The following is a 136,747-nucleotide window of genomic DNA, read 5'->3' as shown; positions in this document are numbered from 1 at the left end:
TTTGCAGTTATCATCATCAGCTTTGTACCAGAAGAGAACATTGTGTTTCTGGACAGATATAGGGTCACCCCCTTTTCTACTTCAATGTCTTTTTTTTTTGTAGACTGGAGAAATGATCTGTGCATCAAAAATTTCAAGTGGAAATGGTCACATAATTGTTATAGAAAGTATTTTATTTATAAAGGTGACTAAGACTGAGCCAGTCACCGATGGAGTTTTGGTTTCTTGGCCCCACCCATTCATCTACCCTCATCTTCAGTTCTCTCTTCACAGCAGTTCAGTCAGTGTACTGTTTGAGTAAATGAATTAATCCGGGATATTGGTTTGTTTTTACTCAGAGGGAGTGTCAGCCACATTAAAAAAGTTAACAGCTTATGTCATTTGTGGATTAATGCTTACTGGAGACGCAAACTGTTTCAAACGATTCAGTTCGATTCGATGAACTGGTTCAAGAAGATCCGGTTACATCGAGTGATTCGTTCGCGAACCGGATATTACTATACTGCAGTGAACGCGTTCACAACAGAACCAGAAGAGAAGACAATGCTGAATAGAGTCGTACTTTTTGCTATTTTGTACCAAATGTATTTTAGATGCTTCAAATAATTCTATCTGACCCTCTGATGTCACATGGACTACTTTGATGATGTTTTTCTTACCTTTCTGGACATGGACAGTATACCATACACACAGCTTCAATGGAGGGACTGAGAGCTCTTGGACTAAATCTAAAATATCTTAAACTGTGTTCCGAAGATGAATGGAGGTCTTACGGGTTTGGAACGACATAAGGGAGAGTCATAAATGACATAATTTTCCTTTTTGGCTGAACTAACCCTTTAAAGAGTGTGTTTCCAACTTTCCAACATGAGGTAATAAAATTTTAGACTTTGTTTACATCACACAGAGAGGAGCCTACAAAGCTTCCGCCTCCCCGACCTTGGAGCCTCAGACCACATTACTGTCATACTAATGCCTCCAAACAGAAGGCTCATTAAAGTCGCCAAACCAGTTCACAAACAGATACAAGTGTGGCCGGAAGGGTCGTCAGAGGCTTTTCAGGACTGTTTTGACACAACTGCCTGGAATATGTTTAAGCAGGCTGCCACATACAATAACACCACTGACCTCCAAGAGTACTCTGAGACTGTCACTGCCTACATCAACAAGTGTATTGATGATGTATCAGTCACACAGACCATCACTGTCCGGGCCAACCAGAAGATGTGGAAGACAGGGGAGGTCTACAGACTCCTTAAGACACGATACGCTGCCTTCAGAGCTGGAGATGAGGGGGGCCTGACAACAGCCAGACTAAGAAGGCTAAGAGACAGCACTCCAGGAGGATAGCCCATCAGTTCAGTGACAGCAGAGACATTCGGAGCCTGTGGCAGGGGAGCTTTGTGATCACCTCCTCCCGGTGACCAGGTGATGACGCTGACCCCAAACAGCGTGAGGAGATCCTTCAGCAGGATCAATGCACGCAAATCTCTGGGTCCTGACAACATTCCTGGGCGTGTACTGAGAGACTGTGCAGTGGAACTCACTGATGTCTTCACAGACATTTTCAACATCACACTAAGTCAGGCTGTTGTTCCCACATGTTTCAAATCTACCACCATCATTCCAGTCTCGAAGAAGCCACCTCCATCCTGCTTCAATGACTACCATCCTGTTGCACTTACTCCCATCCTCATGAAGTGCTTTGAAGGGCTAGTCATGCACCTCATCAAGTTTTTTGCACTACAATCTTTATCTGCACTGTTTGCTTACTTCACTGGTTTGCACTCTCTCTGCCTATTTCTTTACATGCCCTTATTTGTATAGTTGTATTTTATATTATTTCTGTATCTATCTGTATTTTTAGGCTCTACTGTTTGTGTTATCTGTATGCACCATGGGTCTGAGAGTAATGCAATTTTAATTCTCTGTATTTATGTACTGTACTTGTGGAAGAATTGACAATAAAGCAGACTTAACTTGATTTGATGCAGCAATGGCTTTTAAATAATATAATAAATAAAAAGAAAACAGATAGAATAGAAAAAGAATAGAGTAAACTAGTGTTAGAGGTCTTTTTTATAATTGTATAATAAATGAAAAGAAAATAGATAGAATACAAACAGATTAGAAAGGTAGTTAGATTTTATTATATTTTTTTCAAGAATAGAATTAGAATAGTGAATGCTAAAGTTAGAGGGTCAAATAAAGATGGAATAGATGTGTTTTAAGGCGATTCTTGGAGATGGCTACTGCTCAGATTGAGTTGGGCAGGTCATTCCACCAGGAGGGAACATTTAATTAAATTTAGTGTTCCAGATTTAAAGTCCCTAAAAGTTAATTTGTGCTTCTTTGGGATGGCACAATCAAGCAACATTCACTTGCAGAATGCAAGCTTCTAGAGGGCACATAAGTCTGAAGTAATGAATTTAGGTAAATGGGTGCAGAGCCAGTGGTAGTTTTGTAGGCAAACATCAATGCCTTGAATTTTATGTGAGCAGCTATTGGTAGCCAGTGCAAATTGAATAACAGAGGTGTGATGTGTATTCTTTTCGGCTCAATAAAAATTAATAATGCTGCCGCGTTCTGGATTAATTGTAAAGGTTTGATAGAACTGGCTGGAAGACCTGCCAAGAGAGCATTGCAATAGTCCAGCTTGGACAGAACAAGAGCTTGAACAAGGAGTTGTGAAGCATGTTCTGAAAGAAAGGGCCTGATCTTCTTGATGTTGAATAAAACAAATCTGCAGGACTAGACAGTTTTAGCAATGTGGTCTGAGAAAGTTTGCTGATCATCAATCACAACTCCAAGGTTTGGCTGTTTTTGGAGGAGTTATGGTTGATGTGCCTAATTGTGATGAGATGATGGGTTTGCTGAAACCACAAGCAGTTCTGTCTTGGCAAGGTTGATAACCAAGTCAAGGGTGCAATTAAAGTCTCCACCAATAATTAAAAACTCTTCTTGTGAAAGAGAAACAAGAGAATTTTTAAGCATATCAAAAAAGCTTAATTCTGCCCCTACCAATATTTGGTTCAACATCAAACTAAGTCAGGCTGTTGTTCCAACATGCTTCAAATCTACCACCATTATTCCAGTCTCGAAGAAGCCACCTCCATCCTGCTTCAATGACTACCATCCTGTTGCACTTACTCCCATCCTCATGAAGTGCTTTGAACGGCTAGTCATGCACCTCATCAAGTTTTTTGCACTACAATCTTTATCTGCACTGTTTGCTTACTTCACTGGTTTGCACTCTCTCTGCCTATTTCTTTACATGCCCTTATTTGTATAGTTGTATTTTATATTTTATCTGTATCTATCTGTATTTTTAGGCTCTACTGATAGTGTTATCTGTATGCACCATGGGTCTGAGAGTAATCCAATTTTTATTCTCTGTATTTATGTACTGTACTTGTGGAAGAATTGACAATAAAGCAGACTTGACTTGACTTGATGTAGCAATGGATTTTAAATAATATAATAAATAAAAAGAAAACAGATAGAATAGAAAAAGAATAGAGTAAACTAGTGTTAGAGGTCTTTTTTATAATTGTATAATAAATGAAAAGAAAATAGATAGAATACAAACAGATTAGAAAGGTAGTTAGATTTTTTTTTTTTTTTTTTAAGAATAGAATTAGAATAGTGAATGCTAAAGTTAGAGGTTCAAACAAAGATGGAAGAGATGTGTTTTAAGCCGATTCTTGAAGATGGCTACTGCTCAGATTGAGTTGGGCAGGTCATTCCACCAGGAGGGAACATTTAATTAAATTTAGTGTTCCAGATTTAAAGTCCCTAAAAGTTAATTTGTGCTTCTTTGGGATGGCACAATCAAGCAACATTCACTTGCAGAATGCAAGCTTCTAGAGGGCACATAAGTCTGAAGTAATGAATTTAGGTAAATGGGTGCAGAGCCAGTGGTAGTTTTGTAGGCAAACATCAATGCCTTGAATTTTATGTGAGCAGCTATTGGTAGCCAGTGCAAATTGAATAACAGAGGTGTGATGTGTATTCTTTTCGGCTCAAAAAAAATTAATAATGCTGCCGCGTTCTGGATTAATTGTAAAGGTTTGATAGAACTGGCTGGAAGACCTGCCAAGAGAGCATTGCAATAGTCCAGCTTGGACAGAACAAGAGCTTGAACAAGGAGTTGTGAAGCATGTTCTGAAAGAAAGGGCCTGATCTTCTTGATGTTGAATAAAACAAATCTGCAGGACTAGACAGTTTTAGCAATGTGGTCTGAGAAAGTTTGCTGATCATCAATCACAACTCCAAGGTTTGGCTGTTTTTGGAGGAGTTATGGTTGATGTGCCTAATTGTGATGAGATGATGGGTTTGCTGAAACCACAAGCAGTTCTGTCTTGGCAAGGTTGATAACCAAGTCAAGGGTGCAATTAAAGTCTCCACCAATAATTAAAAACTCTTCTTGTGAAAGAGAAACAAGAGAATTTTTAAGCATATCAAAAAAGCTTAATTCTGCCCCTACCAATATTTGGTTTAACATCAAACTAAGTCAGGCTGTTGTTCCAACATGCTTCAAATCTACCACCATTATTCCAGTCTCGAAGAAGCCACCTCCATCCTGCTTCAATGACTACCATCCTGTTGCACTTACTCCCATCCTCATGAAGTGCTTTGAACGGCTAGTCATGCACCTCATCAAGTTTTTTGCACTACAATCTTTATCTGCACTGTTTGCTTACTTCACTGGTTTGCACTCTCTCTGCCTATTTCTTTACATGCCCTTATTTGTATAGTTGTATTTTATATTTTATCTGTATCTATCTGTATTTTTAGGCTCTACTGATAGTGTTATCTGTATGCACCCTGGGTCTGAGAGTAATCCAATTTTTATTCTCTGTATTTATGTACTGTACTTGTGGAAGAATTGACAATAAAGCAGACTTGACTTGACTTGATGTAGCAATGGATTTTAAATAATATAATAAATAAAAAGAAAACAGATAGAATAGAAAAAGAATAGAGTAAACTAGTGTTAGAGGTCTTTTTTTATAATTGTATAATAAATGAAAAGAAAATAGATAGAATACAAACAGATTAGAAAGGTAGTTAGATTTTATTTTATTTTTTTCAAGAATAGAATTAGAATAGTGAATGCTAAAGTTAGAGGGTCAAATAAAGATGGAAGAGATGTGTTTTAAGGCGATTCTTGAAGATGGCTACTGCTCAGATTGAGTTGGGCAGGTCATTCCACCAGGAGGGAACATTTAATTAAATTTAGTGTTCCAGATTTAAAGTCCCTAAAAGTTAATTTGTGCTTCTTTGGGATGGCACAATCAAGCAACGTTCACTTGCAGAATGCAAGCTTCTAGAGGGCACATAAGTCTGAAGTAATGAATTTAGGTAAATGGGTGCAGAGCCAGTGGTAGTTTTGTAGGCAAACATCAATGCCTTGAATTTTATGTGAGCATCTATTGGTAGCCAGTGCAAATTGATAAACACAGAGGTGTGATGTGTATTCTTTTCGGTTCTTTTTGGTTAATAAATGTTAACAAAGACAAAACAAACCCCTATTCACCTCATTATTTTTGTCACTGTGTATTTCTTGCAGAAACATCACATTAATCTCTTTAGTTCTATACTTTCTTTTAGTCATAACCATTTATTTCTGTCCCAAATCTCATTTATGTTAAGAGAACCCACTATCAGGACATCTATAATAAGATAGGATAGGAAAGTAGAAAAAACAGTAGTCTGAGAAGAAAGCAAAAGGAAAGAATGATACCCATTGTGTACTTATTTTAGTTTACATTTCCCTGTTTGGTGTTTCACCCTGACCAGTTTCACTTGTGGCCCAATTGCTGTTAAGTTGTTTTTTTAACTGAATAATTTTCTGTTGAGATAATACTTCTAGGCTGCATTCTTGGCTTGCTTTCATAACACATAGCACTAATTTATCTAAATCTGGAAACAATTTTTTTTACCCTATGTCCAAGAAAGCTTAAATCTGCTCAGCTGAATACAAATCACTTCCACAATAAGTCAGATCAAAGTCAGGACATGAATCATCATCTCTACCATTTTCTACAGTTGTTTCTGACAAATCATCCAATTGTTCACTTTGCCCATCATGCGTTTAATTTTCCTGTAGTGTATAACCACAAACATCTCCCTTGCTAACAACATCACTACAACTTGGAAGCTCAGCATCATTCACAATATTTTCAGAAACATTTTGCCTTACCTCAGTGATAGTATCTGCCTTTTCAGGTCGTTGCGGTGTACTTTTACTATTGAATGGGCCTTCGGATGGACGGGCATGTGAAACATTTATGTCCAATATCTCCACATTCAAAGCACCGAAAGTCACTGTACTTGCGTATGCTGATGATACTGTGGTTCTGGGCCTCATTCACAACAATAATGACCCTACTTTAGACCCTCTTCAGTTTGCCCCAATAGATCCACTGATGATGCCATCTCTCACATCCTGCACTCTTCTCTCACACACATTGACAGCAATAAAAGGAACTATGTAAGGCTGCTATTTATCGACTATAGCTCAGCTTTTAATACTATAGTACCCATAAAGCTAGCTTCTAAACTCATAGACCTCGGCCTGAATTATTCACTCTGCAACTGGATTCTTGATTTCCTCACTGGAACACCTCAAGTGGTGAAAGTAGGCCAGTACACCTCCAGCTCCATCACCCTGAACGTAGGAGCCCCACAGGGCTGTTTCCTGAGTCCCCTGATCTACTCTCTCTACACACATGACTGCATGTATTCGCACAGCTCCACATCTATAATCAAATTTGCTGATGATACTGTGGTTCTGGGCCTCATTCACAACAATAATGAGACCACATACTTGGATGTGATTAACATCATGCTGCCAGGACAACTGTCTCTATCTGAATGTGAGCAAAACTAAAGAGCTGACTGTGGACTTCAGGAAGAGACAGCAGCAGCCCTATACTCAGTGTGGTATGGGAACAGCTACAGTCAAGACTGCAAAGCCCTGCAGAGAGTTGTGCGCTTAGCTGAGCGCATCTCCGGGTCTGCTCTCCCCTCTCTGCAGGACATCTACCTCAAATGCTGCAAAAGCAGAGCTGTTAAAATCATCAAAGACTCCACCCACCCCAGTAACCATATTTTCACTTTGCTGCCATCTGGTAAGCGCTTCCGTAGCCTGATGGCAAAAACCGAGAGACTCAGGAGGAGTTTCTTCCCCAGGCCATCAGGCTCCTAAACTCAAAACCAGCCTCTTAACATCTTCATATCTCCACTTATTATTAACTTATCAGTAAGATATTCATCATTCACTGCCCCACATTGAAATACTGACAGTGTCAACCTGTTTGCACATTTGCCTCTTGTACATTCCTGTGTATCTTAATATTTAAGACTACAGTTTACTTTCATGCACATTATTTTGCGTTCTATATGTAATTCTACAATATACATGTTTTTTATATTTTATTCTTATATTTTTATTGTTTACTTTTATTTCATTCGTACATAGCTATATTTATGTATATTTTCCTCTGTGTTGTATTCTTTAATAATTGCACTGTCCATGGAGCGGACATGACTCACATAATATCATGGCAATAAAGCAACTTGAACTTAAAAAGAGAGAGAGAGCATGCACAAGAGACACTCCCATGTATATATGTCCTGGGACATAACCCATATTCACTCACTCTAGGGATGGAAAGGAGTAATAAAGAAACTGGTGGAGGAAAGGAGGGAGCTTTTCCCTGTCACATGCCAAGTAATATATGTCACTGAATGAGTTCATTTATTTATTTTTGTTCTCAGGAAACTCCAATTCAAACATATTCAAGAAATCTGTGCATAAAGCAGGAATCCACAAGAAGCGCTGAATAATTTCAAGTATCTGTGAACGATGCATGGATTTAATTGTAATCAAACAATTAGTGTTTACTTTGATTTTATTCATAGATATATAAAGACAAATAACATTAAAATACAACAGACTGTTGTTGTTACCCTCATCATCTTAAATGTTCAGTCAATGGGCAAATAATTGAGTTATGTTTGGCTTCTGTAGTACCTTCTTATAAATGATGCATGACAACTCGGAAAATGCATGACATGACAACTAGGAAAAATCACACCCAACAATAAATCTATTTCAAATTAACTTGACCGAATTAATGAGAGCTGAAAAGGATAAGGAAGTCATTTGTGCACCACAAAAATGTCAGAATTGCAAGTTTATCTCACAATTCTGACTTTAGATCTAGCAATTATGAGTTGGTACCTCACAATTCAGAGAAAATTGAAAGATAAAAAGTTGCAATTACCTTTATGGGCTTCCATAGGTCTTAATGGTTTTTTATCAGTCGAAATGAAAGTGGTCCATGCAGCACTTGCGATTATATTCTGGTTTCTCTATATCTTGAGTCCATCTTTAAAATGTAAGGGCTAACAGATTTTTTATTTTCTTAATCCTCTGCCAGGCAAACTCTTTTACAGTGCCCAATTATGGGTGATGAAAGGTTCATATTTTGGTTTTGGGAGTCCCCAACAACAGGTTGACATGTATGCAAGTTCAAAAAACACTTTCACTATCTTATAATTAGGGGTGTGCACGGATAGTCGAACATTCGTTCTGCTCAAATTATTCGATAAATAAAAATTATATTCGAATTTCACAAAAAAAAAAAAAAAAGTTCACAATAAAACCTAATTTGGTCACTTTCTGTGATTCTCCACGGCATATGTGAAGATGTATGCAAGCAAAAAATAATTAATGAATGAATAAGGGGCCGTTCACATATCGCGCCCGAGCGCCAACCTCCCGCTCTCTCTCGTGAGGCCAATAAGGAAGTGACTAAAACTGGAATTCATCGACTGGCCGCTTGAGGCTGGTTGCAAAAGGGAGTCAGTCCCATAGACTCCCCATGTTAAAATGCCCAACTTTACAGCAGAAAAAAACGTTTACAGCCTGGTGCAAAAAATTATTTTGGTCTAAATAGCTAATTTTGCCCTTCATGACAACTGTGAGGCGGGTGAATTTTTTTTTATAACTCATCCGTTTAAATTATATTAAGACTTAAAGTTCATCATAATTAAGGGCGTGGCCCCTTGAGTGACAGGTGGATTGCTGCTGCTGACACTGCCGTCACGCTAGGTGGGCGTGGCTTCAGCAAGTAGCTCCCGCCTGTTTGCCCATTTTTGATTATCCGGGAGAGTCGCGCGGTGACGCGCTGCCAAGATGGCGACGGCCCGCTTCGCACACTTTAAGCTTCAAAAACACACTTCAAGAGTCTACGGGTGACGTCACGGACACTACGTCCATGTTTTTATACAGTCTATGATCGCGCCTAAAAACGCGTGGAAAACGCTAGGCGCGCCGCTTTCTCCTTCTCCAAAGCGCTCGGGCAGAATAGCTCCTGAGGCCGGTGACACACTGGATGCGTAGCGTCTCTGCTGCATGCCAGAAGCGTGGCGGCTGCTTCGCGCTTTCTGTGTCTTTACACACCAGAAGCGTGCCTGCACGCGGCGCTGGCGCGCTGCTGCTGCTGTAGGTGACAACCAGGCTCTTGTCTTCATGACAACAATATAAACTTTTTTTTTACACACCTACTGATAAAGGACACCGTCAACAGTATTGGCGGCAAAATAGACTATGTTTGACAGGTGCAATATTTGAAAATCTATAATAATTTATTTTATTTTTTAAATTACATTTATATCTGAATTTATGCCAACCTTAGCCTTTCAAATATCAAAATGTCATGAATTAATATGTATTTGTGTACAAACGCTTCCGACACGCGCGCGTGTCGCGTGAAAAATAGGCGTCGGTTCTATTTCTAGCATGCACGCGTTTTCCGCGCGGCTCGAGCCGCGCCTGAGATGCGCGTCTCACGCAGGCAGTCTGCAAGCTCTAACCTGTTAACATGGGAGCCGAATTAAAAACAGACAGGCCACGCAGCTGAGACGCTTGCGCCACGCATCCAGTGTGTCGCCGGCCTGAGGCGTATGCCGTTGCGAAGCTACAATGACGCGCTCTCTCCATGAAGACGCGGAAATTTCAGCAAAGGATAAATGGATTTGCAGCACAAATAAATCGCTTTCAGTAGCTCTGCTACTAAATTTATTTCAAAATGGCAATCCATATACAGCTATGATCAGCTGTTCCTTCATCTTGGCTGAGCTTTCAACGTTGTTACGGGAAAGGATGAAGCTGAATGGTTAATTCTTGTCACATGACATGCGGTGCGCTTGCGGCATTCTGAAAAGTTGAGATGTTTTTAAAGCTCGATGCGGTGCGGACGCGACTGGAAAAAAACGGGCGCGTCGCACCGCGTGCGCATCGCGACCGCGTCGCTTCCATTATGAGCGTGCATACCGCGCGCCTACATTGGAAATAACGAACTTGAGAGGGCAAAAGACGCGATATGTGAATGGCCCCTAAGGACTGCTGTCTTCTACAGTACTTCAAATACGCGTCTGCCTTATAGACCCTCGGCACAAACATCTCAGGTTTCCCGATGAAAATATGAGAGAAGTAAGAAGAAAAAAAAATTTTTTGAACATTATCAGAACATTTTCCTTGATGCGAGTGGCTCGGATGCAGCTGCCGCCACCAAAGATGAAGAGGATTCAATGGCCACTCGTCGGAAAAGGCTGAGCCAGTTCTTCAGCGATGATTGCAGAGAGTCCAGCCGAGACGAGTGGGAACAGTTCTTGCTGGAGCTATGTATTCCACCAGATGAAGATCCCATTCAGTGGTGAAACGAAAACACGAAGTGCTTCACAAAACTTATTCGCTTAGCATACCGTTATTTGTGAGTCCCGCCAACGTCTGTGCCGTCAGAGCGCGTTTTCTCCGTGTCCGGCCTTATTGTTAACATACTAAGGAGCTGACTTTCCCCCTATCATGTTTACATGCCCGTGTTTCTTAACAAGAACATGTAAAACAATAGAAAAAAAGAGCAAAAAGGTTTGCTGACAGTTTAAAAGTTTCAAAGTTAAGTGTAGGCTACGTTCTACAATAGCTTAATTGCTGCAGGCTGCTTTACGTTTTTTCTGTTCACTTTTTTTTTTTTTTGCTTTTAATCTTTACTTTTGTTTGTTTGCACGCATTGTTAAAGGTTTTCAGCTACAAAACACGACGTGTAATGTTCAAGCTTATTGTGTGTAAGCTTGTTCAAAAATGACCGAAACAATAAATGTTGCTGAAAAATAACGTCTGTCTAATTAAAGGAGCTATGTGGAGGTTTTTACTTAAAAAAAATCTTTAAGATAGAGTTTTCATTTGTACATTGTTTTCATTGTAGATACACTCCTTTCACATTGCCACTAGATGGTCTTGTTTCTGTTTTTTTTTTGCTATATAGCCTATATATATTTTATAAAGATTGTGAGAGAAAAGAAATTAGGCTTGTTCGACTTGAACCGGCGCTGCATACTGCAAGACCGATCGGTTTATGACATTAAAGTACTGCGAGAGTAATTCAAAAGCATAAGGAGCGTCTACTCTCTTTGATGTCACATGTCGTGTGTATGTATATATACACTCACCTAAAGGATTATTAGGAACACCTGTTCAATTTCTCATTAATGCAATTATCTAATCAACCAATCACATGGCAGTTGCTTCAATGCATTTAGGGGTGTGGTCCTGGTCAAGACAATCTCCTGAACTCCAAACTGAATGTCAGAATGGGAAAGAAAGGTGATTTAAGCAATTTTGAGCGTGGCATGGAGTTGGTGCCAGACGGGCCGGTCTGAGTATTTCACAATCTGCTCAGTTACTGGGATTTTCACGCACAACCATTTCTAGCGTTTACAAAGAATGGTGTGAAAAGGGAAAAACATCCAGTATGCGGCAGTCCTGGGGGCGAAAATGCCTTGTTGATGCTAGATGTCAGAGGAGAATGGGCCAACTGATTCAAGCTGATAGAAGAGCAACTTTGACTGAAATAACCACTCATTACAACCGAAGCATTACAGCAAAGCATTTGTGAAGCCACAACACGCCCATTGTCCTCTGACCTCTAGCATCAACAAGGCATTTTCGCCCACAGGATGTTTTTCCCTTTTCACACCATTCTTTGTTAACCACAAAGAAGGGGTTAACCACAGTTTAAAAAAACAAAACAGCATGTCCCAATATAATAATACCCTACTAAAGCATGTTAGCAATATCATCTTATATAACTAGTAGCTAATGTTAGTGTGACGGTCCTCTATGTTTCAGTCTCGTTGTGTATGTGGAACATCTGCACAAGGGGGAAACTACACGAATCAGGAATGGAATGACATCGCAGACAGAGAATAAAACAGCCCACAGCAGTTATCAAATGTTCTGCTCTTTTTATTAAACTGGTTCAAATGTGATCGTATAGTGGAATGATTCTTCCTTTTTTTTTTTAACAAAAGTACAAATGTACATGTTTCACAATTCTTTGTCTTTTCCACAGTAAAATGTAAAATAAAATAAATAAAATCTCCAGCTTCTAAAGCATTTCTGCTATATGAAAACACAGTATATAAAACAGCAAATTGTTTTCAGCAGGAATATTGCTGCTATATAACATACATTTTTCACACAACAAAAATAAACATCAAATTCAATATATTACCTGCACAAGGGGGAAACTACACGAATCAGGAATGGAATGACATCGCAGACAGAGAATAAAACAGCCCTACACGACACACAGTAAATCAGGAGGAGGAATAGCATTAGCAGCAGCCATGCAACATATACCACATTTAACATTATCCTCTAAAACTAATGACTCACTCGACGTCAAACAAACAGCATTCATCTCTTAGTTGCATCAAAATAAAAATACAGTGAAATAAAACATTGTGTAGTGATATTTAAAGCACTTAGGCTATTATTGTCTCTGCAGCGTTTTACATGCGACTTACCACAGCAGTTATCAAATGTTCTGCTGTGGATTACCCAGAATTCGCTGCTTTTAGCGCCGTGGCGCAATACCAAATGACGCCAGCAGATGGCTCTGTCCCCATTTATGCAGGAATTTAACAACTATATACAACCCGTTACATACACCCCCCTAAATTTCTGCTAAATCAGGGAAGCGCAACCAAAACAGAGAAAACAGAAGAAAGAAGGGAATGAGAGAAAAAAAAAAAAAAAAGAATTACATTGAGCGTGACTGTCTTATAGTCAGTTACAAAACTCCTCCTACAGAGATATGCAAGGATAGGGTGGTACCAAAACCTAAACCTCAACATAGACACAAGAGATGCCGTGTACACCTCTCCTAATTGACACAGCTCAAAAACTCCAGAGAAAAATGGAGTATCTGTCCACACTCAGGAACAGAATTACTCAAAAGGCACATTATAAAGTCTAAGGCTACACTGCAAAAACATGTCTCATAAGAGTAACAAAAGAACTCACTGAAGATCTTGAATCTTCCACAACCTGGTCATTCATCTCACAAATTAATCTCTTTGGAGGTTTAATGGTCCTACCAGTCCTAGTCATAGTCATGCCCGGGAATGCTCGCCTTGGCTGGGTGCAAATTACAGGCTCAACTGATTCTGAGTCTACACTACTGGGAACACGTGTGTGTGCATCAGCTGGCGAGTCTGTGGGGAGCTGTATGGGGTGACTGTGGGCAGACTGATCGTCCAAGAATGATGACTGGCTCACATCACTGTCACGGCCAGTACATACGTGACTGTTGTCAACAACATCATCCACGAGAGCAGGATTCTCTACAGCATCGGATGAACCGGGTAAGTCGACAACAACCTCATTAAGTCCAGCGTTCTTTCCAGATTGCAAAATCCACTGCAATGTTTTTTCATCGCTGTCAAGTTGGTCTTGAGGCAAAGCATCACCATGATCACTTCCAGCTCCAACTGACAGGGAATCAGACAACAGGTCAACTACATCATCTCTCAACAAGAAACTGACAGGAAGGATCAAGTTCCGATGAACTGTTTTTTCTTTGCCAGTGACTGTGTCCTTCACACGGTAGACATTGATTACCGATCTCACTGACAACACTTCGTAAGGAATTGACTCCCATTTGTCTGCAACTTTCCGTTTTCCTCTCTCACCTCTGTTTGCCAACAAAACCCTGTCACCAACAGTCAATGGAGAGCCTTTTACCTTGCGGTCATAGAGCTTAGCATGACGAGCCTGTTCGGCTGAACTGTGCCTCTGAGCAACCTCTGCTGCCTCACTCAGGTCTCTTTTGAGATGGGACACAAACTCTGAATGGGTAATGACAAGATCGTTCTTTAGAACATGTTGAAACATTACATCAATCGGAAGTCTGGGAATCCTCCCAAACATGAGGTAAAATGGAGCAAAGCCGGTTGTTTCGTGGACAGTGCAGTTATAACAGAAAGTCAGCGCTCTTAATGACTGGGGCCACTTCGCTTTGGACTTGGGGGGTAAGGCTCTGATCATGCTCCCCAAGGTCCTGTTGAAACGCTCTGTGATCCCGTTACCCATCGGGTGGTAAGGGGTAGTGCGCGATTTCTTTATCTCAGCCATATCCAACAGTTCCTTGATGAGCTTACTCTCGAAATTAGCCCCCTGATCAGAATGCACACGCTTCGGGAAGCCATATATGCAGAAAATATCATCCCATAAACGGCGGGCCACTTGTTTTGCTGACTGGTTCTTACAAGGAAAAGCAAAGGCCATCTTGGTGAAATGATCCGTCGCTACGAGAACGTCAACAGACTTATCTCCCTGCTCTGCTGACCAGAAATCAATGCAAATCAATTCCATGGGCTCTGTGGTGTGAATGTTCTCCAAAGGGGCACGAGCATTAGGCTCCGGCGTCTTACCAACAATGCAACGTTTGCAGTTTCTGACATAATGCACAATATCATGCGCCATACCTGTCCAAAAAAAACGGTGTCTGGCCAATGAGAGTGTACGTGAGCGTCCTTGGTGACCTGCGGCATCATGTATGCCATGAAGAACTTGTTGTTTTAAGCAATCTGGTACAATGAATTGATAGAGCTGCTTATTCATGTTGTGATCTCTTTTCACTTTAAATAGCATTCCATCTTTCAGTGTGAGTTTGTTCCAGTGCTTGAGCAGCTTGATCACACTACGAGGCTCCTTTGTACGCTCACGTTTGTCAGGTCTCTTGTGTCTCTGGACATAGTAAACCACTCTACTCACGGTGCTGTCCTGCTCCTGCATAGTCAGAAGAGTGCTTTTAGGCAGAGCAGTGGTGCAATCCTCTTTCTCCAAATGAGGGATGACCCCCGTCCCAATTATACGACTTGTCCCACCAGAGCAATGTGCATCTAAGAGGGCGGAGATTTCCTGAGATGTTAACTTGCCCTGAGAAAGAGGGTGGGAGAGATCAGAGCCTGGTTCAACATCCATACTCACAAGTTGGCAGTTGTTTGTGCATCTGAAAGCATCTTGAACTGTTTCATCCATCACACCATTCATTTGATTCAACAAAGCATGATATGGCTCTGTCACAAGGCGATGGCTGACACTGGACTTGACAAAAGGCTCCCTGCTGAGTGCATCTGCCACTATGTTCTTAGCTCCTGGCACATACTTCAAATCGAAACTATAGGATGCCAGCTTCGCTACCCATCGCTGCTCACATGCATCGAGTCTTGGTTTGGTGAGTATGTATGTGAGCGGGTTGTTGTCAGTCCAAGCTGTAAAATGACGACCTTTCAACCAGTAATGGAATTTGTCACATACTGCCCATTTTAGGGCCAAAAACTCAAGCCTGTGTGCAGGGTAGTTCATCTGGGAGCGTGAAAGTGTCTTGCTCGCAAAAGCCACTGGCCTCGCCATGTCACTGCCTCTGGGGATCTGTGAGAGTACTGCTCCCAACCCATCGAAAGATGCGTCTACGGCCAATATGAAATGGTCATCAAAATCAGGGTGAGCTAACGTTACACTTGTAAGCAAGTCATGCTTTAAAGTCTTAAATGCACATTTGCATTCCTCAGTCCAGTCTGATTGTGTGAGTTTAACATTTACAACTTTCTTTTTAGGATGTCGCCCTCTCTTTTTGAGGCACTGCGTGTCTGGCTGGGAGATGAGCTTGAAGAGGGGCTTCGCCTTGGCCGAACATCTCTCAATAAAATGTTGATAATACAACACCATACTCAAAAATGATCGGATTTTCTTAGGACAAGGAGTGACGCCATCGGAGTCCATTAAATCAGACACCTGCACATCAGTGATGGCCTGAACCTTCGCAGGGTCAGTACAGACTCCATCTTCACCTACGATATGGCCCAGGAATTTCACAGATCTTCTCAGAAAATGACATTTCTTTGGTGAGAGCTTCAAATTGTGAGTCTTCAACCTGGAAAACACCATCTCCAGTCGGTCGAGTGCAAGCTGCTCTGTTGGAGCAAAGACCAAAAGATCGTCAAGGTAACACAACAGACTGGTGAAGTTCTTGTCACCAAAAATCGACATCATCATCCGCATAAATGTAGCGGGACTGTTTGTGAGGCCTTGTGGCATGCGATTGTATTCATGGAGTCCGAATGGTGATGAGAATGCTGTATACTTTCTGTCCTCCTCATGTAGTGGCACATTGTAGAAACCGGATGTCAGATCCATAGTGGAGAAGAAGGCATTTCCACCTAGAGCAGCGAGTGCGTCTGACTGGTGTGGGAGAGGATGAGCATCTTTTACTGTCCTGGCATTGAGCCATCTGAAATCATTACAGATCCTGGGGTCACCATTTTTCTTCCACACAATTACCAAAGGTGATGCGTACTCACTGTTAGACTTTCTTATTATGCCACTCTCCTCCATGTCATTCAGAGCTGTCCGGAGCTTCTCGTAGTGACTTGGTGGTATCCTACGATAAGGTAGACGAAACGGCTTGTCATCAACCAGACGGATCCTATGCACGAAATCTTTGGCCAAGCCACAATCCATCTTATTCCTTGAGAATATAGACTCATGAGCTGTGATTATGCGGAGGAGTTTGTTCTTCCACTCGAGAGAGACTTCACATGCACTTAGGTCTAAATCGTTCAATCCCAAGTCCCTCAAAATGTTGGTCAACTCCTCTTCCGACAGTAGTGGTTGGTCAGAGATGTGACAGGACTGGGCACTTGACTGGATGTTACACTGGACACTTTCAACCTCTGTGAAATCCTCTACTGCAATACATGGGGATACATCAGCGATTTTTGCATTCCTTCTCAGTGTAACAGGGCGATTAGTGGGGTTAACTAGTTTAACTGGTACTAAGCCATCACCAAATAGTGGTGTGATAACTCTGCCGACCAAGATCTGTTTAGACCTGGAATTAGATTGAGTGGGCTCTATGACTACAGTACTACCCACAGATACCATGGCCTTGCTAGGGAGTTTACCCCAAACTAGGTATTCACTCTGTGGCTGTAATGTTACACTGCCTTTAAGTTTGGCTGTACCCACTTTGTCTGGCACAATAGTTCCTTTCCACCTCTCTGTGTTGGAAAGTAAAGACAAAAACTGAAAGGATTCATCCATTCCATCTCCACTTGGCATGTTCATCAACTTCCAGTAGCCGACGGTGGTCCTCAGTAAAGTCAACAGCGGTTTGATAGCATTGCTGCCAAGAATCAGTTCCTCCGTCTGACCTGTCACAACCAGAACAGAGATCATCATTTTACATCCATAAACGGAGACTGTGACATCATATATCCCTTTGGGGTTAACTCTATGACCTCCACATCCAACAACGACGACATTATCAGCTGGGGTCTTTATCAGGGTAGGATTGGCTTTCAACAAATTAGCTTCTGCTGCTTCGCTTATGGTGCACGCCATAGAGCCGCTGTCAATCAGTGCTTTCAGTGTTGGACCATTTTCGACAGACACAGGGGTATAGAACAGACTATCAGTCATGGGAACGTGCTGTAAGCATTGAAAAATAACAGTCTTGTCAGAAGGGGCAATACTTTTTTGTACCTCATAGACAGACTCACAATCCTCAGTATTACAAATGGGAGGCTGACTAATTAGATCTACACTGCCCTCCCCCTCGCGCAGATCTGTTAGTTTCCCTGATTGGACGGAGGCAGAGTAACCCGTGGCACAGGACAGTTGCGTCGGGCATGGCCGGGTGACAGGCATTGAAAACACAAGCGATGCTCACGGCAGTGGACTAGGGCAGAGTGAGCTCCATCGTTACAGATAGCACAAGGTAAGGCGTCTAAACCATCAATCCTTGGGAGTCTGACATAGCGTCGACCTGAGCTAGGCTGTCGTATGCAGGAATTGCGCATTAAAACTTTCTCCAGCATGTCGATCACTCTCTCTAGATTAGCCTGCTCTGTAGATCCACACTGCTGTGATCCAGAGTCCTTGCAAGCGACAGAAGCTGCATTAACATCAACTTTGCAAACATTAGTTTTATCAGGCCTTCCATAACATGTCATGCTAGCAGGTTTGAAGCTGGACTCTGATTTATGGGCATTTAACACAGCTTGCACTTCATGGGCGGACCACTTGTCAATAGACTTGGATCGAAAGGTCAGAGCCAAATCTTTACTGGGACAATGGCGGATAAACATGTGAGCAATCTCTGTTCCTGGATTATCAAACGATTTGCCCTGCTCCATCAGGCATTCAGAGGCTACATCTGCTGCTTTGTTTAGCCTCAACCAGTAATCGTAAGGCTCTTCATTCTCATTAGGCAAAGTGGTATAAAAGTCAGAGAGGGGAACTGGTGAGTACTGACTGCAACTGAAATGCTTACGGAGGAGACTGTAAATGGCATTGGGGCTGGTTTGGGTGTCAGATTCGCTGTTCCTAATCCAAAATTTTACTACGTCCTTTGCTCTGCCCCGCAGATGAACAAGTATCTCCTCAACATGCTCGGCAGTATTCATATTTCCCTTCTTAACAAAAGCTCTCATTAGATCTTCCCACTCCTCTATGTCAACTGAGTCAGATCCATCCCCTCTGAAGGAAGGCGGCTCTTTGACGTTCCTGTGTGTGACTAAGTGAGCCTGGGATAGATCTACATTGTTGGAAGGTCGAGTCAGAGTGGTACTGCCAGTATGTGGGTTGCTCTGTGTGTCTGACCCCAAGCTCGGTGGGTTAAGACGAGATATAATACTGTCGGCTATCTGTTCTCCAATCATTAGAGCAATTGAGCCTACTTGATCTAACAAATCAGGGGCAACATGTTCAGTGTGCGGTGTTGAACTAGTGACTGGTTGCCTATGTGGGTTACGCATATCTGTGATGTCAGGGGGGCCAATGGAAAAGTCAACCCTATTCACTCCTAATGCAACATCACTGCCAACAACAGGACTACCAAGAAAGGAAGCAGGTATCTGCAGTACACCTCTCCCCCTACCAACAGAAGCTGGAGTACGAGCTGGCGAATTAAGTCCTGTTTCGCTCATTATGACTACGCTTCAAAACAATAAGACCAGGGAAAGAGAAAAAAAATAAATAAATAGATCAACAAGAGAAAACTGACCCAAAATAATCAAAATTATTAAAAAAAATATCAGAGCATTTAGAGTCCTTTTCTAATGTGCAAAGGATAACATAGAAATGTCCTCTTCAGGAAACGGCAGTCCACGATGTCCGAACGAAGCCACAGCTACAGCGGTCCGTCAATGGCAGGCAGACGTCCACTCACTCACAGTCACGGCACCAATGTGACGGTCCTCTATGTTTCAGTCTCGTTGTGTATGTGGAACATCTGCACAAGGGGGAAACTACACGAATCAGGAATGGAATGACATCGCAGACAGAGAATAAAACAGCCCACAGCAGTTATCAAATGTTCTGCTCTTTTTATTAAACTGGTTCAAATGTGATCGTATAGTGGAATGATTCTTCCTTTTTTTTTAACAAAAGTACAAATGTACATGTTTCACAATTCTTTGTCTTTTCCACAGTAAAATGTAAAATAAAATAAATAAAATCTCCAGCTTCTAAAGCATTTCTGCTATATGAAAACACAGTATATAAAACAGCAAATTGTTTTCAGCAGGAATATTGCTGCTATATAACATACATTTTTCACACAACAAAAATAAACATCAAATTCAATATATTACCTGCACAAGGGGGAAACTACACGAATCAGGAATGGAATGACATCGCAGACAGAGAATAAAACAGCCCTACACGACACACAGTAAATCAGGAGGAGGAATAGCATTAGCAGCAGCCATGCAACATATACCACATTTAACATTATCCTCTAAAACTAATGACTCACTCGACGTCAAACAAACAGCATTCATCTCTTAGTTGCATCAAAATAAAAATACAGTGAAATAAAACATTGTGTAGTGATATTTAAAGCACTTAGGCTATTATTGTCTCTGCAGCGTTTTACATGCGACTTACCACAGCAGTTATCAAATGTTCTGCTGTGGATTACCCAGAATTCGCTGCTTTTAGCGCCGTGGCGCAATACCAAATGACGCCAGCAGATGGCTCTGTCCCCATTTATGCAGGAATTTAACAACTATATACAACCCGTTACATTAGCATCTTACCTGCTGCACTGTCTGTTGCTTTCTAGTCGTCAGACCGATAGCACTCCTTTCACTGGTGACTTTGTGTTTGAGGCCACAAATGTTACAAAGCTGTCATTAAGTTGAAGTTATCACACAGTCCTCGCTCAAGCCACTCACTCGCTTACTCGCTTCATTACAGAAACAGAATTACATTACAATTACATTACTTTCATTACAGTGTGCTCCTTAGAACTGGGAGCTCTCTCTGCTGTCCATAAGGTGCCTCTGCACACCAGCAATTTCAAACCCAGCCTCCAGTATTTGGGCCACGCCTCCTAATTTGCATACACTCCTCAATCCTCAAATGCCCAATCCTCAATCTTCAAATGCCCAATCCTAAATGGCTAAATGATTAAATGCCCAATCCTAAATACCAAATTCCCAATCCTAAATCCCCAAATGTCCAATCCTAATTGGCTAAATGACCAAATGCCCAACCCTAAATAGAAAATGCCCAATCCTAAATACAAAATGCCCTATCCTAAATACCAAATGCCCAATCCTAAATACCAAATTAATTTTCTACTTGGACTTTAAGTTTCAAATTTAGATTTTTAGTTTTAGTTTAAGACTTTTAGTTTTAGACTTTGTTTATATTCTGACCAAATAATCCCTCCATATACAACCGTACGGCACGCCAGCCATTATAGTAAGCAGCAGCAATAGTGTTTTCAAATGGACTCTGCGGATCAGCACAATTCAGACACCCACGGACACTCCTCGTAAGTAAAAAAAAAAGAAAAAGAAAAAAAGAGCGTGCGCACTGAGAACGAGCATGAGACTGGCTGCAGTTCCTCTAACGGCCACTGGTGTCAGTAACTGTTAGAAATTTCAGAACCTACGCAATGCTCCTTTAAACTTAATTTAAATAAATGAATATTCGAATATTTGTTTTTTGTGAGCTCAAATATTCGAATGTGATATTTGCGGAAAACGCCAATCCCTACTTATAATAGGCCTATGCATTTCCTTTTTACCTTATTTGCTCAACAACTCCCAAACATTCACTCAACCGTTCATTTTTCCAAACCCCTCTTTTGTGTGACTGGTCCGATTGGTATCCTTTTCATGAAATCATGCCTGTAATGCCCGATAAATCAGTGTTTGTGAGTGCAGTGCTGCTTTGTGTACAGTGTTATCTGGGAAACTGCTATTTTACTGCTCCAAAAGCAGCACCTATTGGCAAAGAATTAATTTGCATTTTCATTAAAAACCAATGCGAATTAGAGCTGAAGATCTTTGCCCGAACCCGACGGGTAAACGAGCGGTCATGTGAGGTGTTTCGTTTAGCGCGAGAAAGATGCGAAAATGGATGCTGAGTAGGTGTAATGGAGGCTTGCCTCTGGTGATTACGTTTTGGTTGCACCAGCAACTAAAGCAAAGTCTGAGGTTTGGAAAAGTTTTGACCATGTTTATAATGACTGAATAATGACGCACCATCAGTGAGCGCAGGAACGCGCTGAAGACATCTACAGTGGATTCAACCATTTTCCTCCACAGAAACATGTAGGCTTAGCCTAATCTCTGCGAGTAAAGGTTTTTCAAATGGTAACTAAATATTTATTGAGTCTTAAATGCATAATGTGGACAGAGTATTTAGAGTAGTTGGCATTATTATTTTATTAAATGTCAGCTGCTAGTGGCGAAGCAAATCCGGTGGAACCTTTATCTTAATTTCGTTATTGTCAAATGCCCATCTTAATTTAAAAATTATCTTAATTTAATTTGATTAAAAAACTCATTTTTATTGTTGCGTTGGTCTATTTATAGGCTAAATGAGCCTATGCCTATTTAGAGTGCTGAGATGTTACGATGTTACAGAGGACTTATTTTATTTCTTTATTCCAACTTCCAAGTGGCCTATAATCTACGTTAGTTATGAATAAACTATGTTAAAACACGTATAAATGACTCATTCTTGACAAAAGAGCTGTGTGTGCGCGCACATTTGAATAATGTCGGGCTGTAAACGGGTTCGGGCTTTTAAAAAGCTGTCAATCAAAATGTACTTGTCGGACTCGACTGGTCTCGGGTCCTGTCGGGCCTAACTTTTAAGGCCCGATTACAGCTCTAATGCGAATATACCAACAAGTGGGTTGGCAATAAGCTAATGTTCCATGTTGATGGCTTGGGATTCATTAATAAAAAAATCATTTCAGTGATTCAGAGTCCACTCTTTTTTTTGAAAGACAATGGCTGCATCCAAAAACTGAAAAATGCTGCCTTCGGAGAATGCATTCCAAGATCGGAAGGCATCAGGCACATACAAATTCAATGTTAGCATCAGTTCCTGTCTCCCGAGATGCCTTCATCTGGCCAAATTTTGAAGGCAGCATAGATGTATCATTTACTGCCTTTGATATCTCACAATCCTGTGTGTTCCATTCTGTGACAGTTAAGCTAAAAAATAAAGATGACATCTGAAAGTTGCAGTCAGTGGTCAGTTTGTGTGTAAATGTATGTTTTTGATCAATGTTTTCCACTTTCGATGTAATTTCTAGTGCAAAATTAATGTTGCAGTAATTAAAAATTAATATAGTTAGCACAAAGCTCTCTATATTTTGCTGTAGATGATCAAGCCGTTAGGCTGCCTCAGAAGTCTGTCTGAAATCAGTTTTCATTCATTTTTAAAACTTTGAAATATGTTTTCATTCACACTACACACTGTTACACACTACATGAAAGGAAATAAAAAAAAATCCATAAAAAGGGCACTTTTAAGATGACCAGTGAATTTCATTCCAAAAACTTTGGTGTGCATCACATCTAGTACGGTTTAATACTCTGTTATCATTTCTGAGAATGTTGCATTAGCAAATTTTGGATGCTTAAACAGATCTTAGTTTTGTTTGATACCGCAGTGACACCGAAAATTCCAAGCTTCACCCTTAAAAAGTCTTGGCTATCCATATGTTATTTAAAAATGAAATGGGAGTGTAGAATAACTCAAATACTCAAATGAAGCGCTTCTCTTCTCTTTATTAGGCATTTAAAGAAAACTTAAATTCAGAGAAAAATACATTTTTCTGAGTTAAGAGGCATTCAGCTATTTCACTCCCTCTAATGTGTTGACTTAAGATCATTATAAATTACGAGAATGAAGACAGCCTTATCAACCCTTATAATGAGGTATTGTGGAACAAAATATTATTTCTAGGGGTGAGAAGGAAAGTTTCTCTGAAGATTTGGCCTTTAAGTTGGTGACGAATTGTGCATCCGTCAGTATCAATGTCAGTGACAGCTTCGACATTTGGAAAGTTTTAATAAGCTGCTTTCACAGCCTGAATAAATAGAATTTCACAAGATAAAAGCCTCTGTGACTTTTGAGAATAGTGAAGGCACTGGATCCAGCCTTCTAGTGCAAAAGCAACTCAAGAGTGATAGATGATTGAAACAAACGTAACATGATGACAACATGATCATGTTTAAAAAGGATGAATCAATCCACAGAGAGAAGAATCAGGTGGCGTGTCTTATTTCTACTGACACTGATGGTCTCCAATTAGAGTTCTGAACACATTTGGTTTTCAGTGAAGGAAGCGGATGCTCATCTTCTGTTCGACATCCACTTTTTCCAATACCTGAAGAAAGAAAATAAATAAATCACCCCAAAAACTTTGGAATAATTCAAACACTTTCATATTTTTAGGGGTACAATTTAGCATTCCATCACTTGCTCACCAATGGATGCTCTGCAGTGAATGGGTGCCGTGAGAATGAGAGTCCACACAGCTCATAAAAACATCACAATAATCCACACTCAAGTCCATCAATTAATGTAAAAAAAAAAGATCAAATCCATCAAGACATTTTTAACTTGTTGCTTCCAGTTGAAAAGGAATCTTCAAGCCATAATATTGCTTTCTAAACTCGTCTGGATCAGGAGAGAAATATGTCCAGCTCAAACACCAAATATTATGGTGGATTTTGATATGAGAGGAAAACAGACGATTAACTTTTTCACTGGAGGAATAAATTATGCTTATTTTGGCATGCAACGACGGTTTTAAGTTAGAGCACCTTTACAATGGATTTGTTTCTCACAAACATGTGGCTTCTCAATTCACAAGATGTTAATTGATAGAATAGAGTTGTGTGGATTACTTGTGGATAATTGTGATGTTTTGATTAGCTATATGGACTCTCATTCTGACGGCACCCATTCACTGCAGAGGATTTACTGGTGAGGAAGTGATCTAATGCTAAAAAGTTCTTTTTCATCTTGAATGGCCTGAGGGTGAGTAAACTTTCAGCTATTTATGTTTTTTCCTGAAGTAGAATAGTCCTATACCTACTGCTTTTTCTGGCATTACCTTGGTGAACTCGCTGAATGAGATACTCATGTCTCCATTAGTGTCAGCTTCCTGGATGGTCCTGTCTGCAATGCTTCCAAGTTGCTCATCAGAAATATTCACGCCAACCATCATTCTCAAAACCTGGAAAACACAAGTTTGAGTCTCTGTTTTATTTCTATTCTTTACATTCTTTACAAGACTTGTGAGGTTCAAAAACACCATCTACTGAAATAAACCTGCAAAAAAAGGTTAATTCTGGATTTTATAATGAGTGTTGACCCACCTAGTAATATTAAAGTAATACAAGTATACTAGATACAAGTCTTTAAATTTTATGAGACACACTGCATATGCTTCCTAGAAGTTCATTTTTCATTAAGTTGTTTATTTTTTTATATGTGAAGGAAAAAATGTCATGTGAAATTCTAATGGTCTCAGAGTGGAATAAACCCAGCAAAAACAAAGCAACCAAAAGAAATCCAACTCTGAATGAATAAAATAAATATATAGTGTTAATTTAAGGCGGTAAATACAAAGGGATTTGTTAAAATAAATAAATATTCCCTAACGGAAATGAATAGAAGGATAAGCATTGCCATGGGCTTGTGGACAGATTACACATTGCAATGATAATTCAGAAATATTTTGTAGCTACATCACACAACAGTATAAAAGAATTTTATACATTTTGCATTTGTAAAATGTTAAAAAATATATTTACAAGCCTGTCATAGGTTTGTATTATTAAAAAATCTAGTAATATGTACAAGCAAAGAAAATCTGGTTAAATATAACAGTAGAATACCATGGGTTAATTCTATTTCCATGTTTGACAGGAAAGTAAAAATTACATGTCCCTGAAGTTCCCTAAGCCTGATCCTCTGAATTTCATCGGTAATAGGGTTTTCCTTGTCTAACAGAGTGTCTTCTGTGGAGATGAATAGCTGGTTTCAGATGGCAAGGGCAGGTGAGTCAGTGGCTCTTTGTTCAGACCTTACAGAACGTTCTTTTGTCTCCTGCGTCAGAGACGGGACATTAAGCACAATTCTCTTACCTGTAGCAGTTCGTCTCTAGAGATCTTGTCGTCTCGGTCAAGGTCGTATAACCGAAAAGCAACTGCAAAAAACGAAATATTATTAAAAGCTTAAAGTCGCAAAACTTTGTGCAAGATGAACACACTGCAGGGCCTGGTAACACAGAACTGGTTTCCTGAGCAGAGATTAAGAGCAGCTAAAGCATGTTTTACAGGATCCTTAAAAAGAGCAAGTTTAAGACCAGGATCTGTTCAAGCTCTTTGTTTCCCTGTGGGAAATGACATTTTGCCTGCTTTTAAATGCTTAGAGACTGCTCCATTCTTGAAAGCTTTCAATGCATCTGTTATTTGGCCATTAAGTTTGGCCAATGGCATTAAACGAGTTTCGTACTCATTCGTTGTCTTGAGACTTTTCAAACTTAATAGTTTAAAATGGTATTTAAAAACATAACATTTAAAAATGTTCATGGAGGTCCTTGTTTAAAATGGTTTTCGATTAGAATACGTTTTAAAATGGTATTTTATTTCTGTGAAGCAACGCTGAATTTCCAGCATCATTACTGCAGTCTTCAGTGTCACATGATCCTTCAGAAATCATTCTGATATGCTACTTCGCTGCTCAAGAAACAGTTCTTATTATTATTAATGTTGACAATGGTTGTGCTGCTCAATATTATTGTGGAAACAAACAAACACTTGACATTAGTATGCAAGGTGTTTGAGCTGGACTCACAGAGGAGTTTGTTGTCCCTGCTGTTGAGCGGCTCGCCAGAAGTCGGGTCTTTGTTTTTCTCGTTATCCTCCACAGGACGGAAGTGAGCCAGAGTCCTCATGAAGCCCCTGAAGTTCACCTGATCCTCACTGAAATACATGAGAGAGACACACAGAGACTTTAAATCTGTTTTGCACACTAGTGGTCGATTGATGTGGTTTTAATGTGATCAGAGCCAGATGCTGTCCCAGAAACACGAAACTGCTGTCCCACTTTAGACTTGTGCTTCACAATGTTTTTTAACTGACATGCACACAGGGTGGTTTCCTGAGCCCACAGGAACATTCAAACAAACCATGAGATACCAGCCACACAACAGAGACAGTAATGATAGGGTTTACAGAAGTTACTGAATGTGATTTCATACAGTATCACTATTACAGCCAAAAATTCACACAAACACTGATATGGAAACTACATTTTCTGAGAAACTGAGACAAAAGTTATGAAACCGCTCAAGAATTTGCCCTCAAACTCCAACACCCCAACCACCGAAATAATTCAGCAGAGGGAAATTGAAACCTATTATTTAAACCATAATGCATTGTGACATTGTTTTCATAAATTTTAACCGCATTTCCCCCATTTTTTTATGACTGTTTAAAAAAAAAAATCAGTTCAAAAAGGTCAGTACATTTTGTTATTGAAATAAATTCATACTTTTATTCTGCTAGGAAATATTAAACTAATCAAAAGTGACTGTAAAGACATTTTTTATTAAATAAAAAAATATATATTTCACATAAATGCTGTTCTTTTGAACTTTCTATTCATCAGAAACCTATAATTTTTTTTTAACTTTCTAAATAAATAGGCAGCACAACAATATTGATATTAATAAGATTTGTTTTCCTTAAGCAGCAAATCAGCATTTCAAAATGATTTCTGAATTTCCAAGTGACACTGAAAATTCAGCTATCATCACACAAAGCTGTAATATTTCACAATATTACAGTTTTTACTGTATTTATATTAATGGTTCTTTCTTAAAACTTATTTTCATAAAAATCGTTCCAACCCTAAAACCTTTCAACAGTAGCATGTCAATATATATTCATAATTAAAACGTTTTTGTCATGAAAACAATGTCACAATGCCAAAAAAAAAAAAAGATACAAAAATATTAATATGATTAACCCAGGATCAAATTTATTATTTCTTTGCTTTTGGCGTGAAATACACACACATATTTCTCCTTTCCTTATTACCCATTTGTCTTTTCTTTTCCATTTACTTCTATTTAATTGTTTTCGTTCATTTGTGCACTTCATTGTTCTTGGTAAAAGTAGAAAAAAGCATTAAATCAGATCTGTGTGTATACAGTGTGTTATACTGGTGCAATAAAAGATCGAGCTGATGTTTCAAATGTCGTATGTCAGGTTCCTCACCCCTCTGGGAAGAAGGCATTAATGATCCGATCGCCAAGAGGATTTATGGCCAACTCGGGAATCCTCTGGAAGTCTTCTCGGCTGAGAAGAAGAAAAAGAGAGGTAGAGAGGGGTTATTATGCATCAAGTCAAGCTGAGCTTTAGTGTCATTCTGCTACAAGTGTGGACATACAGTGAAACGAAATGTCATGCCTCACAGGACCACAGCGCTACAGACAATAATGAAGTTAAACAGTACAAACCCACTGACAGATTTTGACTATAAATATACTATATATAAACGTTTACCTCTACATAAACTAAAAAATACAAACTATACGAATGCTTCACATAATACTATACCTATAAACCACTAACCTACTGACAGATAAGTTTCAGGTTTTGCACACGGATACACCGACAGAAACAAGCCGGTGCATACAGTAACATGAGAGACCATCCTTATTTAATAACACATTGATTATTCTTATAAAACTGTCCTTCTCGAATGAAAAGCCGTTTTCCTTAGTGAAAAGCAAAGCTTCAGTTTGCACACGTCTCTCTGTGCTCACTGGATCATGTAACAAGCCCTTCCCTAATTCGGAGAAAATGGGACTTGTTAAAAGGATACTTTGACATCTACCAGCCTTTATATGGCTGATATGAGTAATGGTGAATACTGTGTAATAATTACTGTGCTCAGTTAGAACTGTAATCCCATCACAATAAGGAAAAAGCAGTTTCACAATGGATTATTTCTGGGAGTAACCTTCTCGTGCATAAGGAAAGTCACGGAGTGACCTCCATATTAAGAAACATCACACACCTCACTCTGATTTCTGAGACTATTTAATGTTCAAACATGAGCCAGCATCTCTAATCTCAGCCTGACGGATGTTTGGGGTGATAACAAGTACAGAAAGTCATCAGCACTGGAGGATTTTTTATATTAACCATATCGCTGATGACGTTTGTTGAACTAGCCAACTCAGCTGGTTTCAGACCACAGAGGATGTTGCAATTAAAAACAAACGATTATAACAAGAACACAACTTGTGACTTCTGCATATTTGGTAAACAGAACGAGTTAAGTTTCATAAGACACGTCACAGAAATGATTTAAAAGAGTCCGTTTTTCCAAGTAAAAAGCTAGCATATTATACACTTCCATACACAAGTTTGGGGGTTTTGAAAGAAGTCACTTGTGCTCACCAAAGCGACATTTGAGCAAAAATGTAGTATTAATGTGAAATATTATTACAATTTTAAAAAGCTGTAATCTATTTGAATTTATTTAAAAACTTAATTTATTTCTGTAATGAAAAGCTGAATTTTCAGCAGTCTTCAGCATGATCCTACAGAAATCATTCTAATAGGTTAATGTTCTTCCAACAAACATTTATTTTCCTATTATTCATCTTGAACGCAGTCGTGCAGCTATTTTTGTGAAAATAAAATTTTTTCAAGGTTCTTTGATGCATAGAAAGTATAAAAACAACAGCAACAACAACAGAAAACCTTTGCAAGATTATAAATGTGAATAAAAGAGATCAATTTAATAGACCCTTGCTGGATAAAATTAATAATTTCTTTAAAAAAAAGTGTGGGGAAATAGTTTTGGTAGTTTCACCAGTTTTGCAGTGCATACAGATCTTTTCACTAAAAAATAAAATAAAATAAAATAAATAAAATTGTTTTGATCCTTCAAAACGCACCATAGTTTATTCAATCTGGCTATGATAACACACATTAAACTTCCATTAGAAATGCTACCAAATCCATTTCAAGTATCAAATGCACACCAATAAAACATATTGCAACACTTGTGGACAATGTGCGTGATAAATGTGCTATAAATGCTCTATTAATGCTGCATTTATCACCTGGATTTAACCATCACCACTGTGCTATGGCTTTCTCATCTTCTTTATAACAACCTTTCACTGATCATAAACTCAGTGTGTACAGGTCACTTATGAGGACACACAGAGGACATTACTTAAACAACTTTGGCACAAGGAAATACACGCTTCATAAGCTTCATAGCTTACAAGGAATATTTACAATAAAAGCCGTATTTTTAGCAGTGTAATAGAAAAACGTGTTTCCTCGCAGTCAAAACTCTATCCATTCCTTAACAGATTAACTTTCAGAGCCTGAGGCTGGTGAGAATGTTAACCAGAGAGCCAGAATACGTTCAAATTGAGACGATCAAAGGATGCTCATTAAAAGCTAGCATGCAGACATAACAGAGCCACTTTTATAATACCTGCTTCCTCACGGGCCAAAGGTGTTACAATAACACACTGTTAAAGTTCATTGTTACTCAACACATGTAATTCAGTGCCCTATGTCATACCTGAGTGCTCCATTTTCTCCTTTATCGAGACTGTGGAAGCGGCTGTAGAGGCGTGTGATCTGACTGTGGGAGACTGGAAAACACAAACACAACAAGGTCTGGTTAAGGACAGTGAACATTCAAGTCACAGATGTGATCATCACATGATCACAGTACTGGGTAAAGCTTATCTGTATGACCTTACACCAGAGATTTCTCAAACTATTCAAGAGATAGTGAACGTCTCGTCACAGAAGAGTTATCACCTTGAGATCAGTGTAGACAGGATTTACGAAAACCATTTAGACACGGTCACGCTTAAATGTTGAAACTTGTAATTTCTAATAAAAAAGAAAAAATATGAGAGTGACAGTGCTTTAAGTAAATACAGATTTTTATTTTTTTTATTAAATACATTTGTACTTTGCATAGGCTGTATATTCTATAAAACAAAATAAACAAATGTGTACTTTTATATCTTTTAATTATACAAATAAATGTGTACTTTAGATTTAAGCAAGCAAGTAAAAAATAAAATACAGAACTAACCAAATAAAATGAACTAATTAAAGCACAAAATATGCCTAATGTCCTGGAAGTAAATGTATATATATATATATATATATAAATATATATATATATAAATATATATATAAATATATATATATATACATATATATATGTATATATATATAAATATACATATATATATACATATACATATATATACATATATATATATACATATATATATATACATATATATATATACATATATATATATACATACATATATATATATACATATATATATATATATACATATATATATATACATATATATATATATATATACATATATATATATACATATATATATATATATACATATATATATATACATATATATATATATATACATATATATATATATATACATATATATATATATATATACATATATATATATATATACATATATATATATATATATACATATATATATATATATACATATATATATATATATACACATATATATATATATATATACATATATATATATATATATATATATATATATATATATATATATATATATATATATATATATATATTAATAAAAGGACAAAATGTAACAAATATCCTGGAAGTAAATAAATATTTTTTTCTATTTTGTTATTTATTTATTTATTTTTTTAAATAAATAAGCATGTGTTTATTTAGGCTAATATATTACAAATATATTCTGGACTTCATTTGTTCACTTTTTTTTTTTTTACAATTTGTTTTCATAAAAGAAATCATAATAATCAAACCAAATGAATAAAGACAAAAAGGAACATTTCATAAGACTGGTTTTGATTCCAGCCTTGCTGTTTTTGTATCTCAAACTATTCCATAAGGTGCATCCTGGGATACTTCATGTATAATGGACACTAACTGGATAATTTGAATAATTTGAAAAATAAATTTGTAAAGAAATCAGTGTAAACTGAAACATCCATTCACCAAAAGCTGCTTTGGCAGAGTCTGTATTCATGGAAAGTGGTTAGAGCCAATTACTGACCACATCACTGGAACATCTTCCAAAACAATTCAGACTTTGATCAACACAAGTAAATGAGGTGAATGAACACAGAACCATCCCACATGATGAAGGACGTCACAAAGTGAAGTTCAGCCAGGAGTTAAAACACAACCACATAAAGAGAAGCAGTGTGAAATCCTGGCTTCTGCCCAGTAGGTTTTCACACCAGAGGACAAGAGCGGAAAATAACAGACAACTACAAGAAGGAGAGCACTTTATGTGGCTTTAAAGGAATGTAGTAAAATCTGGGTTTACAAGCATATAAAAAACACATGCATACAAATCTTGGCATTAGAAACTATGAATATTAACAGCTATTGAAAAAAACATCTAAAAAGAACCTTTTGAGCTTGGTATGTGTGGTCTGCAAAATAAAGACTAACATATAACCCATACAGCTCCAATAATGTATAAAGCGAATCCCCAGTCTATTTCTAGATGTTGTGGGGGTGAATGTTTCTCTCCTTGTGGTTCATCCGTATACAGAAGGCCGAAGCACAGAGACGGCGGAGACTGGAAATTATATTCCCTCATAGCATTTTGTAGAGCTCGAACTGCAGTTGCACAGGTGCACATGGTATCATTAAAATCAAATTATTTACATCAGTGCAATGCAAACACGATCCAGACATAACTGCACCCAGTTAAATCCATTAAACATGAATGCATACTGTAATTCTTGTTTATATGCACAAACACATCAGCAGCTTGTAAGAGATATGCATCAGTTGCCCCTCAATGCACGCCCCACTCATATCACACTCATAACACACACAGACCAGATGTTATATCGCTATTTAGGCAGTTGAAGCATAACATTCTCTGAGCTTCTTATTAACCAATAATATATATATATATATATATATATATATATATATATATATATATATATATATATATATTATATATCTATAAGAGAGTGTATCTTGGATCCTGTAACTGGTTCCACCAAGTCTTTCTTCAAGATGCAAGCACAATAACACATACTTCTAGAATAGTTTTAGAAGGCGTTCAGTCATATGTCATTACATCACAGGACACGAAATACTTCCTAAAAAGCTCTGTATTACATGTGTCATAATTGTCCAAACTCTCTAGCGATGTCTGTATAACAGAATCCGCCCGAAACCGCTACTTACATCCAGTTTCTTTCTTGATTTCTTCAATGTCCTCTTCTCTGAGTAGAGATGAAGCTCTGGAGCCCATGACTGCTGTTACTGCTGGAGTTCAGCTCGAGCTAACGCATGAAATTCCCTTCTGAACACTAAACACAGAGCTGTATAAAGCTGTCGGATGAACGGTCGGCCTTCACAGCTGTGTGTCCCGCGTTATCAACCTCCAGCTTCTTAAATTCGACCGGTTCAGGAGCGACCCAAATCTAATCTAGCGGAATACAGGAATAGTTTGAAGGGCTAAGCTAAAGGTTGGTCTGAGTGGATCTACATGACGCCTGCAAATGCCATTGCCGGAGTTTCGGACACGCCCATCGAATAGCGCGCTGTGATTGGTCAGTGCGGTTGTCCGTCAAGTGGGCGGGATTTAACGGACCAGGTGTGTGCTTCCTGCTGAGGGTGGAACACAAAATTCCTAGAAATGGCATAAAGCAGGTAGAGTGACAATGAAATGGGGATGCCATATTAGAAAAATGCAGCATTCACAAAATGAGAACAGCACAGTAGAACTGAAGGGTTACACAGAAATCCATTCAAAAGACAATACCATATAAATATTTAAACGAATCGAAACCCATTTCTCTACAATTTAAACCTTTTCGGTCTTAAAAAGTGAAAATTACCTTTCATGCAATGTGTAATAGCTCTAAGTAAATGAAAACGAATCGTTTGGGAGTCGTTGAGCAAATAAGGTAAAAATAAATGGATATTATAAGAAGATGAAAGTGTTTTTTGACCTTGCATGCATGTCAGTCTGTTGTTGGGGACTCCCAAATCCAAAATGTAGCAACTCATAATGTAATAACTGCACATAATGTTACAAGTATTACATTATTATTTAATTAAAATGTTCATAATGTGATAATTTTCTCAAAACATAAGAAAATCTTGAGCTCATAGTATAATAATAATAATTCTTAAATGTAATATTTTTTTTTACATAATGTAATAGGTTATTGTATGAGAAATGTATTACATTATGAACACACTGTGGCAACTTATAATGTAATAACAGTTCATAAGGTAATACCAGAACATAATTTGAAACAATTATTATTATGTTTACAATATCATAATTATCTTTCAATATAATACATCTGAGCACAAAATGATCATAGTTTGATTAAAAGAAAATTAGGCTTATTAGGCTACACTGTGAACTTACTAATTTTGTGACTATGATATGCTTCATTTTTGAGATATAGGCGTGGTTTCACAGACAGGGCTTAGACTAAGCCAGGATTAGGCCATAGTTCAATTAGGACATTTAAGTAATTTTTATAAATGTGCATACAGAAAAATTACATTAAGTAAAAACATTACTGCTGTGCATTTTGAGACAAAATAAATGCATTGATTTATCTTAAGATCAGCCAGAGCAAGTTTCTTTCAGTTGAAACAGCTCAGACATAGATTTAAATGGTTGTTATAAAAACTTCTTTATATTGTACACAAATGAATAGGCCTAATGTGTTTATAGTTTTGGTGATATGATCAGTTTATCATGCCACGCATAGTTTAGGGAGCTAATCACTCTCAAAAAAAAAACAACAAACAAAAAAAAACAGGAGCACCCTTATTTGAAACTGTAATGATAACATATTTGGAAAACTCTTCTGTGCATATTTACATTGGCGCTCTGGAGAGCATCAGATGTTTCTATTTACAAGGTTTGCAGCATTGAACAGGGTTCTCTCTCTCTCTCTCTCTCTCTCTCTCTCTCTCTCTCTCATAGGCTAAATAACAGCACAAATATTTTAACTGCCCCTTATACTGTGCTGCTTATACTTTATAATAAGTATAAATATATAATTATGAAAAAGTAATTTTTTTTGGTCAGTTTATAATGTAATATTTCTCATAATGTAATAATTGTTACATTATAAGCTCAATATTTTATTACACTTTGAGAAAATTATTACATTATGAAAATGTTATTACAATAATAATGTACTACTTATTACATTATGTGGAGTTTTTACATTATGTGCAGTTATTACATTAAGGGTTACTACATAATGAGGCACTTTAAAGGTAATGTATGCAGGATTGACACCGAGTGGTTGAACTAGGACTTGGAGTCCAAAATCAAAATATCCTCAGACTTGATGCACACACAGGTAGATTGACGATTGGCAACCCAGGCTGACAGAATACAATTGAGTAAACTGGAAGTGGGTGGATTTCATGTTTCTTAAATATCTGCAAACATATTGTGGTATTTTTATGCTTTATAGAGTCAAAATCTTACATACAGCACCTTTAAAGAAATACACTTTAAATCCTGATCTTTACACTATATGTCTGAAAATAAACTTGCTTTTGTTGTTAAAAACTCAAGTATTATTATTATTATTATTAGTCTAATATTATTATAGTATTATTTTATAATAAAGTATAAAATAAAAAACATTTTCTAGCAAAATAAATGGCACATTTAGAAAATTATTTATTTTAGTTTGTATTAATATTTTGAAAGAGCTATTTTTATACTTTGTTTTTAATTGTTTATTTTTTGTTAAAGTTTTAGTTATTTTATGTGGTTTTTTTTATAAAAAAAAAAAAGATTTTATTTTTTATTTTATTATTCCTTTTATTTATTGCCATAGCAATTGTAGTGCTTCAACCTAGCAACTGACTGAAATAAGTTTAGTCCCCCCCCCCCCATCTAATATATTTTAGATTAATTTCAATTAAGAAAAACATGTTTTTAATAGTTTGAGCTTAACCCTGAATCAGACACTTAAATTACACTGAATTAATTATAACGATTATGTCACGATTATTAGATGGAGTGCCCATGAACTTCATTAGAGGGCACTCCACTCAGGACCATTCCACCCATCAACCACCAGATGTCACTTGGACACTAGCACCTCTCATACTGTTGCACCACACCCGAACTACATTACCCATGAGTCACTGCATCACAATCACCCTGCCACACCTGCACCTCATTCATCAGCCAATTTCCTTGCCACACCTGCACCTCATTTACACACACACATAAAAGCAGCACATTCACTCTCACTCACTGCGAAGTCTTGTTTAGCCAGTCTGACATTGCCGAGCGTTTTCCCTGTGTTTATTATTCCTGTGTTTATTATTCCTGTGTTTATTATTCCTGTGTTTATTATTCCTGTGTTTATTATTCCTGTGTTTATTATTCCTGTGTTTATTATTCCTGTGTTTATTATTCCTGTGTTTATTATTCCTGTGTTTATTATTCCTGTGTTTATTATTCCTGTGTTTTGACCTTTGGACTGTTTATTCCGACTCTGATTCTCCGCTGCCTGTCTCGATCCCTGCTTGTTTCTGATTACGATTCTGGTTATCCCTGACACACCTGACGCCATTCCTGATCTCTGCCTGTATGACCATTCTGTTTAATAAATGCTGCATATGGATCCGAACGCCTCCGACTCCTTGTTACAGAAGACTTCGCCAAACCAGGATCCAGCAGCTTTAAGGAGTAAATCCAGGTCAGCCATGAATCCAGTAAGCCAACTTATGCGTTTACGTCAGGGAATTAGGCCCATCGAGGACTATGTGAAGAACTTTGAGTTTGCCCATTTATCTATCATGGACGAGATGTGCCTGATGATATTTTTTCGTGGTGGCCTATCTGAGCCGCTTGGCTCACTCATGCCTTTGCATGATCCTCACTGGACTCTGCAGTATTATATTGATCTGGCACTCCAACTGAGCAGCTCTGCATATACTGTGGGTGTTGTGGAGGAGGAACACAGCACTTTTGCAGTATCCACCACTCCTGAGCCTTGTCCTGTTATGGCCGCCAGCCCAGCGCCTCTGCACAAGATGGCCACCAGCCCAGAGCCTCTGCACAAGATGGCCGCCAGCCCAGAGCCTCTGCACAAGATGGCCGCCAGCCCAGCGCCACTGCACAAGATGGCCGTCAGCCCAGCGCCACTGCACAAGATGGCCGCCAGCCCAGCGCCACTGCACAAGATGGCCGCCAGCCCAGCGCCGCTGCACAAGATGGCCGCCAGCCCAGCGCCGCTGCACAAGATGGCCGCCAGCCCAACACCGCTGCACAAGATGGCTGCCTCAGTTGAATTTCCAGAGTCAAGTCAGGTCCCCGTCGACTTTCCAGAGTCAGGTCAAGTCTCCACTGACCGTCCAGAACAAGAGTCCAATCAGGTCACTGTTGACCATCCAGAGTCAGGTCAAGTCTTCGCTGACCTTCCAGAGTCAGGGTTAGTTCCTGTTGGCCTTCCAGAGTCGAGTCAGTTGACCGTTGAATTTTCAGAGTCGAGTCAGGTTCCAGTGAACTCTCGAGAGTCGAGTCAGGTTCCAGTGAACTCTCGAGAGTCGAGTCAGGTTCCAGTGAACTCTCGAGAGTCGAGTCAGGTTCCAGTGAACTCTCGAGAGTCGAGTCAGGTTCCAGTGAACTCTCGAGAGTCGAGTCAGGTTCCAGTGAACTCTCGAGAGCCGAGTCAGGTTCCAGTTGAACTCTCGAGAGCCAGGGCAAGTCACCGTTGATCTTCATGAGCAAGGGCAAGTCACCGTTGATCCTCAGGAACCAAGTCACAGTTGATCCTCAGGAACCAAGTCAATTCACCAACGATCTTCATGGGCACAGTCAAGTCACCAACGATCTTCATGAGCAAAGTCAAGTCACCAACGATCTTCATGAGCAAAGTCAAGTCACCAACGATCTTCATGAGCAAAGTCAAGTCACAGTTGATCCTCAGGAACCAAGTCAAGTCACCAACGATCTTCATGGGCACAGTCAAGTCACAGCTGATCTTCATGAACCCAATCAAATCACCACAGATCTACCAGAGCCTCGTCACATCTCAGCCGAACTCCCAGAGCCTCGTCACATCTCAGAGCTCTCGTCCTATCCTGTCACGGCCAGGGAGGCCGTCAGTGAGCTCTCATTCATTCTGGTCTGGGCTATGGAGACCATCCACCAACTCTCTGTCTGTCCTGTCATGGTCACGGAGGTCCTCCATGAACTAACCGCCTGCCCTGTAATGGCCAAGGAGGCCAGCTACCATCTCATCACGGCCACGGAGGCCGCTATTAACCTGTCAATGTTCTCTGTTTCAGTCCCACCTGAGCAGACTTGCGGTCCGGTGCCATCGACTCCACTGTGTGGGTCCTCTGCTCCGCCCTGGTGGGCTTCTGTCCCGTCTGCTCGGCTGTGGTGGTCCTCTGCTCCGCCCTGGTGGGCTTCTGTCCCGTCTGCTCGGCTGTGGTGGTCCTCTGCTCCGCCCTGGTGGGCTTCTGTCCCGTCTGCTCGGCTGTGGTGGTCCTCTGCACCGCCCTGGTGGGCTTCTGTCCCGTCTGCTCTGCTGTGGTGGTCCTCTGCACCGCCCTGGTGGGCTTCTGTCCCGTCTTCTCAGCTCTGGTGGTCCTCTACTCCTCCCTGGTGGGCTCCAGCTCCACCTGCTCCACTCTGGTGGGCTGCCACGCCACCTGCTCTGCCTTGGTGGACCCTTGTTCCAGATTTAGGCCCAAGGCGGGCTCCCGTTCCCGAGTTAAGCCCACGGCGGGCCCCTGTTTCCTATGCCAGGCCCAGGAGGGGCTCCTGTTTTCCTGAGTTAGGCCCAGGAAGGGCTCCAGTTCCACCTGCTCTGCCCCAGTCCACTGCACTTCCTCATGGACCTGGCCCTCCATCCCTCCCCCTGTTCCGCCTCCGCTCCACCGCCCTCCTAGATTGTTTTGAGCGTCTGGAAGCCGCTCCTTTGGGGGTGGGCTATGTCACTATTATTAGATGGAGTGCCCATGAACTTCATTAGAGGGCACTCCACTCAGGACCATTCCACCCATCAACCACCAGATGTCACTTGGACACTAGCACCTCTCATACTGTTGCACCACACCCGAACTACATTACCCATGAGTCACTGCATCACAATCACCCTGCCACACCTGCACCTCATTCATCAGCCAATTTCCTTGCCACACCTGCACCTCATTTACACACACACATAAAAGCAGCACATTCACTCTCACTCACTGCGAAGTCTTGTTTAGCCAGTCTGACATTGCCGAGCGTTTTCCCTGTGTTTATTATTCCTGTGTTTTGACCTTTGGACTGTTTATTCCGACTCTGATTCTCCGCTGCCTGTCTTGATCCCTGCTTGTTTCTGATTACGATTCTGGTTATCCCTGACACACCTGACGCCATTCCTGATCTCTGCCTGTATGACCATTCTGTTTAATAAATGCTGCATATGGATCCGAACGCCTCCGACTCCTTGTTACAGTTTGAAGCTATAGTTTTTAAAAAAAAAAAAAAAAAAAACAGACTGTTTAACCCAACCTTCTGGGCAGTAACCCAACTGCTGGGTCAAAACTACCAAGTCCATGGGTTTGTCCATGTTTTACCCAGCGCTGGGTTGTTGACATATACACTGAATATTTTTTTCACTTTGGTTCACCTGTTTTCTAAATACTTTCTTGGTATCAACAATGGATAAATCAGACAGTGACTAACGCAGTGTTGTTGGTGGAAGGATGCTATTGAGGACACGGGAAATAAAAACTAGAGACACCAATCGAAAAACCATTTGCTTGAAACATTTCAAGAGTAAACTGAAGAAACACTATATTTCCTAATAAGGTGTTAGCATGACACACAACATCTGCATCAAACCAAAGCAGTGAAGTACATTCAACCTCATGTTCACTTTATAATGAAATTGAAATTAAACTAAAAATATAAATTCAAACTAAATCAAACCTAACAACCAACATAATGGCACATATAGGGACATGATTTCAGCTCAATGACTCCTGACGCGTGTTGCAGGGACTAAAGACCATCAGTGCCTTTGGAAATAAATCCTCTGCAGAGATGAGAGCATGTCAGGAAGCAGCAGTCAGAGCAGATAATCATGTGATCACCGGGTCGGAGGACAAGGTTCGGAGGACCCTAAAGCGAGTGAACGTCAGGAAAGCAGCCGGACCGGATGGGTTTTTTGGCCGTGTTCTGAGGTCCTGCGCTGATCAGCTCGCAGGTTTGTATACATCCATCTTTAATGAGTCTCTTGCTTCCTCATCCCTGTGCCTAAGAACAATAAACCCTCTTGTCTGAATGACTATCGTCCAGTTGTCCTCACATCAATAGTCATGAAGGTCTTTGAGGGACTGGTTAAAAACTACATTTGTTCCTCCATCCCAGATACTTTGGACCCTCTTCAGTTTGCCCCAATAGATCCACTGATGATGCCATCTCTCACATCCTGCACTCTTCTCTCACACACATTGACAGCAATAACAGGAACTATATAAGGCTGCTATTTATCGACTATAGCTCAGCTTTCAATACTATAGTCCCCATCTAGCTTGCTTCTAAACACTTCACTCTCCAACTGGATTCTTGATTTCCTCACTGGAAGACCTCAAGTGGTGAAACTAGGCCAGTACACCTCCAGCTCCATCACCCTGAACGTAGGAGCCCCACAGGGCTGTGTCCCGTATCCCCTGCTCTACTCTCTTTACACACATGACTGCGTGTCTTCGCACAGCTGCACATCTATAATCAAATGGTGGTTCTGGGCCTAACTCACAAAAAAAATGAGACCACATTCTTGGATGAGGTAGAGAAACTCACATCATGCTGCCAGGACAATTGTCTCTCTCTGAATGTGAGTAAAACTAAAGAGCTGATTGTGGACTTCAGGAAGAGACAGCAGCAGCCCTATACTCCTCTTATGATCAGCGGGACCCCTGTGGAGAGGATGAACAGCTTCAAGTACCTTGGTGTAAACATCTCAGAGGACCTGACTTGGACTACTCACATTCATACACAGGTTAATAAAGCCAGGACTGTACCATCTGCGACAGCTGAGAAAATTCAGGGTGTCACCAGCAATCCTGAAAACTTTCTATTCAGAGGCCATGGAAAGTGTATTGACTTAGTGTATCTCAGTGTGGTATGGGAACAGCTACAGTCAAGACTGCAAAGCCCTGCAGAGAGTTGTGCGCTTAGCTGAGCGCATCTCCGGGTCTGCTCTCCCCTCTCTGCAGGACATCTACCTCAAATGCTGCAAAAGCAGAGCTGTTAAAATCATCAAGGACTCCATCCACCCCAGCAAACATCTTTTCATTTGCTGCCATCTGGTAAGCCTGATGGCAAAAAACTGAGAGACTCAGGAGTTTCTTCCCCAGGCACTCAGGCTCCAAAACTCAAAACCAGCCTCTTAACATCTACATGTCTCCACTTAATATTCATTTAATGAGTAATATATTCATCATTCTCTACCTCACATTGACATACTGACAGTGTCAACCTGTTTGCACATTCACCTCTTGCACATTCCTGTGTATCTTAATATTTAAGACTACAGTATACTTTCATGCACATTCTGCTCTATGCTATATTTAATTCTATATATAATTTAATATATATTTTGTTCTTATATTTTTATTGTTTACTTTTATTTAATTCTTTCATACATATATGCGTGTATTTTTCATCCGTATTCTTTAATAATTGCACCGTCGATGGAGCGGACCTGACTCACATTTCACTGCTGGTTATATAGGCTCCACATATATACGTGCGTAACGAATAAAAATCTTGAATCTTGAATCATGATATTGAATCTGCATAGTATGAACTTCCTTAGTGTATATTCGTTCTGTTTTACTTTCCTAAATTGTTGTACTAGAAATAAAAAAAGAACTGCAATGCATTGTGATTCTGAGAAAAATTATCTTGAACTCATTATCATTAACATGTTAGTACTTTACACAGCGCTGGTCAGAATGAGCCAATCAATTATTAATAGGTAATAAAGTCATTTAATAGATGTATTGCTGTGGCGGGTTTCAATTTAAATAACATTTGACATATTATAGCCTTTTAGCATACAATTCTCCTCTAGATGGCAAAAAAAGTTTGAAGGTGACACAAATGTGGTTGAACAACAGAGGATTCAAGCGCCCACAAGAGGAGATACAGCGTTGGGCGTTTGCTCGGCAATGCTGCCATCTACTGCATGGAGAGGGAAGTGTTAGAACACGGATTACCGTCTCCAGCAATAAAACAATGGGAAAACATCTATTCGTTTAGATAGGATACAAATATGTTCATTATCTAACAATCTCAACAACTATGAAAATAACAATCCACAAAATGTATGTGGACAAATAACAGATAGCCTATAACTGTCTAAGTTGCATAAACCAGAACCAGAAATATTAAGATGGAAGGAGATGTGGAAAATTACACCAAACCTCGGAATTAAAACAAAAGAAAGCAAATAGTTTAAATGAATGAATAAATAAATAGGCTAAACTTTTAAAATAGCAGTGGTGGTAGATTTATTATTATTATTATTATTATTATTATTATACAAAACAAAGGTTAAACAAAACATTCATCACAAAACAGTTATTATTATTAATACTAAATATTTGAGAATAAATGGCAGAGAGCATGGGTGTAGGGGTTTGCAGCAGCATGTGTGTATGTAGTGGTAGTCCAAACGCTTATTACATGCTTTTCTTGCAGCTGGGTAAATATTGACGCTGGTTACCTGCCTACATAGAGGCTCTCAGCTCATCTGAGAGAGAGAAAGACCCCCTGGATGCCGCAGACTGAAAAAAATTAAAAAGCGATTATATATTAGCTATATTTAACAAAAAATGTTTTTTCTAAAATGTAAAAAAAAAAAAAAAAAAAAAATAACACACTTGTAGAAAATATATTTACTTTTGAAACATATTTTAGCATTTATATATATATATATATATATATATATATATATAAATTGTTGTTTTGTTTTAAAAAATAGGCTATATTTGATTTTTTTATTTATTTAAATATATATTGTAATTTATTTTATTTTTATTTATTTTTGTTGCATGGCAATATATTGCTTATAGTTTATGTTAACCAATGCATTAACTCAGTGGTTCCCAACCCTATGGTCCCTGCTCCTGGAGGGCCCCGAACACTGCACATTTTGCATGTCTCCTTTCTCTGACACACCAATTCCAAGTCTTGACTTGGAGTCTCTACTAATGAGCTGATGACCTGAATTAGGTGTGTTTGATTAAGGAGATGCACTGGTGTGCCTCCAGGACAAGGGTTGGGAGCCATTGCATTAACTTATATTAACAAATAAGACATAAAGTGTTACCGGAAATACAAATAGCACAGGGCTTCACTAGTTTAGATGATTCCAGGTAAAGAGCTCACAACACTTTTATTGAAATAGGTGGCTTTCCATTCCTGAAAATAAACTGATTTTAGTGCATAGGGCACCTTAAGCTCAATAAAAGAGCAAATGTCTCCTCCTGCCAAGAAATATCACGAGTTGAGTGGTTGCATGACTTGTAATACAAAGCTTACCGTTTTAAACCCTGGGCCGAGGCCTGCGTTTACTCACGCGGGACAGGGAAACGGCCAGTGCCCGGTTGTTGCTCTTGGACGTCTTGACGTCTCCAGCTCTGTAAACCCATATGCTCTAATGACTTCCAGCAACTTTATCTGTGCGGGATCTTCTGTGAAAGCGCAGGGGGTCGGATATCTTCGCTCCATCCCAGTTTATGGCACTTTTACAGAACAGGAGTTATATGTGAACGCGAAGACCTTTGCAAACTGATACTTTTCCCTCACAAACAGTCAGTCAATATGGATGGAAACACACTTGTAGAGTTCTGAAAGCACTCTTGTCTAAAGAGCGCAGGTGCAGCAATAAAGAAGAGAGAGAGGAAGATGGAGTCAGGAACGATGCTGTCGTTTCCAATTAAACATTCTTCTCTGTTTCGTGTCATGAATAACCACACATTTTATCCAGTGAAATACAAGAGAAACATTTTCATGCGGACAGTGGATGGTTAGATTTATACAAGTCCTTAAAAAAACACCAAAAGCGGTCCATACAACTCGTGCGCTATATTCCAAATGTTATAGTATTTCCCCCCTCTGTTAAAGCTTTCGAATCTCATTTATAGTCATATCAATCCCATCTACATTGTCTAATTAAAACCTAAAGGCTTACTTTGTAATTGAACTTAAGCATGATTGATATTTTAAACTTCTGTTATGCTTCTTTGCTCTTTTCCTGTTTAACAGTATAACTCCACTTTCTAGAAAAGAACAGCATTAAATGTTCATGTACAAATGCTGAAGTATCACACATTGCTCTGCAATCTTTTCGTATGAAACTTTCTGGAGTGTGATTTAGTCTACATAGTCATAGACTAATTGACTTCAAATTGTGTTGGGTGAAATATAAGGAATCATTTTCAATGTTACAATGTTAGGCCTTAATAAATTTGCATTGAATTATTTATGACTTGCTTTGATCCATAGCGAAATCATAATTTTGAATAATGTTACGCATTTATTAATTTCCAGAGCGTCTCTCCATCTTCGTTTTCTGTTTTCATTGCATTGACTTGTGCAAAAACGGTGCTAATTTAAACACAGACATATCCAAATGCCGATATCGCTGTTCAATTAGAGGAACAGTTTTCAGATAATAAATGCTCGGTAATAAATCTTTCAAATTATATGCCAAGACTAATGAAAAATTAAACAGTAAAAACACTAAAGGTAATTCACTCAAAATTAAAACACAATGCATTGTTTTATTCTCTGAAATTACAAACGCTAGGAGTCGCCAATGTCACAGAGATCAATTTCATTAACACTTTAAACTGTGTGTGGCCTTATGAAAGCTGATACATGCTGCCAAATATTACAAAAACACCAGACTGGGTTTTAAAAAGGAATTATAATGTATTTTGTGCAGTTGTTGTGTAATATACCTCATCTTAAAATAATATGACTATTATAATGTTTTCATAGAATTGAGAACAGTCATAGGCTAAAGCTGATGGCTGATGCTTTAATGTAGCAAGTATCATTTTGGGATCTATTAATGCAAAAAGGCAAAAAATCGTAATGCAAAATATTATTATTATTATTATTATTGTCTTTTATTTTTAAAGATTTTATGATAAAATATTTTTTTTCCATGTTATCATAGTTTGGTGCTCTGAACACATATCCAACTGAATTTAAGGAACATCAGCCGTAGGTAAAGCACACTATACCCTTGATCTTCCCTCAGCATCTCTGTCTGTGTCTCTCTTTAGGGTTTAAGGGCTTTAGTCTAATAGCTCCATTAGCTATAGCCAGTGGCATTAAGTAGCATAAGAGCACTGACTGCTTTAACCATCAAAAACACACATGCTTTACTAACGGTGCTTTCTTTCTTTCTTTCTTTCTTTCTTTCTTTCTTTCTTTCTTTCTTTCTTTCTTTCTTTCTTTCTTTCTTTCTTTCTTTCTTTCTTTCTTTCAATATCAGAAAAAAGCAATACTGAGCAAAATTATCATTGTTTTTAGTGCAAAAATAGCCTCTACTAATATTACAATTGCACCCCAAAGATAAAATTATAAGATGTGCTCACCCTCCAAAAATCAAGCTACTCAATGATACACACATGCTTTCGGTTCAGTAAAGATCCATCTGTGGTGAGCAACAGTAACACACCATTTAACAACTCGTGCTTTGTTTTATCCATTGTTTGCTTCTTCTGTCCACTCTTCCCTTTTGAAAATGAAAGCCTCTGGCTGTTAACCATTTTCTCTGTCTGGAGCACAAAACAGTGGAGATTCGTTCAAATGTGACAAATCAGCCTGTGTCTCATTTTGTAAGCCATCTTGAATGCATTTTGAGCCACAATGCATTATGGGATCACATTTACCATAAAGAATAGGCCTATATGTGATGCTGCCTTAAAATTTGACAGCAAAGTCATCTATTGTGCTTATAAAGCTTTAAAATCCTGCATTAAGTCAGCAGCTGACTAGATTCTAGTGAGCTGGTATCTTCATGAAAAGGATCTGTTTTATAACACAGAAAACACATAAAGCATATGTAAGCAGTACAAAGAGACTTAGCTTTAATTCAAAAACAAATTTTTTTTTATTCGTGACCAATGCCTGTTTTTAGAGCGTTTCATTCAAGTCCAAAATTTCACTTAGTTTTCAGTGCAGCTCAAAAGCAGTTTGGCTAATGAGGCCTGATATGAAACAACAGACTGCGTTGTGGGCCATTAGAGCACGCTCACGCGCACTGCAAATGAGACGGGATGCCAGGAAGACTTTCCTAGGAGAGTCTCGGATGAAAGCAAAGTTCTGTGGAGGATCTTCAGCAGAGACGATCAAAGAATAGACATAGACACACACACACACACACACACACACACAAGCGGTGGGTTTGGTGAGGTAATCTGGAGCATTAACACGTTTGAAACGTTCCCTGTGATCCACCTCCGCTCTGTCATCTCTGAGGAAAACCCCCTCATCAACATGACTCTTTCTTTCCAGGCTTAAAAAAAGAGTGCGAGCTTTGTTTCTCTTCTCCTTCCCTGTGTTTTATCTTGGTAATTATGTCTAAATGTGAATGCTGTTGAGAAGAGATGGCTCTGTTTCAGCCTCGGGGGAGCAGATGTGAAGGTGTTCGATTTCTGAGATTGTTAAACATATATATACACGGACACACACTGCTGACTAATCCTGTAGGAAATAAAATGACAAATGATGTCTTTTAAACATTACACTCATTTTTCTTAATTAATGGGGATCAGTGGGAACAAAGACCCCATTAACTTCAGAAGATATCAGAGCAATGTCTCAAACTGTGCTTAGTCAGTTAGAGATTACAAATTGAACACAAAACTCTTTGCAAAAACAAATGTCAAGTTATGCAACACACATTAATTTCATAGCTCACTTATTTCAGTTGCATCAATTAGTTTTCTCTCCAAATGAATAGTGTTGCAGTGATGATGTATTTTTGTAGGCCACACCAGAAGTTAGCATGACCCTGGTTTCCTTGACAAAAACCAAATGGTATTTTCCACTGGCTTTTGTATCATTGCAGAAAATACTGATGTGTATTATGTAGCTAATGGAATAAAATATGAAAATGTCTTGTGTTAACCACTGAGCTTATTTCAGACATTTAACCAAAAAACCCATAAAACAACAAGAACAAAATGTTAAATTGAGAGGATGATGAGATGGACGTTACCTCGTTTTCAGGTTTTGGCCTACAAAAGTACCTCCCTTTGCAGCACATTATTTTTTTAGATTTTTTTTTCATTGCATTCTGAACCATTTATTCAATCAATTCATTCAAAATGTCTAGCGAGTGACTGTCTTTACGAGTGAATCACGATGATCATTCACTTACCGATTAGCTTATTCATGGAAGAGCGGGTCATTGAATCATTTACTCATATGATTCATTCAAAAACGTGAATCCAATCAGAAATTAAACACTGTTTGGTTATACTTTGCCATTTGTTAAATATTTTTTGTTGGAGTCAGAAAAATAGACAAAACAACTGGGAATATTATGTTTAATATTATCTTTTGAACTATTGTAGGCTACCTATAAAAGCAATATTACACTCGCAATCATGTTTTTGTGTGTGTGTTTTTTTTAAATTATGAGTAACTACCACTGAATAACACAACTCTTGCTGGTATGATATTGCTTGATTATTAACTAGACCTACTTCAAATATATTTTCAGGGTATTTTTCCATGAATGTCAAAACAAATGTGCTCCGAATTACCTTCCAGTCCCTGAGTCACGACTCCCAGAACAGAGGAGTGAAGAGTGAAGATCAGACCCCCAGCAGACTGTATGTCATTGCTGACTTATTTTAATGTTATAATTACCATAATCGCTCTCTCTCTGACAAATACACACATTCACACACACGCATTCACACACAGTCTGCTGTGCTCACTGTTACTCTACACCATTTCAAAGACAGCCTGAGGAACATGATTAAAGATGCTGCTTTATTCCACACAGATTGAGGTGAAATTACAGAGCAACCTTCTAAATACAATGTATCTATCCATCCATCCATCCATCCATCATCTAGCATACTATTGTTCTAGCTATTATTCTTTCATTTTTTTAATGAATCTTTTTAGCTATATTTCTATCTATGGCTTTATCGTTAGATCTATAAATCTAAACTGGCTGCTTTTAGAAGGAAACAAATTAAATGTCATCACAAGCATTTCCCAGATCTTCATGAGGAGGGTTGTTCCCGTGGACTGTGTCTACAGGGAGATGGGCTGATGGGGGAATGAGGGGGTGTGAGAGGGTTTAACCCCCCCCCCCCCCCCCCCAGCCTCTGTTTCTCCCAAAATCAGTTAATGAGCCAAGATGCCTTATAAAATACAATCTCAAGCCCTGCGTGCACCTCCTCCTGATTTCCCGGGTTTTGCAGGAAACAATATCTATTCTTGTTGGAGTTTGATTGCATGTCATTTTTATGTGAGAAAACCAGCCTGCTGCATCAGTTCTCATGATGCATTGTGGGAATGGGGCCTCTTTTTTTGCTTTTAGCCTTGAAGGTGGACATTAATATTTGTTTGATTGTTACACAAGCAGATGAGTGTAAAATCTGATAGAAATTATAATATATATAATATTTTCTTCTTCTTCTTATTTTTTTTTGTGAGGTACAATAGTGAGGTATATTGTTTTATCTTTATATTTTGAATGTAAAACAAAATAAACATGTTATTTATTTATAATAAATAATTTAGCCTATGTAATAAATAAATCATTCTTTATAAAAAATAAACACAAATAAGTTAATAGTTGACAAACAGTATTACAGTTTTTCTCAGTCGCTTTGGTACGTTTCTCGAATCAAACTCACAATTTGCAAAACAGTACGTGCATTTCTCAAAACAACTCGTACAAATAGCAAATCACCATGGATTACCTGCAAAAGCCAGTCTCCTGCTCAAAATCCTTAGTTAATCGCTCAAAAATAAATATCTGTGTCAATGAACATGTCAGTGCCATCGAATGACAAGTCCTTGTGTCATAGTTTACGGATAAGACAGTCAAATCGCTTAGTCATGTTGTCAATATAACAGTGTACTCTGGAGAGATGTTCTGATGTAAACTATGGCAACATTTTGGATGACAGTTACTGTATTGAACAGTATGCCATATGCTTATGTATGCCATATATCCATTTCAAAAGTAGAAATTTACACATTACTGTATGTGGGATATTGATTGAAAGAGACTGGATAGAATTCCCAGTTACACTTTTACTAGTGGTCTGTCCCAAAAAATTATAATACTGTAAAAAAAAACAATGTCACTGTGATATAGAAATGGAAAAACAAATATGGGCACAAAGATGAAAATAAGTCCATTTTCAGAATGTGTAACTCTTGTGTTGTCCTCTGTCTATACAGTACAAGCTTTCTAACTGAAGATTCATGAGATGAACCTTTGAGCAATTTCAGAGAAATGGTTTATCATTGGTTTATCATCTACATTCTCCTCATTAGTAAATATTCACTTGCACAATTCATGCCAAATTGACAAAAAGTCTAATAATAATGTGTAAAAAAAAGTGTGCTTGGCAGTTTATGACAACTAGATTAACCATTTTGCATTTAATGACTTATACGATGAACTAAAGACCCGATGTTTTGGGGGGTAAGACTATTGCACAGAAAACGATATAATAAATTTTGATAAACATGACATTAGCAACTGATAATGTAGGAAACAACAGAGAATTGTACATAATCATTTGCATGGATGTACCAAAGCATTTTCAACTTGTTCAAAGAAATGAGAAACTGCTTTTTTGATGTGCACAAGTGACACAATGATGTGAGAATTGAACAGGTAGTTTTGAGAATTTCAATTCTGATCTGAGAAATGTACCAAAGTGACTGAGAAAAACTGTAATTAGACAAACAGATACAAAGTTAGATAGTTTAGTCTTGGAAGAATTGATGTTTGAATGATTGGAGATTGATTGAATTATTGTAACTTCTGATCAAAGACTTCTCTGGTGTCTGGCTAAATCTGAGCACAGCACAGACATTATGTAATATTATATAACATGTATATTTTTACAAAGAGAAAAATCTGACGAGCTGGAGACTACAGCAAAGTCTCTGTTTGGTTTGAGTTTTGATGAGATGTTAATGATTGTACTTTTCCCCATTACTTAAAATCAGACGAAGTCATCTTTGGTCTTTGTCCCCTCCTGAGTGGGAATGTGAGAATAATCATCAGTTTTTGGTCCCTGTGGTCTCTGTTTCACGATCTCTGTGTGGGAATCGTGATTTTGGACACAGTTTCTCTTTCCCATCCCAGTCTGTTTTTCTCCGGTTCAGTTAAAAAATAGTCCCGCGCTCACTGGCTCCCGAGGCAAACCGGTTCCAGCCCGCTTCTTCCCTCTTCTCACGGAGGCTGGGAAGAGAGAGGTCAGTACAGCTGTAATGGCTTTCGTATGGATGCAGGTACCAAAGGGCTCGCTCATGACCCAGGAAGTGGTTTCCATGAGAAACCAAAACTGCTTTTCACAGTCCCTTATTTTTCCAAAATATATCAGCTCTTGTTTGTCTTTGTACGACTTTTTTTCTTTCATGTGTTTTAAACCATGTGGAGCTGTCTTCCCACAGCCACAGTTAATAAAGATGAAGTTGTTGTTCAAAATACATAAATTCAACCCTGATTAAGTTTTTTCTTTTATTGTTTTTGAGGGAAGTCTCTAATGCTCAATAAAGCTGAATTTATTTGATCTAAAACACTGTTAAAATAGTCATATTGTGACATATTATTACAATTTAAGATAATGGTTTTCTTATTGTATATATGTTTTAATATGTAATTTATTAATGTGATGCAAAGCTGTCTTCAGTGTTACATGATCCTTCAGAAATTATTTTACAATTTTTCTCAGTCACTTTGGTGCATTTCTCAAATCAGAAATCAAATTCTCAAAATTACTTGTACAACCTCCACATCATCTAGTCATTTATACACATCACAAAACCAGATTCTCATTCTTTTGAACAAGTTGCGATAGCTTTTGTACATTCATGCAATTGATCATGCACATTTATCTGCGGTTCCTACATTATCAGCTGCTAATGTCATGTTGCTCAAAACGTATTCTATAGTTTTCTGTGCAATAGTCTTAGTCTGAGAAATGCACTTACTGTTTTGCAAATGTCAATGATGATTCGAGAAATGTACCAAAGCAACTGAGAAAAACTGTAATACCTGATGTAAACGATGGGAACATTTTGGATGAAAGTAACTGTATTGAACAGTATGCCATATGCTTATGTATGTCATATATTCCTCAAAAGTACAAATTTACACATTACTGTATGTGGAATATTGAATGAAAGAGACTGGACAGAATTCCCAGTTACACTTTTACTATTGGTCTGACCCAAAAATAGAAATAAATAAATAAACCTTTACAATGGCATTCTGATATAGAAGATGAAAAAGAAATATGGGCACAAAGATGAAACTAAAAAATAAGTCCATCAGAATTTGTAACTCTTGTGTTGTCCTCTGTCTACTGTATACAGTATATGCTTTTCCAACTGAAGATGAACCTTTGAGCTATTTCAGAGAAATAGTTTATCATTGGTTGATCTACATTCTCTTCATTAGTGAAACACTTGCACAATTCATGCCAAATTTACAACAAGTTTAATCATAATGTGTAAAAAAAAAAGAAAAAAAAAAGAAATAGCTTGATACTTTATGACAACTAGATGAACCACTTTGCATTTAATGATTTATACGATGAACTAGAGACTAGATGTTTTGAGGGGTAAGACTATTGCACAGAAAACTATAGAATACGTTTTGAGCAACATGACATTAGCAGCTGATAATGTAGGAACCGCAGATAAATGTGCATAATCAATTGCATGAATGTACAAAAGCTATCGCAACTTGTTCAAAAGAATGAGAAACTGGTTTTGTGATGTGTATAAATGACTAGATGATGTGGAGGTTCTACAAGTAATTTTGAGAATTTCAGTTCTGATTTGAGAAATGCACCAAAGTGACTGAGAAAAACTGTAATAGAAAGCTCAAAAGAACCGCAATAACATCTTAACATTTATTAAGATTAATCATGTTAAATTTCCTTATACTTCAGCTGTTTCTCTGAGAAATCCAGTGGATTTCTCTTGTGTGTAGCTGTGACGTCTGACTAGGCCTCATTTCACTTCTTAAAAAGTCCTTTGGGAGATTAGATAGAGTACTCTGAGGTAAAAGACTTGCTAGAGATGGGAGATTTTGCGATAACCTTGCGTTTTTAAAGTTTGTTAAGAGCATTTCCCTTGAGCTTTACTGAATTAAAAGCTTGACGTTTATCTGCGCTGTGTGGGAGAGTGACTGTTCAACAGGAAAATAGAAGATGTAATAATATTTGTAAAGCTTGTTTGAATCCAAAATATAAGACTCCAAAGACACCAACAACTCACTGATACTACATTCATTACTGACAAGACCTGTCACATGACAATGACAAAGATAGATAGATAGATAGATAGATAGATAGATAGATAGATAGATAGATAGATAGATAGATAGATAGATAGATAGATAGATAGAACGATAGAACGATAGATAGAACGATAGTGTAGCAAAGTTCGGACTGTTATAGAGGAAGGAGACCAGGGTCGGCGTACGGGGCTCGTGAGATACTTTATTAACAACTCAACAAAAACAAAAACAAACGCGGCAGGTGCGCGCACTTCACACTCTCACTCTCTTTGTCACTACTGCAGCCTTGGCTCGGCCGCTCTCCAGCTTCGTGCTCTCACGAGTCCCCGTCTCTCTCGTCTTTCGCCAGTTGTCGTGCCGCTTAAATACCGGTTCCCCACGCCAATCACTGCAATGAGATCCCGGTGTTAATTGTTTCTCACCTGAACCACTTACCACCACTCGTCTCTTCATTCTCTCTCCAGTTGCAGACTTCGCTAAACCACGCCTCCCCCGCCACAGATAGATAGATAGATAGATAGATAGATAGATAGATAGATAGATAGATAGATAGATAGATAGATAGATAGATAGATAGATAGATAGATAGAATGATAGATAGATAGATAGATAGATAGATAGATAGATAGATAGATAGATAGATAGATAGATAGAACGATAGATAGATAGATAGATAGATAGATAGATAGATAGATAGATAGATAGATAATGATAGATAGATAGAACGATAGATAGATAGATAGATAGATAGATAGATAGATAGATAGATAGATAGATAGATAGATAGATAGATAGAACGATAGAACGATAGATAGATAGATAGATAGATAGATAGATAGAACGATAGAACGATAGATAGGTAGATAGAACGATAGATAGAACGATAGATAGATAGATAGATAGATAGATAGATAGATAGATAGATAGATAGATAGATAAAGATAGAATGATCGATAGCATGATAGATAGATAGAACGATAGATAGAACGATAGATAGATAGATAGATAGAACTTTAGAACTATAGATAGATAGATAGATAGATAGATAGATAAAGATAGAACGATAGATAGATAGAATGATAGATAGATAGATAGATAGATAGATAGATAGATAGATAGATAGATAGATAGATAGATAGATAGATAGATAGATAATGATAGAACGATAGAACGACAGAACGATACAACGATAGATAGATAGATAGATAGATAGATAGATAGATAGATAGATAGATAGATAGATAGATAATGATAGAACGACAGAACGATACAACGATAGATAGATAGATAGATAGATAGATAGATAGATAGATAGATAGATAGATAGATAGATAGATAGATAGATAGATAGATAGATAGATAGATAGATAGATAGATAGATAGAAACAAGTCAAGTTTGTGCTAACAGAATTTTCTCTACAATGCCAAAAACAAGACAGTAGCGTTCTTATTTTATGTTGAAATGCAGCACACGCTCATCAGCCCCGTCATATTCACTTAACACAACTCATTAGGTGAATTTACTGTTTATATTTACGTCCTGCAGAGGGTGATGCAAGTGACCGCATGCAATTGAGTCTTTTCCACTTATTACCTGTTCTGACAGTAATAACTGCTGACTGCATGACAGGTTTGGAAGAGCGGCCATGTTTACGTTTGAGCAGCAGAGCTCTGTGTTTGTGTCCTGAGCGGTTTCAGACATTACTGTTAAATCTGATGAACCATGTGAATCTTCACACGTCTTTCATGCAATGTGAAACTATCGAGTAGCTGCTGTTTGTCCGGTGGAAGGCGTGAAAACTGAGCTCAGCTATGATTGTGTGAAGTGACAAGCTGTTAGTGTGAACCTGCTCTAAAGTGACAGAAAGCACGTCCACACATAAACATACTGACGTTCACTTAGAGAAGGAAGGTTTGTCAAGACAAACTCTGAATGTTGGCCTGAGCATTTGAAAAAACAAACCTTAACATTTGGGGGATATAAGCAAGGGACGTGAAGTTTGACAGGTTAATTTGACACAATTTTATTTATTTCTTCTACTACTACATTTACATTACATTTAGTCATGTAGCAGCTTTAGCAGAGTAAAATTGCTATGATTTGTGTAAATTAAAAGTTTTTCTAGGCCACTTTCACTACTGTTCAAATGTTTGGGGCCTGTAATTTATATATATACTTGTATGTGTATATATATATATATATATATATATATATATATATATATATATATTTAAAGGAATTTGTACTTTTAATCAGCAAGGATGCATAAAATTGCAAAAACATTAAACAGCTGTTTTCAACACTGATAATAAAAATAATTAATCAGCATCTAGAATGATTTCTGAAGGATCATGTGACCCTGAAACTGGAGTAATGATGATGAAAATTCAGCTTTGCATCACAGGAACATTTCCAATATATTAAAACAGAAAGTATAGTAATATTTATACATATGAATATAGTAATATTATATTAACAAGTTACTAATATTAGTAATACAGTAATAATACACAATATTACTGAGTTTACTGTACTTTTGCTTAAATAAATGCATCCTTGGTGAGCAGAAGAGACTTGTTTAAAAACATTAAAAAATTTTACCAACCTCAAACCTTTTTTACTTTTTATTGTTGTTGTTATTTTTTATTTTGTTGTTATATTTTATTGCAAATATTTTGTGCTAGACTATGGTAGACTGCATCATTTTAAAAGTTAGAAATAGTTTCTTTTCTGTCAGTAGAACTATTTAAGTGGCAAAAATATGTTAAACCTTTCAACCTGCTTCATATGACACCACTTAAATGTGGAAATATTGAGGAAATTTAATTTATATAATTTTTTGTGGCATTGTAAAATTAATGGCTGAATTACAAAAACATTAACATTAAGTAAATGAAATTCAAAATGACAAACAAATCCTGATCTTTTTTTAATTAAAATGCATAAAAAAACTACATCATTAGCACACAATGAAGGAACAAAAGAGCATATTTTGGAACCAAAATTACAAACGTACAATGAGTGAAAAAAACCATTTGTTCAACAGGAGTGTGTTTTAACTCTTTCAGCATTATAAGGATCTGTGCACTTAACAAACGCCACGACTCGTGATATTCACTTCACTGGCAACATTTGGGTTTGTATTCCAAAACCTACTGCTGCCCACATAGACTTATGCCTTGAAATAAGTGATTGATTTCGGGAGAAACCCACAGGCATATTTGCACCGCTCATACTTTTTTTGGAACAGATTCTGTGTTGCATACATAGGGAGCTCACTACACTCTTAAAAATAAAGGTTCTACAAGGGTGTCTTCCTAGCAATGCATAGAAAAAAATGTTTTGGTTCCATTAAGTGAACAGTTCTTAAAAGAACCATTTATTTTCCTGCTTGTAAAGAACATTTTAAAAATCTAAAGAATGCTTTCCTCTTCGGAATGTTTCCATGAATTTGAAAGATTCTTCATGGAACCTTCAATGCCTTTAAATAACCTTTATTTTCAAAAGTTAGGTTTTGGAACAGAACCTTGATGTCAATAGATTGTTCAGTGCAGAAGCACACAAACAGTATTGATACAGTGGAAATAAATAGGTATGATTTGGGGTCAGCAAATCTTAATTTAGCTTGATTTGGATTCTTGATCCATCTCAAACTCTCTGGAGAAAATACAGCTGTTACACTGACAGGATTTGATATCCACACACATTAATAGATTCAGACCGAGGCACTGAGAGAGAATCATACGACACAGAAGCAAATAGTTTACCCAGGGTTTCTATTACCCAGAAGTCCTTGCAGGAGAGAATCGACTCCCGCTTGTAACTAGACCAGCTCACATTTTGAATCCTCTTTCCTGTAGCCTGCAGCTTGGGGCTATAATCAAGCAGAGGCACAATGAGAAGGAAAATAACCGCCCACATAAAGGCATCAAAGCGGCCGTGAATCAAGCTGAACGCGGGCACTTCTGCTTGGATAACAAGGCCTGAAGGATGACCAATGATTACGAAAGGAGATACGTCTCTCTTCATCCATCTTTCTACCTGTTTCCCTTGCTCTTTTGGGGCTCTTGGCCCTCAGGTGATGGCAGCAGGTGTGAGCATGGGAAAAACCTCTGGGTTATGCTCTGAAATATTCACTTACACCTGTTACGTGGATGTATGTGTGTGTGTGTGTGTGTCATGGCCACTTTACCCTCCTTGTAGGAGCTTGTGCATGGTTTTGTTATTCAAATAATCACGGGCGATCTCCTTTCAAACGTGCCCAATTATTGTCTCCGATTTCAGTCATTCCAAGAACAAGGTAGGAAAAATAGACACATAATGTAGGTGCTTAGAGCAACATATTTTTCACACTTTAGAGATGTGGAATGACAACAGGTGATTGTTGGACTCTTTGGCTTGTGATGGTTGAGGCCTTTCAGGCACATGACTAAATATCATGTGGAATTCAATCTGGTAAGAATGTCTCATTATGTGGTTTAACAAGGACATTGAACCTCTTAAATAAATCTTTTAGTGCATTAAAGCTGCATTGGAAAACATAGGCATTACATTAAAACTTTTGTATAATTTAGAAAGAATATATTACAGTAGAACAACTTCCAATGTTATATAAAAAAAAAAAAAAAAAACCTAACATGAAATGATTGTGACCTGGAAACGATCCAAAATAGGAACTCTTTGGCTCAAAAAAAAAATTTAAAAAATTAAAACTGAGCTCAAATCAATAGTCTGAAGAAAGTCATAAAAAGCAATCAACATTGAGAAAAAAAAATACTCTTAAAACTATTAAAAAAAAAGTCTCCACAAGTAAATTGTTTGTGATTTTGGTATGAAGCAAGAAAAAATAAAAATAAATCAAACACCTGTCTGTCTTTGGATTATAGACACTGTTTTACGTTTCTACAAATCGAGAACCTGCAACTGAAGGGTGAATCTCACGAAAGCACATCTAGATCACATTTCACCCTAAAATCAAAGCTAAAAATATTTTTGCATAATGAAAACGATGCCTAAGTTGATGTAAATTCAGATGCTTTGCAAATGAAATTATATATCTTTTTTTTTTTGCATTACAATAATAAGAACGTAAGGGACAAATGCGCTTCAAACAATGTCACAATGCAAATGCAATAATGAATGGTTCTAAAAAAAATAAAAATGAGCATCATTGTAGTCATGCAAAATATAATTTCTCATTAAACATGACCTGAATATGTTCCTGACAGGTTTTGTGATATTCACCCTAAAATCCGTTTCTATGAAAAACCCACTGACATAACATCTCACAAACTCCACACTTGTATTTATATGATCACATCTCACCATTTCAAGACTATTTTAGCAAGTTTGGAAAGTACCTGAAACTCATGGCTAGCATCTTTGTTTATCATCATATTTACACATTAAAAGTCCCACAGTCCTGCAGCTCTGTGAAGCTCTTTCATACTGTCTGCACGACACGTTTCGTGGTCGCAAAGCACTCTTGGAATTACAGCGTTCAGGCAGATTGGTTTGTAAGGCTGGATAAACTGGCTTTTTTCAGATACAGGCTCATCAGAATGTCTTTTCAGCTTTTTTAGTAAGAAATGTTGCTGATATATTACTATGGGATGCCTTTTCTTAATTATAATCTTTCTATATACACCTCATTTTCATAATTCTGAGACTTCTGTCCTCCTTTAGTTTTGATCAGCGGAGGTCCATTTCTGTGCTGTATGGAGTGTCCAGACTCATTTCTGGTCATCGGTTCACTTTGGTGGTCTTAGAAGCAATTGACATGTCATAGAAGGATGAAGAAACAAAATGATCAAACATGCAAGACTTTTCACCTTTACTCTAAAATTCGACTTCTTCTCTCAGTCTTTCTCAGTAAGGCCTCCAGACGGACTCGTCTATGCGTGTGGACGCACTCATCGCTGTGGGTGAGTTGCTGTGGCTGCCGTCGGCATCCACACCATCGCTCTGGTTGCCGAGGCTGGCGCTGAGCAGGCTGTTGCTTCCACCCCCAGTGCCTCCGGCTCCGCCCGCCGCAGTGCAGGAAGTCAGCATGCGGCCGGGCGACCGGTCGCCTCCTGATCCGGTGCCGCCAGTCGGAACCATGGAGAACTGGTAGGAGCCGGATCCGGTGCCGTAGTACAGGTGGTACGGCGAGGAGTTGGTCTGGAAGTGGGAGTTCTGGTTCTGGTTGCCGGGGTATGGAGGTGGCAGGTAGGTGTGGTAGCGGCTGGAGGTGGGCATCCCGGCCACGCTGAGACCGCCGATTCCAGTGCTGGACGGGTTGGCAGAGTAAGTGAAGGGACCCGGATAATGCATGTGTGAATCTGAGAATCGAGGAGCCGTTAATGGAGACAGAGATGGGAAGGACGTCCTCTGAGGGAACAGATCCGTACCTGGACGAGAAAAATAAAGAATGTGTCACTTTAACATTTAAACAACAAAAAGATTACAGAATGCAAGATTCAATGCTTTTTCCATGATTACTAAATGTTTACATTTTTAATAATTAAAAAAAATTCAGACTAAGACTGAATTAAGAAATAAAATATAGATTATTTACAAAATAAAATTAATTATATTTTTGACTTAATGAATTTATTAAAATAATAATAAAAAATACTAAATGTTTCTGATTGTCTGTCTATTGATTGAAGTTTTTACAAATCACATTTCAGCCTATAATCAAAACAAAAAAGTATTTTTTTTTAAATAAAAAGTAGTTCTAAATATATATGATTGCTTGTCTTTGGATTATAGGTATAGTTTTACATTTTAACAAATCACAATTGACCCTAAAGTCTTTAAAAAATATTTATGATTTTGTACATTTAAATGATTTGCAAATCAATCTGTTTCTTGTTGGAGTGTGGTGTTCGGATCCCAGCACTCATGTTTTGCTGAGTTTCGGTTTCGTGTCGGGGACCGAACACTCGCGCTCCATGTTCTGTTTTATTGTGGTAACGTGCAGTCTCAAAGTGTTGTCTTGTATTGTTGCACACAGCTCGAGTTATCGGCTGTGTGCTTTCTTGTTCTATTTTGTCTTAGTTCCTATGTGCCATGTGCTCTCGTCAATTGTCTTGACCCCACCCATCTTGTTACCTGGTTATTGATGTAATTTTCCCCACATGTGTTCCCTCGTTGCCCTCCTCATTAGCTCCCTATTTATTGTCCTTGTGTTTGCAGTCTGGTTGCTAGTTCGTTGTCAAATATTTGTCTGTGCACACCGTGTCTTGCCTTGCCTTGCCTTGCCAGTCATGTTTTGTTTGTTTCCCCTACGGGGTAGTTTTTGTTTGTTTATTTCATTATTATAACTATTAAAGAGCCCTTCTCTCTGCATCATTGAGTCCTCGCCTAATCCCTCTACCCAAACCCTGACATATACAATATATATAATCCTATTAATATAATACATACATGTTGCTATATATAATATTAATACGAATTAAAGTAAAATGTATCAGATGAACTATTCAGAACCCTGTTAACACTGATCTTGTGCCACCTAGTGTCATTTGTGAAGGCCACATGATGGGTAAAAGTGAAAGCAGTCACTGGTAGGCTATTGTTATAAGGCTGGGAGGAAGACGATGATGAAGATTGGGATGCTCTGACGTCTGGAGTTTCATTTAGTGTTCACGTCTCGCGCGTCACGACTTTATGAACAGGTGTAAGAGAAACGTCTGTGCACCTGCACACAAGCACAAACTGCTGCCTGTTTCTGCCAGTTAGTGCTGTTTTCTGGCTTGATTTTTCTGCTTATTGCCCACATACGAGCAGGGGCTGCTGGGATACTGGAGCAGGCTTTGGCATGCCAGCGCCTGAGGGAGGAGAATGCCGTCTGTGCGTGCCACTGACTCGTTTAAAACGCTCTCCCCCCGTTTGTCTGGGGCACTGGGTCCATTTGCAAACAGAAACAGAGAAAGGGAGAAAAACATACAGTTCCATTTCAATTTCCTCAGACCATGCTCGCTCGCTCGTTCTCTCAGAGGGGTGTTGACTTTCTCTTTCTCCCTTTTGGGAGACCAGAATCTGATTTAAATGAAATGGCCACAAATTCCTGCCAGTCTCTACAGTTTTACTTTTGCACTGCTCACATGCACACACACCCACACACACCATTCGAGATTAATTACTAAAAGCGGAAATCTGACAAATGAGTTGAGAAACAGCTGCAAACCAGATATAACACCCAAACTGTACTGTAGACGTTGTTCACCCTCATTACCCTCGCAGACACACATTCACTCAGACTCGGCGTCTCCCTCTAGTGCCTGACAGGATACTAACAAGACAGTTTCCAGAACAGGGGTCTTCAACCCTTTCAGAGCCCTTGGTGGATAGAAACATGTTGTTGTTATGATTAAAAAAGAGAGTATAATTTTAAATCTGGCTGACGATAACTAAATCTTGTTTACATGATAAAAAACATAAAAAACACATTATTGAGACCTTGTTTTGAAGACCAGTCCTCTAGAGAGTTACTAGTTTGCTGTATTTCTCAGCATAACCACTTCACACATGATCTACATTAGTTTCAGTGGAAAAACTCTTTAAAAACTACGAAAAAAAGAGAGAGCAGGAAACCATGTGGTATAGCCATAATCGTGTGACATTTTCCCCTTTTAAAAATTATGGTTTGATGTATCTGACAACATATTTAAGGGACCAATTTCCCTTTTTTTTTAACCAAAGGATTTAAATAGAGATAGATTTTTTCTTCCACTCAGTATTTTGTTTATTATGTTTACATTTCTGGCCTTTTTATGGGTTGTATTAACATCAATATTACCATTAATAGCAATGACAATATTATTAAACTCTATTATTGAGAAAATTACTAATTTCTACAGAAAAAATCATATTAATTAACATTATTAATTAATAAGTATTCATAAAAATAGACATTTCTGAAAATTCTATTTATATAATACAAATGGTTTGATGTTTCTTGACAACATATTTTTATCCACCAAGTTTTTGTATTATGTCTCACATATCCATATACATATGGATATTTATACAAATTGTTATGGGGAAAATAACATTTCTCAGGAACAATATTAAATATTAATTAATAAATATTATAAATAAATTATTATTAATTGATACAAAATTCTCAATTGGAAAAAAATCAGCAGAAACAGAATTTATATGAACTGTATTTCTAACATTTTAATACTGTTATTAATATTAATAACATTAGTATTAGGAAAATAACATAAAAAAATACATATTAATGCATATTATAAATAAGTTAATATGAATTAAAAATACTTAATAGAACAAGTTCTGCAGAAACAATATTATTAATTTTAATGCAAAAAAAAAAAAAAAACTAATGTAAGGGGACATTTGGTTTTGGCACAGCCAAGCCATGATGACTACTGAGGGGAAAAACCTCCTTCCATGGCACTTATTGCCCTGAGGTGGGAAAAAGCGCTACTTTAAAGTTCAGCAGTAATGTTTCCAAATGAAAATAAATGGAAAAATTAATATTCTCCTGCAAATGGCCCCTTTCAAACACTGTTATTCTCCCCCATTTGGGTTTTGGCCCATCACAGTGATCAGTTCAGTTCGCCATGTTCCACTAGCACACAGTCAAGCGTGTAACCCGGCTCACTACAGAGGTTTGCCTCATTTGACTGCTGTAGAAACTGATTTTGTTTGTTAACAGAAGAGCAAGCAGTAGCTAGTCGGCAGGAATTGTGCGTGTTTGTGTGTGGGATCAGGATTCTGGTGAGGATGCAAATCTCGGCCCTCACCTGTAAAATGGCAATGCAAAAACTAATGGATTACACCTGGACCAGGCAAATCATGTGGCCAGGAGAAAGAAAGACACGGAGACATAAAGACTGAAATATATACTTGATACTCTATATCAGGGGTCTCCAACACATCGCTTGTGAGCTAGCAGTAGCTTGTGGCCTTATTCGAGGTATAGCTCGCCAAGACATGCTTAACATTCAGTCAGAGTTATTCAATATAGACAGACTCCCCACCCCCTCCAATGCAAATGAATTTTTTTTTTTTGTACGTGTCGGACGTGAGGTTATTTTTAACAATTTTAATTATCATTAGACACATATTTGATTATCCCAGTTTGAAAAACCTGCGGTAAGAGTCACTCGCAGGTGCAACACAAGTTTCGTTTTGTGTCAAAACATAACTGAAGGCAGACTGCTGAGAGAAATTCTATGAAAGAATATATGATTTTAACTTGTATGAATGCATAAGGGGAACCGGCTGTCTTCAGAAAATTTTCGTCTGCCATTTTCTCTTCATCTTTTCATGCATGCGTAATGCAAATTATTTCAGTGTGCATCAGTACACTACTTTCAGAATATTTCCAGTAAATCTGAACAATACCATGTATAATGGTTTGGATTGATAGATCATTTAAGAGATTTAAGTATTGTATAACACTAGTAGCTCTCAACCACTTTCATTTTTAGAAAGTAGCTCTTGAAGGAAAAAAGGTTGGAAACCCCCCAATCAAATCAAGTATATTTGCTTTAAAATGTAGAATATCGAAAATACCACATATCCAACAATCGTACAATGACCTGGATCCCAGACTTGCTTACTTGTTCATGGTTTGAGTTTCTACTATGTGGTTTTATGCTCAACTGGTGACACAAACCCACAGGAACCAACCAAACAATCACTACATGTAACTCAAATATGCCATACCCAGAGGCCTCAAACTATTCACAATAAGAATAAACATGTTCCACTAACATTTGACAACCATAATTTGTCCAAACCATCTACAGTTTAAAAAGTGTATCTATTGTTTCGTTTTGTTTTTTAACCCAGCAATATACATTTTGTGAAATACCTTGCTAGTAAATAATAAAAAAAATTATATTTATTATATAGTCATATATAAACTAAGCTTCAAGACACTGATTATTTACAGATTTTTATAAAACTGCTTTAAACCAATTTGCAGTGTACTTACTTGACTTATATATATATATTTTTACAAGCAGGCAGAAAACTGGAGCAAGGCTGAAATGGCTAAATGTTTGCACGGGATGTTGATGAATGATAACTGAAGAAAATGGCATATCGCTCCAACAGGCAGAGAACATGAGACGCAGGCAAACATGTAGATCTTGTGTGTTTATGTTAGAGCTGTAGTCCATAAGACAACACGGCACGTCGCATGCAAACTAGCCCATCTCGGACATGTGCTGCGCCACCATCTCATACATCAGGACGGCTCAGGTTACCATTCACAAACATCTGATACTGTGCTGGAGATTTACAAATCAGGTCGTTGATTCAGGACCTGGATTATAATGAGACTCATTTGTGAATAAATCAGGAATGCCTTTTTTGTCTCCAGTGAGGAATTTTGACCTTACTGACTCTCAAATCCATTTGTTGAAACGGCTGCATTATTATTGATCCAAAAATCACAATTATTAAGCTGCTTTTGCTCTTCTAGGATGTTGAAAGGAATCAATATTCAGTTCTTTCGGAAGCAATTATTATGAAACAGAAGAACTGTTGGATCTCATTATTTCTGTAGGCGTTTCTGATCATTGCAATTCAGAGCGGTGAGTCAACATTAAACTCACGCAAGTCTGCAGCACAGACCACACGCTATTTGAACCCACAGCAAAAATGAGATCTATTTAATATCTCAGTTGTTTCTTATGCAGAGCAATGGAGAGCAGAATGAAACTCTCAGACTACTCAGATGTTTCTCCCGAGAAAAATACCTCAATAATCTCAATAATAAAAGTTTCAGATGAGTTATGCACATAAATGCAAAGATTTCTCATCAAGTTCTTTGAAGCCAACTGAGACAAAATTGATTCTTAAAGGGACAGTCGACCCAATAATTTAAATTCTGTCATCATTTACTCACCCTCACGTTATTCTAAACCAGCATGCGTTTCCTTCGTATGTGGAACACAAAAGAAGAGGCAAACTCTCTTTGGCCACGTGTACACGGCAGTGTTTCAAGAGTGACAAACACAGTTAAATGTTGGCGTAAATACTCTTAATTACTTTGTGACGGTTGACAGTGATAAAGAGACATGCATGTTGAAGAATGTTGGTAACCAGTTTTGGATCCCATAGACTTCCAATGTATTTTTGTATCATCTTATGTGTTCCACAGAAGAAAGTAAGTCATACAGGCTTGGAATGACGTGGAATTTATAACAGAATTTTTAAAAAATCTTTAGGTGGACCACGCCTTTTAATGCGTAGTCATATTTGAAAACTTGTGATTCTGAAATGATTTCCTTTGCAATAACATGAATTCATCTAATCTGATACTGACTGACCTGAAATTCATTTAGAAGTTTGAGTGCACATTTGGAAGCACTAGAACAAATCTGTGAATTCTAGAACTGAACTTTGTCTTTGTGCGAGTTTTAGGACAACCGCAGTTAAATGTGGGAGTGAATACCCTTAATTACCTTGTGATGGTTGACAGTGATATGGCTGTGAAAAAGAAACATGCATGCCAGATCAACCCATTTTAAATTGCTATTTTTGATGGGAAAAAATGCAGACTGAAATATGTATATATAGGCTATCATAAATAACTACAGAGTGTACTAAATGAAATGAAACCCCCAGTAGAGGAGTGACAATATTTTTAGCTGCAGTGTGGCATTTAATAAATGTCATATATTTCCTCACATCACAGAGCATGAATTATGCTGAAACTGCCCTCTGGTGTTTTGAAACATGTCACCTGACACGCAGCGAGTCTATTAGGAATTGTAAATCAATCAAAGTGCAATTAAAGAAAGCTATAACTTAAATGTGACAGGGGCTGGTGTGACAAAGGCAATCTTGTGTGTGTTGGAGGTAAAAAAAAATGACTCAGCTGGTCTGGATGTTTGGGGTTTGCGGGAACAGGAAGGGAAGGAATTCTGCTTTGCTGTGGGGAAGGAAAACCGTGCCAGAACCAGGTATGTGGCTGTGTGTCCATGGCAGCCAGAGTTTGTGTGAATGTTTTCGAGTGAGAGTGTGTATATGTGTGTGTGTGTGTATTTCAAACACTGAGAATGTTTATTGATGTTTCTGGTTCCATGTGTGTGTGCGTGTGTGTGCGTGTGTAAGCGAAAGTAGAAATTTTTTTATATCCTGTTTGTTTCAGCTCCTCCACAGAAACGCTGCATTCTGATTGGATCATTAATTTTATGATTCACCATTGTGACGGCAACACACCCACACACACACATCTGCATATTAAAGAATTAATTTGAGGTCAACGGCGTGTGTGTGTGTGGTTTTTGATGATTTAGATGTCACGGTGATTCATACTATCATTCAACTACCAATAACATAAAAGAGCAGCACTGAACGCTAAAATTATTTTTCTGAAACAGATGTATGGCTAAGGGATAGAATAATTTTTTTTTTTTTTTTTAATATATATAATAATAATAAAATAAATAAATTAAGTCAGAGTCAAAGGTGAACTCTACGTGTTTGTAAGGTCTCTTACTTGACCAGCGTAAGTCGTCTTCCACTTTGCAAGTCTTCAGTGCAGGAGGGTCCATCTGATCTTGCCATAATGCTACAGCAAAAAAACAAATAAAGAAATAAATATAGATACATATTGAATTACATTTATTCATGCATAGGCATGTGTGATATACAAAATTTAAAACTCTTGAAAAAAATTTATTTATGTATTTACTTTTAAAAGTAGAGTAAAAAAAAAAAACTTACATACTACATTTATATACAGCAATATAATAACCCATATTAATAAATAGAAATGTAATGTAATAATGCAATAAATTATATAATACTGTACAATATAGTTAAAAGAAAACTTCTAATTTTATATCCTTTTGATAATATTTAATATATTTATATATTAATATTTATGTATAACCCTTTAAAAGTTGATGTAAATTAACACAAATATTATTATTATTATTATAAATATTATTAAAATAAAATAAAAAAATTCATTTATATGTAGCAAGAGATAACAAACAGAAATGTATTGTACTAAAATATGCATTAACGCAATAAATAATAAAGCACTCTGGAATAAAGTTAAAAGAAATTTCTCAATTTCGAACCAATAAGATGCTGTTATATGCAGCAATACAACACACTTTTAATTGTAAACATTGTAAACTTTTTGGAATGATAGAACGAACTGTTGAATCAGTTCACTGAGTTGATTCAGATTATTAAACTGATTCATGGACGTAAACCAGAGATGCTGTTGCTTAATTTAAATGTTATTTTGGCATAAAAATCATCATGCATATACACTGATTTTTAGATTTGTGTGAAGGATTGCGACACAATGAATTTGTCCACACACGTTCAATGCTAGTGTTTTCATCAAAGGTGCCGAGAAAAACAAACATCGAATCTTATGCTGGTGTCACATTACACACACACACACACACACACACACACACACACAGACATGTTAGAACTCTGATAACTCTAGTAGATAACTCAGAAATTTTGCTGATGAGCCAAGAAAAGTATCAGTGTGTCTTTTGGGTGTCTGTTAAAGGTGTGTGTGATTATCACATATCTTATCTCGAGCGTGTGACGCCTGTATGTGTTTATGATCAGAACGCTTTAAAACACTTGTCAGCATTAAAACGCAGCTGTCTCTCTCACACACACACACAACAGCCACTACACAAGTCTAAAATAAGATACTTTGGGAATTATGGAGTATGTTTGTGTGTGCGTGCGTGTGCATCAGTGCACTGAACTGCCAATTTGACATGCAAATAAATCCTGTTTGCTCTCAGAACGAGATGGGATAGTTGTAACAAGCTAATCGCTGCAACAAACACACATACACATATGAGATACGAGACATATGCGAGTAAAATTGAACCTTTTCTGAGAAAAATGAGAGCAGTGCTCGCCCATGCAAAACATAGCGTTTGTTTTCTAGGGTGGTTTACTACTAGTCCAAGACAAAAGCAAGTCTATGGGATTTTTTGAAATATCATTCTTGTCTGTAATGCCAAAGTTTAATACCTGAGGTAAGGGGTTTGAAAAAAAAAATGGCTATAGCTGTAAGCACGAGCAGTAGTAACAGTGATCCCTGTCTTAGCAAACACCACTAATAACATGCTGTTCTCAGTCTCTCTCTCTGGTTTTCACCGCACAATGATAAATTCTTCAGTATAAATGCTCTTATTCAGGCCACAGCTGGTGCTTCTGCTGAAAATAAACATCTCACTCAAATATTTTGATTGGCTGATACACAACGTCAATAACAGACAGATTTCTACCACTATTAAAGCAGCATGTCACAGAAACCATCTGTGAGCAGGACAATATGTGAGATTTGCGCATCTCGGAGTGGACTAATGTCGAGCTGTGGCAAACTAAAAGTAGCAATGTGTCTAACTTAAAACACATATATGAGTAATATGACAGCAACTCTACAGGTTTCCAGCGAAGTAGCATAGCAGGAATCAGTTCATTTCTGTCAAATGATTGATTCAGTGATCAAACAAATGATTTTCGGGCTCACTGGAATACCATGTTGTGATGTATTTACATAGATGGTGTTGTTCATATTGGTGTTTAGCACAGTTACCTAAATTATGATTCATTCTGATGTCATTAGTTAATTATAGCATGCTAACTTTTAAGTATATATAATATAAATATATAGCAATAAAAAAAGGAACAAAATGTAATCAAAAAGATATTGCTCATTTAAATAGTATGATTGTGGACAGAAGAGAATAGAGAGTAAGAGAGAGAGAAGCTGTGTAACGCTGAGTGGAAATGCAGGCTTTCTCAGAACCAGCAAAAACAAACACAGCCACCATGAAGTCAGATATTTCACCACGCCTCCTTAAAACACTTAAACAGTCTCAGATTTAAACCTGTTCACTGTCTGAATTAGATTTTTGTGTCACTATTTTCATGATAATAAAGTACGTTTATCTCCATTCTCATTATTGTAATGTCTACAATTCACAAATGTGTTATATTTAGACATAAATATATAAATAATATAAAAAAATAAACAATGAATAATGCATTTTAATTAATATTAAACAATATTTTATGTTAATATAATAACATGATTATTTAAACATTTAAATAATTATACATATTTTTTTTTAAGTCAATGCCTAGTACATGCAGTTTTAGGCAGAGCATGTCATAAAAACTGCAACAATGCAATGCAAAAAAAAAAATTAACGGTCCATAAAGTAGACTTCCTTGTCTTTATGCAAAATAATTAATCTTTTGCACAGACATATTTGATGTGCATGTCTGTTCTGCAGTATGTGGGATATGCATGAGCGCATGAATAAACACCACACAGCTCTGCCTGCACCTCTGTGTGCGTTTATATTCTTCATTAAACTCCCTCTGTGTTTGTGTTTCATTTTTTACTCATTCGTTTTATTCCTGTCTGAAGCGTGTTGCTGCAAGTCAACTAAAGCCGACTTTAATTTGCCTCCCTGCTCCACCAGCATGACAATAGGTGTGTGTACCTAAGACAAATCTGTTTTAGTATGAACCATGTCGGTGTTTGTGCTGTGAATTTTGTAACTTAATATCTGTTTACAGTCATCAACAATCTGCAGGCCTCAAGACTCCAGGATGATGCAATCAACACCACACACACACACACATCATTCAGTTTGCATCATTCAGGTGGAATGAGAGACCATCTAATTACCCTGTGATGAATCTATTAAACACGTCTATCTTACACACGTCTGTCTGCAAACCTCATACCACACAGAGCTGTCTGACTTAATGTGTGTGTGTGTGTGTGTGTGTGTGTAAGATTTAGGCATAAAGGTGAAGTTGGGCCGACGAAAGAGACAGACAGCCAGAGAGACAGTGCCCTGAGGTGAGAGATAACTATGTTAATATCAGACATAACAGTTAGGTTTTGATGTATCACACACTCACACGGGCCTACAGCAGTGACAGACACACAGTCTCCCGACAGCTAAAGCTCTGTTAATGTGTTATGTCTGCTTCAGATGTGTGTGTGTGTGTGTGTCGGCAGTCTTGGTCTCTGACAGCACCATCATGAAGGCATAATTCCTCTCCTAATCCACCTGCAGATACGGACACTAGACGTGCTTTACAAGCTCAAGTGGTAAGAGTAAATCTCCCATTCTTCTCGCGCTGAGCTCTGGATGAGTCACGGCTTTGGTTTTGCAGGAATGCTTGTGTAAGCGTCCACCCTTCAGAAATCAGGTCAATCTGATGGAGGAATTTACCAAAAACCCCAAACAAAAACACTCAGCGCCTCTAATTCACTGGCTCATTGTGGATAAACTGCTCATCAATAATGAACGTTACGAAAGTAACCACATTTTTATGGGTTCCGGTTGACCATTACATCATGTCCTAACCAGACTTTTTAAGGCCTTGCAAAACAACTAAATTATATATCTGTTGTTTATATGTATAAAAATGTGTACTTTTATTCAGCAAGGATGCATTCAATTGATTTAAAGTATAAGTAAAGGCATGTTAAAAAAACATTTAAAGATATATTTTTTTACTTTATCTATTTTTATCAAAAAATGTAGAAAAAAATATTATCACATTTTACACAAAAAGAGAACTAAATCAGCATATTTGAATGATTTCTGAAGAATCATGTGACATTGAAGACTGTAATGACTGCTGAAGAATCAGCTTTGTCATCACAGGAATAAATTAAATCTTATAGTATATTAAAACAAAAAACAACAATTTTACCTTGGAATAATATTTAACAATTTTTACTGTTTTTACTGTATTTTTGATCAAATAAATGCAGCCTTGGTGAGCAAAGACTTCCTACTTCTTTTGTATATATACATACATATAAACATATATATATATATATATGTACACAGCATCTAGTTTTAACATACTATCAGAACTTACAGAAGTAAGGAATAAATTCATAGGATTAGGATCGACTATGGATTTGCAAATGGTCAAAAGAATGAAATAAAGATGAAAGAAGTGCAGCGGGACGTGATTTGACCCTCGGGAGCATTTGGTCTTTCTCGCTTTTTGATGTGAGTCACGACTGCTTAGATAATCGTAAACACATGCCAACTCTGTTTGAGTTTTACGAAATATGAGCGATTCTGCCTACACTACAGATGCAGAGAGCAAACAAGAACAAATAAAAACGGCGAAACTGTTTAACGAAATGACAAAATAAAAGCCAATGAAAACATATCAGATGTTTAATATACAAGATTTCACTGTGTGTCCAACTTAGAAGCTGAGAGAAGTACGGAATAAATTCGTAGGTTTATGATCGAAGGAACTAAATAAAACTCATTTGAGGCTCTTAGATGAGAGTTGGATTGAAATGTGAGTCAGAAGACTGTAAACACACACCAGTCTCAGTTCTTTTGAAATGTGAGTGATTCAGTCTGAGCTGCAGAAAGAGTGAGCAAACAGAAATGAATAAAAGAAGCACATTTCAGCATTACCATGTATGAGAACGGGTGGGGTGTGAAATCTGCCTGGGTGTGTATGTCTATTTGAAAATAGAAAGACAGACTGCAAGCAAAGTGCATACATGCCTTTGAGAGTGTGAGAGTTTTGCTGGTTTCCTAGCAGACATCATGCTCAAATGTCTTTACAAGACGTATCCTCGCCCACTATCACACGCAATGACGTGGGAGCCGAGATCGAGAGGGGTTGCTAGATTCCAGACGTCAAGGTGCAAGTTGTTGTGACGAGTCTGAACGTCTGAATCAAGCAAACACACACACTGGATCTGTAGGGCATCTAGGGACAAAACACGCACCTGGTATCGGTGTGGAGTTGGAGGGGTTGTAATGGGTCTGGTGGGAGCGGGTGGTCCCATTGCCAGGGTTCATCCTAAGACTGGCCCTCTGGAAACGCTCGATGTCACTCAGGCGATCGGAAAACTGCTTATGAGGGTCGTCCGGCTTCATGCGGTGACCTGCACAGAGATGGAGAGAAATGCAGTGGGTTATTAGGATAGCGATATCCCAATAAAAGTTAGCATAACAAATCAGAATGATGGTGGCACAACGAAACATAGCATCTCATTTTCCATAGATTTTGTTTCATGAACGTTGACACTAAACATATTTCAATTTGGAGTAAATCAAGCCTGTGTCAGTTGAAAGCTGAAATGTGAAACTTTAATGAATAATAAAAAAAAAAATAAAAAAAACATGTAACATAACATTGTCTGGCTATTTTGTTTATGCACATCAACTTTTCAGGTTATTTATTACTGAGGTGATTCCTGTGAGTGGAGTTTCTCCTTTCTGTTATCATGCATATAGTGTGTGGACGTTTTACAGAAATTTCTGAAGTGAAAAGATTGTATACCAGGGAAAGGCTGTAAGGAAATTCATCACATGTACACTACCATTAAAAAGTTTGGGGTTGGTAAGATTTTTATTTGATTAAAGATACAGTAAAAACAGCAAAACTGTGAAATGTTATTAAAATTTTATATAACATTGTTAAAAAAACAACATAAAAAATGTTGAAAAGAGTTATGCTGCTTGATATTTTTTGTTGAAACTGGGATAGTTTTTTTGATGAATAGAAAGTTCAAATGAACTGCATTTATTTGAAATCAAAATGTTATGTAATATTATAAATGTCTTTACTGTCAGTTTTGATCAATTTATTCATCCTTGCTGAATAAAAGTATTAATTAAAAAAAATAATTAAAAAACATACTCACCCCAAACTTTTGAACAGTGTAAAAAACAATGTTTGGAACAATGTGTCTTTTTTTTATTGATTTGCTTTTTTTAAATAAAAAATAAAAACAGTAGGATAAGTTGAAATTATTTTCTGTAGTAACTGACATGCTACAAATGCAGTAAAAAGAGTCCAAACTATTTCATATATGTAGCATTCAGAAACAAAATAGATTAATTTCCAGAATATAAATTTTAAAGAACACAACCCTTCTCTTTGTAAAAAAGGAAAAAATGTGAAATAAATAAATAATTTCCATATAACAATTAAAAATAAACTCACTAAAATACAAAGGCAGCAGCTTTTTTAAGACTGACTTATGGAACCTGTTTTGAAACACTTTGCAAAGACAACAACTCACACAGGAGCAAACACACTAACAAATGATCCTAATAAAGTTTGACATCAGCGTTTCACAAAGCTAACAACATCCTGTTCTAATAAGCATAAAAATACACACATATTGAGTAAAAAGAGTCTGGCAAAGAGCTTATGGCTTTCAGACAGAACTGTGTACTCAGCTGTGACTCATCCACAGAGGAAATCACCAAGAAAAACCTCGCTGTGAGTGTGTGTGTTTATTACAGACAGTAAGTTGCCTCAGCCATTACAACCATCCCCACCTCCCCCCATCATCATCACCATCATCATCATCATATGTGTAGTCTGGTCAGCTCTAATGGATGAGTTTAATGTGACTATCAGTGGCGTGTGTGAGGAACATGTGAACATTTTGTGGTTTTTAATGTGGAGTAATGGCTGTATTTGAATATTTTATTCAGATATAGAGGGATAACAGACGCTGTGATATGGATTTTGTGTGTTCTTGCCCTCTCTTTCACACAAGGGCAATACATCACTTCACATTTTTGTACCCCCGGGGTAATATTTCGGTCAGTTTATCACTCCCTCCATTTGTTGCTGCTGTCTTCCTCTCAGATTGGATTTAAATGCTAAATAGTCTTTTTCTGTACTTTTTGGTTTGTTTATGAATTGTTGGATACACTATTTCAAAATAACATATTTAATTGTACTGGCCATTTCTTGTGAAATTTACTATTGAGAACTAAATCCTTGATCTTTTTTTTTTTTTTTTGTGTGAAAAGCAAATAGAGACTTTTATTCTGCAAATTTGAGATGTTTTTCTTGGAAAAAGGACAGCAGAAATCTCATTAGTTTAATAAAACATCAATTCAATTTCTCATCAAATGATCTGAGCTGTTATTTACATTCATTTTCTAGATCTTCTCTTTCTATAGGACTCATTTGGGTCTATTTTTGTTTCTATCCATACATTTCAGTAGAAAATCTGAAACAAAGTTGATGCTTAAATGCAAAGCAACTGAGATCTCTCTATTGCAGCTTCTGAGGTAGGAAACATTACATGTCAAATGTAATGCATAGTCGTAAATATTACATTTTCAATCTCGGGCAGTAACTTCTACTAAGTGTTTCACGTTAAAGCTGTAATCTTACTGTGAGGCACTATAGAACGGCATACTGTATATTTTCTGAATGCGGTTTGAAAAGTTTTATGCTTAAACTCTTTCTGTTCAAGCGCTAGCGTGGGCAGTTTCTCTCATGGATGCCGCTGGGGTCAAACCCTACATCTGCCCTGTCTACATTCACCCTGTCTGAATTATTATGGATGAATGAATATTTCATAGGTAAGGGGCACTTAGACAGGAATGTTGACTTTTTGTGAGAATGATATCATAACCACAGAACACACAGACACACTAATTAATAATAAGTGGATCCCTGTCATACACACACATACGCACATGTCATGGGGAAATGGTCTGGGATGAACAGATACATTTTGATATACACAATATACATATACACCATTCTTATAATCTCTTATAATACAGCCCTAAATGCTATGAAACACTTTTTTTGTTGTTGTTGCATGGGTTAGGGTATGTGTTATTTTTTAAGTGTTAAATGAAATTAAATGAATGATTACTGAAATGGTAATTTGCCAAAAGTAGGGCATGTGTGTGTGTGTGTATATATATATATATATATATATATATATATATATATATATATATATATATATATATATATATATATTCAGATCATTCATATCATGAAAACAGATCATGTATCTGAGTCAATGATTCATAAAGACAGTCACTTTAATTTGTGTCTGATTTAATCAATGTTCTGGTATGAACTGGTTGACAAACTGATTCAGTGAACACTCATAAAGAAAGTTACTTGATCTATTTCTGAATGAATCATCTCAATGAATAATTCAATGACTCACTCATGAATTGGAATGGCCAGTAACTTGTCGCCACCTGTCCTAACAATGAAACTTGTAGAAAAAATGATAGAAGCTACATTAATGATGGAAAGATCAGATTCATGTTCGATTTTCAGATCATTTTACCAACTCTCATTCAGCGTTGTGCAGTAAAATGAACAAATCCCAAATTATCATATTCCAAAATAGGAAATCATACAATTGCAGCTAATGGTAAATTATAAGAAACATAAATGACTAGTTCACCTCTCAATACTTTCTTTCATCTTGTTACAAATGCAGTGAACTAATCTACACCACAAATGCACAGACTAACATGCAAACAGACAATAAAATTTTTTTTGCCAGTAAAAAGAACAACTACAAACAATAAAACTCGTTGTGCACCCTTTAATATTAACGTCTTGCTCAACTTGACCCATTTGGAACACATCCTGCTCTGTTTAGCATTACTTACAGTTTCATTGGCACTCTTGAATAGTGTAAAACTATCCTGCTCAATAAATACTGTGATATAAACAGCACAGCTCTCGTCATCGCACATTCGAGTCCGTACTTTCTGTGAGTGGACTGTGTATACAGAGGCCCTCTCAGCACACTTTCAGCTCTCATACTTACACTGATCAACTGATACGCCCAGCTTCCTTCCTTTCCTCCCTCTCTTCATTCTCTCTCTCTAACGATGAAAAGAAAGAAACATATGTTCCCTTTTGGACTGACAGAACACAGGCTCTTTTTGCACTGTTGGAGTGTGTGTGTGCATTTGGGCAGGGCTGTAACTCGACATTCGCTGTGGAGGGCCAGACATGTCATGGCGGGCACACTGTAAATATTTGTCCGGGTGTCTATAAATGGGGCTGATATGCACTTGATAACATTGTGAAATCGATCTGTACAGACTGAGGGTAAAGCGTACTTCAGCTTGGCTGAGTGCAGGAGGTGTAGAGATGTGAAAAATAAGCAGGCTCAGATGGATTTTGCTGGGGTTTCTAACGCTTTTTTACTTATTTTGAAGGAAAACCAACATATATATATATTTTTAAACGCTGATTTGAAGTATATCAAATCTTGTAAACATACAGATTTTGGGAGGCATGTCTGAATTTGTTCATTAGGGTTTCCAGCTCTGAAAACGTATTTTAAATTACTTGAAATGTCTCCGTATGGTGAATAATGCAGAGCTCCACCTGTCCTTCTCTCCACCGTTGTAGCTGACAGTTGATGAGAGTGAGTTTTGGTGTACGTCAGGTGTGGAAACCGAGGCCTTAAATGAAAGTGTGCTTCCGTAGTAACGAACGCTGGAGACGTTTCTACATCTGCTAAGATCGCTGCACCTGTCTTCCTTTTTGAAACATCCTAAACTCGGTCTCTCTTCATCTGAAAGTGGTCGTGATGTCAGACTAATGTGTGACCAATCCCATCAGCCCATCACAGGAAATGGGTTTGTGCCAGTAAAGTGTGAATCCTGAACAGAGCCTCTATTCAACTGTACACTGTTTCTGAGATTTTCTGACTTTTTTTGCACCTAGAATGTTAAGGATATCAAAAGTACTCTGGTAGCAGACAAATATCTAAAGATGAGTCTTTCTACATTACTAGTAATTCAGAATGTAGAATTTGTAATACAGGTAATGCAGAATTTGGTAGGTGCCCGTCATACTCATAGGCTACTTTCGATTTGGTCAAAATGCCTGTCTTGGCAAGGCATTGATTTAAACACAGAGAATCTTAAGAGAATGTAAACAGACGAGACAGAAAATCTGGATATGTGTCAAAATATCTGATCTGTGCATTAGATCTTGCAGTGTAAGTGCATATTATATTATTTTGTTGATATTAATAAAAAAAGTTGTCTTTAGTAACATTAATAACCCCATTCAACTGAACATGAACACGTTACAAGATAGGCCAAAATGGCAAAAAAAAAAACCATATAATAATAAATTTATAATATAATAAATATAATAAATAATGATTCACTTAAGTAACTGAAGCTGTGTTTACCTAATTGAGAAAGCTATATCCAAATATAATGTTTGAATAAAATTCAGTAATATTCACACTGAACCATATTAATATAAATATTTTAAATTAAAACATTCAACTATACAGTATTAGTAGTTGAGTCATGTGAAAATCACATAAACTATTCCAATGGTCCAGGTTACAAAGGAATAAAGAGTCTCTTTTATTTTTATCTCTACTCCATGATTCATTCTCCAAGGCAAGTTGGAGCAGGTGAGGTAAAGAAAGACCCTTCAATAGTGCCCATATCCATCAGACAAAACACCAGCCAGAGCCAGTCACCCACCTCTTTGTGTTTTCTATGTCTGTTCTGTTACGCCCTCTTTGCTTTTCCTGTTCATGTCTAATGCAAAAAAGAGCATGATATACAAAAAGGGTGTAACAGCACACATGCGTTTGTGGTATTTTGTGACTTCAGTGAGAAATTACATATGTGTTTATATAAGTGTAAAATATATCTATATATACACTACCGGTCAAAGGTTTGGGATCAGTAATTTTTCTCTTATAGTGATCAAGGCTACATTTATTTGATCAAAATTACAGAAAGAAAAAGAACAGTAATCTTAAAAAAAGTTATTACAATATGAAATAATGGTTTGTATTTTCCATCAGCCATTACTCCAGTATAAACTGATGATGCTTAACAAATCATTCTGATATGCTGATTTATTATTAGAATAATCTAAACTGGCAACAGTCGTGCAGCCAAATATTTTTTTGTAAAATATATTTTATATATTGACACTGAAGACTGGAGTAATGATGCTGAAAATTCAGCTTTGATCACAGGAATAAATTATATTTAATGTATATTAAAATGAAAAACATTATTTTACATCATAATAATATTTTTTCCCCTGTATTTTTGATCACATAAATGCAGCCTTGATAAGCAGAAGAAACTCCTTTAATGGTAGTGTATATATCTATATCTAGCTGTCTGTCTATCTATCTATCTATCTATCTATCTATCTATCTATCTGTCTATCTGTCTATCTGTCTGTCTATCTATCTATCTATCTATCTATATATATATATATATATATATATATATATATATGAAGCTGTTTGATGAATGTGACTAAAGAAGAAGCTCAGAAATAAGAGTTTTCATTTGTTTCACATTTAGTCTAATATAATTCACTACATGATTCTCATACTGTGTTATTTCCTCCTTTTTATGACTTCACTCCTTTTCTTAGATGTGTAAAATGAGTAGGGGCGCCCAAACCTTTGAGTGCCAATGCTATTGTATGCATATGTGCATGCACCTGCATACGTGTGGTTTGGTGTTTGGTTGGTTTTGGTTGACCTAGTTGTAACTCAAACCAAGAAACCCTTCTGACCTAGATGATGCGACGTGAGCTTGACTTGTACGCACCTTGTGTCTCTGAGCAAGCATGCATCTGATGGAGGTGTCCTGCTGTCTGCTGGCTGTACGCAGCTGGAATGTGCTGAAATCGAACGCCTGGAGTTTATAGTGTCACACCCAGGGGCTGGCTATGCTTTAACTAAGCCACACCCCTTCTCAACTTCCACCTCGAGGAGGTCCCCAAACCCGACCCAATGGCCAAACAACACGAGAACAAGTAAGTGATAAAACAATCTTTATTTAAATATCTAAAAATAGCTTGGGGAATAGGGAAAGGGCAATTAAAACTAAACTCTGACTCGGCCCTCCAGATGGGCTATGGCCGGGAAGAGGTCAGGGAGCAAGGGGGCCACGGGGATCCGGGGCGTGGGACTCGGGCCCCGGCCTGAGTCTTAGGTATCCGTAGCGCCCTCCTTCTTCCTCCTCTTCGCTGAATACAGCTCACGGTAAGTACTGGTTCACACAGTTCGTTCTCGAGGTGCTCACTCTCTTTCTCTTCCTCCACAGGCAACGGGCTCTTTCTCTTTCTCCACAGGCAACGGCTGGGACACACAGGCACAGTTAATTCAGCTTGGTTTTGCTCTCACCTCTTCGCTGATTACAGCTCACAGTAAGTACTGGTTCACACAGTTCGTTCCTTGGGTGCTCACTCGCTTTCTCTTTCTCCACAGGCAACGGCTGGGACACACAGGCACAGTTAGTTCAGCTTGGTTCTGCTCTCACCTCTTCGCTGATTACAGCTCACAGTAAGTACTGGTTCACACAGTTCGTTCCTTGGGTGCTCACTCGCTTTCTCTTTCTCCACAGGCAGCGGCGTAAGTACAGGTTTCCTCAGTCTCTCCTCGTGTTACCCACTCTCTCTCCTTTTCTCTCCACAGGTATCAACTTGGGCACAATAGCACAGTTAGTTTGCTTTGAATGGCTCTCACCTCTGGGCTGGACACAGCGTACTGTAAGTACAGGGTTCGCTCTATTCCTCCTCGTGTTATTCACTCTCTCTCTCCTTTTCTCTCCACAGGTATCAACTTGGGCACAATAGCACAGTTAGTTTGCTTTGAATGGCTCTCACCTCTGGGCTGGACACAGCGTACTGTAAGTACAGGGTTCGCTCTATTCCTCCTCGTGTTATTCACCTCTCTCTCCTTTTCTCTCCACAGGTATCAACTTGGGCACAATAGCACAGTTAGTTTGCTTTAAATGGCTCTCACCTCTGGGCTGGACACAGCGTACTGTAAGTACAGGGTTCGCTCTATTCCTCCTCGTGTTATTCCCTCTCTCTCCTTTTCTCTCCACAGATATCAACTTGGGCACAATAGCACCGTTAGTTTGCTTTGAATGGCTCTCACCTCTGGGCTGAACACAGCGCACTGTAAGTACAGGTTTCCTCTGTTTCTCCTTGTGTTACTCACTCTCTTTCCTTTCCTCTCCACAGGTATCAACTTGGACACAAAACACAGTTACTCTGCTTTGGATGGCTTTCACCTCTGGGCTGGACACAGCGTACTGTAAGTACAGGGTTCGCTCTATTCCTCCTCGTGTTATTCCCTCTCTCTCCTTTTCTCTCCACAGATATCAACTTGGGCACAATAGCACCGTTAGTTTGCTTTGAATGGCTCTCACCTCTGGGCTGAACACAGCGCACTGTAAGTACAGGTTTCCTCTGTTTCTCCTTGTGTTACTCACTCTCTTTCCTTTCCTCTCCACAGGTATCAACTTGGACACAAAACACAGTTACTCTGCTTTGGATGGCTTTCACCTCTGGGCTGGACACAGCGTACTGTAAGTACAGGGTTCGCTCTATTCCTCCTCGTGTTATTCACCTCTCTCTCCTTTTCTCTCCACAGGTATCAACTTGGGCACAATAGCACAGTTAGTTTGCTTTAAATGGCTCTCACCTCTGGGCTGGACACAGCGTACTGTAAGTACAGGGTTCGCTCTATTCCTCCTCGTGTTATTCCCTCTCTCTCCTTTTCTCTCCACAGGTATCAACTTGGACACAAAACACAGTTACTCTGCTTTGGATGGCTTTCACCTCTGGGCTGGACACAGCGTACCGTGCTATCTCCGGAGGTCTGAAGCACGCTCACAACATATACTGTACTGAACTAGGCTAGGACCAGCAATCTCCTTGTCCTCCCACGCCGAAGTGCGTGAAGGCGGGGGTTTATCTGACAGGACACACGGCAATACACAGCAGCCCACAGCAATATACAGCACCACGTCAAAATTATAGGTTTTCACAGCACGAAGACTCACCCACCACACTCAGTGTACGGAAAGGACACCCGTCTTCCTTCACTTCGCTTGGTTCGGATCTGGCGATGGAATATGCGGCCTAGCTAGTGATGTCGTCGTTGTGACTACTTCAATAAGTATTCCTTCGGCTCTCCCACCACACTATATTAGGGGTAGGGCCGCCCTCCTCCTCCTGGAGAGATCTACACAACGCCAGGTCAATATACAGGGCACTTTCGACTGGCTCTTAGTACTCACATCAATGCCACTTCCAATCCCCTTTTTCACGTCGTCTCAGTTCGCCGTATAATCTGTTCACTTCTCAACCTTTAAGGTTCGCGATGTCTTCACAATCATACAATTCCAGCCTGAGGGAGAGAGAGAGTTAGACAGCTACCAGCAGCGTACCAAGACGGGCACAACCCAGTGCTTCACACACACCAAAAAGAGCTTCCCAGACTGGGAAATAACTTGGCCTTAAGTACTGCCTTGTCCAGCGTATCCTCCAATCACCAACCGCTGTCCCTAACTAGGCACAGGTGCATCGAATTCCCTGATTTTCCTTCTTACGGCGCTACCGGAAGTTCCGGTGTTCTGTTTTTCCGGTCCGGGCGGAAACGCTTCCGGGCGGAACCAAACTTCCCGAATTTTGGTTCCGCCCCTAAAGATCGTCACCTTGTGACATCCTCCCCCGCCAATCCGTTCTAGTCCCTAGAACGTCCTCGGGCTGTCCACTCCCCATAGCGGGCAGGGGGTCGGCCTCGGTTCTCTCGCCGGGATCGTCTCACTGGTGAATCGGGCTCAGCTTGTTCAGGGGCTGCTTCTGGTTCTCTCGGGGCGATCGGGGGTGGTGCCACCACGGGTCTCCCTGGTACCACAGCCCAACCTTCAATCCAGGGGGCCGCTGGTACAGGTTCCGTGGGGACTTCTTCCACGGCTTCAGGGTAGTTAGGGCATGGGCGAATCATGTTCCGGTGCACCACACGGTCGGGGCCTGACTTCCCTTCTGGCCGGATGGTATAGACCGGCTGCCCCGGCCTCTGCTGCCGGCAGACTACATAAGGGGTGGCCTCCCAACGGTCACTCAGTTTCCCCTTCCCCTGCCGCCGATTATCTCTCACCAACACCCTCTCTCCTGGCAGTAGAGGGGCTTCTCTAGCAGTCCGATCATACAACCGCTTACTTTTCTCTCCTGCCGTCTGTATCCTTTTCGACACCTGCTCGTAGGCGAAATGCAAGCGCTGGTGATGGCGCCCCACCCACTCCGTTACACTTGCTTCCTCTTGGTCGGCTATCACTCCTAGGACCAGGTCAGTAGGCATTCGTATGTGTCTGCCAAACATCAGGTAAGTGGGAGCGTAACCCGTAGTACTATGTATACTGTTGTTATAGGCCTGTAGGAGGTTTGGCAAGGCACTCACCCAATCGTCCTGCCGTTGTTGGTCCAAGGTCCCCAGCAGCCCCAATAGGGTCTGATTGAATCTCTCACAGCCGCCGTTCCCCTGAGGATGATACGAAGTGGTGTGAGTTTTCGTGCAACCGTACAACTGGCATAGTTCTCTAATTACCCTGGACTCAAAGTTGGCTCCTTGATCGGAGTGCAGAAACTCCGGGCATCCGAACGTCTGGAAGACGGCCCGCCATAAAACTGTAGCGGTGGTGGTTGCAGTCTGGTCGAGGGTGGGGATAGCCCAAGCGTACTTTGTGAACAAATCCGTTATTACCAAGATGTTCTGGTAGCGATCTCGTGGTCGGCCCAGTGTCAAGAAGTCCATAGCCATGATATGAAGGGGGGCCTTCGCATGGATGGGTACCATTGGCGCTCGGACCTCCCGTCTGGACTTAAACAATATGCATCTCGGGCAAGCTTGAATTAGGGCGTGCACCGATGCCTCTAGCCCGGGCCAAAAGAAGAATCTCCTAAGCAGGGACACGGTCCTCTCCTGTCCCTGATGCCCCAACTGGTTGTGGTACGCCGAAACTAAAGCCGTTACCTCATCTGCGGGTACCACGATCTGGCGTACTTCTTCGCCCAACTTCGGGTCACTGACCCTTCTGCACAAAACGCCATCTCTCAGCTCCAGCCTGTCCCATTGCCCCAGCAGCCTCCTCCCAGTATCCGTCTGGGCTAACCTCTCCGCTGGCGTCAGCCGTCGGCCCTGTTCCAGCCATTCTCTTACCAGCCGCACATCTTGATCCCTGGCCTGTCTCTCCCTCCACCGACGGGGATCCCATCCCCAGTTCTCAGGCACGGCCTCTTGTCTGCTGCCTGGTGCCTCTACTGCTCCTACCATATAGCCCTCCTCCGGGCTGGCCCCTCCGGGGCTTTCCGCTTCGGGCAGCCTTGAGAGGACGTCCGCGTTCGTGTGTTCACGCCCTGGTCGGTACTGTAGTTGATAGTCAAAGTTGGCCAGTTGGGCCACCCACCGCTGCTCCACGGCTCCCAGCTTCGCCGTCTGTAAGTGTACTAATGGGTTATTGTCTGTAATGATCGTCACCTTGGCACCCCAGAGGTAGTCTTTAAATTTCTCACTTAGGGCCCACTTCAACGCCAGCAGCTCCAATTTGAAAGAACTATAGTTCGCATCGTTCCTCTCGGCTGGGTGGAGGCTCCGGCTGGCGTACGCGATGACCCTCTCAACTCCGTCCTGCCGTTGAGCCAACACCGCTCCCAGCCCGAGATTGCTGGCATCTGTATACAAAAGGAATGGTTTTGTGAAATCTGCGTATGCCAAGATAGGGGCCTGTAGCAACTCCTGCTTCAATGTCTGGAACGCCGACTCACAATTTGCATCCCAGTCTACGTTGGGCGACCCCCGGCCCCGGTTACGACCTGTGCCAACCAGCAACTGATTAAGGGGTTTAGCAATTTTTGAAAAGTCCTTTATGAAACGCCTATAGTATCCCACAAATCCTAAAAAGGATCGCACTTGCCTCACCGTCCTCGGGGCCTTCCAGTCCTTCACGGCCGATACCTTTCCAGGATCGACGGACACTCCAGCCGCACTGACCACGTGGCCCAGAAAGTTGACTTCTCTCCGTAGTAAGTGACACTTATTGGGCTGTAGTTTCAATCCGTACTTCTCCATGGCCCGAAAGACTTCCTCGAGGTGCCTCAGGTGTGAATCAAAATCTGGGGAGTAGACAATCACATCATCCAGGTAAACTAATACTGACTCCATTAACTGACCTCCCAAGCACCGCTGCATCAGCCGCTGGAAGGTGGCCGGAGCGTTACAGAGCCCGAAAGGCATCCGGTCCCATTCAAATAGTCCAAACGGGGTTGTAAAGGCAGTCTTCTCCCGGTCTGCTTCGGCCACCTGCACCTGCCAGTAGCCACTGGCCAAATCTAGGGTAGAGTACCATGCCGACTGCGTGAGGCTGGCAAGCGAATCTTCGATCCGTGGCAAAGGGAAAGCGTCTTTCTTAGTCACGAGGTTCAGCTTACGGTAGTCCACGCAGAATCTCCAAGCCCCCGTCTTCTTTTGCACCAGCACTATGGGGGCCGCCCACGGGCTGCTGCTTTCCCTAACAACTCCTTGCTTCAGCATGCCTTGCAGGAGTGTACGTACCTCGGTATACAAAGTGGGCGGAATTGGGCGATACCTCTCCCGGCTGGGCCCTGCATCCCCGGTAGGTATATGATGTTGTACCACCTGGGTGCATCCGTAGTCTTCGTCGTGGGTGGCGAACACATGCTGCCATCTCCGAAGGAGGGCCTGTAACTTCTGTGTCTGTGCTTGCTCTAAATCCTCCCCTTGTAACGACTCACCCGCCAGGTGGCTCGGCACACTCCTCTCCATACCACCCCATGGGGTGTCTACTTGTGTCAGGGCCACCTCGATGACAGTGGGGCACACCTGACGAAAACTAATATCCCTCTCTTCCCTTACTTGGTGGGATGTAACCGTTGTCAGACGGGCTAATCGTTGGTGCCGATGTAGTTGCACCGCGTATGGATGTACATTCCGTATCCTCACGGGGACTCTCCCCCGCCGGACCGTCGATAATCCTCGTGCCACTTCCACTTGTGGACAATCCACATGGGGCTCCACCAGCACCCACTCTTCTGGGCCCGCTCTTCGGGGCGGTACTCGCGCCCACACAACAGCCTCACTTTTTGCGGGGACAGACAAAGCAAAACGACACATCACTCTTCCTACCTCTTCCTGTTCCCTGCGGACTTGGCTCATTTGCACCCTTCGACAGTCAGCTACCACACACTCCCACTTGGGCCTCTCTGCAGGTGGTATCTTCGATACGGGCCTAGCCCGAAATAGCTCTTCCCAGCAATCAGCGAGGACATTCATGCCCAACAGGGCTCGATGTGCACCCAGACAATGGTCTTGCACGATAATCACACCTTTCTGGGGGACCATCACTCCGTGAACCTCTAGGTCCGTCAATCGGTAGCCAATATATGGGATGTCGAGGCCGTTTGCGCCCTTCAGAGTAAGCCAGGGGGCCTCCGCCCCTGGTGCCCCTTGTTTCCCAAACACTTCTTCGGATAAACTCTCAGCAAACAACGTCACTTGGGAGCCTGTGTCTACCAGGCATTGAATCTCCTTGCCGCACACTCTCACCTTCGCCACGGGGCTACGCCCAATCATCTGGCTCCTAGAGCCATATCCTCTTCCAGGGTCTTCTCGAGGGGTCCCGGCCACACGACCCACAGTGGCCGGCCGACCTAAAAACCCCCTTCTGACGCCCTGCGGGGCCCACACTGACGGCTATAGTGACCTGGTTTGCCACAGCGGTTACAGATGGGTCGCCCTTGCTCGTCCCATTCGAAACGGGGCCGGTTAAAGTGGTTCGGGCGCCTGAACGGCTCTCGGCCTCCCTCTGAGTACACTCGGTCTCGGGGCGCCGGCCGTGGTTCCTCCCGCGCCCGTCCTTGGCGCAATTCTCCTACGAGGGCTTTAGACAGTTCAGACATCTGATCGCGGACATCTTTCAAAAGTTCAGCCTTCAGTGCTTGCTTCCAGTCAGGGCCTCCGGGTTGTGCTGGTGCTACTTCACTGACAACCGCACACACTGGGGAACCACTCACCTCAGTCTCATCACCTTCCAGGGCCAGTGCCTCTTTCTTCAGATCTTCGAACGTAAGACCCGGGTCCCTTCGAAACTGGATACGTAGGCTCTGTCTCACCGGACCCTCCTTCAACCCCAGAAGAAACTGGTCCCGCAATAGAGTCTCTCCATCTCCCAACCCGTGGTCCCGACGGGTCTGTAGTCGGGCGAATTGCTCTCGCAACCTCAGGGCGAAAGCTCTAATCGGTTGGCGGGGGCCCTGCTTACAATTGAAGAACTGGGAGCGAAGGACAGCTACGGGGGTGTGGTCACCATACTGTTCAGTGAGGAACTGGAACACGGTTTGGGCGTTGGCTCTAACGGCTTCGGGGGCGGCATGCACCTCTCGCCGCGCTTCTCCATCCAGGGAGTTTAACACAAATTGAAGCCGCTGGGCTGCACTAAGGCCCTGTAGGTCGGCCAAGTACTCTAGTTGAGCCTTCCATTCAGACAATCGTACCTCGGATTCTGTCCCCCCATATTTTTGAATCCAGGGGCTCCCCATAAAAACGGGCATGGCACGGGGTTGGGCTGAAAGCCCCGCGTTGTCGGTCATTGGACGACCTTGGTTACTCAACTCGAGGTGGAAACCCTGCCGACTACGCCAAATCTGTCACACCCAGGGGCTGGCTATGCTTTAACTAAGCCACACCCCTTCTCAACTTCCACCTCGAGGAGGTCCCCAAACCCGACCCAATGGCCAAACAACACGAGAACAAGTAAGTGATAAAACAATCTTTATTTAAATATCTAAAAATAGCTTGGGGAATAGGGAAAGGGCAATTAAAACTAAACTCTGACTCGGCCCTCCAGATGGGCTATGGCCGGGAAGAGGTCAGGGAGCAAGGGGGCCACGGGGATCCGGGGCGTGGGACTCGGGCCCCGGCCTGAGTCTTAGGTATCCGTAGCGCCCTCCTTCTTCCTCCTCTTCGCTGAATACAGCTCACGGTAAGTACTGGTTCACACAGTTCGTTCTCGAGGTGCTCACTCTCTTTCTCTTCCTCCACAGGCAACGGGCTCTTTCTCTTTCTCCACAGGCAACGGCTGGGACACACAGGCACAGTTAATTCAGCTTGGTTTTGCTCTCACCTCTTCGCTGATTACAGCTCACAGTAAGTACTGGTTCACACAGTTCGTTCCTTGGGTGCTCACTCGCTTTCTCTTTCTCCACAGGCAACGGCTGGGACACACAGGCACAGTTAGTTCAGCTTGGTTCTGCTCTCACCTCTTCGCTGATTACAGCTCACAGTAAGTACTGGTTCACACAGTTCGTTCCTTGGGTGCTCACTCGCTTTCTCTTTCTCCACAGGCAGCGGCGTAAGTACAGGTTTCCTCAGTCTCTCCTCGTGTTACCCACTCTCTCTCCTTTTCTCTCCACAGGTATCAACTTGGGCACAATAGCACAGTTAGTTTGCTTTGAATGGCTCTCACCTCTGGGCTGGACACAGCGTACTGTAAGTACAGGGTTCGCTCTATTCCTCCTCGTGTTATTCACTCTCTCTCTCCTTTTCTCTCCACAGGTATCAACTTGGGCACAATAGCACAGTTAGTTTGCTTTGAATGGCTCTCACCTCTGGGCTGGACACAGCGTACTGTAAGTACAGGGTTCGCTCTATTCCTCCTCGTGTTATTCACCTCTCTCTCCTTTTCTCTCCACAGGTATCAACTTGGGCACAATAGCACAGTTAGTTTGCTTTAAATGGCTCTCACCTCTGGGCTGGACACAGCGTACTGTAAGTACAGGGTTCGCTCTATTCCTCCTCGTGTTATTCCCTCTCTCTCCTTTTCTCTCCACAGATATCAACTTGGGCACAATAGCACCGTTAGTTTGCTTTGAATGGCTCTCACCTCTGGGCTGAACACAGCGCACTGTAAGTACAGGTTTCCTCTGTTTCTCCTTGTGTTACTCACTCTCTTTCCTTTCCTCTCCACAGGTATCAACTTGGACACAAAACACAGTTACTCTGCTTTGGATGGCTTTCACCTCTGGGCTGGACACAGCGTACTGTAAGTACAGGGTTCGCTCTATTCCTCCTCGTGTTATTCCCTCTCTCTCCTTTTCTCTCCACAGATATCAACTTGGGCACAATAGCACCGTTAGTTTGCTTTGAATGGCTCTCACCTCTGGGCTGAACACAGCGCACTGTAAGTACAGGTTTCCTCTGTTTCTCCTTGTGTTACTCACTCTCTTTCCTTTCCTCTCCACAGGTATCAACTTGGACACAAAACACAGTTACTCTGCTTTGGATGGCTTTCACCTCTGGGCTGGACACAGCGTACTGTAAGTACAGGGTTCGCTCTATTCCTCCTCGTGTTATTCACCTCTCTCTCCTTTTCTCTCCACAGGTATCAACTTGGGCACAATAGCACAGTTAGTTTGCTTTAAATGGCTCTCACCTCTGGGCTGGACACAGCGTACTGTAAGTACAGGGTTCGCTCTATTCCTCCTCGTGTTATTCCCTCTCTCTCCTTTTCTCTCCACAGGTATCAACTTGGACACAAAACACAGTTACTCTGCTTTGGATGGCTTTCACCTCTGGGCTGGACACAGCGTACCGTGCTATCTCCGGAGGTCTGAAGCACGCTCACAACATATACTGTACTGAACTAGGCTAGGACCAGCAATCTCCTTGTCCTCCCACGCCGAAGTGCGTGAAGGCGGGGGTTTATCTGACAGGACACACGGCAATACACAGCAGCCCACAGCAATATACAGCACCACGTCAAAATTATAGGTTTTCACAGCACGAAGACTCACCCACCACACTCAGTGTACGGAAAGGACACCCGTCTTCCTTCACTTCGCTTGGTTCGGATCTGGCGATGGAATATGCGGCCTAGCTAGTGATGTCGTCGTTGTGACTACTTCAATAAGTATTCCTTCGGCTCTCCCACCACACTATATTAGGGGTAGGGCCGCCCTCCTCCTCCTGGAGAGATCTACACAACGCCAGGTCAATATACAGGGCACTTTCGACTGGCTCTTAGTACTCACATCAATGCCACTTCCAATCCCCTTTTTCACGTCGTCTCAGTTCGCCGTATAATCTGTTCACTTCTCAACCTTTAAGGTTCGCGATGTCTTCACAATCATACAATTCCAGCCTGAGGGAGAGAGAGAGTTAGACAGCTACCAGCAGCGTACCAAGACGGGCACAACCCAGTGCTTCACACACACCAAAAAGAGCTTCCCAGACTGGGAAATAACTTGGCCTTAAGTACTGCCTTGTCCAGCGTATCCTCCAATCACCAACCGCTGTCCCTAACTAGGCACAGGTGCATCGAATTCCCTGATTTTCCTTCTTACGGCGCTACCGGAAGTTCCGGTGTTCTGTTTTTCCGGTCCGGGCGGAAACGCTTCCGGGCGGAACCAAACTTCCCGAATTTTGGTTCCGCCCCTAAAGATCGTCACCTTGTGACATCAGGACAAAAGAAAGAGCGCACTTTGTGTAAAGAGCGTGATTTAAGAGCTCGTTCCCATGCCAAACTAATGAAATTCAAACGCAACTGAGCTTCAGCATGAGGAATTTCACCCGGCTCTTTAAACGTGCAGCTCTCCGCAGAGACTGACTGTCTAAAGGCTTTATTTGAGATTATTCTGGAAGATGTAGTGGAAATTAGGGAGGAGATGACAGAGAAAGGGGCAGAGGTGTTCTGATGAGAACTGCTAGAGGTGTTAAAGGGCAGGAAGAGACCCTTGACTTCAAAACGCAAGCGCCTACGCGTATTTGTGTGTTTGACAGGATTTGACGCAACTGCAGCTTGCAGGAGTGTGAGAACTGAGATATATCTGTCATGTAGAATAGGTTTCAGTCTTACAGTTCAGACACGCAAATGTTTACTTTGCCATCTAAATGAGGACATAGACTATATAAAAGTTTATATGTATAGTCTAACTGTAGTTTCTTATTCTAAATCTATTTCTGGAATTATCTAATCCTGAAACCATAACCTTAAAAGAAACACCATTTTAGAATAAAATTATTTATAATTTATAATATATAATTTATTTTTATTTTTATTTATTTATTTTATTATTTATTTATATATATATATATATATATATATATACACACACATATTTTATACAAAGTTGTATAATATATTAGAAATGTTGAAATATATACATTTTATAAATTTTATCTATATATATATATATATATATATATATATATATATATATATATATATATATATATATATATATATATATATATTTTTTTTATATATATATATATTATTTTGAATATATTAATTTATATACATAAAATAAATTGTATAATTTCTTGATTTTTTTATATATTTGAATATAGAAGTTTATAATAGTCTATAAAATTATATTATAATTTTACATACACAAAATTTAGTTTAGTCTTGTTGATAATGCACCTGCTGTATCTTTGAGTCTTTAAAACATCCATGTAAATGCCCTCTGCACATGTGAAATAAGAAACATTTTACTTCTTGTAAGAAAATCTCCACTGAAATGTTTTGCTTAAACTGTTCAGATCAGTGATTTCATTCAAAATAAATTCAGATGCTCATTTCTAAAACTGGGATTCTTCAGAATTTCACATGTAGGACTTTCCTACATTCAATCTTATCTTTAGATCTTCCCATATTTAAAAATTATAGTATCTATTCTACTTCCTCTTTATTATCTTGCCATTATTGGATGGGTCAAGTTTCTGAAAATCAAACAGACATCATTAACATACGGCAGTCATGGTCGAACGTATCTGTCTGACGTCAGAATGCTGTAGAAGTGCGGAAGCAAGATATGTTAGCAGAAAATTTTGAGCTTGAAAGTTACATTTTTCATGACACAATGAAGTCTTTCATCTCAAAAGATCAAGGATAAATTGATTCCTCATGATATGACCCATTTAAAATGCTGAAACACTATGCTCTGACAAAGAGAAAATCTTCTTTTCCCAACAAGCTCGGCGTGTGTGTGTGTGTGTTACTGGAAGTCTGGGCACATCTCGCTTCTTCAATTAGGCTATTTGCAGAATTTTCCTCACTGTTAAAAATGGCAGAAAAATAAACAGATGATTCACTATAATATTCCCGTAACACTCCTCCCTCCCCTTTCTGTCTCCCTCTCCTACTCAATGCCTCTCAGAAATTTATCATGGACTGTGAGGTGCTTTATTATGCTACTTTATTAAATTACTCTTTAAAGCTGCTAATGGTGTCTGCTTGGGTGAAAGAATAAACAAAGAAGTTCACAAACACAAGTTGAGCCTGTGAGATGTGTGTGACTTGACGTGTGCAGGGGTTAAGATACTCCATTCCTCTCTTGTCACCCTTTTTTGAGTTTATCCCTCAAAGAAAAGAAAATATGACTGGGAGGTGAAGATAATGAGAGGACAGAATCATTATTTTAGACACTTTTGAGGCTTGAGTTCAAGTATCTGAAAGGATTCATTGCATGCATGTTACAGCAGCACTGTGCACATCCAATGGTTAAATCTGCACTGAATGCATTTGCTCTGTAATGAATCGTCTGTTCATTTTTCAAACGCATTCCATTCATTTGCCGTCCGATATTGGCTCCATTCATATTTAGCGTCAGCGGTGACGAAAGCTGCCACTCGCCGTTAGCGCTGCTTTGAAGAAGCATTCTTATGATGCACACACAACAGAATGACTGTTAATAGCATTAGTGTGATGATTCCGCCATTAAAAATGTGCAAAACACTCACACACATGCAAGATTTTTATTCTCCCAAAGGAGTCTTTTTGATATCATCTGCAATATGCAGAACTATGTATTCGTATCTATGGGAGCGGCATGCATTATTTAATGGATGACACACCTGGCAGGTGTTTTACATGCACACACATACTAATGTATGCATGTACACTCCTTTATTTACAGAAACACAGAGTGATATCTGTGGAAGAATAACACAGCAATTGATATTGTTAACAGATTTACATGCCCTCTACGAGCTGTGTGCAAAAATGCAAATACAGTTGAATCCGAAACCCCTGCCCATAATCTCGACTCCTCTCTTCTCAATTAAATTTCAATTCAAATTGAAATGTGGCTCAATTCCCACATAAGCTTTTCTCAGAACTATCTTCACTTTTAAAAGCCTTTTTTGCAATGACTTCTAAACCAGCTGGTGATGTTTTGCTTGATAAGTGTGATTGTATCTTTAAAATGAATGCAACTTGGTTTGACAGGTTGTTAGGAAATGACATTTACACACACACACACACACACACACACACACACACACACACACACACACACACACACACACACACACACAAATTAGTGTTGTATGTACTCTGAAACAATGTTAGCTCAGAAATTACAAATAATTACAAAGAAACAGCAAGTTAAATTACACATGAAACTGTGAAGTAGAGAGTCTAAAATTATATTGTATACTTGTATACTGTATATACTCCAATAATCTTTTAAGTGTGACTATATTATCTGAAAATGTTCTAGGTCTGCTGTATTTATACATATATGGGCCAGGTAAACCCTATGTTGTGGGGACAAAATGTTGAGGAGAAATCGTAATAAATTATGATATTTTTATTTATTTTTTAAACGTAGAAATGCAGACTTTTCTGTGAGGGTTAGGGGATCAAATATTTAGTTTGTACAGAAGTAAAAAAAAAAAAAAGAAAAAAAAAAGATGATGTCTATGGAAAGTCCCCATAAAACATAAAAACCCAACATGTGAGTGTGTGTGGGGTCCCGTCCATCAGGTTTATCAAGTAAACATTAATGAGGTATTATTGTATTGGCAGCACTATCAAAGTACACATACTGCCTCTGTCAGCCCGTGCCTGGGGGAGAAGAGGGTGTGGTTTTTCTTATGAAAGATGCCATCAACACAACATATCTGACAAAAGCAGAATACACACACACACACATTCACACACAAACTGAAAATAAACAACACAGTGAATTCAAGGACTTCAAAGTATTACACACATTAGTATTCAGCATGATGGGACGATCAGTGTACACTTTTTTTCTACACGTCACATTATCATTTAATATTTAGAATGTATTGTGTAAAAACAACTCATATCCTGTAGCTCATATTCGTTGTGGGCCTGAAGTATCCAAAAACTCAAAATCTAATGCAACCGCACCACCATAACCACGTTGAAACCACGCTCGCTCACACATCATTTCAAACTGTATCGCGTCTGAAACACCTGTTCATTAGTGCAAGCTGAGTGAGCGTAGGCTACAGGTACGCCAGTGTGACCCGCTCTACAGGAAACAGCTCTAAAGAGTCATTACAGCCCAAGCGTCAGGCAGCCAATATTATGAAAAATGACATGCATGAGGAAATCTAGAACTACAGACATAACCAAAAAGGTAAAGATAGTGCCGGATTGAACCAAAAGGTATTTTTGCATATAGTTTGCATTACTACAACATGTCATTGCAATTCATTAAATATAAAAACAAGTTGCATTTACTCACATAGTTCTAGATTGCTTTACATTGTAGATATATATATATATATAAATTAAATTAACTTATATTAATTATAACTTAATCTACATATAATAAGACCAATATATATTGCATTAAATCTGGCAGTAGGGTGTGCTAAACTGTCAAAAAAATAATTAAATAAATATTGTTCCTAAAAATAGGCTTTTTCTTTAAGCTAAATATAATTTCTTATTACTTTTTTTTTTTAATTGGAAATATGACCTGGGCATATTCTTGACTTTATGAGGTTCACTCAACATCGCCTTCCTAAACTGTCTTTATATGTACACTAGATCTATTTACTTATCATTTCAAACCAAACAAAACTGCCCACCTGTGCTTGGGTTAAAATCTAGTGCAATGAGAGTCATAAATTCATTACAGTTTCCAAAGTATGTTTGGGGTTAATACAACAACATCTCTGTAAACAGCGGCACTGACATACTCTTATCTCTCTCTCTCTCTCTCTCTCTGGTCTCCTCTTGTTGTGGTCGCGGGCTGCATTAGCGTTATGGATCTGCACCCCTAGCAGACGTTCTGTGCTGTGTTAATTCAGCGGCTCTAATGCGGTCAGGTACTGCTGACCCCGCTGGTCAGAAAGAGTGGCCACTCTCATTGAGCCCTCTGTGTTTGCGGCTCAGAGACGCACCCTCGCTCTCTGTGCCCGAAACGGCTTAATAACACACCACAACTGACATCTGAGGTTGGCAACCATCTAGACCATGGAGGACTGTTCGCTGTTTAATATTAACACACGCTGATGTGGAGGTATGTATACACCCAAACCCGAGCATACAAGGAGACATCGAAACCAACACTTACTCACAAAAATACACTGTACTATTTGGGAACACACACACACACACACACAGTGGCTCTACTCCCCGTCCCCCGGTATCATCTTTGAATGACTCATAGGATTATAAAAGCCGTCGGTGCTCCAAAAATAGTTCAAATACTCATCGCACCATCCAAATACTCCATCCCAACATAGTACAATATCAAAACCATTACGTACACTGCGTGCAATGATCAAACTTCTAGCTCAAATACAGCAAGAAAAACTCCAGGAACCAACAGATTAACTAACCTGTTTTACTTGGCACATGTTCTAAAGACTGCTCAGCCTAGTTTTTACTGCAGTAAATAACACGGTATAAAGCAGACACAAAGGAGAGACTATCTCATCTCGTATCACCTCCTCAAATACTTTCCCTCGCTATCAAACACCACAAAAAAAATGCTTTTCTACCAGAGTTGTGATTTGCAGCCTTGCATGAAATTATACACAGACGATAAATCAATAAAACAGACAGCGCCTCTTTCTGTTATATTCTATGCTGGTTTCATGCACAAAGAAACACTCAGCTCCTGATAAAGTACTCTATATAAAACAAACCATTTGAGTTCATGCAGAACAATGTCATGCAAAGAGGTGGATACCAGTACAAGATAATGTTATTATTTTCGGTGCTGTTGGAAACCTTGGTCTTTTTGAGAGTCATTCAGGGGATTCAGGGTACTCACGTCTTGGTTCTCGAGGTCCGTCCACGGTGACTTTAATAGCGCGGTGGTATGTGGCGACCTGGGGTGGTCCAGTGAACACAGTGATGGTCAAAGTGAAGCTCTTTCCTGAGGACGACAAGAAGACAGGGGATAAATGTCACTCGCTGGTTTGCATGATTCACAGAAGAAAAAATGTTATACCAGAAATACAAACATAAGCATTCTAAAATCATGCTGGATAACATGATAATCAAGTTTCATTCATGTAGCCTGAATGCTGTTGACAATAATACAAAATGAGGGTATTTTAAAATAACATTTTTGCAATTCAACTTTTGTCTGAAAATATTATGCTGATAATAACATTTGTATTGTTTGTCTACAATACAAATGTTTTGTATTGTATATTTTCTAATATCATTTGTAACATTTGTCTATTTTCAATATACATGTTGCCCCTTGGTAATATTATTAGAAAATACGGAATAAGCTTCCACTGTTATGCTGATGATACTCAGCTATATATTTCAACGAGACCAGATGAAACTTCCCAATTATCTAAGCTAACAGAGTGTGTTAAAAATGTAAAAGATTGGATGACAAATAATTTTCTCCAATTAAATTCGGATAAGACAGAGATATTAATTATTGGACCAAAAAACAGTACACAGAATCTTGTAGATTACAATCTGCAACTATATGGATGTACTGTTACTTCCTCTACAGTCAGAAATCTGGGTGTTATATTAGACAGCAATTTGTCTTTTGAAAATCATATTTCCAATGTTACAAAAACTGCATTCTTCCATCTTAGAAACATTGCCAAGCTACGAAACATGTTATCTGTTTCTGATGCAGAAAAGCTAGTTCATGCATTCATGACCTCTAGACTGGACTATTGTAATGCACTTCTAGGTGGTTGTCCTGCTTCGTCAATAAACAAGCTACAGGTAGTCCAAAATGCAGCAGCTAGAGTCCTTACCAGGTCAAGAAAATATGATCATATTACCCCAATTTTACAGTCTCTGCACTGGCTACCTATTAAGTTCCGTATCTGTTACAAATTATCATTACTTACCTATAAGGCCCTAAATGGTTTAGCTCCTGCGTACCTAACTAGCCTTCTACCACGCTACAACCCATCACGCACCCTAAGGTCACAAAACGCTGGACTTTTGGTAGTTCCTAGGATAGCAAAGTCCACTAAAGGAGGTAGAGCTTTTTCACATTTGGCTCCCAAACTCTGGAATAGCCTTCCTGATAATGTTCGGGGTTCAGACACACTCTCTCTGTTTAAATCTAGATTAAAAACGCATCTCTTTCGCCAAGCATTCGAATAATGTATCTCTTAAATTGTGAGTGTAGTTGCATCTGCATTTTTATTCTTTAGCTTGGGTTAAACTAATTTTACTTTGTTGGATCAGCAGCTATGCTAATGATGTCTCTATCTTGTTTCTATGTTTTGCCACGGGATTTACATCCCGTGGTAACTAGGATTTACACAAGCTCCAGTCTGGATCCAGAACACCTGAGAAGAGATGATGCTGACCCTCAGAGGACCCCAGATGATCCTAACCTTGAATCAACAAACAGAACTAACAATTATTGCTACATGTGTGACTGCATCATATAATTACTATTAATTAATAATATTGATAGTTCATCATCTAGCTGACTACGTCTTGTATTATTATTATTATTTTTATTTTTATAAAATCCTGTCAAACGTGCACAAACTACTAGCTACTACTAAATATTGTAGAAACATAATTTTCTGTAAAGTTGCTTTGTAACGATTTGTATTGTAAAAAGCGCTATACAAATAAACTTGAATTGAATTGAATTGAATTGTATTGAAAAACTTTGCATTTGATATTCGGACCCCACTGTCAACACGCTGAGACAAAAACATAAAGAATTTGTGGTTTGAACCAATAACAAACATTGTGCAGCCAGTATTTAAGCAACATGCTTATGACAAAATAATCTTCACATAATATTTGCATATTTGATATTTTCTAAGTGACTTTCATGTAAATACTCAGAAAAACGGTACAATAATGTGCACACCTTGAATTAAGTTCTAAAGCACTAATATGTACCTTAAAAGTAATAATATATACCATTTAGGGGTAAATAGGGCGCAAAAATTTACTTTTTAGCTTTTGTACCTTAGGCCTCAGCTAAACTGACAGCTTTGTACCTTTTTTCTTTTACATTTTTTCAGCTGTGAAAAATTACTACATTACATGAAGTTGAAGTCAGGTAAAACAGAAACTCCTTCAGGCTACATCAAGTAAAGATTCGATGCACAATCCCAGTGAGGTGGGTCACATACAGCTGGGAGAACTGAATGAGTTTCCTCTGAAAAGAGACAGCACTACTGCTTTGATGCACTTTTAAATGCGTTTATGATGTGGATTAGTCAGACAATGTGTTCCAGATTGTTCTCGGGACTCCGCTGTGTCTGTGTGCATGTGTGTAAGTGCGTGCGTGGGTGTGTGTGTGTGATCTCTAAATGCAATGAAGCTGCGCTTTGAGGGGGAAAAAGCCATGGCTTGTATGAGGGCTATGAGGGTGGGGTAATTGACTGCAGAAATGAAAGGTACTTTTAATTCGCACACTGCAGCGCTTTCCACTCATCCGTCTGCAACTATTTAAAGTGTAACATTTACAGGAAAAATGTGAGTGCGAGGAGCTAGGCCAAAAGGAAAAAGACGAGAAGGAAAAGCTTGTGAAAGAATGTGAGCTATGTAAGAGGCAGGGTGTTTTTAGGTGTGTAAACAAGATGTTTTTTTTAAACCTCAAATCTTTTAAGAAAAAAAATCTGCTGTGTGGAAATGATTTCTCTGGGACAAGTAATTAAAGCATGCTGTAATATGTGCCCATTTTTCCCCTAGTCTCCACTGTGCAATTCAATTAAATTATTATTATTATTTTTTATCATAATAAAGTATAAATATGTTATTGCATTTCCAGCAGATACATGCATCTGACCACAGACAGACAGACAGACAGAAAAACAGATAGATGTGGCACCTCTGCCGCTCCTGCCCACAAAACGCAGGTCGTTGAATCGCGCCACCTGGTTCTTCATGACGGCAGACGCGTTCCTCAGCTCCGCTGAATAATTCTCATCATTTCCCGCCATCACCGTGACCAGAGTCCCGTCAGGAACGTCACCGAGAGCCACCACCTGATAAACACACAGATCAACCCAACAAACCCAATCAACAACACACAAACTCCAAACCAAGCAAACCCGGGTTGCAACCCTCCGCAACAATTATTACAATATAAGCTTGCTCGTACAGATATACTGACGATTATTGTTAATATTGTTCTATTTATATGCACATAAAATATTTATGATTAGCTCCGCGAGTAAATAGCATAATTTCCTAACCAATTTAAACCTTAATTTTAGCAATCTTATTTAAATTAGCTTGCGTTTGCAGAACCAAAAATAAACACAATTTAGATATGAATAAAATAATTGCATATAGCCTAACAGTATTTTTTCGCAGACAAACATTATAACCGGGATATCGTTGTCGGGGTTATTATTATAACAGCTCTTTTCCAATTAAATAATAATAATAGACCTATAATAATAAAAACAATAATAATAATAATACAATTATAATATAATATCATATAATATAATGTTATAACAGAATTCAAGGACCTGTCTTGTCGAATTGTCCCTGACGTTATGAATATTTTGTTTTTATCTTCTATATTATCTTCTATATTATTATTCCAGCAGAAGTATGTTACGATGATATCATAAAAAAATAAAAGACAAATGCTAGTGTTTGAATTATTCGTTGACTTTTAGGTGAGTGGGCTTTTTTAAAGGATTTTAAAACTGTGGTGAGCAAAAAAGGTTTACCTGTGCAAAACATATATATATATATATATATATATTATGGTCTTATAATATATAAACATGCGAGAAGCATTAATAATGATAGCACTCACCGTTTGTTTGTACCATGTATTTTTTATTCTAACGGAAAAGGCTCGCGCAGCCTGCTGTTGCTATGGTTATCTCTTCAGGAGAGCGCGACTTCTGACTTGTGAAGTAACGGACAACGCAATGAAATTAGTTATATTAAAGAAATTAATGTTTTATTTACCTTGAAAGCCACCGGCAGGGTTTTGTTGCACCTCCAGTGTGACGGCAGCACCGAGCAGAGAAAGTTGGGGCTGTCGGTGCGCACCAGCTCTCCGGCGTGATCCGCCAGCACGTCCACCACGGAGCGGCTCTCCAGAGGCCGGCTGGCCCGCAGCGGACCCGGCGCGTTCATGCTTGGGCTCTCGGTCACTTTAGCGCACGGGAACGAGGCGGAGGGCGGCGTGAACCGTCTGCTCGTGCTCGGGTCTACGGGAATATGCATCACAACAGATTAAAAATGAGACCCCCGTGAAGAGCTCAGGCACCCAAATGGGGTAAGTAGCCTACAGAAAGTCCGTGATAGTGGCCCCGGAAAACTCCTCCGTGACCGTTTATTTTGCGTTTCGGTGCAGGACGCAGAAGCGTTCAAGTGCGCTCGAGTTTCCCACTGACTTTAGCACAAACCAAGAAACCGCAAGCACACACATACGCGCGCACACGCACTCGTTCTGCACGATGAAAGCAATTTGGAGTCAAAGCACAAAACTGATACAAGTATGCTTCCAAAGCATACAAAACTATTACTATTATGAAACTAACGCATTTATTCCGGAGTGTGTACAGCAGGTGTGTGCTGCTCCTGGATGTCAGTTTTACTTTTAGTCAAAGCGAAACTTTCCGTTCTATCAGTCCAGAGTCTCTGAAAATAAAGTCCACACAAATTAATCCCAGTTTAAGAAAAACTTCTGCAGTAAAGTCCGGCTTAGTTGTCAAATGCTCTGCTTCCAAATGAATGTTGGAGCGTAGAAGTGAGTTTAAACAAGAAAAAAATGTGTGTGGTAAGTTAGTCAGACGTACGTGCCTGTAAAAGCTGCGCTCTGCGCTCTGCAGACAAGAGTTATTTACTCATCTCATTATAGCCTGGAGTGCGCCGAGCGCTCCGCCAATCAGCAACCAGGGCCGGGTTTAATCGACCAATCCGCGAACAGGGCTGGGTTTGGTGCGCCCATCAAACGCGCCGATGCAAAACTGAAAGCTCCTCTATTATCAGACATACACTTAATGAACAATCAATATATACTTCAATCCTCCCCTTACATGTTAAGGCACATAATGGATTAAGGTTTAGAGTCTGCCAGGTGTAACCTTTAAAAGCCACAGACAAAAATTAAAATATATTTTGCTGAAGTTATTCATGTCTGTGTGCAAGTTTATCTTTTGTAAAAATGAATAATGCATCGAGCAATCCAGAAACAGTAAATTAACATTAATTGTCAAAGCATCAATTATCCCTTGAAAACTAATTAGGTTAAAAACTGTAGCAATAACAATAATTAGGCTAAGCAACGTTCAAACAGTAATAACATTTAAACAAGTTTTTTTGCACATGCAGGAAAAAAGTTAAATTGGTAAATCAAAGTCTATCTCCCATGCATCTTGTGCTAAATTAATTTTCTAATAACTAATGGTTTTGCTCCATCATAACAGAACAATAATTATGATAATGTATTTTATAAGTCTCATACATGGTATTTAATTAGAATCTAATGAGTTCTTGTGTGGTTGACACACCCTGAGCTCTCACTGTCACCACTAGTAGGCGCATTTGTCGTCTAAAAACCTTCAGTGGAGCCTCGGAAAACGAATTAAAGCGCATTAAACTAACACTGAATGGGAAAGAAAAAGACAGAGAGAGGGAGACAGACTGAAAGAAAAGAAATGAAAAGAAACAGAGAGGCAGAAATATAGCGATTCCCACAGCTACAGCTGGTTATCTGAATGAATTAATGTTTATGTGTGGATTTCATCAGTTTAAAAAAAAATGTTTTAAAGGTTATTGATGATGATACATTAACGCACTTAAACTGACGCTAAGAACACGACAAAGAAACAAATGAATTAGCTGACTGATTAACAAATCCTAAACAAATTGTTAAAGTGAGTAAACGGAGAAAAGCCTTTGCTCTCTACAAATGCCCCAAATGCAAAAAAATATTTATTTATTTATTTACATACAATTATACATTATATAAAAATGTACGGTTTTAAATTCTAAATTAAATTTAATAGTTTCACTCTGCACGACTAAAGCATTTAGTCTAAATGTAGTCAGACATAAAAAAAATCTTCCATTCGCAAGACAAATCGAGTAAATATTATATTATTATCATTATTATTATTATATTAAATGTCTTATTTTCTAAAATAATTTGTTACAATTTAACTTGTCTCATTTCGTTAAAGCCAACAGAAATGCCTTTACAATAGTAATTTATATTTCTAACAGTCGTAACAGCCATTAAATACATATTATTCTGCTTGCATTCGTTCTTTTATTGGCTCATTCTGTGACGGAAAGAGGGAGTGTATGTTTCAGTGTTATATATGTGCAGTGGGCTTGAGGTTTAACTCGTGTTTGCAGGATTTGTGCCAGAATTCTGCGGGCTCGCATGCTAAAGATGAGCTCAATTTGAAACCAGCATCTGGTTACATGAAGACAACACATTAAAATAAACAAACAAACAAACAAACACACATGTGTTTAATAATTATAATTAATTAAAAAAACAGCCATGTAAACGTACTACTACTACTACTACTTGCGATTATTATGTATAATAATACAATGATTGAATTAATATTATTTTTATTATTAATATTAATAGCTTTTATAATTCAACGAAAACCTCAAAACGCCAAAAATCCGTTATTATATTATATTATATTATATTATATTATATTATATTATATTATATTATATTATATTATATTATATTATATTATATTATATTATTTGTTGCTGTTACACCACTGTTTATTTTAATCTCCATGTGAGGAAATATTATGAACATAGCCCACCAATGGTCTAAGAGATCGAAAATATGCACATTATCCTGCATCTCCAGATCATTAGCATGTTTCATCAACATCTGCTCGAAAGACCTATTGCGAAGGTGTCTTCCTCTTTTCACGCCTTCCATCCGCCCGTTGCATTGAGTAACTCTTGTCGAAATAGACGCACATGTTGACATGTGTTGACACAGCCTAAATGCTTAAAATATAGCGGGATATTTTCTTTATTCACACGTATGCAATTCCTACATTACAATGTGCCTGTTACTACTAGCAAATATTAATAGCTAATTTCTAATAAACCATAAGAATGAATTTAAAAAAGTGTATTGCTGCATCATTTTGTATCGCGTTTGTTCTTATTGATATTATAGCACCGTTTAAAATGTGTTATATTGCATGTGTGCTATATCAGTATAGGCCTGATATGTCTAGACAAATTTGAACAGTCTGCTAAATGTCTGATAAAGGTATTTTTGGGGCGCAATCTGTCAAAGTCCGTTTCACCCAGAGCAAATTATCATCTAGAACAGCTTTTTAAACGTAAGTCATCTAACAGAACAAACAAATAAACAAAAACTATATACGTCAATGAAAAATAAAGAAGAAGGATAAACACTGTATCATAAATTGTTATCCCGAACGCGAACGTGCCAAGAAACCTCCCCAAACACAAGCTGGTCAGGGGTCGTTGTGCATGCATATATCGGTGATATTTCAGCATCTGTTCATTATTAAAAAGTGACCGCACGCGCTCAGCCTGTCCTGTTCAGATGGCGCGCGCAGTTTCTACGGTCAGTCACAGTCGCGCGGCGACGTGCCCTCCTTGATATGTGATCTGAGAGAGGCGCAGCTTACAGCCCGCGTCAAATACACATCGAGTAATCAAGCGCTGAGAAATGATGTGAGCGGATATAAAGAGGCATGAGCCCTCCAAAACAGACTTAAGTTCAAACAACGAAAGATATTCCAGAGACGGACTCAGAGAGCACCAACATGCCATCATTCTTTAAGGGTACAATGGGGTTTAATGCCTCCAGGAGAAAAAGACCCTTTTGATTCGATTTTATTTTCTCCCAAAACACTAAATAGCAACAAAAACCACAACAGCTCTTTGCTAAACCTGTTTGTTCCTGTGTGTTGCACAAGCAACATGAAGTCATGCATGCAATGCCTATGTTGATTTTGAAGTAACTTAATCTGTCTAAAACATGTGGCAGATTCATGTATGGGAATCCCTGAAAATATCATGCATTTTGAGACAAAAAGGAAATGTTTTATCTGAACATTGCAACAAAAGGGAATCCCCTTATGCATTTAACTGAAAAAAACAAGCTTTGCTATATACCGTAAGTTGTTCAGTTGTGAATGTTCTCTCTCAATGACTAATTATGAAATTGCAAAAAATGCAATGTATTACAAAAACTACAATTGCTATTAAAAACTATCAAAAATCGATTAGTATTAAAAATTAAATCTTATGATTCAAGTAAAACCCCATATACTCTATTTTGGATAAGTATGGTGTAATTAACAATTAAATTGTTTTAAATAGTACATTTATTAACATATATTAAGTTAATTGTCCTTGCAGAATCCAAAGGCTCCACTTGGAAGGGAGAAAAAAAACAGTGTGGCCAAAAGCATCACCAAAGTCTTTGGTTGGCACAGGATCGATACAGTATACCTGAACAGAAACAAATTGCTTTCCATAATTAGGAGGGAAAATATTTATTGCAAAGGATGTGCAAAGTGGACTCACACTGACTGCTCCAATCACAATGTAGATTAATTTGTAATATACACGTATGCTAACACTGCACCTACTGTACTAAAAGAAAAACACTATTCATATGAAATACTTTAGAGGTTATGAAATGCCAAAAGTGGTTGAATAAACAGACAAAACTGGTTAACCATTTGCTGAAGTGGTTATATAAAAGTTATTCCAAAAATATCATGTATTTGTTGCAAATGAGTTTTGCCTCTTATCTACTCAAAATCAGTAACTAGAGGCTTTTTGCCACAAGTTTCATCATAAAAACCTAAATCATAACATATTTAGCAAATTATTTTGATGTAAATTATGTTGTTCAATTTAGAAATATATATAAATAATCATATACTCTTGGACCTAACTCCACATTTTAGGCTTTTCACTCCATTGCACCCACTAAGTAGTGACAAAGATGTTAAACAGTCCACATGCCAAACTAAATTCACTCTTTATCCAATAGCAAGTCAAAAGTACTTCATACGTCTCTAAGGTTAACGTTGAGAGCATGTGCACACAAACACACACGAACAAAGCCACTTAGATTTCATGCAGAATCTGAAAAGTACTGAATCTGAAGAAACCACAGATATGTGCCCAAACGCTCTGAATTGGTAAAACATTACTTTATTAGTCATCACCCTCAAACACACACACACAGGCCTCCATACCAGCAGATAAAAATCAAATCGGGACGTAAAATGCTGACATAAGTCTGTGGATTTGCTATCTTCCCCCCTCTGTGGGCGGCAGCACATTTCTTTACGTTTACAAATTACAGAGGGAGCAAGTCTGGAAGCCGCAGAGAGCATTCCTTCCGTACAGTGTCTCCTTGTGTTTCAGCTGCGGGTTTGTCTGTCTGAGAAAGCAGTACGGATGACCTGCAGTCAACTCTAAATCTCCCGTTTACATGCTTGAATTTCAGCCCCACCTCATATCAGGTGTCCCTAATGACATCATCACAGTGTCCTATCTAAAGCGCATTGCATCTCTCTGAAGTCTTTGTGATGTCATCTTTCATTTTCGTTGCATGCAGCTAATACTCCAATTCATGTGAAGAAAAATAACATCAGTGCACAATGCACAATATTAATACAATATATAAATATGCTCTCAGCACTGTTGACTGTAATGACGCTCAGTTTACCGCCTTTTGTCAAATACAGTGAAGCTTGCGGTGAATGATTCACTGTAAGCTTTAATTTGTTTTATATTTAAAGTAAAGCATGTCAGATCAAAGCATATTTTGCTGATGGATGAATCTGAATTGTTATTGTACTGAAATATTACAGATGACGCCATTCACAATGTATATGGATCTTTTCAGAGAATGTAAAACAAACAATTATTTTGTATTTCTGTCCAGAAGTGCTCCCTCTCTCACAGAGCACAACATTAAAGCCATATTTGCTCACTAGAACTGTCTAGGATGAATACACTTTAAAAGTCTCCATAAAAACACATTACTCAATAAAATATCTGATGGGTTCAGATGGCAATGTCTGTCTGTGTCACCAATCTTCTTAATTTTTCATACATTATATAAGTTTTTAGCAGCACCAAAAACCAGATATACACAGTAAAAATACACACACACACACACACACACACACACACACACACACACACACACACACACACACACACATATATATATATATATATATATATATATATATGTATGCATTTTTTTTTGTAGAAAATACCATTTCAGGCTTTTATACTTCAAAATGTCACAGTTAATTGTTATGCTTTCTGTTTCTTTGTAATTAATTGTGAAATTTACTACGAACTGAGTGAAAATTGTGCACAGATGATTTCAGCGTATCTGTTTTACTTGTTTATGTACTAAAATGCTCAGATGCTGTGGAAAACTTTCATGTGACATAACATGGAAAATGCATGATGAATCGTGTCATCAAAACAGTCTGTTTTTCATGGAGCATGCAGGAAGTGTTTTACAGAGAGATCGGAGTTAATGTTTGTGGTAGAAAAGTACAAAGATTTATTATGCTGTTAGGAGTATTGAGACTCCGCAGCAAGAACTGCCTGAGTAAAATGGCTCTCTTGAGAAATAAATCAAATGCTGTTTTATGGAGCTATGTGCAATTTCAATGTCATTTCCTCTTTCAGTTGGATTTGGACTAACTTCATGGTGGTACAGTCGTCCTCCTGGCCCCTAGAGGAGGCATGTGCATCAGCTGAGGCTTCTGAAACATCACTGGTGGTAGACACAGGATACATCAGCCAAAAGTAAGGTCTGAATCACATCACATATGCTACAAGGTCTCCCTGGCTCTTTTTACTTGTTTAGTCCTCATTAATATCTATTTGGCTTTGATTTAGCATTTTGATTAATCAAGTTGAAACTCTTATGTTTCCACATGATCTGTAAATACAAAAACACCTGCAAGAAAACAAGCACCCACATTCACACAGAGTGACTCCCTGTGTCACTCTTAGTGCATGTCCGATGCTGTGATATTGCATCTCTAATCTAGAGTAATTGCATGTTTTAGCTGTTCAACTCTATAAAAAGACAGGAAAATAAAAAGAAAACCCCAGAGTGCTTTATCACATTTTAGGTGCAGAGGAAGTTTACATAGTTTACACACAGCTGCAAACCAACCCTTTTAATTACAAGTGCAAAAGAGAGGGTGGAAAATGTGTACCTGTACTAACATTATTGAGTAATATAAAAATAAAATGAATTAAAAAAAGAAGAAGAAAATATCCCTTTAAGAATGCACCACACCAGTCTAGTTGCTAAACAGTCTTGTTATTACTGCAAAAATCAGCTACAACATATTTCACTGCCATAACAAACAGCAGGCTGATTTCCCAACAAAATGTGCCTCTTTTAAACTGTATTTAAAACATTTGCCATCCCAAGCCAAGAAGTTGCTTTCTCAGACTCTTCCAGTCTGCTCTTTCAAAAAATTTCTTTCATATGTGGTCAGACAATGTACCGCATTTCATTAGATCATGCTCTTGACCAAACACTTTTTGCCTCTGACTGTGGTTGACCAGCAGCATTCATTTATGAGTTCACAACACATGAGAATCACCATGACTGTCGTACTTTTGTGATGTCATTCACACAAAGCCATCTGAAGAGTAATGTGTGTGTTTTGAGGGTTTCTTTAAAACTCTGATATGAACCAGTAATGTGTGATTCATCAAAAAGAAGCATCTGCGCTACTTAAAAATGTAACTTTTATTAATTTTAGTTTTATAATAAAACACTTATAAAATATCTTTGAATTGAACTAATGAACTATAATACAGTTATGCACTTTTATAAAATGTAGATATAAGATATAAGATATATATTGTGTAATTTCCACCTATCGCCACCAAATGGAAATGCAAAATAAAAACCGTTTTCAAACAGGTTTCTTAATGAATAGTTACTTCAGTCACCAATCAAACATCAATGGTTTGAGCATGGTGCCAAAATGTTTAAGAATGGCTTATTCTTTGTGAATATTTATAGTCTCTCCACATTAAGCTTGGATAAAAAAAAATTATATTTAAGATATTACGTAACCCACATTTAAAACCATCTTAGTGGACAGAAAAGTTTTTAGTAAAAAAAATCTCCCATATTTCGAAATAATACAAATTTCTGCTGGCGCACAGTTCTGTTATGTGGCTCTATTTTTACAGCCGAACCGCAGTAATCCTCCATCACCATTGGGAAGTCTGATCCTCTAGGAAAACTTCAAAGCCCCTGGAAATGACCCCCGAGCATAGAATAGAGATGTATTTTCAGACTTGTTGGAACCAATTTGATGGAGTAAGTGAGAGATGAGTTTCAGTGGGCACACGGTGGTCCCCCCCTGACAATAGATGGTCGTACGGTCTTAATGAGGGACACAGAGATCCAGGGGTGACCTTGTGGTGGCGGCTAAATTTACACTCCACCCCACTGGCTCCCAAAATAATCCACGTCCCGCTTTCATAAATGCCCCTCGCCACAGCCACCATAACTCAGGGCTTTCCCAAAACAAGAGCTCATGTGCCGGCAGCATTAGGAAGTGTGTCTGCCTGCCAACAACCGCTAGGGCCGTCCACCAGCGTCTGCTTACCACATTTTACCCAGAATACAATGCCCTTTTGTGTTTGCGTGCGGTGGGCCCCTTCTCAGTCGGAACACACAGACAGAGAGAGACAGAGAAAAAGGGGGGAAAGGAAGAAAGAAAGACTACATAGATAGATCATTAGATCGAATGAAAGACAGATAGAACATGACAAAGATAAATAGAACAATATGTAGATAGATGATCAATAGATAGCTAGACAGATAGACAGACAGATACAATAGATAGAACAATAGAATGAGAGTGATAGAGAGACAGAGTGATAGATAGATAGATAGATAGATAGACAGACAGACAGACAGATAGACAGACAAATAGAATAGATAGAACAATAGAATGAGAGTGATAGAGAGACAGAGTGATAGATAGATAGATAGATAGATAGATAGATAGATAGATAGATAGATAGATAGATAGATAGATAGATAGATAGATAGATAGATAGACAGACAGACAGATAGACAGACAAATAGAATAGATAGAACAATAGAATGAGAGATAGATAGATAGATAGATAGATAGATAGATAGATAGATAGATAGATAGATAGATAGATAGATAGATAGATAGATAGATAGATAGATAGATAGATAGATAGATAGATAGATAGATATACAGACAGACAGACAGACAGACAGACAGACAGATAGATAGATAGATAGATAGATAGATAGATAGATAGATAGATAGATAGATAGATAGATAGATAGATAGATAGATAGATAGATAGATAGAATGATGCTTTAACAGATAGATAGATAGATATATAGATAGATAGATAGATAGATAGATAGATAGATAGATAGATAGATAGATAGATAGATAGATAGATAGATAGATAGATAGATAGATAGATAGATAGATAGATAGATAGATAGATAGATAGATAGATAGATAGATAGAATGATACAACAACAGATAGATAGATGGATGGATGGACGGACGGACGGAAGGACAGACAGACAGACAGACAGATAGATAGATAGATAGAAAGATAGATAGACAGATAGACAGAACAATGGAAAGATAGAAAGAACAATAAATAGAGTAAACGAGAGAACATCAGAATAAAAGAACGATAGAATGTTAGACAGAATGTATGATAAAATGAATGATAAAACAACCAAATGTTGTCAGATTCGAAATGGCATTTAAAACTGAGAAAAAAACAAAAGCTGTGTAAAAAAAGAAAAAGGAAAGCATGATAAAGTGGTAGAAGAGAAAGAGGAGAAATGGTGTGAGATATAGGGGGCCTTTCATGTGGTCTCATGCGGAATGCTGCCATTCATTCCCGCCTGCAACAAAAGTCACATGTTTATCTTTTTTCTGTTCAGACGAAGCGCTCCATCTCGCGAGTGTCTGAGAAGGAGGAGATATGTTGTAAATGAAAGGAATGAGGGAATTAAAAAAGTAGGTCGACACAGAACAGAGGAATTCATCAAAACAGCACGCTTGTCGGAGCATGTGCACATGAGTGTACACTCTCAACACACATGATAATTCTGATGCAGATTTTCTGACACATAATACATGGATTCAATCCCCAGGGATTGCATGAACTGATGAAATGCATTCCTTCAAAAGCAATGCAAGTCACTTTGGATATAATTGTCTACCAAGCGCATTAAAAAAAACATAAAAATGTATATGATTATATAATATGCAGCAAACTTCGAAAATCTCTGAATTGCAAATCAGGCCTTGAGCAAAATTTCTACCTGTATAGTTTTTGCCTAAAGCTCTCTTCTGGTGTGTTTGTAAACTCATACACAGTGCTGGAAGGTGTCGTTCTGTGCTGTTATTTGAGCTAATCAATCCAAGAGCATGTAAAATCTCTGCCAATGCATTGATTAAAGACAAAACTCTAATATGAGCTCGTTAACAGACTCGCTGCATGTTTAATCACTCATAATGGGCTCGGCAAGTTTGACTTTCTATCAGTGGCCTGTAAATGAGAGATAAGAGTGCTTTCACACCACTGAGCTAATTTTTGCTGGCAAGCATGTTTTTCTTAAGAAATAAATGTAAAAATAATGAACCTTTAAAACATCACATTAGTAATCAATTAAAGTACCAACTCATAAATCATATACTGAATAAAAAATTACTTACCAGCTGGTCTGTGACCTCATCAGGAAATGCAACATAATAAATGAGGTAAAACAAAAGATTCAATTACACAAACACAAACTAAAAGTGTATAAATGAATCTGAACATTGTAAATAAATATTCCTTGCCTTAAGCCACCAAAAACAGCTAGTAAAAATAATAACACAAATAAAGGAATAATTCAATTTCTCAAATTATATTTATAAACATAATATGGCATTTATAATAATTTATAATAAAACATATATTATAATAAATATTAAATAATAATTATAATAATACAAAATTTATTTAATGATTTTGTCCAATATATAAAATGCTAAATATTAAATAATTTAGCATTTTAATAGCCATTTCACAGCCAATAAATATTTATTTCAGATCAGTTTTCTCAGTTCATGTGGAATAAAGCAGTTAAACCCTGCACAAGGCGGATTGTTCCTGTAAAAATCAGTTAATCAGAGACATCAGTTAAATGAAGCATGGAATGTCCAACAGGAAGTGACAGTACGAATATTTGTCATGAAGTGTTTCTAGATGGAGGGAAATCGCCAAGTCATCACTGTGAAATAACGAGTCAGCAGCATGATGTCTGTCATCTGTCTGCAAAAATGAAAGAAAGTGTGAGATATTTTGCAACTTGTACAGTATGTATGCGAGTCTGCATGGGAATGTCGTGAGAGTGATCCAGACAGCCTGATCAGAGTCCAGACACAGAAAGGCAGAGGAATGGGTAGAAAGAAAGCTTGAGTGTGTGTGTCAGTGAGAGGGGGAATCCCTGTCTGCTCGTGTGGCTTTTCCTCAGAAAAGGAACTGCTTTAACTCCACAAACACACTCGTTGTTTTAGCTCTATTGGAGCACACACGTGCAGTTGAAGATTAGATCATGCCAGGTATTCTCAAAACTAAAACTAGTTCACTAGTGAAACTAAAATTACTACCTCATCAGATGAATGAAAAGGCCATTTACAGAGTTCCCTATAGTTTATGTACTGTTCAAAGATACTAGATTACTGTAGTTTCAAGACTATCCATCTAAAATACACACTTCATAAAATTGAATGTTTGTGCTTGTGTCTATTTAGATTATAACTTCACAGTCAACATGAAATTAAAACTGAGCCTCAGTGGGAAAAAAATGGTGTAGAAACAATTTTCACGCATAAATTGCTAGTATTTCACAAACAATTACAAAGAAGTAGAAAACTGAAATACTTTTGTTTAAACTATTTTTTTGTATGTCAGTAATGTATATTCTTGGATTTATTGTGGATTATTCATTCATGCATGTTATTAAAAAATGTATTTTTATCTTATTATACATGCAATAATTTGCTCCACCGATTTCCTTTCACCAAGTCACCAAGCCAGCAGAAATAAAGGGTTAGTTCACCCAAAAATGAACTACCGTACATACATTTTCAATGGAGGGACAGAAAGCTCTCGGACTAAATCTAAAATATCTTAAACTGTGTTCCGAAGATGAACGAAGGTCTTACGGGTTTGGAACGACATGAGTGTGAGTCATTAATGATATAATTTTCATTTTTGGGTGAACTAACCCTTTAGGATCTGCCAGGCTTACAGATTCTTAAAAAATCTTTTATTCAATACTTCTTTTTTTAGATCTATACGCATCAAACTAACTTGTTGATCTGATATTAGACATCTGGAGCTGATCTTCTGCAACCAAGTCACAAAGCCATGTACATTTTCAACCTTTTTCTAGTAATGCCATACAATGTAAAAATGGTGAAAAAATCTTTACATTAAAAAAACATTACTGATGTACATTTGACATAAGTGTACATTTTATATGAAAATACTATTTCAATTTTTCTATTTAAAAATGTATTGTTTACTTGTCATTTCCTTGTAATTTTTGAATGAAATTTACTTGAAATTTATTTGAAGAATGATTTATATTGTACACCGTTTTTTTAGGGAATTCAAACTTTTAAACTTTTTTTTATTTATTTTTACAATCCAATCAACACCTTTTAAATAAAATAAAATCCTACATTTTCTTGTTTAATATCTACTTTCATTGTAAGAAAAAGAGCAGCTTGGACATTCTGCCTAACATCTGCCTAACAAAAATGGCTATTCAGATGTGACTATTCATTTTTAAAAACCTAATCTTCTATATAGCATTGATTTTAACTGGAGAAACCACATATATATGAAATATGCATCTGAAATAATTATTCACTTAAAGAACTCTGAGTTGAAAATCTGAAAATCTCCCTTCACCCAACGCGAGTCAATAAACCGCTTGTAAACAACTTCAGCTTTTTCTGGGAAGGGCGCCTTGGATTTAGTAAGTGAAAAAAACAAAAAGGCAACAGAGAGAATCAAAAACTCATAACCTCAGGGCGACCATCATCTTATATCCTATCATTATCCTCATATTTTCAACGCCATAATTAACTTGTTTTATTGCACTCTGGCAAATAAGGGAGAGAGGAAGGGAGAGGTTTTGAAGACGATTAAGGATTTTTGTCTGTGTGTGAGAGTTCTCATGGTAGAAGAGTCTCTGTCGCGTATCAGTCTCGCACGCTTTCAGACGGATAATTGAGGCACTGATGACGCATCGGTCTGAGGTTTGAACGACAAATAAAACGATTGTGTGCAGACGCTTCAGGGCACACTAAAGCAATCATAGCAAATTCTAATTTTCCATGTATTCCATTTATTCTTGACCAAACTTAGAAATAAGTTGCTTGACCCCTCAGACTCTTAAACCCGGAGATTTCAACTGCAAATATTTCTCATAGCAATGCTATATTTCATAAAAGGATAAAATGTTGTATATTTTAACCCATAATTTGTGCTGAATTGCTTTTAAGAATTTTTGCTGTTTTGAGACAACAGGTCCTCTGAAGGCTAAAGTCCTAAAGTGGAAATGTTCAAGTTACTCTGTGAAAACACGGTGTGAACTGGAACTAAAAATGTGGCACTAATGTTCTTAGTGGTTTTGCATCTTGGTGGGGCCAAAGCAATAACAGTTATAGGGTGTGTTTGGGAGGATCTGTATGTGTTTGCTTCAAAAGCCAAATGTTTGTTAACTTCTCTGCACTTTCATTCAGGTGTTGGGTGAGGTCTGAAAGTGATACTAATGGAAACCAAGCTTATCAGTGTTCAAGAGCAGGTGTCGCGCTCTGTGGTGAAAATGCTTCTGTTCATTTTCAAAGTAAAAACAAAAAAAGTTTGAAAGTTTTGAATCTTCCAATTATGATATTGTCTTTCTTGCTTATATTTAAAGCCAAAATGTGGCTTGCACCACTAGTGGCATATATAAATAACATTTAATTTCCATAATAATTCAAAAACTTTCCTGAACACTCATCCCATCTTCTATTAAACTGTCTTGCATGAAAACACACCATTGGTCAGTAGTTCTGCTTAAATGCATGAAATCCAATTTATAGAGAACATTATTTCTACTTCTACTCCTTCAATACCATTTTTAAAAATAATCACAGGATGCATTTTTGAAGCTGTTTAGGAAAAGATCCATACAAAGAAGAGTTTTCATTTATGTCATGTTTTGATCACTACATTATATCCTTACTTCCAATTTCACTATGTCAAAGTGTTAATAATTACTATTATTCTCAAATATGGAAAACAGTACAGAAAGAGCAGATGTGTCCAGACTTTGGACTGAATGTGCAGATCCAGTTGGACAGTAACTAAGCTGTAACTGTACTTAAGCACTTTTTAAGTATCTGTTCTTTACTTGAGTATTATTATTTCTGTAAGCGTATGACTTTAACTTCACTATAAGTAGCACTGCACAGACAGTTCTGTGTATGACACAAAAGTAACATGAGAGTGATTAGAGAGCATTTTTGAAATGCTTGTTTTGATGTCAACTAAATCTTGGTGTTTTGCTTTTTTGCAATGCAATCAATGTTGCTATTGTAAAGTTATACAGCTAGGTATTTGCAAGTATTACTTACAACAATAATAAAAACAGTGTGTTGATGTAAAACAAAGGAAATTTACTTACTTAAGTACTTCTGTACTTAAACTTAAGTAAAATCTGTTTTTACAACTTGCACTTGTAGTGGACTAATATTTGAATAGCAGAATCTGGACTTTCACTCAAGTAATGAAGTTGTGTGCCCATCTCCATTACAGTTGTCATAATGACTGTCGATTGTTAATGGCCTTACTGAAAGCAGGGTGTAAACCTTTCAGTTCCTCTCACTTCACAATGTTTTGACTTTAAAACATAACATAAATAACAGTACAGTATGTCACACCACTCCAAGTTCACTCGCTAAACAGTTCTTATCACTGTGTAGTTTTACATGTAGATCTGCTACAGGTCGATGGTCATCTGCTATTCTGGGATGGAACATTTATAATTCAGCACAAGGGCATTTTATATATTACGTTTTAAAAGTTTAGGATCAGTACGATTTCATTAAGTTGATCAAAAGTGACATTAAAGATGTTTATAATGCTACAAAAGATTTCTGTTTTAAATAAAGGATTCCTAATCATCAAAGAATCCTGAAAATAAATAAATAAATAAACATATTCAAATTCAGATTCAGTGGAAAAGCAGATAAAATGTATTAAAATAGAAAACATAATATTTCACAAAATTACTGTTTTTATGTATTTTTGATCAAATAAATGCAGCCATGGTGACCATATTTTCTTTTTCTTATATCTTACTGAAACCAAACTTTTAAATGATCCATCCATCCATCTTCTTCCGCTTATCCGGGGCCGGGTCGCGGGGGCAGCAGTCTAAGCAGAGAACCCCAGACTTCCCTCTCCCTAGACACTTCCCCCAGCTCTTCTGGGGGGACACCGAGGCGTTCCCAGGCCAGCCGGGAGACATAGTCTCTCCAGCGTGTCCTAGGTCTTCCCCGGGGTCTCCTCCCAGTGGGACGCGCCCGGAACACCTTCCCGGGAAGGCGTCCAGGAGGCATCCGGAACAGATGCCCGAGCCACCTCAGCTGACCCCTCTCGATGTGGAGGAGCAGCGGCTCTACTCTGAGCTCCTCCCGGGTGACTGAGCTTCTCACCCTATCTCTAAGGGATCGCCCAGCCACCCTGCGGAGAAAGCTCATTTCGGCCGCCTGTATCCGGGATCTTGTCCTTTCGGTCATGATTCATGATTCATATTCTTTAGAGCAGAATATGATAGATGTTTTCTGTAGCTCAAGCCGATGGAGTTTAGATTTGCTCTTGGTATTATGTGAGGTCATGTCGGTAGAATTCAACCGGAAAACTCAGGCAGGATTCCACCATGGTTCCACTATGCATGTCTGCATATGTGCATGCATGCAGATGTACGCTTCTGTACACATGTTTGCACGCAGTAACCTGAAGGCAAACGCTTGCATGGGTTTTTCTGAGTTGAATTCTACTAAAAATTTAAATTTTGAAATCATTTTTCTCATCCGCATATATATATATATATATATTCATCATATATAACACTCGTGAGATAAAAATTAGAAGAATCATGAAGTCCCTTTAGACACCACATAGACCACAACACTTGGTACATGAAATGCAACAAAGTTAAAAATCAATTGATCTAAACATTTTTTTTAACTGATAGCAACAAGCTCATCCTGACATCACAAGACAACAAGTTGCTGAATGTGACAACAAAATCAACAACAACAGTGTAAACAACTTATTAAACATATCCAACGATATTAATTATTGATGCCCCAGAGCACGCTTGTAAGAGATTGAATAGGACTTAACCGAAGATATTTTATTTGTCATGTAATTTCTAATAAGTAGCACTGCACAGACAGTTCTGTGTATGACACAAAAGTAACATGAGAGTGATTAGAGAGCATTTTTGAAATGCTTGTTTTGATGTCAACTAAATCTTGGTGTTTTGCTTTTTTGCAATGCAATCAATGTTGCTATTGTAAAGTTATACAGCTAGGTATTTGCAAGTATTACTTACAACAATAATAAAAACAGTGTGTTGATGTAAAACAAAGGAAATTTACTTACTTAAGTACTTCTGTACTTAAACTTAAGTAAAATCTGTTTTTACAACTTGCACTTGTAGTGGACTAATATTTGAATAGCAGAATCTGGACTTTCACTCAAGTAATGAAGTTGTGTGCCCATCTCCATTACAGTTGTCATAATGACTGTCGATTGTTAATGGCCTTACTGAAAGCAGGGTGTAAACCTTTCAGTTCCTCTCACTTCACAATGTTTTGACTTTAAAACATAACATAAATAACAGTACAGTATGTCAAACCACTCCAAGTTCACTCGCTAAACAGTTCTTATCACTGTGTAGTTTTACATGTAGATCTGCTACAGGCCGATGGTCATCTGCTATTCTGGGATGGAACATTTATAATTCAGCACAAGGGCATTTTATATATTACGTTTTAAAAGTTTAGGATCAGTACGATTTCATTAAGTTGATCAAAAGTGACATTAAAGATGTTTATAATGCTACAAAAGATTTCTGTTTTAAATAAAGGATTCCTAATCATCAAAGAATCCTGAAAATAAATAAATAAATAAACATATTCAAATTCAGATTCAGTGGAAAAGCAGATAAAATGTATTAAAATAGAAAACATAATATTTCACAAAATTACTGTTTTTATGTATTTTTGATCAAATAAATGCAGCCATGGTGACCATATTTTCTTTTTCTTATATCTTACTGAAACCAAACTTTTAAATGATCCATCCATCCATCTTCTTCCGCTTATCCGGGGCCGGGTCGCGGGGGCAGCAGTCTAAGCAGAGAACCCCAGACTTCCCTCTCCCTAGACACTTCCCCCAGCTCTTCTGGGGGGACACCGAGGCGTTCCCAGGCCAGCCGGGAGACATAGTCTCTCCAGCGTGTCCTAGGTCTTCCCCGGGGTCTCCTCCCAGTGGGACGCGCCCGGAACACCTTCCCGGGAAGGCGTCCAGGAGGCATCCGGAACAGATGCCCGAGCCACCTCAGCTGACCCCTCTCGATGTGGAGGAGCAGCGGCTCTACTCTGAGCTCCTCCCGGGTGACTGAGCTTCTCACCCTATCTCTAAGGGATCGCCCAGCCACCCTGCGGAGAAAGCTCATTTCGGCCGCCTGTATCCGGGATCTTGTCCTTTCGGTCATGACCCAAAGCTCATGACCATAGGTGAGAGTAGGAACGTAGATTGACCGGTAAATCGAGAGCTTCGCCTTGCGGCTCAGCTCTTTCTTCACCACGACAGACCGGTACATCGACCGCATTACTGCAGAAGCTGCACCGATCCGTCTGTCAATCTCCCGTTCCATCCTTCCCTCACTCGTGAACAAGACCCCAAGATACTTAAACTCCTCCACTTGAGGCAGGAACTCTCCACCAACCTGAGGTGGGCAAGCCACCCTTTTCCGACTGAGGACCATGGCCTCGGATTTGGAGGTGCTGATTCTCATCCCAGCCGCTTCACACTCGGCTGCAAACCGTCCCAGTGCATGCTGAAGGTCCTGGCTTGATGAGGCCAACACGACAACATCATCCGCAAAGAGCAGAGAAGAAATCGTGTTGTCACCAAACCTGACCCCCTCCGGCCCCTGGCTGCGCCTAGAAATTCTGTCCATAAAAATCATGAACAGAACCAGTCCACATGTGCTTTGTGGATTTGGAGATGGCATTCGACTGTGTCCCTCGCGGCGGCCTGTGGAGGGTGCTCCGGGAGTATGGGGTCCGGGGCCCTTTGCTAAGGGCTATCCGGTCCCTGTACGACCGGAGCAGGAGCTTGGTTCGTATTGCCAGCAGTAAGTCAGACTTGTTCCCGGTGCGTGTTGGACTCCGGCAGGGCTGCCCTTTGTCGCCGGTTCTGTTCATGAATTTTTAAATGATAAAATTTTTTATTGCCTATATTACATTTACATTTATTTAGTTTTCATAAACTTCTGCCTTAAACTTACAAATGAATGAAAAACATAAACATAAGCAATTAATCATAAGGAGAGACAATGATCAGTACTGAAATAAAACATGTCACCAGTGGTGGAGAGAAAAGTTTCATAAGCATGAAACAAACTGTACTGGACTGCAATCTCTCCTAATGGTCCATTACTCACTGGAACATGTGAGCTATAGAGATGTTAGATGCATTTATTTTAACATGCTCAGAGAATCAAACAGAAACTATTTTATGAGCATTTCCACTGAGCTTTCCAGTGCTGTGGATATTCTGGAAGTGTTCATCCTGCCTTCATGACGTCTGTTCCACTGAAGTGAGGGTCTCTCAAAAATAGCTTGTCTAGGCATTATAAATGACATTGACATCCCTCTACCTCCTCATATCATGACAGATCATAATGGAAGGACCACCGAACACCTCTTGCTCCTCAGATTCATTGTGTGTTGTGGTAATGTGTTTCGCATACACCCAGGAATCGGCCTCACTCGCTGCTGTCCCACATAATCACACGCCTAAGTGCTGAAAACACACACTAACTCTGGGTGAACCCAGTACATGGCTGCCACTGAATGTAGCACACGTACATGAAAAACACTTCTGATGCACACACATTGACCTTTTCCAGGCCTAGTATTCTGGTTTACAAAAGAAGCACACTGGCTCTGTTCCAAAACCTAGTGTCGGCATTTTAACCCTCGAAACATACTAGCATTTTGAATGGAAAATCTTCTAATGACATCTTACATTCCAAAATATGTCAGATGTTAATTAATAAAACCACTTTAATATGCAATCAGTGTTAATTTCGTTAATGAAACATATTTGTTGATAACCTTTTTTCTTTGACTAACAGGCGAGGCAAAGATGAGACGACACCAACTTCATTAAACTTCATTAAACACTATAACTATGTCTATATCAACATGCAATATCGTTGGACTCTTATTTCATATGTAAGGCTTTACAGGATTAAAAACTCTGTTTGCAACTTAAACATTGGTCCCTCAATGAAGAAAGAGCACTGCACGAGAAAATCTCTCACTCATCACAGCCATTAGATCTCTGATCGCTAGCTTCAGGACCAGTGACAAGAAATCCCTGCAAAACACTCCCCTTATACTCGGGACATTTCCCTAATCAACTCCAGTCCCACAACAGAGCCTGCTCTTTATAAATAGGAATTGTTCTGAGCTAAATTAGACACAGAAGCCAGACCCTCCACTGAGACCCTCATGCAGTTTTCATTACGCTCTTCCCTGTCCAATATCCAGATCCTCAATATCTGGTTACAGATTTCAGTTCTTGCCTTGGATGCTGATATTTTCAGTGGCCAAGGGTAATGGGCAGGAGCCGAAAGCCTTTGAATGTGCTCCAGCGCAGTGAAGTATCAATTTATAGGAGCACGAACCATGTGTTTATGAAATTAATAAACTTTGCACGACCTACATGCTACATTGGTAAATCTGCGGGCGAATCACTCAGTGTCCTTAAGTTCTGCCACGAATGCTTTAGAGCAGAATATGATAGATGTTTTCTGTAGCTCAAGCCGATGGAGTTTAGATTTGCTCTTGGTTTTATGTGAGGTCATGTCGGTAGAATTCAACCGGAAAACTCAGGCAGGATTCCACCATGGTTCCACTATGCATGTCTGCATATGTGCATGCATGCAGATGTACGCTTCTGTACACATGTTTGCACGCAGTAACCTGAAGGCAAACGCTTGCATGGGTTTTTCTGAGTTGAATTCTACTAAAAATTAAAATTTTGAAATCATTTTTCTCATCCGCATATATATATATATATATATCCATCATATATAACACTCGTGAGATAAAAATTAGAAGAATCATGAAGTCCCTTTAGACACCACATAGACCACAACACTTGGTACATGAAATGCAACAAAGTTAAAAATCAATTGATCTAAACATTTTTTTTAACTGATAGCAACAAGCTCATCCTGACATCACAAGACAACAAGTTGCTGAATGTGACAACAAAATCAACAACAACAGTGTAAACAACTTATTAAACATATCCAACGATATTAATTATTGATGCCCCAGAGCAGGCTTGTAAGAGATTGAATAGTACTTAACCGAAGATATTTTATTTGTCATGTAATTTCTCAAATACTGCACGAGTCCAGTTGTGTTTGTTGGTTTGATAGAAAGTAGATAGAAATCAACTGCATTGAGATGCATTACTGGTGTTCCTGAAAATGACAAGTTGCTAGAACAACTACACAAATGGAAATAATCAAGTAAAAGAACCTTATTTATTTGATCTGTGAATCATATTTACATTGCATGTTTAAGATTTAGGCCAATTTAATGCAAGCAGACCCGTTTTCTTATGTGTGAATGTGGTTGCGTGTTCGTTTATGTTTCCATTTATGCAAGTAAATGGCTTGAATAGATACGTTTATATATATTTATATATTGAGAGAGAGAGAGTGTGTGTGTTTTAGACTGCTGTTTCAGTGCAACAGGTGTGACCTCATTGTGGTTGCTGGTGAGCAGCAGAAGCAAACAGAGTCTGCATCAGATTAACACGCAACACACACACACCCACCCTCTCGCCTTGTTCCTTCAATTTTTTTCTCACACTCACTCTTTCTCTTGTATGTGAACCGTTTTACAAGACTCTTTCTTTATCGTATATCATAGCACATATCCACTGCAAAGATTTTTTAAAATAATTATTTCTTGTGTTTTCCAGTGGAATAGGATAGTTAAATTGTATTAAATTTATACAAGAACAAACTTTCCAGTGGAGTAAGAAAAATAAGGTTAATTATCTGGATAATTGTCTAAATATTTTATGAAATTTTGCTTCTCAAGTTAATATATCCTGTTTTAAGGATGTTTAAATACTATTAGTGGACACCACAAAAATACTAATTATTAAAATTATAATTTTATTTAATCAGTTATTTATTTTGTTGTGCGCTGGATACATGCTTTGATGTCTTGATTCAATAAAGTTGCCTTTAAATTTGTGTTTGAAATTTGGAAAAACTTTTCTGAATTGAATATATTTCTGAATAAATGTTTTATTTAGACTTTAGAATATATATATCTATTCTTCTTGACAAGTATAATAGAGTAAATATTCTGTATAAATATACATATATATCACACATAGTTTAAAGTTATTCAGATAGCTATATTTGTTATATTTGTTATCATTATTAGATATACTGTTAATCCTTATGAAAACACTTGTAAATGCTCCAAAATGGAGTATGATTTCATGCATAAAAGTTTGAATGGGTCCGATTTTTATTTATTTTTTTATTAAAAAAATTTTTGTAAACAATATAAAGGATATTTTAACATCTCAGACTGGAGAACTTAATGACTTTTTGCTTTTAAATGAATCACTTTTGGTTTCATGGTCGAATTTTTTTTTTCTTTTTTATATATATATATTTACAAAAGATTTCCAATGGTAATTAGAGCCGCGTTTTGGTATCTGAGAAGTTCTGACTCTAAACAGTAGAAACTGAATTCATAGTTCATAGATTCAAGAAAGAAAGAAAGAAAGGAACAAAAGAAATACTATAACTGCCAAATCAAAATTGTGCCTATTTACTTTCTTAATACATGTTATCATAATTGTGATTGATTCATCAGTGCACATACTTTGCTTATTTAAAAAAAAGAAAAAAAATGCAATTAATCTCTGAAACGACGTTATTTTCCATCTACTATCACAAATTTCTATTGCTTCTCAACCTCTTCTCCGGTCACCTGAGTCTATTCTGATATGTAGCACTTGTTTTCATGCATCAGCTCAGGTTAAAAACACTACCCTAAATTTTTTCATTGTTATTTGGAAATAAATTAAATTACATAAGTAAGATGAGTTGCGGAAGGTATTTCATGTCGACTTTAAACTGGTTAAAAATATCCTGCAAACTCTCTTGCAACAGACTCTCTTATTTTGGCAACACTGTTAGTAAAGCAAACACACATTTTGACACTTCTGTTTTCTTTTTCTTCCTTATTTTTTGGATGTGAGCACTTTAAGACAATCAAAAACCCTCAGTTCATCCCACAGGGACATAATCACCGCAGACATAGGGATACATTTTCCCCAAATTATTCTGATAAGTAATCAATCAAGATCTTTCACTGACTGATAGTCCCTCCAGTACTAAACATGTGGAATGAGAGTGGAACGGGATGCTGGGAGTTTACAATAACATAGCAAACCTAAACCCCTGCTAGCATTTAGCTACTGCTTACTACATAAAGCGAATGACAGGAGCGTTCACCCTGTCCAATTCTGGGCTGTTTTATTTAACTCACACAGATCCATCCCAGACTCTACAGTAATGTTAAACAGCTCAGAGTTTTGCTAATGCATGTGAACACAGACTCAACCGTACCATATGAGGATCAATTCAGCAGCAATTACTCAAACTTCTAGACTTTCATATGAGTGAATGAGTGGGATATGAATGGATCTGAAGTCATCTATGTGGCAGGCTGTATATATTTTGTCTCTGCCGGGCAGGGTGGCGTTACTTAACAAGACCGAAAACCTCACTTGTAATCTTGGCGAGGGGTGATTTGCCCTTTACTATGATCTTACAGATTTTTTCGAATGGATGAGCTGCTTTTGAAAGCACTTGCATTAATGCACCAAGTTGCAATGTTGTAAAGAGCCTATACAAAAAATATTACTTGCTAGAAGAATAATTAAGATGAATATACAGCATTCTCAGGTAATGGATTAACTGATGAAATGCATACATTATCATGAATGTGTCACACCCAGGGGCTGGCTATGCTTTAACGAAGCCACACCCCTTCTCAACTTCCACCTCGAGGAGGTCCCCAAACCCGACCCAATGGCCAAACAACACGAGAACAAGTAAGTGATAAAACAATCTTTATTTAAATATTTAAAAATAGCTTGGGGAATAGGGAAAGGGCAATTAAAACTAAACTCTGACTCGGCCCTCCAGATGGGCTATGGCCGGGAAGAGGTCAGGGAGCAAGGGGGCCACGGGGATCCGGGGCGTGGGGCTCGGGCCCCGGCCTGAGTCTTAGGTATCCGTAGCGCCCTCCTTCTTCCTCCTCTTCGCTGAATACAGCTCACGGTAAGTACTGGTTCACACAGTTCGTTCTCGAGGTGCCCACTCTCTTTCTCTTCCTCCACAGGCAACGGCTCTTCGCTGATTACAGCTCGCAGTAAGTACTGATTCACCCAGTTCGTTCCTTGGGTGCTCACGCTCTTTCTCTTTCTCCACAGGCAACGGCTGGGACACACAGGCACAGTTAGTTCAGCTTGGTTTTGCTCTCACCTCTTCGCTGATTACAGCTCACAGTAAGTACTGGTTCACACAGTTCGTTCCTTGGGTGCTCACTCGCTTTCTCTTTCTCCACAGGCAGCGGCTGGGACACACAGGCACAGTTAGTTCAGCTTGGTTTTGCTCTCACCTCTTCGCTGATTACAGCTCACAGTAAGTACTGGTTCACACAGTTCGTTCCTTGGGTGCTCACTCGCTTTCTCTTTCTCCACAGGCAGCGGCGTAAGTACAGGTTTCCTCAGTCTCTCCTCGTGTTACCCACTCTCTCTCCTTTTCTCTCCACAGGTATCAACTTGGGCACAATAGCACAGTTAGTTTGCTTTGAATGGCTCTCACCTCTGGGCTGGACACAGCGTACTGTAAGTACAGGGTTCGCTCTATTCCTCCTCGTGTTATTCACTCTCTCTCTCCTTTTCTCTCCACAGGTATCAACTTGGGCACAATAGCACAGTTAGTTTGCTTTGAATGGCTCTCACCTCTGGGCTGGACACAGCGTACTGTAAGTACAGGGTTCGCTCTATTCCTCCTCGTGTTATTCACTCTCTCTCTCCTTTTCTCTCCACAGGTATCAACTTGGGCACAATAGCACAGTTAGTTTGCTTTGAATGGCTCTCACCTCTGGGCTGGACACAGCGTACTGTAAGTACAGGGTTCGCTCTATTCCTCCTCGTGTTATTCACTCTCTCTCTCCTTTTCTCTCCACAGGTATCAACTTGGGCACAATAGCACAGTTAGTTTGCTTTGAATGGCTCTCACCTCTGGGCTGGACACAGCGTACTGTAAGTACAGGGTTCGCTCTATTCCTCCTCGTGTTATTCACTCTCTCTCTCCTTTTCTCTCCACAGGTATCAACTTGGGCACAATAGCACAGTTAGTTTGCTTTGAATGGCTCTCACCTCTGGGCTGGACACAGCGTACTGTAAGTACAGGGTTCGCTCTATTCCTCCTCGTGTCATTCACCTCTCTCTCCTTTTCTCTCCACAGATATCAACTTGGGCACAATAGCACCGTTAGTTTGCTTTGAATGGCTCTCACCTCTGGGCTGAACACAGCGTACTGTAAGTACAGGTTTCCTCTGTTTCTCCTTGTGTTACTCACTCTCTTTCCTTTCCTCTCCACAGGTATCAACTTGGACACAAAACACAGTTACTCTGCTTTGGATGGCTTTCACCTCTGGGCTGGACACAGCGTACCGTGCTATCTCCGGAGATCTGAAGCACGCTCACAACATATACTGTACTGAACTAGGCTAGGGCCAGCAATCTCCTTGTCCTCCCACGCCGAAGTGCGTGAAGGCGGGGGTTTATCTGACAGGACACACGGCAATACACAGCAGCCCACAGCAATATACAACACCACGTCAAAATTATAGGTTTTCACAGCACGAAGACTCACCCACCACACTCAGTGTACGGAAAGGACACCCGTCTTCCTTCACTTCGCTTGGTTCGGATCTGGCGATGGAATATGCGGCCTAGCTAGTGATGTCGTCGTTGCGACTACTTCAATAAGTATTCCTTCGGCTCTCCCACCACACTATATTAGGGGTAGGGCCACCCTCCTCCTCCTGGAGAGATCTACACAACGCCAGGTCGATATACAGGGCACTTTCGACTGGCTCTTAGTACTCACATCAATGCCACTTCCAATCCCCTTTTTCACGTCGTCTCAGTTCGCCGTATAATCTGTTCACTTCTCAACCTTTAAGGTTCGCGATGTCTTCACAATCATACAATTCCAGCCTGAGGGAGAGAGAGAGTTAGACAGCTACCAGCAGCGTACCAAGACGGGCACAACCCAGTGCTTCACACACACCAAAAAGAGCTTCCTAGACTGTGAAATAACTTGGCCTTAAGTACTGCCTTGTCCAGCGTATCCTCCAATCACCAACCGCTGTCCCTAACTAGGCACAGGTGCATCGAATTCCCTGATTTTCCTTCTTACGGCGCTACCGGAAGTTCCGGTGTTCTGTTTTTCCGGTCCGGGCGGAAACACTTCCGGGCGGAACCAAACTTCCCGAATTTTGGTTCCGCCCCTAAAGATCGTCACCTTGTGACATCCTCCCCCGCCAATCCGTTCTAGTCCCTAGAACGTCCTCGGGCTGTCCACTCCCCATAGCGGGCAGGGGGTCGGCCTCGGTTCTCTCGCTGGGATCGTCTCACTGGTGAATCGGGCTCAGCTTGTTCAGGGGCTGCTTCTGGTTCTCTCGGGGCGATCGGGGGTGGTGCCACCACGGGTCTCCCTGGTACCACAGCCCAACCTTCAATCCAGGGGGCCGCTGGTACAGGTTCCGTGGGGACTTCTTCCACGGCTTCAGGGTAGTTAGGGCATGGGCGAATCATGTTCCGGTGCACCACACGGTCGGGGCCTGACTTCCCTTCTGGCCGGATGGTATAGACCGGCTGCCCCGGCCTCTGCTGCCGGCAGACTACATAAGGGGTGGCCTCCCAACGGTCACTCAGTTTCCCCTTCCCCTGCCGCCGATTATCTCTCACCAACACCCTCTCTCCTGGCAGTAGAGGGGCTTCTCTAGCAGTCCGATCATACAACCGCTTACTTTTCTCTCCTGCCGTCTGTATCCTTTTCGACACCTGCTCGTAGGCGAAATGCAAGCGCTGGTGATGGCGCCCCACCCACTCCGTTACACTTGCTTCCTCTTGGTCGGCTATCACTCCTAGGACCAGGTCAGTAGGCATTCGTATGTGTCTGCCAAACATCAGGTAAGTGGGAGCGTAACCCGTAGTACTATGTATACTGTTGTTATAGGCCTGTAGGAGGTTTGGCAAGGCACTCACCCAATCGTCCTGCCGTTGTTGGTCCAAGGTCCCCAGCAGCCCCAATAGGGTCTGATTGAATCTCTCACAGCCGCCGTTCCCCTGAGGATGATACGAAGTGGTGTGAGTTTTCGTGCAACCGTACAACTGGCATAGTTCTCTAATTACCCTGGACTCAAAGTTGGCTCCTTGATCGGAGTGCAGAAACTCCGGGCATCCGAACGTCTGGAAGACGGCCCGCCATAAAACTGTAGCGGTGGTGGTTGCAGTCTGGTCGAGGGTGGGGATAGCCCAAGCGTACTTTGTGAACAAATCCGTTATTATCAAGATGTTCTGGTAGCGATCTCGTGGTCGGCCCAGTGTCAAGAAGTCCATAGCCATGATATGAAGGGGGGCCTTCGCATGGATGGGTACCATTGGCGCTCGGACCTCCCGTCTGGACTTAAACAATATGCATCTCGGGCAAGCTTGAATTAGGGCGTGCACCGATGCCTCTAGCCCGGGCCAAAAGAAGAATCTCCTAAGCAGGGACACGGTCCTCTCCTGTCCCTGATGCCCCAACTGGTTGTGGTACGCCGAAACTAAAGCCGTTACCTCATCTGCGGGTACCACGATCTGGCGTACTTCTTCGCCCAACTTCGGGTCACTGACCCTTCTGCACAAAACGCCATCTCTCAGCTCCAGCCTGTCCCATTGCCCCAGCAGCCTCCTCCCAGTATCCGTCTGGGCTAACCTCTCCGCTGGCGTCAGCCGTCGGCCCTGTTCCAGCCATTCTCTTACCAGCCGCACATCTTGATCCCTGGCCTGTCTCTCCCTCCACCGACGGGGATCCCATCCCCAGTTCTCAGGCACGGCCTCTTGTCTGCTGCCTGGTGCCTCTACTGCTCCTACCATATAGCCCTCCTCCGGGCTGGCCCCTCCGGGGCTTTCCGCTTCGGGCAGCCTTGAGAGGACGTCCGCGTTCATGTGTTCACGCCCTGGTCGGTACTGTAGTTGATAGTCAAAGTTGGCCAGTTGGGCCACCCACCGCTGCTCCACGGCTCCCAGCTTCGCCGTCTGTAAGTGTACTAATGGGTTATTGTCTGTAATGATCGTCACCTTGGCACCCCAGAGGTAGTCTTTAAATTTCTCACTTAGGGCCCACTTCAACGCCAGCAGCTCCAATTTGAAAGAACTATAGTTCGCATCGTTCCTCTCGGCTGGGTGGAGGCTCCGGCTGGCGTACGCGATGACCCTCTCAACTCCGTCCTGCCGTTGAGCCAACACCGCTCCCAGCCCGAGATTGCTGGCATCTGTATACAAAAGGAATGGTTTTGTGAAATCTGCGTATGCCAAGATAGGGGCCTGTAGCAGCTCCTGCTTCAATGTCTGGAACGCCGACTCACAATTTGCATCCCAGTCTACGTTGGGCGACCCCCGGCCCCGGTTACGACCTGTGCCAACCAGCAACTGATTAAGGGGTTTAGCAATTTTTGAAAAGTCCTTTATGAAACGCCTATAGTATCCCACAAATCCTAAAAAGGATCGCACTTGCCTCACTGTCCTCGGGGCCTTCCAGTCCTTCACGGCCGATACCTTTCCAGGATCTACGGACACTCCAGCCGCACTGACCACGTGGCCCAGAAAGTTGACTTCTCTCCGTAGTAAGTGACACTTATTGGGCTGTAGTTTCAATCCGTACTTCTCCATGGCCCGAAAGACTTCCTCGAGGTGCCTCAGGTGTGAATCAAAATCTGGGGAGTAGACAATCACATCATCCAGGTAAACTAATACTGACTCCATTAACTGACCTCCCAAGCACCGCTGCATCAGCCGCTGGAAGGTGGCCGGAGCGTTACAGAGCCCGAAAGGCATCCGGTCCCATTCAAATAGTCCAAACGGGGTTGTAAAGGCAGTCTTCTCCCGGTCTGTTTCGGCCACCTGCACCTGCCAGTAGCCACTGGCCAAATCTAGGGTAGAGTACCATGCCGACTGCGTGAGGCTGGCAAGCGAATCTTCGATCCGTGGCAAAGGGAAAGCGTCTTTCTTAGTCACGAGGTTCAGCTTACGGTAGTCCACGCAGAATCTCCAAGCCCCCGTCTTCTTTTGCACCAGCACTATGGGGGCCGCCCACGGGCTGCTGCTTTCCCTAACAACTCCTTGCTTCAGCATGCCTTGCAGGAGTGTACGTACCTCGGTATACAAAGTGGGCGGAATTGGGCGATACCTCTCCCGGCTGGGCCCTGCATCCCCGGTAGGTATATGATGTTGTACCACCTGGGTGCATCCGTAGTCTTCATCGTGGGTGGCGAACACATGCTGCCATCTCCGAAGGAGGGCCTGTAACTTCTGTGTCTGTGCCTGCTCTAAATCCTCCCCTTGTAACGACTCACCCGCCAGGTGGCTCGGCACACTCCTCTCCATACCACCCCATGGGGTGTCTACTTGTGTCAGGGCCACCTCGATGACAGTGGGGCACACCTGACGAAAACTAATATCCCTCTCTTCCCTTACTTGGTGGGATGTAACCGTTGTCAGACGGGCTAATCGTTGGTGCCGATGTAGTTGCACCGCGTATGGATGTACATTCCGTATCCTCACGGGGACTCTCCCCCGCCGGACCGTCGATAGTCCTCGTGCCACTTCCACTTGTGGACAATCCACATGGGGCTCCACCAGCACCCACTCTTCTGGGCCCGCTCTTCGGGGCGGTACTCGCGCCCACACAACAGCCTCACTTTTTGCGGGGACAGACAAAGCAAAACGACACATCACTCTTCCTACCTCTTCCTGTTCCCTGCGGACTTGGCTCATTTGCACCCTTCGACAGTCAGCTACCACACACTCCCACTTGGGCCTCTCTGCAGGTGGTATCTTCGATACGGGCCTAGCCCGAAATAGCTCTTCCCAGCAATCAGCGAGGACATTCATGCCCAACAGGGCTCGATGTGCACCCAGACAATGGTCTTGCACGATAATCACACCTTTCTGGGGGACCATCACTCCGTGAACCTCTAGGTCCGTCAATCGGTAGCCAATATATGGGATGTCGAGGCCGTTTGCGCCCTTCAGAGTAAGCCAGGGGGCCTCCGCCCCTGGTGCCCCTTGTTTCCCAAACACTTCTTCGGATAAACTCTCAGCAAACAACGTCACTTGGGAGCCTGTGTCTACCAGGCATTGAATCTCCTTGCCGCACACTCTCACCTTCGCCACGGGGCTACGCCCAATCATCTGGCTCCTAGAGCCATATCCTCTTCCAGGGTCTTCTCGAGGGGTCCCGGCCACACGACCCACAGTGGCCGGCCGACCTAAAAACCCCCTTCTGACGCCCTGCGGGGCCCACACTGGCGGCTATAGTGACCTGGTTTGCCACAGCGGTTGCAGATGGGTCGCCCTTGCCCGTCCCATTCGAAACGGGGCCGGTTAAAGTGGTTCGGGCGCCTGAACGGCTCTCGGCCTCCCTCTGAGTACACTCGGTCTCGGGGCGCCGGCCGTGGTTCCTCCCGCGCCCGTCCTTGGCGCAATTCTCCTACGAGGGCTTTAGACAGTTCAGACATCTGATCGCGGACATCTTTCAAAAGTTCAGCCTTCAGTGCTTGCTTCCAGTCAGGGCCTCCGGGTTGTGCTGGTGCTACTTCACTGACAACCGCACACACTGGGGAACCACTCACCTCAGTCTCATCACCTTCCAGGGCCAGTGCCTCTTTCTTCAGATCTTCAAACGTAAGACCCGGGTCCCTTCGAAACTGGATACGTAGGCTCTGTCTCACCGGACCCTCCTTCAACCCCAGAAGAAACTGGTCCCGCAATAGAGTCTCTCCATCTCCCAACCCGTGGTCCCGACGGGTCTGTAGTCGGGCGAATTGCTCTCGCAACCTCAGGGCGAAAGCTCTAATCGGTTGGCGGGGGCCCTGCTTACAATTGAAGAACTGGGAGCGAAGGGCAGCTACGGGGGTGTGGTCACCATACTGTTCAGTGAGGAACTGGAACACGGTTTGGGCGTTGGCTCTAACGGCTTCGGGGGCGGCATGCACCTCTCGCCGCGCTTCTCCATCCAGGGAGTTTAACACAAACTGAAGCCGCTGGGCTGCACTAAGGCCCTGTAGGTCGGCCAAGTACTCTAGTTGAGCCTTCCATTCAGACAATCGTACCTCGGATTCTGTCCCCCCATATTTTTGAATCCAGGGGCTCCCCATAAAAACGGGCATGGCACGGGGTTGGGCTGAAAGCCCCGCGTTGTCGGTCATTGGACGACCTTGGTTACTCAACTCGAGGTGGAAACCCTGCCGACTACGCCAAATCTGTCACACCCAGGGGCTGGCTATGCTTTAACGAAGCCACACCCCTTCTCAACTTCCACCTCGAGGAGGTCCCCAAACCCGACCCAATGGCCAAACAACACGAGAACAAGTAAGTGATAAAACAATCTTTATTTAAATATTTAAAAATAGCTTGGGGAATAGGGAAAGGGCAATTAAAACTAAACTCTGACTCGGCCCTCCAGATGGGCTATGGCCGGGAAGAGGTCAGGGAGCAAGGGGGCCACGGGGATCCGGGGCGTGGGGCTCGGGCCCCGGCCTGAGTCTTAGGTATCCGTAGCGCCCTCCTTCTTCCTCCTCTTCGCTGAATACAGCTCACGGTAAGTACTGGTTCACACAGTTCGTTCTCGAGGTGCCCACTCTCTTTCTCTTCCTCCACAGGCAACGGCTCTTCGCTGATTACAGCTCGCAGTAAGTACTGATTCACCCAGTTCGTTCCTTGGGTGCTCACGCTCTTTCTCTTTCTCCACAGGCAACGGCTGGGACACACAGGCACAGTTAGTTCAGCTTGGTTTTGCTCTCACCTCTTCGCTGATTACAGCTCACAGTAAGTACTGGTTCACACAGTTCGTTCCTTGGGTGCTCACTCGCTTTCTCTTTCTCCACAGGCAGCGGCTGGGACACACAGGCACAGTTAGTTCAGCTTGGTTTTGCTCTCACCTCTTCGCTGATTACAGCTCACAGTAAGTACTGGTTCACACAGTTCGTTCCTTGGGTGCTCACTCGCTTTCTCTTTCTCCACAGGCAGCGGCGTAAGTACAGGTTTCCTCAGTCTCTCCTCGTGTTACCCACTCTCTCTCCTTTTCTCTCCACAGGTATCAACTTGGGCACAATAGCACAGTTAGTTTGCTTTGAATGGCTCTCACCTCTGGGCTGGACACAGCGTACTGTAAGTACAGGGTTCGCTCTATTCCTCCTCGTGTTATTCACTCTCTCTCTCCTTTTCTCTCCACAGGTATCAACTTGGGCACAATAGCACAGTTAGTTTGCTTTGAATGGCTCTCACCTCTGGGCTGGACACAGCGTACTGTAAGTACAGGGTTCGCTCTATTCCTCCTCGTGTTATTCACTCTCTCTCTCCTTTTCTCTCCACAGGTATCAACTTGGGCACAATAGCACAGTTAGTTTGCTTTGAATGGCTCTCACCTCTGGGCTGGACACAGCGTACTGTAAGTACAGGGTTCGCTCTATTCCTCCTCGTGTTATTCACTCTCTCTCTCCTTTTCTCTCCACAGGTATCAACTTGGGCACAATAGCACAGTTAGTTTGCTTTGAATGGCTCTCACCTCTGGGCTGGACACAGCGTACTGTAAGTACAGGGTTCGCTCTATTCCTCCTCGTGTTATTCACTCTCTCTCTCCTTTTCTCTCCACAGGTATCAACTTGGGCACAATAGCACAGTTAGTTTGCTTTGAATGGCTCTCACCTCTGGGCTGGACACAGCGTACTGTAAGTACAGGGTTCGCTCTATTCCTCCTCGTGTCATTCACCTCTCTCTCCTTTTCTCTCCACAGATATCAACTTGGGCACAATAGCACCGTTAGTTTGCTTTGAATGGCTCTCACCTCTGGGCTGAACACAGCGTACTGTAAGTACAGGTTTCCTCTGTTTCTCCTTGTGTTACTCACTCTCTTTCCTTTCCTCTCCACAGGTATCAACTTGGACACAAAACACAGTTACTCTGCTTTGGATGGCTTTCACCTCTGGGCTGGACACAGCGTACCGTGCTATCTCCGGAGATCTGAAGCACGCTCACAACATATACTGTACTGAACTAGGCTAGGGCCAGCAATCTCCTTGTCCTCCCACGCCGAAGTGCGTGAAGGCGGGGGTTTATCTGACAGGACACACGGCAATACACAGCAGCCCACAGCAATATACAACACCACGTCAAAATTATAGGTTTTCACAGCACGAAGACTCACCCACCACACTCAGTGTACGGAAAGGACACCCGTCTTCCTTCACTTCGCTTGGTTCGGATCTGGCGATGGAATATGCGGCCTAGCTAGTGATGTCGTCGTTGCGACTACTTCAATAAGTATTCCTTCGGCTCTCCCACCACACTATATTAGGGGTAGGGCCACCCTCCTCCTCCTGGAGAGATCTACACAACGCCAGGTCGATATACAGGGCACTTTCGACTGGCTCTTAGTACTCACATCAATGCCACTTCCAATCCCCTTTTTCACGTCGTCTCAGTTCGCCGTATAATCTGTTCACTTCTCAACCTTTAAGGTTCGCGATGTCTTCACAATCATACAATTCCAGCCTGAGGGAGAGAGAGAGTTAGACAGCTACCAGCAGCGTACCAAGACGGGCACAACCCAGTGCTTCACACACACCAAAAAGAGCTTCCTAGACTGTGAAATAACTTGGCCTTAAGTACTGCCTTGTCCAGCGTATCCTCCAATCACCAACCGCTGTCCCTAACTAGGCACAGGTGCATCGAATTCCCTGATTTTCCTTCTTACGGCGCTACCGGAAGTTCCGGTGTTCTGTTTTTCCGGTCCGGGCGGAAACACTTCCGGGCGGAACCAAACTTCCCGAATTTTGGTTCCGCCCCTAAAGATCGTCACCTTGTGACAAATGCACAGTACATATACATATATATATATATATGTGTGTGTGTGTGTGTGTGTGACCCTGGACCGCAAAACCAGTCTTAAGTCACTGGGGTATATTTGTAGCAATAGCCAAAAATACATTGAATGGGTAAAAAATTTTGATTTTTCTTTTATGCCAAAAATCATTAGGATATTATGTAAAGATCATGTTCCATGAAGATATTTTGTAAATTTCCAGCTGTAAATATATCAAAACTTAATATATTGATTAGTAATATGCATTGCTAAGAACTTCATTTGGACATCTTTAAAGGCAATTTTCTAGATTAAGGCAATATTAGATTTAGATCTCGGCCAGATATTGTCCTATCCTAACAAACTATTAATCAAAAGAAAGGTTATTTATTTAGCTTTCAGATGACCTATAAATCTAAAAAAAAAAATAATAATTGACCCTTATGTCTGGTTTTGTGGTCCAGGCTTATATAGTACAAATTTGTGTACATTTTATTGATTGATTGATTTTTATTTTTATTTTATTAAATCATATTCAATATCAAATGTGGTTTTCAACCAATTTTAATATTAATATTACATAATTCTAAGAAAAATGTTCCATTAGAAGTTGAAGTTGATTTGATTGTGAAAACTGAGAATTGCATATGAGAATGACAGGTAATTGGAGGTATTTGTGATGTCAACCACATAGGAAAGTCGTTATGAAGTCAATTTTTTTTATTTTTCCTAGTAATTAGACAAGATACATGCATTAAAGTGTAAATATCTGTTTTGACCTCACATTGATTTAAAACTCTTTATCTCACACTAAATGAGCACTTCATGAGCCAAATGATTCCGCATTGTTTTTAAAACAAAACCGAACTTGATCCAAGAGCAGGAAGCACCTCATCACATGTTGACGTTACCATAGTGACAAATGGCTTCTTCTGAGGAGCTCAGGAGATGCAGATGCCAGTAAATCACTAATGTTGATTTGGGCTCGTACCCACACATATACACAGTGACCACAGAAAGGCCGAGAGTGCCCTGGCTCCAGAAGTTGACTGGTTTGTGAGTTCCAGTAAAGGTTGGTCTAGCTGGTTCCTCCCTTGCGCCCTGCACTGAGAGAGCATTTATGGTGCTAATGCTTGCGGTGAGCAGGCCATTATGATTCAAACCCATCAGAACTGCTCCAAACAGACATTATAAACATTATAAAATAAACATCTTATGGGAGACAAATGCGCAGGTAACTCAAATGCACAGATTTGGGCATTGAATACCCTGATCTAGGTTTAATGGCATCTATGGAAGGCCGTAAAGGCTCAAACATATATACATAGAATTACATGGTGCTCTTTTACATCAACAGACATTTCAAGCAGTCTGTTTACAAAGCAAAACAAGCATTATCTGGTCTATGCTTTAAACGGACAGATTGCACTTTAAAAAGTGTTAGATAATAGTTCTCAAGGGAGTTTGTAGTCCATCTGCAACACGTCAAACCCAAGCATGCACTGTCACACGTTCAGAACTGCTAAACTGCCACAGACTCACAGCAAACTATAGCAGATACACTCTTATGAACGTTACAACTACACCTGACAGCTTTCTGGTCACCACAGCAGCGGCGGAGGAGGAGGGAAGGGAACGCCACAATGGGTGACTTACCTCGCAGTAAACTGGGCGAGTAGCTGGAGAATGTGTCGAAGATGCTGTTTGAAGCCATGTGTCCCACTCGGGAGGGAAAAGAACTGGCCTAGCCGCCGCCTCACTGACTTCAGCCTGAGAGAATGACAGTCGGAGAAAGAGAAATAGAGAAACTACATAGACTGCCTGCAACCAAGAATTTGGGGTTTGAGAGTGCCACAGGAATCTTTCGCCACAAGCCGACTAACAGAACAGCATATGTGCCGTGTGGTGAGAGTGAGCAAGAGTGAGAGAGAAAGAGAGAGAAAGACCATGCCACTCTGAGCGATGGACTCACCTTTGACGATGGACACTTTTTCTGTCTGTGTTTCTCTCTAGTAGTGGTGGTTGTACTCTCAACGTGGTTTTAGTCAGGTAGTTGAAAGTTCAGTTGTCTGACGCTCTCGCATTGGTGATCTACGTGGGAACGGCCTGTCAGTCACATGTCTGAGGTATCCGAGGTCACAGCTCCCGCGGTAGGGGTGCTGCACAGCAATCCCATGATCTGATTGGTGGACCTCAAGTCACATGACTCTCTCTCTCTCTTGCTTGCATGCAGTGAAGTTCTCTTTTCTTTCCCAGTGTGTTTCACACCCATCTGATTGGCTGATGGGTGTTTTTTGAATGGTTTTTCGGAGGACGATGGGACCTTCTAGAAGAGGGGACACGAAGCTTAGATGTGACACAAACTCTCAACTGAATGACACTGCAGAAAATGTGGGCTGTAAAAGGATTATTAGGGAAAAGAGAGTGCTGATGTGTGTGTGCAAGTGTGTTTTGGTGGTTTTGAGCATGTTAAACCACCCTTCCACCCTCGCTCACCACTTGATAGTATCTCAATGTTAGCCTCATTAAAAACAGCCATGCCAGTCATTTCATTAGGCCTCCCGCTCGCTTTTTACCCTCATTTGTATCCAATACTCTGTGCTTTATGAAGCTGACATGGCTGTGGGTGGCCTACTTTTTATTTCTGAAATATTAGCGGGATTTGACACACCTTTCATGTATGGCCTGATTTCAGTGGCCTTGTTAAAAGCAAACATGTGTATCTTTTTATCTACACAATCTAACGCATATATATGTATCTGTGTGTGTGTGTGTGTGTGTGTGTGTGTGTGTGACATTTGTCCCCAGAATAAATCTCATGTTTGATGCAGTTTTGATTCACTATTCCAACCGATATATATAAGACAATTAGGAAATACTAAGGTGTTCTGGATAGCTACCATGGCATTGTTAGATTGTAGCTAAGGCTTTTTTGTTGTTGTTGTTGTTAGGCATTGCTGGGTGGTTTCCAGGCTGTCTTGGCTGTTTACTAAGGCTTTACTACATGCTTGCTGGATATTGTTAAGCACTTGTTCTGGGATGGATGGATGGAATGATAGACAGACAGACAGACATATTGATAGATAGATAGATAGATAGATAGATAGATAGATAGATAGATAGATAGATAGATAGATAGATAGATAGATAGATAGATAGATAGATAGATAGATAGATAGATAGATGTGTGAGTATGTGATTGAGTTTATGTTGTAATATGCCACTTTGCAGCCACAGTGCCATGAAAATGAGCACTTGTGTGCTGGTCAGTCAGCAGCACAGGGAAAATGACACAGTGGATGTGTGTGTGCATTGGGCAAATAACACACTTCCAGGGAGTGTGGCCTATGGTGAGGCCACAGAATGACTTCAGGGCTTTTATCAACCTTATTCCAACCTCACAAAGTTTCCCCTAAGAGAATCACCCAGCTCGGTCAGTGTGTGTTTGTGTGTGCACCTGTGTGGGATCTACCGCTTCAATGTCATTGTCACATGAGTGAAACAGGATAAAGAGAAAACACTGTAGAGAGGAATTTGAATTTTATTCATTGAGAATTGATTGGATCCATGTGGGCATTCGATACCAGGACAGTATGGAAGGCTTTCTTTTGTCTGAGGAAGTGCAGGCTGCAGGTCAAATTCACCCTAGAGAGCATCTTGATGCAAGTCTATTGTTATTTGCTACTGTTGCTGTAATGTTACACATTAAGTCACTGACTATTGGCAAAATTGTATATTGACTTCATTATTTAGAGCTGTAGCCTTTGCAACAATTTTTTTTAAAAATTGGAATTGTGTGCATAAATAAACATAGTATAAGACAATAAATCATTTTAATGTCAAGTCTAACAGCCATATTCTGATTTTTATACACATGTATAAATTTAGCAAGTACACCACAAGTGGGTGTCTTCCCTAAGAGTGTATTGGACATTGAGGATGGGGACGTCCAGCTTCTTTTCACAGACACAAACACCATCTGCTCTGTGTTATGGGAAAAGGGTTTCTTAGCAGCGTCGTTTACTAACCACAAGCAAAAATGGTGGAAGCAGCACTGCAGTGATCGGACAGGGAGGTTTTTTTCTTTCTTTCTCTCTCTCGTTTATCAAGCCCCTGTATTTAAGTTTAATATAACTGGAGTGTTTTGCTGAGAGACCTGCGGTGGGCCGAACGCTGCCAATGTCCCTCCACCCCACGGGTGGGGCAGAGCGGGGTGGTGGCTAAAGCATGCGGTTGTGAGCACAGATGTGCAGGGGCTTATTTTGTGGTGTATAAATTGCAGGCTGCCCCATGTGCAACTCATAAAGGGGGAACACAGCAAAGGACAGAAGGAAAAATACAGTGATGAGGTGGCCATCTTCACTTCAAACGCATTTTCGGACCAAAAGCGAACGCCCAGAGTCTAAATCTGTCTATGCTGCTTAAGGGGGAATCCAGGGTTTTGGATGGAAGGATGAGAAAAGAATATGAGAAAATTACATTCAGCCATTTACTGTAGATTTCATGAATCACAGAATCATACTGCTTAAATCAGTGGTTCTCAAACTTTTTACAGTGGGGTACCCCCTAGGGAATTTAACATTCTTCTACATAAACCCTCTGTTTCACTTAGAACGCAGTCACACCTTTTCTATTAAAGGACAGTATTTGCCCCCTTAAATTGATTTACAGGTGCATTTTTTACCTTTATAGAGGCAAATATTTTCTATCCTTATTAATTGTACGTCATGTTTTATGTCATATTCTTAACATTACATTAAGTGTATTATTAATACTGTTTGAAGTTTGTTATATACCAGAAACACAAATCATCTACCAAATCCATCAGTTCTG

The 136,747-nt window shown here is 39.8% G+C and overlaps 2 protein-coding genes across 3 annotated transcripts; both read right to left on the bottom strand.

The window, feature by feature from the left end:
• Positions 1–23,445: 23,445 nt before the first annotated feature.
• chp1 (calcineurin-like EF-hand protein 1) lies at positions 23,446–33,360 on the bottom strand. Its single transcript, XM_059565755.1, has 7 exons — positions 33,020–33,360; positions 30,311–30,383; positions 27,973–28,053; positions 26,546–26,673; positions 25,834–25,895; positions 24,798–24,920; positions 23,446–24,065 (listed from the first exon to the last, which is right to left on the bottom strand). The coding sequence occupies exons 1-7, from the start codon at positions 33,084–33,086 to the stop codon at positions 24,012–24,014; spliced, it is 588 nt and encodes a 195-aa protein (XP_059421738.1). The 5' UTR covers positions 33,087–33,360; the 3' UTR covers positions 23,446–24,011.
• Positions 33,361–55,297: 21,937 nt separating this feature from the next.
• On the bottom strand, positions 55,298–134,543 carry LOC132156750 (runt-related transcription factor 3-like). 2 transcript variants are annotated; one of them, XM_059565752.1, is made up of 9 exons: positions 133,887–134,543; positions 133,571–133,684; positions 98,203–98,447; positions 97,100–97,256; positions 94,082–94,186; positions 77,776–77,862; positions 71,151–71,309; positions 65,859–65,930; positions 55,298–58,773 (listed from the first exon to the last, which is right to left on the bottom strand). In XM_059565752.1, the coding sequence occupies exons 2-9, from the start codon at positions 133,626–133,628 to the stop codon at positions 58,250–58,252; spliced, it is 1,407 nt and encodes a 468-aa protein (XP_059421735.1). In that variant the 5' UTR covers positions 133,629–133,684; positions 133,887–134,543; the 3' UTR covers positions 55,298–58,249. The 2 variants fall into 2 exon arrangements, with proteins under 2 accessions (XP_059421735.1, XP_059421736.1); XM_059565753.1 differs by lacking the exon at positions 77,776–77,862 and having other exon boundaries at positions 133,887–134,531.
• Positions 134,544–136,747: the final 2,204 nt, after the last annotated feature.

Source organism: Carassius carassius, chromosome 14 (assembly GCF_963082965.1).
Source record: "Carassius carassius chromosome 14, fCarCar2.1, whole genome shotgun sequence".
In the NCBI taxonomy this organism is placed as follows: domain Eukaryota; kingdom Metazoa; phylum Chordata; class Actinopteri; order Cypriniformes; family Cyprinidae; genus Carassius; species Carassius carassius.
The sequence above is the reverse complement of the archived record's forward strand: the minus strand, read 5'-3'. Positions and strand labels throughout refer to the sequence as shown.

Excerpts from the sequence above, each read along its gene's own strand:
- chp1 (XM_059565755.1), bottom strand. The coding sequence starts at position 33,086 with ATGGGCTCCAGAGCTTCATCTCTACTCAGAGAAGAGGACATTGAAGAA. Across the intron at positions 28,054-30,310 it reads GGAGAAAATGGAGCACTCAG|CCGAGAAGACTTCCAGAGGA; the intron begins GTATGACATAGG and ends TCTTCTTCTCAG. Across the intron at positions 24,066-24,797 it reads CATTCAGCGAGTTCACCAAG|GTATTGGAAAAAGTGGATGT; the intron begins GTAATGCCAGAA and ends TTCTTTCTTCAG.
- LOC132156750 (XM_059565752.1), bottom strand. The coding sequence starts at position 133,628 with ATGGCTTCAAACAGCATCTTCGACACATTCTCCAGCTACTCGCCCAGT. Across the intron at positions 98,448-133,570 it reads CTCGCCCAGTTTACTGCGAG|ACCCGAGCACGAGCAGACGG; the intron begins GTAAGTCACCCA and ends ATATTCCCGTAG. Across the intron at positions 97,257-98,202 it reads CCCTGCCGGTGGCTTTCAAG|GTGGTGGCTCTCGGTGACGT; the intron begins GTAAATAAAACA and ends TGTGTTTATCAG.